This window comes from Taudactylus pleione, unplaced genomic scaffold, assembly GCF_031769625.1.
Source record: "Taudactylus pleione unplaced genomic scaffold, aTauple2 ptg000105l, whole genome shotgun sequence".
Classification (NCBI taxonomy): Eukaryota; Metazoa; Chordata; class Amphibia; order Anura; family Myobatrachidae; genus Taudactylus; species Taudactylus pleione.
The window spans coordinates 23,801-139,823 of NW_028284507.1; the positions used below are offsets into that span (position 1 = coordinate 23,801).

The following is a 116,023-nucleotide window of genomic DNA, read 5'->3' on the forward strand; positions in this document are numbered from 1 at the left end:
ATTTTGGCAGCTACAACTCAGTGTCCCAGTGCTCATTCAGACCATTTTGATATAGGATATTGTGTACTAGGCTAGACTTTTGCCAGTGACCCGACTATTAACATATACTTATGTAGTACCAGCATATTCAGTTGCATTTTACAATTGAGAACAAAACAGTAATAAGAAAAGACAGGGGAATAACAGTCAGAAAAAGAGGTACAGTAAGAGGGCCCTGCTCTATAGGGACATAGGAATTTAATAGGTGAGGATAAGTGCTACATATTGCAAGTTGATCCAGCCAGATTGCTATTCTGTTAGCTGCCTGAACTGACTTATACCTGTGACCCCTCCATCACTGCACTGCTGTTTGTTCTGTGTTCCTAATTCCAGTTTACAATTGTGCACCCTCACACATACTGCTGCTTACATATACCCATGCTTGCTATTTCTGTGACCTGTTATTGAATAGCTCACTCCTGTTTGCTGGACATATATGGTGGCACTGCTTTTCCAACTACTTCTGTTTCATTAACTTCTAGCTGTGGCTCAATCATCACTATTACATCTTTTCACTGCAACTGGCCAAACGCTAGAGCTGCAGCCTGCATGTAATTTACACGTTACACTGGTTTACCTTGCACTAAATACTCTATACTGCTAAGAGTGAAAGTGTTTGGACTGGTGTACTGCATTCAGCTTATTCAAGACTCTGGGCTCCATTTAACATTATATTTTAGTTAGTTTCACAGTGATACTAATGAATATGCCATCTGTATTTAGAAAGACTCACCTGTCCGGCAAGATCATCCTCCCTGGCGCTATGTTCTGCTGTGTTGCTGGCAGACTACTGCTGTCAGTGACCGGCTGCTGTGTAATGCGAATGCACAGCGGGCGTCTACGCTGCAGTGTAAATGAAGCTGGATGGATTCATGCAGGCTACTAGGCGTAGCAGAGGAATGATGCAGCAGAGTGATTAGCAGAACAGATATTGGGGGGGTCTATTCAGCAAGAGTGATGATGTTGCCGGAATATTATCGGGCAACATCATCACGAGTTTTTATCAACTATGATAATTTATTGCTGCTATTCAGCAATATTTTGTGCAGGGACAGTGGTTGCGGTAACACGCTGTCCCTGCGATGTCACAGAAGGCATTGGTTTCGGGATTCTGAAAACAATCCCTTCTGTTTGTTCCTCTGCGCATGCTCAGTCATGCGCTCGGGAACAGTCTCCGACCTTGCTTGCGGTGACCGCCGACGGGATAAGTACATCTCCAGCCTGTGCAAATTGATTGCCATGTGTATACAGGCTTTATACTAGCCTGTATACATTTATATGTATGTGCTTTTATATTAAACATTTATATATAAACGTTAAATATAATAGCACATAAATATACATGTATAAAGCCTGTATACACATGTCAAACAATTTCAGCAGGTTTAACGTGCTCTAATTGGAATTACCCGTCGGCGACCACTGGAAAGCAGACATGGAGACTTGGCGGTGTTAAACGATGCTGCAGGGACTTATGGGAAAATTTCCCTCTGTCCCTGCAGTTTTCGGGATATTTAAGTATTCTCTTCATATAACGCATTCTGAGATGGCGTTATATAAAGTATATATTTATCGAGTGATTTAACACTTTTGTTTTGTTGAAAGCAAAAAGCTTTAAAGAACTGTAGTGATCAATGTTTGATTCCTACAGTGCGATACTCTGCCAAATAGGAATTAGTGGAGAAGATAATTGCGTTATCTTCTCCATTATCTCATTGCTGAATAGGGGGTTTACATACAAAATACGGAAATCTTAGTTTCCGTATTTTTTAAGTAAAAAAATCAATCCTGAATAGACCGCTGGGGCAGATGTATGAAGCTCTGGAAAGTGATAAACCACCAGCCACTCAGCTCCCAACTGTCATGTTACAGGCTGTGTTTGAAAAATGACAGTTGGGAGCTGATTGGCTGGTGGTTTATCACTCCCTAGTTTATCACATTTCAGAGCTTAGGGCCTGCTTCAGCAAGGATTGCAATTGCAAAGCTGCACGCAGGCAGTGTTGCAATTGAAATCCTTGCAATTATGGTAATGCAGCAGGCAGGCCCGGTGACAGGGTGGGTCTAAGGGTACACCCGTACTGGGCCACGAGGTCCAGACGGGCACAAAGTGGGACCACGACCGCCGGTACCCGTATCCGCCGCCTTGTTCTTTTGCACTCTGGCCTGGGCAGCGCTGGGCTCAACTTGCCAGTGGCTCAGATGCGACCTGGGCCGGACATGACCTGTTCATTTTCTGCAGCAGCGTGACATGCTAGGTCACGCTGCTGCACGTAGTCTTCGGCGGTCTGAAGCGCCGCAGTGGACTGCGCTGCACCTGTGTGCAGAGGATTAGGCTGTTGTGTGAGGAAGGGGCTGTTGTGTGCGGAGGAAGGGGCTGAGTGTGCAGGAAGGGGCTGGGGAAGGTGAAGGGGGCTGGGGGCAGAGGAAAGGGCTGTGTGCTCTGGAAAGGGCTGAGTGCGCAGAGGAGGGGGCTGGGGGCTGAGGAAGGTGAAGGGGCTGAAGGCTGAGGAAGGTGAAGGGGGTTGTGGGCTAATGAAGATTATGAAGGTCTGAGGAAGGTGATGAGGGGCTGAGGACTAAGGATGGCTGGCTACAGACGCCATCCCTCTTACCCCGGAGGCATCCACAGCACTGTGATCAAGACAACCTGCCTGCATCATCAGTGACAGCGTGGTAAGCCAGTGTATTTTACTTTATTAAAAGGATTGCATATTTTTCAGTTAACATTATCAATCTTCACATATCACACATGCAGGGAAGTTATGTGTGGGTGTGAGGTCAGGGCTGGTGGTGAGAAGGTGGGGCCCCTGGAGACATCAGTGTACCGGGCCCCGAGATTTCTGTTGCCGGCTCTGTATCACGTCTCCTGTGCATTACTTATCCGAGCTGCGTTGTCCAACGCAACATAGGATACTCTGCGGACCATCGGACGGCTGCGGTGACCCATGCTGAGTTCACAAAGGCCGTCGCAACAACCCAGTGGCCGATCTGGTAAGGTATACACACTTACTAATCCGATATGTCTGTAGTTCACAGACGGGATGTAGTTATGAGACGTCTCAATACCGACACCCGAATCCCGACAAGGGACTTAAGGTGTTGAAATACCAACGCCTACCTTAATCCTGATGCCGGAACGCCAAACTGAACGAGGTAAGTCCGGGGCGCCCTTAGCATTACTAAGTTTTGGGGGGAGGTTAGGCAACCCTAGAAGGGGGAGTTAGGCACACCCAGGGGGGAGGTTAGGCCATCCTCCGGGAAGGTTAGGTTTAGGGTGTTGTAAGGGGGAGTTAGTGTTAGGCACCCCCGGGGGGAGGTTAGGCACTATGGGGGAGGTTAGGGTTAGGCGCCCCTAAGGAAGGGATAGGGGGGGGGGAGAGGGTACTTACCTGCCGTGTCGGGATCTCCTCTCTTCGGGCTGCCGACGTTGGGATATTCAGCCTCCGGGACTTCATACCTATTCCTTCACAGACATATCAATTGTACACACCTGCCGATGCACCAGTGATATAGTCTCCATCTGAACAAATAATATGTTGACAAGTGTGTGCCCAGCTTTAGTCAGAGACAAGAAGGGACTCTTTTCTATTGAAGCATAGGAGGACCCATTCAGGAAACGTACTGTGCAAACGTAGTAATAACAAACAGACAAGAGAGAACATTCTAACTTCTGGCAAGTTAATGACTAAACAAACAAGTTAATTTGTTTCAATTAAATTGTCTTAGATGCCTTGCATACAGATAGGATAGCTGAGAACCTGCCAGCAAACATTACTTGGTAGTTGACCACACAATGGATGCACAGATGATCAATATTGCTTATGGAATCAGATATGTGTGATTATAGACATGTAAAAGTGTTGTTACACATATACAGATGCACTGTGTCATGTTAGTTTTGCTATGTAAAGGATAACCACCCTTATATCTACCTTTTACATCAAGGGGAAAGTATTTAATGCACAAAGAAAGAAAATCCACTTACAAACATTACACCTGCTAGACACGTTACTTCTCCCCTGTGGTGGTTTTAATGCAGCTGTGTTCATCACTAATTGTGATGCGGTAGAAGGAGGAGGGGGTATATTTTGCTTCCTTCACCCACCACCCTGCTTCCTGCAAATCATGTCTCGATGAAACAAAGGAAGTGTACTTCTATCAGTCAGACCGCTCATCAGTGACAGTGCACCACTGATGAGCAGCCAGAATCTACCTGAGACACTGGGGTTCCGGACACTGGAATAGTTGGATTACAGAATAATCACCTATCCGCCTTCTCTCTCTCTATTTTATCCTATTTCTCTTTTCTCAATGCCTTGCTCAGTTGTACAGACACAGTTGTAGTCCCTTTTCTCCTCTTGCAAAGTTTTCTCAGCCTACTCAACTCTTTACCAGCCCACTAACCTATTGTCTTTCTGGCACTATAATTTATTTCACCTTGATCTGCTCATAATGTCAATTTGTTTATCCAGAGTGTGAGCAGTAAGGGGTTATAATTACTTTCCAAATGCTCCGTGCTTTCAATTATGGCCTTTTTCTTGAAGATCCTGGGTTATGGAAGGGAAAAGAAGCATTTGGTGGAAAGTCAGTGGCTCTCTCGTGACATTGATCCAGAAAAGAACTGGGAGATCCTCTCTGAGCTTGGGGATGGGGCATTCGGGAAAGTTTACAAGGTAAATTCTGATTAGCCTAAATGTAATACCATTGGTCTTTACGCTTCCAGGTAACGCTAAGTGTAAATGGGCATATTTAAGTATCTGGCTGGGCCAGGAGGGACCAATTTATAAAACTTGTTTATTGTGATTTAATCCGATACAAAATGACTTAGTACCACGATTAAATATCACTTCCATTGCATAAGCATGAGCTAGCAAGCCGCCTGACGTATAGGCACAAAGATGGACACAGGATCAGTGAGACAATAAATAACTTATAGTGCTATGGTCCAGTAATGCAAGGCCAAGGGGTTAACATTCAGCTGCTACTGTGACTTTTCCTTGATAAATATGATTGAAAATGTATTTAAAATGACCTTTTACAATTTTGGAGAAACAAACAATACTAAAAAGTCCCCTATGTCTCCAAAAATCCCTGATTATGTAATGACTCTCAATTGGACAGATTTATGACACCTGACTCACGGCAAATATAGTGGTGATGTCATAAAAAAAAAAGAAAGTTGAACTTGAAACTAAGTATAAAGCAGCATTTGTATACAGTAACTTGGAAAGCTACTTTTCTGCTCTTAATTCAATGTTGGTAGCATTTATTTTGATGGAGCCTAATTCAGAGATGGATGCTAATACCGTCACCGCTGCGATTTCGCGCAGAAGGCAGCGGCGAAAATATGCTAATGTTAGCAAAGATCACCTGAGCATAAAGACGCCCACTGCTGCCTTTTTACCTGTGTGCGATGACGCATACCTGCATAAATATCGGTAACATCAACGCACTTTGGCGGCCATCTTGCCCTTGCGGTATGTCTGACCTGCCGCAGCCTTGGGTGCCTTTGACATGCAGAGCTGCGTATGCAATAGCAGTGGCTAATTTATGCATGCCTACGTTGTTCTGACCACCCTCCCATCAACACCCCCAAATGCTCACTTCCTGTCAATCACTCTGCGATGGATCTCCATGGCCTGCATGATCGCAGTGCAATCACAGAGCTGCCTTCGCGCACTGCGATACATATGTATGCGCAATGGCAAACAATCGCTCGATCTGCGTGAAAATGACACTAGCATCCATCTCTGAATCAGGCCCCAAGAACAGATATTACAATTCAGTTCACCTGTTTTTGCACCTGTCATCTTACATGTGCAGCTAGTCTGATTTAACTTAAAGATTGGAATGTGATTTATTTCGAGATGCTGCACCACATGCTTATAAATGCTGTACAAAGAGAGGATCTCATATATGTAAATTACCCTTATACAGGGTCATTTACAATCATGCACTTCACAATGCAATGCAATTGTGAAGTCAGGCATATGAATTTGGTATTATGGGAAAATGCATAGATTTGCTGGCCAAGATGGAAGCGCTTCCAGGGTTATAAAAGTTTGCACCAGCCATAGGAAATAATAGGGCAGAGGTTTCCTTTCCGTGACATACAAATGAGTTTGACGCAGACTTGCCAACTAATATAACAAAGTCCCTCCATTAGATCCTGGAGGGAGACCTCAAGGTGGGAAGTGCGGGGTGCATGGCACTGCAAATTGCATAATTACAGTGCCACTAGCACTGTTCAGTACCATGAAGCTCCCGGACAGTACCATGAAGATCCTGGACAGCCCACTCCACTGGAGGGGTATATTTACTAAAGTGTGGGTTTTTAGAAGTGGAGATGTTGCCCATAGCAACCAATGAGATTCTAATTAACATTTATCTAGCACCTTCTAGAAGATAATAGCTAAAATCTGATTGGTTGCTATGGGCAACATCTCCACTTCTAAAATTCGCAGGAGAGCTCCACAAAACTTGTGAATCTCCAGGAAATTCCGTGAGTGTAGGAAAGAACTGTGCGGATACTATTGTACCAACGTGCAAAAACAAGATTTCACATTGTGGAGGCGCAGCTACACCTTTTTCTCCACTCAATAGCACTTCAGTTTTCCACCAAATTGGAAGTCCTGGGAATTGTGTACAAGCCAATACTTTTACATAGATGCCTTTTCTATGCGCAATTATGTCAATATGATAAAAACATTGAAAAAAAATATGTCAAACAGACATCAGTGACAGTTATGATAAAGATACTCCCAATGTCCCCTAACTTTCAATATTAGAGACAAATTGAGCTAAACCATGTGGCATTTTGGGAGAAATTTTAAATGAACAAATATAAATAGGCCACAATTTAAAGTGAATTTTTACCCTTTCCCCCCATTGCCCATTTTGAGGTATATGTGCCAGCCATCAAAGCCAGGTGCAAACTGATTGTCCAGCAGTTCCAAATAAAATAAATGGATTTAGCAGATAAGTAAAAACTTCCCAACATTTCCTTAGACAAAATTGGGTCAAAATAAGTCCCACCCCCATACTCCATCTCACTCCCCCCACACACACCCCTCCACATCTGCCTGACCACACCCACTCTCAACTGAAATCCCAGCCCCACTTTCCAGTAAACACTACCCCTTTTGTGTCAATGAATCGTGTCTGTCCGACTCCCACCTAAATTGGAACGGTTGGGTGGTTTACAAGTAGGTGCACTCACACACATAAAGAAGTGCAAATTCACTTTTTACAGTTCATAAATTGTTCTTTAATTAACCTTTAATGAGCCTGATGCGTACACTATCTCCTATGAGGCCATTGCAGTGTTTTTGTAGCTCTTGATTCCAGTTAGGATCAGAGGCAGAGAGTATTATGGGAAGCAGGACAAGAAAGGGGAGAAGGAAGCTGAGAGGAGAAACTCGTTTCTGTCTGTAGTGGCTGGATCAGAATTGGACGGGGTCGGTATGAATGACCGCCCCTTTACCTAGCCTAACCCTCCAGGGGGGATGCCTAACCCAGAGGCCCCCTCGGGAGCCCCTAACCTAACCCTCCCCCTGCGGCTGTCCACGCCCGCCTTACCTTCGTTCGGTATATTGGGCGTCGGGCTCCCGGCGTAGGGATAATGATAGGCGTCGGGATTTCGACGCCTATCATTAGACCCCTGCCGGGATTTGACAGTCGAGAGGCCGACGGTCGCCATTTCGACCATTGCCTTCTTGACTGCATACGGGATTGGACAACTGAGTATATACAATGCTCTTCTGCTGGCAGTCTATACATTGTTTATGTTAAATGTATTACTTATATAATATTTATTTTCCCAGTAAAAATAATGGAAGGAGTACTGGATAGAGGACCATTGGCTGCTAATAGATCTAAGCCTCCTTTTAATAATCATGTCAGGGCAGTTGGCACAAAGTCTGCCCACGTCTGGGCATCACTAGGGCCTGTAAATATGAAAAGGGGACTGTAGAACCTTAAACACATAAACTGTGTATAAAACAAAGAGATGAGATCATCAGTGATTTATAAGAAGACTGTATACTGTTGCATGCTTTGCACACAGTGCGATTAGCCTGCTAGACTATTTCCTTTCAGCACGCACCATCAGGTATTAGAGAAACCACACTGACTTCCTCCAGGAGATCTCTTCACTCACAGTTTCACCTCACTACGGGCTGCACAGTTTCTGCACAACGGGAACTGAAAACTCAGGCTTATATAACTTACAAAAGTAAGAAGACAGCAAAGCATGAGCTATAGATAGAAGTCACATTATTGTCTGGAAGGGGGCTACGTTATTTACACCATTTACCTCTGTTGACTCAACTGATTATTGGTTTGTTAAAATAAAAAATATCTAAGCAGAATAAGTATTAGAATACACCGCGGAGACAGTGGCACAAATCTAATGCTCCTGTCTGTGGCCAGTTTCCTCACGTTTTGGCACTGATACTATGGACAATTGACATAATTGTTGCGAACAGCTGGCTTGGAAACTTTCATATTCCATGCCGATTCCTGTATGATCGCATAGATTTGCATTATTAGCTATCCAGAATTTCATATAGTGTTCCTGGAGGGGAGGTCTTTAATGTTTATAAGTGAGTAAGATATGACAGCATAGGGATCAATGAGCCCAAAGTCTGGTGCATTTTCAGCACCTTGTGCATACGGTCAGGTTCATATTTTCAATATTTGGCATCCTAGTCCCTATATCTGTAAGGAGCTGTGGTGGCCAGCGCAGCTTTTCACTACCTCCTCAGGTCCCGCTGGTTGTTAGGAGATCTGAACGCCTGCGGCAGTAGCCTCTTTGCTAAGCACATACAGTGTCGTCCCTGTCATTGCTAGAAGCCTGGGACGCCAGTGTATGTGATTACAGGCTGCACAGGAATTCTGCAGCTGGCGTTTAATTGCTGGGATTCTCACTAGGTGCTCTCCTATGTGCAGCATGGTATTGATTGATGTTTTGTCATTGGTCTGTGTGTGTGTGTGTTAAACGGCAGCCAGGCCTACCCCTCTTTGTCAGTGATAGCTTCATGCCTTGGTGTAAGCATGCTGATCTGAGTGCCTGGTGAATACTCTGGATCTCTGTGTGCTTTCCAGTTTGATCCATGGTCTCCTGCTCCCTGCATCACCTGTTGTTAATTATCACCTTACTTAATATTGCAAAAGTTTGCAGTTACCATTATCAAGCTACCTGTTGTTACAGCTCCTGCTGTTATTGTCAAAAAACATGTTTTATAATAAAGCTTCATTGTACTCACATGTTATTCTACTAATCCAGCATTAGGTAAAAAAATATATATCTGCACCTGTGACCACTAAATAAATGTAACAAACATGGATATTCAGCTGTTAGCCTATTTTAATACTATTAACAACATCACATACAATACAAAGAACTGCAGTTCCTAAAAATGGATATTAAATATGTTACATAACATGAAAGATGGAAACATAGATTAAAAAATAAAATAACAATGTGAACCATATGTTAATCCCAACAGGGAAAGACTGATGTTACTAGGAGGTCAATAATAGCAAAAAAAGTCCCATAGGAATAATAAAGACTGTATAGAATCCAAGATTCAGTGATATTCCTTGTGCAATATTAGACACATAGAGGGGTATTCAATATGAAACGTTAACTTCACTGTCGAAGTTAACCTTTCATATCGGAGTTTTTTTCTGCGTTAAGTCTGGTGCGCGCTCCCGCTTATCCCCGTATTCAATATAAAATTAACGAAAACGGGAAACTCCGAAGTTGGATTTGCGTAAAGTTACGAATTTTTCCTTAAAATAATTGTAAGACCCCCTAAAGTTGTAAAAACATGGGGGAACACTATGGGTGCCCCCGTTTTAGCCTTTAATTGAAAGTCGGGGATTTAAATAGCCGCAGCAGGTGTTTTTTTCCGACATTGAAGAAGTGATGCAGAAGAGCACTTAGGTTATTTTTTTCATTTTTTTAAGTGGTCCCATCAAATTTGGGGTACATGAAAATAGGCACTAGCATATTTTGGTGTCCCTAAAGTAATTTTTTTTAAATTCTGCATTTGTGCACCTGCCGCTATAATTCTATTCTAGAAAACACCTGCCGCATACTTGCAGAATAGCCCTGAACCTATTTCCCTATTGTTTAACAATTTTTTCCCTTTTTTTTTTTTGCACCCCAATTTTTAAAATAATTTTTTGGGGTGTCCCTATTTTTTTTTTTTACTTTTTTGAGTTCTTTTTTAAATGTCATTCTCAGGGGTGCAGGCTATTTTTTTTAAGCCTGCACCCCTAAACTCCAATTCTGCACTTTTTTTCGACACCTATTCAATGGTGAAAACTTATCACCGTTTTTTATCAAAGACTTGTCAAAACTGCGATAAGTCTTTGAAATTGAATAGGGTGTAAAAGTAAAACCTGCGATAATTGTCATAATTGTGATATTAACGCAAAAACGATGTTATCGCACCCATATTGAATACCCCTGATAGTCTTTCTCTCAAATTAAGGAAAGTGTGGGCCCCTGATATTGGTAGGGTCACTCACCACTCGAATTTGGCCAGCCTTAAGGTATATAGCAATACCCCGGAATGTAAATGGAGCATAACCATTTGTCCTATACGAACTTATGTGAGGCTCAAGGATAGCTGACCGGGCACAATGAACGCCAGAATTGAATACCGCAACCACTTGTCCATGTATGTACAGCACAATCACTGGACGGCAGTTTGCAGAAGGCGTGTGGTCCGGCAACCGTCATCCTGCTTAGCGGTGATAGCAATGACCAGCCAGCAGAATATAGTGGTAATGAGCTCTGTATTCCGTACTCTGCACTTGAAACCCTAGATGATCACACCTGACAGAGGCAGCAGGAATTCCTAAGTATAGGCTGATCGTCCAGGAAACAATATGCAGTCCAATAGAGATACCTTGATGCGTTTCTCCACTTTAGCAGAGGTTTTTTCAAAAGGCAAGATCCAGCATTAACCCTGTGATCACATGATTATTGTATAACCTTTAACTATACTAAATTTAAGACCTGGAGGCATACGAGTACCGGGAAGAGCATCTTTCTGTGGCAAAAGGGTGGTTGTTATAGACAGAAGACCTCTGTTATGTGGCTCTAGATGGTTTATGCAAATAATTCAGGTGTATCATAACATTATTACTGACCACAAATTACTGGAGGTAGAACTCTTGTTTAAATGGATCCTGCTATGCAAAATCCTGCTCAAGTTTGGGCAAATCAAATTCAGACACTGTCACAGATAGTTCAAGAGTTATCTCTGCGGGTAAATACACAAAAGATTACTCTTATATCTGTTCCATATACCCAGCTAACTATAAATTAACTTAAACTGCATCTTCCGTACTGTTTCTCTGGAGACTAAGTTTTTCATTACTTTAGGGAGAGCTACTAATTGTATTTAGGTTGAGACTTCAATCATCTAGGTCAGAAGTTCAAAGAGTGGGAATCATAATCTCTTTGCAACACGGGGACCCGCAAAACTGGGCCTTTGGGTTGAGTCCAGATCATATAGCTCTGCAGTCTGTGGATTCCTTCTTTAAAGCAATGGGACTCCTTTATGAAGATTCAGACTGGAATGCTTATGCAGAATCTCACTTACATAACCTTAAGCAATGCTGCAGCTCTGCAGAAGAATACTGTACAGAATTTAGACATTGGTCTGTTGACAGTGGTTGTAATGACCCGGCTTTACGCAGTCAATTTCGGATGGGCCTGTCTGAACAAATTAAGGATTCTTTAGTTCAATACCCTGTGCCCGATGGTTTGGAAAAACTCATACATTTAGCTATTAGAATTAACATGTGTATTAAGGACAGGAAATTGGAGAAAGAATCACCCCTGAATACTCCTCGCATACCAATTGCATCTGTTAAGGAGGATTTTGGTGAACCTAGGAAACTGGGGGTATACAGATTGTCTGCAGATGAGGAATGCAGGAGATGGTCCTTGGGACTAAGTATTTATTGTTGAGGCAAGGGACATTTGGCTCAATTTGTCCTATTGTCAGAAAAGACAAAGGCCTAATGGATGAGGAAGGGGTACATTTAGGTGTACAATTAATCTCTTACAAAAATTTTATTTTCATTCCAGCACAGATCTTGTTTAAGCAAAAAGTTACCACTGTTTCTGCTTTTTTAGACAATGTAGCTGCTGGCAACGTTTTAGATATCGATTTGCTAAATCTCTTGGTAATCCTTGTGTCTATACTAATCAAGAGGTTATGGTTTACGGTCTGGTGGAAATCCCTTTATAGGTAGCATAATTAAGTATCAAACTCCTCCAGTCCATTTAAAAGTGGGTTGTTTGCATTCTGAAAACATGGTGTTCTTTGTGACCCATTGTCCTGTGGTTTCACTCATTTTGGGACATTCTTGGCCTAAACATCATAATCCCATGATTGATTGGGATAATAGAGAAATACTTAATTGGGGTTCTGTGTTAATAAAGGTCTGTCATTGCCAGTGCGAATAGTGCAACAATTTCCGGAAGAACTCCCTCTCCAATATCATGAGTTTTTGGATGTTTTTTTTCTAAAAGCAGATCTGATACATTATCTCCCACAGAGATTATGATTGTGCAATTGAATTAATTACTGGAGGTAAACTGCCGAAAGGAAGGCTCTATGGTCTATCTGTACCATAAACTAAAGTCATGGAGGAATATATTTCAAGAGAATATTGCGAAAGGTTTTATTAGACCTTCTAAATCTCCTGTAGGGGCAGGATGTTTCTTTGTTGCTAAGAAAGATGGAGGTCTTCGGCCTTGTGTTAATTTTAGAGGCTTGAATAAAATCACAGTCAAGAATACCTATCTGTTACCTCTCATATCTGTACTGTTTGATCACCTCAAGGAAGCCACTAACTTTTAAAAAATTGACTTGCAAAGTGCTTACAACTTGATTCGTATCAAGGAAGGGGATGAACAAAAAATAGCATTTATTACCCAGTTTGGGCACTACGAATCTCTGGAAATGTATTTTGGACTTTCCAAAGCACCTGCTGTTTTTCAAGATTTGATCAAAGATTTGTTACGGGAGTATCTTGGAAAACTTGTGGTCATCTATTTAGATGATATATTGATCTTTCTCAGTCTATTGAGATGCATCGTCTTCATGTAAAGCAAGTTTTACATAAACTTTGAAATAATCATTTATTTGTCAAACTTGAGAAGTGTGAGTTTGAGGTGGAAAAAGTGTATTTCTTGAGATATATTTCACCTCCAAAAGGTTTTTCCATGGATCCAAGCAAACTATAAGCCATACTCGATTGGGTCCAACTCATGAATTTGAAAGCAATACAGAGATTTCTTGGCTTTGCAAATAACTATAGGAGTTTTATTCACAATTTATCTGTCATGACAGCTCCTATTACTGCCTTAACCAAAAATGGAGCAGATACTGCTAACTGGTCACCACAAGCTGTACAAGCATTTTTATGCATTAAAACAAGTCTATCGCTGCTCCACTCCTTCATCCTAATTTGGAATCGCCCTTTGTTGTCGAAGTAGATGTTTTTGAGGTAGAGGATGGAGCCATTGGATATTGGATAACAAGCTACACCAATGTGCCTATTTGTCTCGGAAATTTTCTCCTGCAGAATCCAATTATGATGTCAGTCTATTGAGATGCATCGTCTTCATGTAAAGCAAGTTTTACATAAACTTTGAAATAATCATTTATTTGTCAAACTTGAGAAGTGTGAGTTTGAGGTGGAAAAAGTGTATTTCTTGAGATATATTTCACCTCCAAAAGGTTTTTCCATGGATCCAAGCAAACTATAAGCCATACTCGATTGGGTCCAACTCATGAATTTGAAAGCAATACAGAGATTTCTTGGCTTTGCAAATAACTATAGGAGTTTTATTCACAATTTATCTGTCATGACAGCTCCTATTACTGCCTTAACCAAAAATGGAGCAGATACTGCTAACTGGTCACCACAAGCTGTACAAGCATTTTTATGCATTAAAACAAGTCTATCGCTGCTCCACTCCTTCATCCTAATTTGGAATCGCCCTTTGTTGTCGAAGTAGATGTTTTTGAGGTAGAGGATGGAGCCATTGGATATTGGATAACAAGCTACACCAATGTGCCTATTTGTCTCGGAAATTTTCTCCTGCAGAATCCAATTATGATGTCAGAAATTGTGAATTACTTGCTATCAAATGGACCTTTGAAGATTGGAGACATTGGCTGGAGGGAGCTAAGCACACTATCACGGTGATTACAGACCATAAAAATTTACTTTACATTGACTCTGCTAAAAGACTCAATCCTAGACAGGCACGTTGGGCACTATTTTTCACTTGGTTCAGTTTCATCATTACATACAGACATGGTTCCAGAAATGTTAAGGCTGATGCTTTAACTCCTAGCTTTATTCAAAAACATTACTTAATAATTGCTACCAATTGCTCCAGCAACTTCCATTCTTGCTGGATTGGCACAGGATCTCTCTTCACGGCTTCAATCAACAAGCACTATCCTGAATTTAAGACCTGGCAGTTTCTCAGTACCGGTGAGAGCATCTCTCTCTATGGAAAAAGGGTGGTTGTTATAGGCAGAAGACCTCTGTAGTGTGGTTCTAGAGTAGGGGTGGGCAATAAGTGGCCCCCCCAGCTGTTGCAGAACTACATATTCTGACATGCCTTGCAACACTTTTGCTATTTGGCCACGTTGAAACTATTGCAAGGCATGCTGGGATGTGTAGTTCAACAACAGCTGGAGGGCCACTTATTGCCAACCTCTGTTCTAGAGAGTTTATGCAACTAATTCAGGTGTATCATAACAATACCTAGTACTCCTAGGTGACATTGGATAAATAGGGGTAGATTCTTATAAGGATTTAAATGTATTTGATAAACAAAAGGAGGTATACGTTGAATCTTACTGGCTACAGTGACTATATTTGCTAATCCCATTAAAGTAGCTCTCACTCTTCCAGTGTAAAGGGGAGTATTTGGAATAAGCGGTGACATTTTGGAGTGAATGATATGCATGAGTGGACAGCAACAGGTTCAGTCCAATTATCTGCTGCCTTTTCCAAATGCATTAAACCCCCATTTCCAAATCTGTAATGCTCTGATTGGGGTTTACATACCACGTAATAACAGATAATAATCTAATGTCCTTGCAAAGTGACGTAAGCATTCTTCAAAAGTTCCGTCCATCACCTTTGTTCCCGCAGCAATAAATCACGATTGCTTACTCTTACAGAATGTCAATGAGACTCCATGATTAGGGTGACATCTCCCAAACTCTTAGGGAAACAGAAAATTTTCCCAAAACTCAAAAGTCATCTGCTCTCAACTTCCTGGACCTCAGGTCAGGAGGGCTAAATAAATTATTCTATTCTAGATCTCAATTAACTACTAAGCTATCTTGTCATATGAGCTTTCTGGTATCTTGAATTCATCCACCCTACCCAGCTCCTTTCCATAAATCCAGCTATAGGAGTATATTTACTAAACTGTGAGTTTTTAGAAGTGGAGATGTTGCCCACAGCAACCAATCAGATTCTAGCTATTATTTTCTAGAAGGTGCTAGATAAATGTTAAGTAGAATCTGATTGGTTGATATGGGCAACATATCTACTTCTAAAAACTCACACTTTAGTAAGTAAACCTCATAGGGGTAAATTTACTAAGAATCGTGTTGGTCTGAGATTGCAATCACGGGGGTAAATTGCCAGTCTTTTCCAAACACGGGAATTTACTATGAAATAACGGGGGAATTTTCTGTTTCTTTAGAGGTGATCACGGACGATTTTTAAATTAAAATGCACCCGAAAATTCAACTAGAAATTAATACACCACCGTCTGAACATGGCAGTACTTTCACTAGACAGGAATACAAACATGGGAATTTACCAAGAATCCTGAATAGAATCATGGAATCACAGGTGTAATAGCACCAAACAGGGTGTAAAAATAGACCCCCTTCTGAGCAGCGTGTCTAGCAGAAACATACACAGATAAGTGTGATCCGTGTATGTTTCTGCCTTTTGGGTTTCAATACTGTAAATGGTTAATTTTAAAAAAGACATGGGGCCTTTCCCCCCAAGCATAACTAGCTCCTGAGCCAGCCCTGGTACTAAAAATACGGGGAAAAAAATGTGTAGCACTGGGCTACCATAGCCGGTCCTGGTTTTAAAAATAGGGGGAAAAAATGTGTGGGGGTTCCCCCTATTTTTAAACCAGCACCGGACTCAAATCTAGCTGGGGTGTAATTCCACAACCAGGGGACCCTTTCATTGGGTCCCCCCTCTGGGAGCCCAGTGCTGGTTCCTAAAATACAGGGGAACCCTACACATTTTTTCCCCCATATTTTTAGAACCAGGACTGGCTCAGGAGCCCGGGGCTGTTTATGCTTTGGGCGGGACACACACACATGATTTTAGCAACTTGCATGTATCTCACTGATATGTGCAGGCTGCTTATTTGGGAGGAAAACATGTGTAGGAATGATCAGATACATAGGGCCAAATGTAATAGGGTGAGAGTTCAGTAAATGTGAGAGTTTAGCAGTAAACTCTCACATTGGCTGAGTTTTAGCTTCAAAATGGGAAAACATCTGGATGAGATTTTAAATCGTGAGAGTTTTTTGTGTCTGAAAAACATGCAAGTTTGCTCTTTAGCTTTGTTCTCGGACTCTATTACATTGACTGAGTTTAAAAAGTGTGAGAAAACTCTCACATTTTCTAAACTCTCATCCTATTACATTTGGCCCACTATCGGGAAACACGATCCTGACAAACACGGGAGCTTAAAGTCCCAAATTTATTTTTCTTAAAAACTCCCGTTACTGACACACACAAGCATGTCAGGCAGAGTGGGACGCCGGAGAGTGCTTCCTGAGAGAGAGAGGGGAGGATAGACAGAGGGATAGGCTCTAACCGCTAAGTATGCATGCAAAAGACATCACACGAAACAGTCTAAATACTGGAGGATAACACAAAATATGAGAAGTGTATTCCATGATAGATAGAGTAAGACAATCTGGATAGAGACCGGGGTGGGCTGAACAGACTGGCCGCTTTTAACAGGGCTCCCTTTTTCTTACCACGAGTGCCGGCACTCAGGCCCCCTTCACCAACGGAGGTCCCAGGGATACTGCCAGACAAGGGTGGCTACAGCCCCGGGTCCCTGAGCACTCCCCCGCCAGAATCTAGCTGCGCACGAGTGCTGCACTGCCCGCTGCCGCCATCTTGGATTCGTGGCTGGGCATCCTGCTGTCCATCCTCCTTTGTCCCTGCTGCCTCAATCCCCCAGAGTTATAACTGGGCAGCCCCAGCCTCCAAGCTACTCCCTAGCCAGCTGGACAGCCTGTTTTGGAGCTGCTACAGGTCAGCATAAGATATCAGTGGAGCTACATTTCTTTACTGCTCTCCTTGCTCACTGCTGCTAACTATTGTCTCTGTATAGCTGGCAGCTCTGCAGTGTGTGCTTTTCAACTGCTCCCCCCCTCAGTTAATATACTGCTTATTAATTTCACCTCCATCTTAGTGTGCATAACTGTAGGTGCAGTTGGAAGACAGAGCTCCATATAGAGGTACTAACCTCTCAATTATTATGGAGAAGTTTGTAAAATCCCAGAGGGGTCCCAGAGGCTCTCAAGCAGCTAAAAACAAGGATAAACCAACAACCTCTGGAGTTTTCTCCTCCCCGTCTGCTGAGGATCCTTTTGATAACTTGTTTGATTCAAATAAATACAGCACAATATCTGTTCAAAAAGCTAAAGAAATCTCTGACATCATATCACTCTTACTCGACCAAAAGCTAGCACCCTTGACGGAATACGGTTCCCTTTCCTTCGAAAGCCACAAATTATTCCTATTTCAGGACTTCTTGTTCCGAGTTTCATCCCAACGTCGAGAATTCTCTCCTATCTGCAAGGAGCTCTTTTCTAAAGGAATACGCTTTGCATTGATGTATCATGCATGAGGGCAAGCCTGTCTACTTTGATTCACCCAAACTTGCTCAGAACTTTCTGAAATCACTGGACACTAGCTCTACCTCGCCTCGTTCTACCGAGAATGACAAGGATTGACTTCCATGTGATGCGTTACTGGATAAGTATTTCTGTTGTTGTCAATAGGTTGTGGATTGTATATTTCCCGATTCCTCATGGGGCACTACACTTACTGACTTAAGGGATATTGCTCCTTTATAGTTCTGAATTATTTTTTCAGTTTCGTCATTTGTATTTTACTCAACAACCTGTAGGGTTGTTTTACTGGAACCATTGTTTGTATTACTAGAAATTTGAGCAACCTTCTTGGTCGCTCTACTGGGTTCTTAAAATAAAAAATTGTTAGTTTTTTCTGGTTAACTGGTAATAGTTGTTATTTGAACGCAGTTTTTGTTTTTTACACACTAGAATATATATTGTGTTACATAATTTTCCTTCCTTGTCCTGCTCGCTGGGCCTGGACGAGGGGAACAGACAGGTATATACATATGCAATTTTTACCTAGGGTGGGTGTTGGTTAATGTCTACACTGGATCCACAAGGGCCATTAGCTAAGCAAACTTTAAGATTCCTTACGTGGAACGTTGAAGGGCTTAATACTCCTATTATGAGAGAGAAAATATTACGTCATATAAAACGTTTTTCACCAGATGTAGTATTTTTATAGGATTCCCACTGGAAGCAAGGGGATTCCAACACTCTCAGCGACATTTGGGTAAAGGAATTCAAAAGTGCATCTTTCACTACTAAAACTAGGAGTGGTTATTCGGTTTAGTAAATTTATATCATATGAGATATTGGATGAACAGGCCGATCCAAATGGCAGATTTATATTCTTAAAAATACATATAGAAGCTGACATATTTACTTTTGCATGTGTGTATGCACCCCCTTACCCCAATGCATTGTTTTTCCTCTGATATTTATTCTAAATTACAGGTCTGGACAGAAGGAATTTTAATATTAGGGGGAGACCTTAATGTAGTAATGTAGAACCCACTGTAGATGCTTCAGGTAGCCTGGTGAGGGATAGAACTCGGCATGGTGCACCATCCACTCTATCGCTACTTATAGATACATTCTACTTAGTAGATCCATGGCGTCATTTACACTCGGTGTCCAGAGAATATACTTTCTTTTCCCATCCACATAACTCATTCTCTTGGCTGGATTACTGGTTGGTTTTTGAGACCTTGCTCCATAGGGTTGTGGACTCTGAGATAGCTGAAATCCTAATCTCTGACCATGCCCCAGTGTGGTTTTCTCTTCGCTTGCAGTCCTCTAATCTCTTTTCTTATAATTGGCGTTTCCCAGATTATTTTTCCACTTCGGAGAACTTTAGACAACAGTTGGTAGATCACTTTCAGAATTGCATAGATGACAATTTAATACATAGCCAAGATATCAATCTTCTTTGGCAAGCCTCTATACCGGTCATGAGGGGTCATATGATAGCCTCCTCGCATAAGAAAAAATATCTCAAGAATAGGCTCCAGCAAGCTAGTGCTTCGGTGGCCACTGCTTATGCTAAACTGTTACAGGATCCTTCTGATTCTCACGCTGACATATCGTGATGCTAAAACTTTATATGACCTATTGTGTTCAGAACAGGCCCAAACAAACCTCAATTTTCAAAAGAACAAATACTTTCATTGGTGGAATCAACCTGGAAAACTCTTGGCAAGAATGGTAAAATCTTACACATCCCCGAAACCTATTTCTTTAATCAAATTAACCCCCACTACATCTACCATGATACCTAACAGAATCGCAGAAGCATTCTTACAGTACTATGAAACATTGTACCAGGTACCTGTAGATGACTCTGACAAAGGGATAGAATGTTTAAACTCACACCATCAGATAGTGAGAACCTTCTTCTACCAATAACGGAACAAGAGATTACCTGTTATAAAATCATTACCTACTGGTAAAACCCCGAGCCCTGCTGGGTTGTCAGTGGCATATTATAAAATACTCTCTCCACAGGTAACTCCCCACCTTTCAGTCTTATACCACTCAATACTTAATGGTAATCCAGCAACACCTGCATTTAATACTGCACGTATCATAGTTCTCCCGAAACCTAATAAGGACCATGCTTTGGTCTCCTCATATTGCCCAATTTCTTTGCTCAATCAGGATCCGATATTGTTTTCCAAGATTATGGCCCAGTGTCTGCAATTATTGCTCCCTAAATTAATACATCCAGCACAAATAGGCTTTATCAAAGGATGTCACTCTACCCACAATATCCGCACTGTCCTAGCAGCAATGTACCAGTCACATGCAGAGAAGGGGAAAAGACATTGTGGTGAGTTGTGATACCAACAAGGCATTCGACAGAGTGTCTTGGTCTCATTTAATGCATACTGTATAAGTAACCACCAACGATTTGGCCCTGATTTTATTCATATATTTAAAACATTGTACCAAGACCCAAAAGCCTTTTTGACAATAAACTAGGGGTGTGCACCGGCCACTTTTTGTGTTTTGGATTTGGATTGGTTTTGCCAAAACCACCATTCCGGGTTTTGTGTTTTGGATCTGTGGCTAACACGGCACGCACACAGAAAAAAAAAAATATATAGCTGGTTTGACAAAAGGAAATCGGCTACTTCTGACCAAACTGGCTGCGGCCAGAAAAATAACCATATTCTCACAATGTATTGACTCTAACCAGGGCCGGATTTACCATAGGGCAACTTAGGCATCCGCCTAGGGCTCATCGGGGGCACTGTGAGTTCAGCCATTCTCCTCTGCTCCATTCTCCTCTGCTGACCCCCCCTCCCCCCTCCATTGTATCCAGCGCTCCTCTTCGCAGCTTGCTTTAATGTCGGTCCAGTCAAACCTCCCTTCCCCCGCTGCTGTACTAGCCAGTCCCTGCTGTCACAGTACAAGTTGCCTGCCTCCTCCATTGTTGTCAGCCCAAGCACCCCCCCCACCCCCCGGGCCTCAGCATGTGCTGAACTAGTTAGCGGCAGCCTACTCAAACCCCCACCCCTGCAGCCTGCGCTGCTGTAGCCAACCCCCGTTCCGCAGTCAGTGTGAGTGCTGCCAGGCCCTCCTCCCTCAGTGTAGCCAGCCTCCCCTCCACCTCTGCAGTGTGGCAATGTGGCACCCGTAGGACAACTGTACCTCCCCTGTGCTGATGGAACCACAGGAAACTTCCACTAAGTCTAACTTAACTTAAAAATGTTTCTTATACTCTTAAATAACAATGCTTTCCTACGTGTGTGTGTGTATATATATATATATATATTAAGGAATCTATATTTGAACCTCTATATACGCCTGCCTATATCTTCTACTATCCTACCTATAAACCTCTAAGGATGACGCTATTTTGCGTACGCAGTCATACAGTAAATAAAGACTTCAGACCTAGAATCTGTGGTTCCAAAGCACAAAGTATTATTCAAGTAAAAGTACAGCAGTTACACGCTATGATCCTCATATAATCTAAGCGCAAAGAGATTATACAGACCCAAGTACAATTATACATACGCAGCTCAGGTCCAGATGTTAGGCATCAGCAAGAAACCCCTCCTCAGTCAGCATTCAGCAAGAAGACTAAGACCCAGTGTTGGAGCACACATATTTATACGCCCCAGAAATAGACAACACAATAGAGAAGTTTGTTGCTGATGCCATTGGTCCTCAAGGGGGATGCATCTGTTACAGAGCATTTAACATGCTGATTCAAATAGACACAACCCAGCCTCCAACAACTGAGGGTCTCTGGTTTCCCGCCCCATGCAACATCCTAACAGTTGTTCATATAATATACATTTTGTTGCTTGAAGTCTCTGCGGTCCATAAGTTGAGAATGCATGATGCGATCTCCACATCGATAATACCGGAATTCTGTTGAGAGAGTACGCATCAGTACAATACCAAACACGACTTATGTATAAAACCTTAATTACCAAATAATCTTTATTTCACAGCATTTATACTAACTGAACAAACTTAAATCTTATACCTTAAAGCTTATTAAACCTTTTATGTGAATATGTAATGTTTGAGTATGCGGGGTGTGATGTAAAGACGTTAGTTAACTTGGGGCAGATGCGTGCACATGAAGCTAACAAACAGCGTTTTCATACAGGATCTTATGCATTCACTAATATGCGATTAGTTACCAGCGCAATTGTGCGTATTAATGTGTGTATGAGAAATGGTGCACTTAAATCTCACTTAAATTAAGTGAACACCTAGCAGTGTGGAATGCTGAGCCTTATAGTTCCACACGCCCCCCTCTCTCAGCAGCCCCCACCCTTCAGAGGCTCAAAAGTAAAGTCCTTTGTTCTCCCAGGCTCTTGTGTAAATGCAAATTAGCACAGCTACAAGACCCAAACCTAAGATAACACTCTTGGCTTTGAAGGTATTTTATTGCAGGAAGCCTGCTAATGTAAGGTGTGTATTCGAGCAGGGCCACCTGGAGTGAGAGCAGACGTTATATCCAGGAAGCTTGTCTACACAGGTTAGTTGTCATGTGGCCATTTGCTCTGTTTAGCTAATGCAATATATCCTTTAGGGGGAATTATAATAATATACACTTTATCCAGAGCACCCAAACTACGTAAAGTCATGAAATAGACTTTTGGTGAATCGCCGTAACTTATGGTGATGGTCACAGATGCAATCGCATGATGCTAATAGTAATATCGCCACATGTACTAATGTGTGAGTTTATCTAAAATGGCGCTTAGGCTGCCATTCGCAAGATGGCGTCTTGTGGCCAGTCGCAAGATGGTGTCGCTGCAATTCAATTTTAAACTGATCTTGTCTCAGCCAATAATCCAGCTTCGACAGTCCACCCTTTGATAGCGAACAACATGCTATCACAATCTGCTATTAGAATTTAATTTAGGCTTACATTTACATATTATTTAGTGTTATTATGGGATGGCACAAGGTGGTTCTTAATCCATCAATAATGTGTCTCTGAGTGGGGACATAAAACTACTATTATATGCACACCGCGGATCTTGGAAGATCATGTGAAAGGTGGGGGGATGCACCAGTCTTATAAAGGCAGTCTTGAAGGGGAATTTAGACTTTACATTATCTGAGGTGTTTTAAAAATAAAATTTCAATAATACATTTTATGCATGTCTAAATATAATACATTAAATGATGGTATTTCCTAGTTCAGGGTTGTAATGCAGTTCTGTATTTACCTCGGTATTCATACTGGCCACCATCATAATTTCGTTCTTTCGTTTTACTCTATTTTAAAATTTTCCACACTTCAACACAATAGGAACACACCGGACACATATGCCAATTAGTATGATGACAATTAGTATAAGGATCAAGAATTTGCCTATGCTGTCGATCACTTCCTTTACCCATTGCCCTAGACCTGAGAACCATTTCACGGGGTTCAGCCATGAAACCCATCCTTCTATCTTCTCCCCTACTTCAGCCACTGAAGCATTATGGTTCTTAGGAAATTCCCATTTTAGCTGCAGAATTTCATCCATCTTCCGGTCTATCACCTCCTTGGGGTCGCTGGTATCATTGGTGACATAGGTGCAACATTTTACTCCAAATTGGGTGGCTAACGCTACGCAATACCCTCCAGTAACAGCAGTTAAATAATTTAACACTAGCCTGTGTTGCACCAGTTCTTTCTTGTACGCTTGCAATTCCCTCCCTGTATACCTGAATGTGTCATCGTACATCTCGGTGATATTATCTATCAATTTAGCAAGATCCTGAATATATCTAAAATTTAGTGTTCCCCGAGCGATCCTGGTGGGATCCAGTGCTACTAAAACTTGAAAGCCAGTTGTCTCACTAATTAACTGAGTGGATTTATGCACGTCACCAGGTATCATATTCCTTTTGCCTCTGTGTTCATATTGCGTGTGAAGATATGGTGATGGTATGTTTTTATGTATACCAAGCATTTCAACATGTGTGAGGGTCATAACTTCTGGGACTACTCTTCCCAGGTAACACAACAACAGTACTAAGATTGGTCAGACACTCCCCTGATTGGCATTGCACTCCTCCTGACTCCACTCCATCAGCACTGCCATCAGCTCCCATTTCCTCAATCGGTCCTCCATCACAGACACTGAGTATCCCCAAACAGATCATCACGACAAAAACTCTGGAAAAAAAAAAAGAACTAGGATGACCACAGCAGACCACTCCATTGCTGGAAGCACTGATCTACACATTTCTTTAGCTCAGATATCTCACCGTCACCTTTTTAATCCTTCTGGCACAAGCTCACAATCGACAGGTCCACGTTATCGGCCTTGTCTCCGCCTTGTATCTCCACCGGTTGGTTAACCTCCCTATAGTGAGTGGAATGGACCCACGTATCTTCCTCGGCCACCCTTTGAGGATGTTGTATCGTCAGATACGGACCTTTCCACCGATCAGTCAAACAACCTGAGCTAAAAAAAATTGGATCATAACAAATTCTCCAGGTTTGACATCATGACAGTTTGCATTAGACATGTTGGTTAATAACACTTTCAATTTCGGTTATTCTCATTCATCTTCGTGAGACCCTGCACAGTAACCTCATTATCATATTTTCACATGAGGCTGCCTGTTTGAACAGTATCTCAAAGGGGGGCAAATAAAGGAAAAGACAGTCTGGGATAATCTTAGTGTTGTTACCCATCACTTTACACATGTTCTTGGAAACATCACCTGTAAAATAAGTCCCCCTATCATTTTTAATAATTCTAGGGATATAGTATCTGCATACAGGTTCCTGCAATTAAATCTTGTTATTAATAGCTACTGCTCTAAATAATGCCTGGGCCACTGGGTTGGATAGTATTCCGAGTATTCGAGCTTAGCCTGGCATAGCTGCCGTTTATCCTTAGCAACCTTGTGTCCTGTGAGTGGGAGACAAACACAACAGTTTAATATAATTTAAACATGAACTAAAATACAACAATAAATCGTCCACATTTTACATTAGAACAGATCCATTGATAGGTTGAAAAGATAGTAAACAGTCATATAAGGCCTGGGAGAAGATACTGGGGTTGCCTATGAACCCATGGGAAACTCGTGTTCCTGTGTGGTGTTCTCCACTTTGCAGTTCTTACTTATGTGTCCCACTTGGTGACAGTTAAAACATAATTTTGAATGGGGTGGATGAAGGGATTGTTGTTGGAGTTGAGCAAGAGGGAAAGATGGTGGGTATGGGTAAGGATATGAAGGATAAGGGTATTGTGGGAGGTATGAAGTTTGTGGGTAGTATGAGGCCTGTGGTTGTGTATGATATGTGGGGTAAGGATGTGTTTGCAGTGGTGTGGGATTGGTGAAGACGTGTAACTGTTCAGGTGCAAGTGTGTGTATAGGCGCAGGTGTGTGTACACGCTGTGATGTTACCATCATTCCTTCCAGAGCTTGGATACTGACAGCCATTAGTTTTTCGCTCTGGGTCTCTCTCTTCTTTGAGATGTTTTTATCATGTTCTATGGCAAATTCTATGAGTGTATCTATCGTGACTCCCCTCCAGCCAGGTTGTGAGGTCTGAACCCGAGTCTTTAAGTCGTCTTTCAGACTGTCCATGAGTACCGTGACTATCATTCCCCTGTGGTGAGTGCTATCTTTAATATCTTCTATCCCAGTGTACTGAGCGATAGCTTGCAGAGCCCGGTCGCTCTTCTGCAGATTCACTCTCCTTTTGCTTAATGGTGAAAATTTTGTTCCAGTTAACTACTACTGGAAAATATATATACCCAATTGAGTTATGATGCGGGAAATATTATCTTGGTTTACTTGGTCTGTTAAGGGAACGTCACCATCCAATACACAATCCGTGATAAATTTTGTCACGTCGGTATTGCGTGGTAGACAGGCCCTTAACACCACACGCCAATCTTTATTAGTTGGCTTATGAGAACTACCCAAATTCCTCAAAAATCTTTGACATTTGGCTAGTTCCTTTTTGGGATCAGGGAAATCATTTATGATGGAATTTAGTTCTGCTCTTGTCCAAGGACAATGCATTACTACTTCCCTCGTGGGCATTACACCGTTTGCATCTGCGTTTCCATTCGGATCAGTTATCGTCTGAATGGGATGCAGACCGGTAGCGCTGCTACCTTTGACCTGGTTACCTGGCTGAGGGCTTAATCTACTGCTGCTACGTATGGTATTAACAACTTCCTCTACGGGTGCAGAGTGTGTTAGCACTCCCCTTGCTGTTACCGATGAAGATGGCGGCACCACTCGTGATTGTGGTGATGCAGCATCTATCATTTGCACAGCATGGGAAATGGCAGACATTACAATAGGCTCATCATCCACATCATAAACATTTTCCTTATGGTTGCTTAAGAGAGGGTACAAATTGCTTGTTACATTTTTATGGGTATTTTTGGTAACTGTACTTGCACCTCCATCCACATAAGGTGGGGGTGGTGAGCGTGAACTGCGGGCAATACTCTCCACAACACTACCTTGCTGCACATGCGCACCATTTTGCGGCTCGCCCGTATTGCAATTTAGCGTCATGGATGTATTCTCTGGCAATGCGATTGCGACGCTAGTTTGCGTCACTTGCACATTTTTAAGCCACGCATCCCCTTCATGCTGCCACAATTTTAAACATTCATAATATTTTCCCTTTTTCTCCCAGGAGTGCATCAAACTGATGTGATCCCGGACATTATCTAATACATCCTTATCAAAACTACCAATTCTGGGAAACGGTCTAACACTCTTCATCGTCATTTTAAACCATACATCACAATACCTTATTGCATAAGTACCGTACTTAGTATGCATAATACGACGAGCCGATCCGATCGGCGCCTCCATTAGCAGCACATCATTGTCTAACATCTCTATTGTTTGCGCGGCTCCCATTTTGAGACAAATCCTACGCTTTTCAATAAAGATTTAAACTGGTAAAAGACAATCAAGATACTTTCACTTACCTTGGACGATATTAACAGGATGCGCCCACACACCTGGATAATATTTGAAAAAGGCAACTTCCACACCCGGATAAGATTTAGAAAGGCAACTTCCACACCTGGATAAGATTTAAATAGGCAACTTCCACACCTGGATAAGATTTAAATAGGCAACTTCCACACCTTCTCTGCAAAAAAGACAACATGTACACCTGCTACTGTGTATAGAACGGTAAGCTGCTTACCGAGCGACTAGCACTTAGCCCTTAAAGGTCATACGGTACCTCTAACTGTAGGGAACAAGTTACCACTACCAACAAATACTCACTGTTACACACTTTTTCCTGCGCAGAAAAATACACGTTAACCCAATTATTGGCAACAATTGAAAAGAATGTAAACCTCAATGGCTTTGTTTAAACACTTGGCAGCACAACCGGAAGTACGTATACATTATTGTGCAACCAGTCGCATACACAATAATGCGACTACCACACAACCGTATGACAACTTTTTAGCTGCGTACGCAAAAGTGTGTCTTTACTGTGCGCAAAACTGCGACTCAGCCGCGTGCTCAATACTGCGGCACCCCCTTTATATGTTAGGTTCTATCAACAAAGGAAAACAAACTTTTTCCTCTCTTGTCCCTGGATTCTAGTCAGCGTCCTTGGCTCACACGAAAACGGGTAGCGATTTCTCAGCACCGAGCGGTTGCAGGTAAACCCTGCATGTGGCCACTCCACCCTTCGCTGGGATATCTATAACCGTATGTGCCGTGTGAGTAGGTAAGTGGCTTCACTATGAGCCCCCAACTAAGGAATCTATATTTGAACCTCTATATACCCCTGCCTATACCTTCTAATATCCTACCTATAAACCTCTAAGGATGATGCAATTTTGCTTACGCAGTCATACAGTAAATAAAGACTTCAGACCCAGAATCTGTGATTCCAAAGCACAAAGTATTATTCAAGTAAAAGTACAGCAGTTACACGCTATGATACTCGTATAATCTAAGTGCAAAGAGAATATACAGACCCAAGTACAATTATACATACGCAGCGCTCTCTGGTCCAGATGTTAGGCATCAGCAAGAAACCCCTCCTCAGTCAGCATTCAGCAAGAAGACTAAGTGTTGGAGCACACATATTTATACGCCCCAGAAATAGACAACACAATAGAGAAGTTTGTTGCTGATGCCATTGGTCCTCAAGGGGGATGCATCTGTTACAGAGCATTTAACAGGCTGATTCAAATAGACACAACCCAGCCTCCAACAACTGAGGGTCTCTGGTTTCCCGCTCCATGCAACATCCTAACAGTTATTCATATAATATACATTTTGTTGCTTGAAGTCTCTGCGGTCCATAAGTTGAGAATGCATGATGCGATCTCCACACCGATAATACCGGAATTCTGTTGAGAGAGTACGCATCAGTACAATACCAAACACGGCTTACTTATCATGTATAAAACCTTAATTGCCAAATAATCTTTATTTCACAGCATTTATACTAACTGAACAAACTTAAATATTATACCTTAAAGCTTATTAAACCTTTTATGTGAATATGTAATGTGTGAGTATGCAGGGTGTGATGTAAAGACGCTAGTTAACTTGGGGAAGATGCGTGCACATGAAGCTAACAAACAGCGTTTTCATACAGGATCTTATGCATTCGCTAATATGCGATTAGTTACCAGCACAATTGTGCGTATTAATGTGTGTATGAGAAATGGTGCACTTAAATCTCACTTAAATTAAGTGAACACCTAGCAGTGTGGAATGCTGAGCCTTATAGTTCCACACGCCCCCTCTCTCTGCAGCCCCCACCCTTCCCAGGCTCAAAAGTAAAGTCCTTTGTTCTCCCAGGCTCTTGTGTAAATGCAAATTAGCACAGCTACAAGACCCAAACCTAAGATAACACTCTTGGCTGAAGGTATTTTATTGCAGGAAGCCTGCTAATGTAAGGTGTGTATTCGAGCAGGACCACCTGGAGTGAGAGCAGACGTTATATCCAGGAAGCTTGTCTACACAGGTTAGTTGTCACATGGCCATTTGCTCTGTTTAGCTAATGCAATATATCCTTTAGGGGAATTATAATAATATACACTTTATCCAGAGCACCCCAACTACGTAAAGTCATGAAATGGGCTTTTGGTGAATCGCCGTAACTTATGGCGATGGTCACAGATGCAATCACATGATGCTAATAGTAATATCGCCACATGTACTAAAGTGTGAGTTTATCTAAAATGGCGCTTAGGCGGCCATTCGCAAAATGGTGTCTTGCGGCCAGTCGCAAGATGGTGTCGCTGCGATTCAATTTTAAACTGATCTTGTCTCAGCCAATAATCCAGCTTCGACAATATATATATAATTTCACATACACATGTATATAATTTCTAAGTCACTACCTATTGTGTGGGTGTTTTTTTATTTACTGTTCCACCTTCTTCCGTCTCCCTCTGTCCTTCCTCCTTTTCTTCTGTCTCACCATGTTCTTCCCCTTTTCCTCCCATCTCGCCTGTTTGTCCCCTTTACCTCCCGTATCGCCTATCAGTGTGTGTGTGTGTGTGTGTGTGTATATATACACATACACACAAATACACACTCCTTTCATACATTCATGTGTGTGTATACACAACACACACATTTTTTTTGTACAGAATGATTTACAAATACACACTAATATATATATATATATATATATATATATATATAAAATGTGATCTAGTAACTGCATATATTACAGTAGGTGTCAATAGAGCAAAATACAAACATTATATATATTTATATATATTGATGCGTGTATACAATATGGTGTGTGTATCTTGATCCACAGACACCTACTATAATACATGCACAGGATTGTTTGAGGGAAGAGGGCCCCGAACCAGTATCTTGCCTAGGGCCCCATAAGGTCTAAATCCGGCTCTGACTCTAACCCACCCACTCTTACATTATTATATCCTAGAAAAAGAAAATACTGCGCTCTAATACTTAAGTTGGGACATTAGTGAACACAAAATTAATTTATAATAATATTTAATAAACACAGATATAAATAGATCATTCATACTAAACTAACCAATTGTAGAATAAAAATACACAATCCCTTTAAATGAAAAAAGGATATTAATATCAACAGTAAAAAAAGAGAGTTGATCGGTCTCTCTCTCTCTATATATATATTATATATATATTTTGTAGATAGGAATATTGAATCCAGTATAAAATAGCTCAACCTTGGCTAAATGTAGCTGTTTAGCAGAAAATAATTCCGGATTGCAATTTAACTGTATCCATATAGCTGATGTAATGGCAATGTTCTCAGTAATATTTCCCTGGAGATTCTCTCTTTGAACGCATTTATACACATACCAGCTCTCCTTTAGATTGTTAATCCTGAGTAGCCCGTCACAGTGAAAAATCAGGTTTGACAGTAAAACAGGCTAAGTGGCCAACCACACAATTTGACGACCCCTCAGCCTATATGTTGTAAATGGTCCCATACATGTGCACCACTATGAGTCAATTAAAAACATATTAATTGAATTCATTTTAATTAATTTATTTGTAGCAAGTCCATTACTGATGATCTTATTAATAGTCTCAAAAATTACAGGAAGAACTCAGAGATACCATTTAAAAAACACATAATTATTTATTGTGTATCCTCACTACCAATATACCATTCTAATGACATGGATATGGAAGGAAGAGAGAGGAAACACAATTAAATATTATAATTAATCAGAAGCAAAGATCCAGCCTATAACATACATCATAATATTAACATACCAACAGCATTTTTAAAATTTTAATCATTTTAGTATTGTAAGTATTTTAGAGACGAGCGACGCTTATCCACCACGGCAGTTCACCACATCAGGCCGTCTCAGTGCCCAGGATGCTTTACAGGTACAGCATAACTTACAGGCTGCCAGTGACTGTGTACTGAATAACACCTCGTGCACTGCTATGCACATGTATGGGACCATTTACAACATATAGGCTGAGGGGTCGTCAAATTGTGTGGTTGGCCACTTAGCCTGTTTTACTGTCAAACCTGATTTTTTTCACTGTGACGGGCTACTCAGGATTAACAATCTAAAGGAGAGTTGTTGTGTTTATAAATGTGTTCAAAGAGAGAATCTCTAGGGAAATATTACTGAGAACATTGCAATTACATCAGCTATATGGATACAATTAAATTGCAACCCGGAATTATTTCTGCTAAACAGCTACATTTAGCCAAGGTTGAGCTGTTTTATACGGGACTCAATAGAGTCCCGTATAAAACAGAGAGACTGATCTACTCTTTTTTTTTACTGTCGATATTAATATCCTTGTTTAATTTAAAGGGATTATGTATTTTTATTCTACAAGTGGTTAGTTTTTTTATGTGTATTTATGATTTAATGTATGCATTCAATTATTTTTAATATTTAATGTATGTTTGATCTATTTATATCTGTGTTTATTAAATATTATTATAAATTCATTTTGTGTTCACTAATGTCCCAACTTAAGTATTAGAGCGCAGAATTTTCTTTTTCTGTTTTTTCAAGTGAGGTTTACAATCACCTCTTCTTTTTACTGCTACATTAATACTTTGATCCTCCTGCTTGTTTAGCGCTGGGTATATATTCCCATTATTACATCCTAGAATTACATTTTTGTTTACAATGGACTGGACAGAGACGTACACCAATAAGGAAGAACTTACTGAAAAGTTTTTTGGCACTGGGTTGCCTTATATTCATACTTTATCCCCGTCACTTAAAGATTCTGGGCCTGATTCAGAGCCGGACGCTCTGACCAGAGCACTCGCTCTGAATCAGGGCCCTCCTACCTAAAAATGGAGCGGCCTCCTGGCCGCTCGCATAGCTGTGGGTGACCACCCACAGCTTATGCGAGCAGCCAAAAAGATGGTCGCGATGGTCAAGACCATCGCGACCATCGGGCTTGCGACGAGACCCTGCAGTAGGGTCTCGCTGCCGCAAGCCCAGGAGTGCTCTTGGCTCTATCAGAATCACTCCCACTGACATCACTAGTGATGTCAGTGGGGCCGGCTCCAGACGGTAGGTGTTCCCACGGGAACGCCTCCGTCTGGGCAGCAACGCCCCCGCCACGCCCATCAAAGGGGGCGTGCTGTCAGTCACCATCGACAGCACGCCCCCTTTGGTGCGAGACCCATAGCGACAACTTGGCTGTCGCTATGCAGGTCTCGCGCATGCGCACGACGGAGCTCCCTTCGTCGTGCGCATGCGCATTAGGGCACCATCGATCCGCCTAATGAGCGGGTCTGAATTAGGCCCTCTGTTCGGAGATGCTTCCAACTCACTTCATGGTTTAATTTTTTGACAATGACCCTCTTTTTGACCCCTACTCTAACTTTAACCAGCCCACTAACTATATATGTGATTGAGTTTTGTGTGTACAATTGTTGTTTATATGTGGATTTATTTACTGCAAACATATATACAAATTTTGGCATATTGTTTCCTTGTTTGTTTTATTATGCTGATAACTTCATATTTATGTGTATTACAATATGATGTTTTCCTAACAATAAAATATAAAAAAAATAAAATAAAAAAAACTCCCGATACTGATCGTTTCTACCCGTGTTTAAAAACGGACAGACACGGGTCAAACACGATTCTTAGTAATTTACCCCATAGTCTAAATAAAAAAATAATATTACAAATATGGCCAGTAATGAATTATTCCTATGGGGCCAATAGGTATGTCACTTAATTATCCCCCTATAGAGAATTCTTTTAGATTTCATACAGGAAAAGCAGAATTAATGGATTGTAATTAAGATCAATTAATTCCCTTCAGTTTTAGTAAATCAAATTATCATCTCAGTGTCATGATCAACAAGACACCAAAACATATTGTACCTCTGTCCATAACTAGTAATTTCAAGGGAAAGCAGTGGTCAGGCAATTAGCTTAGCATACCTGTGTAAATTGGCCATACAGTCACAGGCCTGAGAATCCCAAGTCAATTACCCTCTAGTATGTACAGAATTACATATTTATTCTATTAGTTGTTTTAAACTGTTATCAGAGAAGATAATTCTTCATAGTTCAGGATTTGGGAAAATTTGTGGCCAATTCATGTTTAACTACGAGAAATGAATCAAGCATGTATCTTCTGGAGTGAAGTTTACCAATGCCACAGAATTGTTTTTATATGAAAATGTGCAGGCGGTTATGCCCGATGTAATGATGGCGGAGTTACGTCTCCATCAGGTGTCAGATGGGGTTGGGTACGGGATCCAGACGGTCAGAATACCAACACCAACATCCCGACAGTCCAAAATCCCCACAGATTTAGGTAAGTATTATAACTCTTTATTGTGTCGACCATTTGCATGTCAACGTTTTGACCATGTCGACCTAATGTACTGCTTACTATTTACCTAGTGAGCTATTCACTGTCTACCTTCTGGTGTCTATCTCTTGACTCAGGGGGCATTTCAAGAGAGGAGGGTACCGCCTGCAGTCTCTGTCCGGGGCCCCCTCTTCTACCTCCACCGGCCATCAGCGCAGTAGCGCACTGAGCGCAGCCGTAGTGCCGCACTGATAGACTGGGCACTAGAGTGTGCCCAGAGTCTATAGCGCATGCGCAGGTAACAGGGAAAATGATGCCGCCATTATAGAAATTACCCTGTATTGTCTATCTAGTTACTGTATATCTACCATCCGGATACCATGCAGGAAAAGTAAAGTGTGACATCAACCACTTGAACTGGTGTAGGTCCAGGCAATAAGCCTGAAGTATTCTCCCTTCTTATAGCCCTGCTACTTATACTACCAGCCACAGTACTGCTAGAGACATGACTGCAGGAGAAAGTGCAGCTGACTGGTGACCTTTGCTGAGCCACAAGTTTCTTACCTCTGAGGTAAAGGAATCCTAGGCTGTAAGCTAGAGGTACATAAGGGGAAGTAATTGATGTCTAAGAACATGACTTGTATAGAAATAGAGAAGCACAAAGGTCACTGCCCTCATTCAAGAAGTGCATTTAATAATGGATAATTGCAAGTATTTCTCCTCTTTCTTTCTATGCAATGACAATGAAGCAGAGAAGTTGTCCAGAGAAACCAATTAGCTTCTAACTCATTTCATAGACTGTGCTAGATAAATGACAGAAGCTAATTGGTGGTTATGGACAACTTCTCCACCTTATCTCTCCCTATAGGGTCTCTTACATTAAATTCAAGGGACAGTGGCTAACTAGCCTAATAGTAATGATGCACACAACCTGTATTCCTTATGCTGGGTATACATTTAGATGACGGATCGGTCAGCAGACTAGTAAACTATACACACTTACCAATCAGCTGCTCAATGGGGCTAATTCAGCACTGCACGTAAGTGCTGAATATAGATTTCTGATTATCGGGAATCTGCGCATGCACAGAACCCATTCTGCAAATGTGCCGAACTGGTCCTGCGTGATCGCACGCAGCCCCATTTTCTGGGAGTGGCAGGGCCAGGGACGCAGTTTCCTGGCCTCGCAAGCCGGGACAGCCTGCGTAAGATGAAAATTACTGAGCTGGCCGGCAGCCCAGCGCCTTCCACCATCATGACCTTGGTCGCAGTGCTGGGATCGAAAAGCAGCAGGGGGTGTCATCCACCTCCTGCTGCAATTGCATATTAGCAAGGACAGAATTGCAAAGCTGCCTACGTGCTTCTTTTCAATTCCATCCTAAGCTGAATCACGCCCAATATATCTGGGCTGACATCACAACTAGGCGGGCGTTTAAATTTGCCCACCCAGTTGTGATGTATCGGTGGTTCCTGCTTCTAGTGTACGGGCAGTCGGCGGTACACACAACCGATATATCTGCATGTTATAGCAGTATCAGCAGAGCCGACCTGATATGTCTGTGAACAAAGTTGTTCACAGACATATTGTGTGTACACACCCACCAATGCACTCGCAATATATTGTTTGTCGTTAGAATGAGCAATATATCACCAAGTGTGTACCCAGCATTATATGTCAGAGTAACTGGGGAAAAATAACATTAACCAGCCTAACAACACTAGTTTTTTGTTATACCCCTTTTCCACTGCTGCTAAAACCAGGGTTATTGCCAGGTCAACCCCAGTCGCAGCTCAGTGGAAATGGCTCTTAGAAAAAAATCCCATGTCAACTGACCAGCATTCCTTCCCGGGTCTCAAACAGGGTTTTACATGGAAAAGACCCGAATGAGGTTCAGTCGAAATGGGTATCCAGGGTCATCCGATCCAGGACCCATTCACAACATAGGGAGAGCCGCATTCCCGGCACTTGGAGATGATATAAACACCAAGCGCCAGCCGAGGTACGCTCCGGCAATAGCCCGGGTCTGCAGTGTAAATGAGGCTCAAGCCCTAGCTGGTCCCAGGATTTTGATGGAAAAGTGGTGTAAGTAGCTATGTGCCCTGTACATATTTGCATAAATTAATGGAGAAATTGGAATTATACACTAAAAGTACCATTCATAAAGTTTTCTGAAGTAGTGAAATGTTTTATATTCTGTTCCTTTATCTTATGATGTTTAAGATTTTTTTTATATTTTAGAATATGGTGAGGTCTGAGCTATGTTAAGAGTGACTAAGGATAGTGTTATACACTTATTGTGTAAGATGATATGACTGCCTCAAGGAGACTTTATTCATAACCAACTCTGTGGATGAAATACAACAGCTGACAAATGGCAACTCCTTCAGCACTTACTGAGTATGGGATTGTAAAACGGTTTCTCATTGTTATACTCTTCCAGGCATATGACAAGGAGAGACAGAAACTGGCTGCAGTTAAAGTTCTTGAAATTCCATCTGAAGATGCTTTGGAGGATCATGTGGCCGAAATTAATATTCTGGGGCAATGTCAGCACCCCAACATCCTCAAACTTCTTGAGTCAGCTTACTGGGGCCGACAACTCTGGGTAAGAGGGATGGACAATGCATTACTCATGTGCCAATATTGATATAATGCTTGCATAGAATGAGCAAGACTGAACACAGGGTGCAGAGGGAGCGTGTACAAACATATAGGACAGTAAACAGTGTTGATGATGGTCATTCAGGACTAGCATCACAGAGTACAGGAACATAGATGACTACCAGCAAATGGGAGTATGTACATAAAGGACTGGCAGCTGATGGTACAGTGGAGCAGGTGCATACAGGACTGGCAGCTGAGGGTAGAATGGGAGTAGGTACATACAGAACTGGCAGCAGCTGGTACAATGGGAGCAGATGCATATAGGGCTGGCAGCAGAGGATACAGTGTGGGTGCAAGTACATACAGGACTGGCAGCAGAAGGTACAGTGGGAGCAGGTGTATATCCAACTGGAAGCATAGGGTACAGTGGGAGCAGGTGCATACAATACTGGCAGCAGAGGGCACAAGTGCATACACTACTAGCAGCATAGAGTACAGTGGGAGCAGGTGCGTATAATACTGGCAGCAGAGGGCACAAGTGCATACAATACTGGCAGCAGAGGGCACAAGTGCATACACTACTAGCAGCATAGAGTACAGTGGGAGCAGGTGCATTCAAAACTGGCAGTAGTAAGGACAAGTACATACTGGACAGGCAGCAGAGGTTACAGGTATAACAAGTAGCTGGTTTTAAATTTTTATTATGTTGGTTAGCAGGGGCATAATTAGGTAATTGAAGGCCCTATAGCAAAAGTTTGTAAGGGCCCCTACAGTATGTAGCAACTAATGGTGAAAAAATTTATATAAACACATGTAACTTTGACAAGGAAGATGAGCCCCGCTCAGCTATGGGCCCCATAGCAGCTGCACACCTTGCACCTATGGTAGTTACACCCATGTTGGTTAGTAGTGGGTAGAGAGGGAGCTGAGAAATCCATGACTGGCAGAAGAGTATATGAGAGAGCTGGTAATTCTTGCCTGTAAGAAGTAGGTAGAGAGGGAGCTGGTACATATATAACTGGCAGCTGTTGTTTCTCTCTTTCTCAGATTGTGGTAGAGTTCTGTGCTGGAGGAGCACTTGATGGCGTTATGATGGGTCAGTACCAAACATGAGCAATATTTTGTGTGTGGGCTAAAAGTCTCAGACAATGTTTCTCTGCAATTACTTATATGTAATATCCTTACAAACATGCAGAACTGGGACATGGCCTTGCAGAATGCCAGATCCGTGTGGTCTGTTTGCAGACGCTCCTTGGTCTCCAGTATTTGCACGTGCACAAAATTATCCACAGGGACCTGAAGGCCGGGAACATCTTGCTCACACAACACGGAGACATCCGTCTGGGTCAGTGTAATTACGGTCTAGAATTTCTACTTGTCTCTCATGATCTTCAGCTCTGTATTGCATTTTGAATTAATATCTGTGGTACAGTCTTTCAAATGTCTCACATGCTGCTATGTTATAGCAAGATTCCTGCATGACAAATACTGTGGTAGGTCTGAACCAACAACTAACCAACCAAATAACTAATTCTGCAGCAGTTATGAAAACCTTGAAAACCCAATACCTAAGTCAATGGACTTTTGGCATTTCCACATATCTTGGCAGATTCAGTCAAATAATAAATGGATTACTCCCCTATCACCATTCCACCACTTCATGGGCTCTTTGCCTTGGGATCACCATTGCAATTTCACCATTGCCTGTGACTGCTATTTCACAGGCTGCAGGACCACAGACCATGCTGATTTTAGGTATACGGTGAATGTAGCTGCTGACTGGATGGCATAGGCCTGGTCTAATCTTGTACAACACACATCTATTTTCCATAGTAGCTCAATACTTGCATTCCTAAGGCCTTGGATCCAAAGCATTAACCAATTTTCCTAAGATAAGGAATTTGCTTGTCTGCCCACAGGATTCAGTCTATATGGGTGCTTATTGTAAGTACAGTGCAATAGGCAAAGCGGCTGGATCAAGAGCAGGGTAAGAGTTCCAAGTGTTTAAAGAGATACATTCTCTTTATTAAAGGTAGGAGTGGGGTATGTGTCACTGTCTGGGGCAGATAGTAACAGAAGACGGACAGGATATGCTATCAGATAGTAGAGATCCCCACTCCCTAATGTGTCATTTGACTGATAACAAAGTTGCTCTTCATTAAGTAACTCCATACAACCATATGGGTAGCACAAAATTAATATATTCCCAAAGTGAATTCTCTATTTCATCCAGACCACCCATAATATCTTATGAGAGGGATTTCATGAAAGGACAAGATGTGTTTCCAAATAGAGTAGCCTGGCACTTTGTGTGCTCATTCCATTATAACGGCTAAGGGTAATTTGCTGGTGTTCAATAACAAACTTTTCTGAGCTTTCACTGCTCCAAGTGCCCAAAGCATGGGCAGCAACTTGGAGGCTAGAGTGCTAAATTCCCAGTGGAATTAGTTGGTGAGTCACTACACCCCCGGGAGAATGGCTTGTAGCTCATCAAGGCTCAGGGCCTGATTCAGAGATGTACTCTACGTTAACCAGATGGTTACATCTCCCGATGTTTGAGTCTTGCGAATGCGCAAGACTCAATCTGCGCATGTACAGAACAGGTTCTGCGATCTCACTCACAGTTCCTCCAACCCTCTGCCTAATGGACAGGCAGAAGCATTTGGGGGGCAGCGCAGGGACAGCTTGTGTTCCCGGAAACGGCCAGGGTCTGCGTCCATGGATTCCTGCATGTGCTCTAATATATTTTGGATTTCAATGTTCATTTAATGCATATACGAGTGCTACTGTCATTTGTGTCTGTTTTTGCTAGCGGACTTTGGTGTCTCAGCGGTGAACAGCCAGACCCTGCAGCGGCGGAGCTCTTTCATCGGAACTCCTTATTGGTGAGTTCTAGTATAATTAGTCCACAGTGCTTGCAAGCAGCAAATGTGGCCAAAGTTTATTAGTATGTGCTAGGAAGTATCCTGGAAAACATACTTCTAAAGAATTCCAAAGAGTTTTAAATCTTTGAGGAAAAATTATGAAAAAATAACAAAATTAAAAGCAGGGGCATAATAAAATTATTTTTGCAATTCAGAAGAGCTGAATAAACACACTGAATCACTTAAATAGTGTAAACCACTTAATTATTATTAATGATTTGGGACTGAAAAGCCAGCCCACATTTGTACACATATCCAAAGTAAAAATGCACTTTTCCTAGCCACAAAGGGCTCCTTCATTCGATAATAGCTTGCAGTGGTGTCTATGTACTTACACGTATCAAATCCATTAGTAATGGAAGCCAGATGCATGAAGTGGAGCAGTCACAGTTCTAAAAGCAGGCCTGGTAGGTTGTTTAATGCTAGTAGTCTATTTCACAGTTTCTCAAACTCGGTCCTCAGGACCCCAAACAGTGCATGTTTTGCAGGTCTCCTCACATAATTACTAGTGAAATAGTTAGCGGCACCTGTGGATCTTTTAAAACGTCTCAGTGAGTAATGAGTAGATCCTGTGCACCTGCTGTGAGACCTGGAAAACATGAACTGTGTGGGGTCCTGAGGACAGAGTTTCTAGAACCACTGGTCTATTTTAACAAGTGATTGTGCATGATTATCAGTAAGCTGGGTTCCAATCAAAGCACCCACAGATATTGGTTTCAAATTAAAACTACAACATTGAAGAACCACATCTGTATGGTTCTTCATTTTGGTTGAATTAATTTTTAGACCCCACAGTTAGCCGCTTATTATGTATATTTTTGTTCTTTAATTGTTTTTATGCTTTATATTCCTTTATTTGGAGTATATACAGTACTGTATGGAATCGGTACACTCAGAGTTACAGAACTTCCTCATGCATGGTTGCAGGATGGCACCAGAAGTTGTGATGTGTGAGACGTGTAAAGACGCCCCATATGACTACAAGGCTGATATATGGTCTTTAGGCATCACTCTTATTGAGCTGGCTGAGACTCAACCACCAAACCATGAACTGATTCCCACCCGTGTCTTGCTGAAGATTCTCAAGGCTGAACCACCAAATCTGAAGTATCGTCATTTATGGTTAGTCTCCATCTCCCATTAAGGAAATTGCCACAATGGAGTGCTCAAGTGAGCTGTTACATGAATGACATTTAAGAGAGAAAATAGCATGTCATGTTTTCTTTAGTTTCCTTCCATTTGGGATATAGAGGGGATATATCAAGCAGTGCCTGCTCTTCATTTATACCCCTTTTACACCAACTGAATAACCCGGGTTATTGCCGGGTCGACCCGGGTCGATGCTCTGTGTGAACGGCTCCCAGAAAAAATTCCCGGGTTGATTTACCCGGGAATCTTACTCGGGTTGAGAGCAGGGTTGAACACGGGTTGTTCCCGGGTCATGAGGCAGTGTGAACGGGTGCTACCCTGCTTATTTGACCCGGCTAGCTCTGAAAGATGCTGATTGGAGCTTCTGGGGCACAGGCAGGTGATGTAATTTGTCAGTGCCCTGCAGAGAGAGACACACATGAAGCCATCGCTTGCCTGCCTATCCTTCTACACCACAGCAGCCTGACCAGCAGCCACAAAAGCAGGCAGGCACACAGCCTGCCACAGCCAGAACTGCAGGCTGCACCACAGCCTGACCAGCAGCCACAAACACAGGCTAATACACAGCCTGCCACAGCCAGAACAGCAACCTGTAGCAATGCTGTAAGCAGTCCCCACCCCTCTCTTTTGTTGCCTTTTGTGACCTCATCTTTGTCAGCCCTTAAAAAAGTAAATTTTTAATAACATCTATAGGGAAAAGCAGGGATTACCCGGGTTCAGTGTGAACGGGGCAAACCCGGGTCGAATTGCAGTGTGAACGGGGTCTGAAGCCGAGTTCGACCCGGGATTGACCAGTGTTCAAATTCCAGGGTCAGACCCTGGATTTTGGTGTAAAAGGGGTATTACTAAAACAGAGAGTTGTAGTAAATTGAGTGCAATCACAGGAGGGAAAGGTTACCAGTGGAGTACCCGAGGGAACTGTACTTGGACCAGTGCTTTTTAATATCTTTTTTGGTGACATTGCAAATGATATTGAAGAGAAAATATGCCTTTTTGTGGACAACACAAAAGCTAAGCAACAGGGTAGACACACCAGGAGGAGTAAAACAAATGATTGATGAGCAAGGTAGACTAGAGGAATGGTCAAGAACATGGCAACTTTAGTTTAAATGCCAAAAAATACAAAATCATGCACTTGGGTCTCAAAACTCCAAAGGTTAAATACTGACTAAAAAAATAAATATACTAACGGCACTATAATGGACACTACTGAGTAGGAAAAGCATCTAGGCAATGGCATATCTATAATGGGTGCAAGGGGGCCCTTACACGACACACCCTGCACCCACAAATATACTTGGCTCTCCGTTGGCCCGGCACTGGTTGCAAAAACCACAGGAAAATGGCCATGGTGGCCATTTTCCCGGTGATATGTGCGTGCGCAGTAGAGATGTCCTGGGATTGCAGTGCGGGCACCATGTTCCCAGAGACCTACGCAAGCACAAGTCGGGATCTACTGCACCGTTGGAGAGGAGCAGGCCCGATCGAGTCCCCCTTTCTCTTAAACCACCTCTGCATCTAGGAGTCACTATTTCAGGTAATTTAAAGATAGGTGAGCAGCGTAACAAAGCAATCAGAAATGCAAGTCATACGCTCAGTTGCATAGGGAGAGGAATCAGTAGCAATAAGAAAGAAGTAATAATGGCACTGTATAGGTCATTGGTACATCCTCAACAAGAATGCGGTGTTCAGTACATTAGAGACTGTACAAAGAAGGGCAGCCAAAATGGTGAATGGCTACATCACAAAACTTTCCCAGAAAGACTGCAAGACTTTAATATGTATAGTTTCAAGCCGAGATAGTGGAGGGTGGTAGGTTCAGTTGGAAATCTGAGGAAAAATTACTTCACAGAAAGGATAGTGGATAAGTGGAATAGCCTCCCATTAGAGGTGCTAGAGGTTAATACAGTATTGAAATTTAAACATGAGGATATCCTTACAAAGAACTAAGGATCAAATAGGGTTTGAGGTTACCATAAAGTTAAAAAAAGGGGCAGACAAGAAGGACCAAGTGGTTCTTATCTGCTGTCAATTTCTAGTGTAAAAAGTGGAGATGGGTTGGGTACGGGATGCCGGTGTTCGGGATCACAGCGGCCAAAATCCTGACAGGGTTAGGATACAGGCACCTCTCGGTAGGTATCCTAACCCTCCCTCCCTGGTGCCTAAACCTAACCCTCCTCCCGCTACTTACCTTCGGGATGCCAGCACTGGAATTCTGACAGGTGTCGGGATTCCAACATCAGTATTCTAAGCGCCAGCATCTTGACTGGATCCCGTGGAGATGTTTCCCATAGCAACCAATCAGCTTCACGTTAGCATTTCTCAAGTACATTTTATAAAATGTTAGTTAGAAGTTCACGGATTGGTTGCTATTCACACTTTTTTTTTTTATGGGGCGCTCTTATTGGTTTGTATGATTCAGCTAAAATATAACCTTTATTAGTATATTAGTCAATATAAATGAGTCACAATTTTTGGAAAACCTGTTGCTTGCATAACCTACCTATATACTTGATGACTAGTAGGAGTGGCATAATTAGGAAGCCACGTTGTTTATGAGAGAAACTAAACTCACGAAATGTAGTATTTACGGATCTTGCATTTTTGAAACTATATTTTGCTTTGTATACCCAGAGTATAATAATTAATATAGGTTTTCTGCTTCAGGGTCCATAGGGTAACCACAGGATACCTTGGGGTATAGGCGATGACGTCAGGCATCGGACACCACAGAGTTAATTTTCAGCCTCCCAGGATGCACCGGGGTCCCTCTCCTATACCCCGCCCCCGAGCCAAGGCAAATCAGTTTCATGGGTGTCCGGCCAGGAATTGGATCACTTTCACAGAGGAGGGCGAGAAGGCCCCTGAAGTTTCTTTAAATGCAGCTGTGGCTGCACAAGATGAGCTGTACATCATGGACAGTCAGTACTGACGTCCATGCTGTCGCTCCTCCAACCCGCCGGACCAGAACACAAGTACTGATCCGGGGAAGCTGCTAGGTGCCTGGGGTCACCGCTAGCGGTGACCCCGGATTACATGGACTGTGACCGGAATCAAGGGGGCAGTTAAGCGGCGGGGTAAGTCTTTTGGGTCCCCAGGTAGGGGGCTCCCTGGGGACCGGCTGCGCGTGGGGCAAGGTACTGATCCTGCGCCTTCCACTAGACCACCAGGGACAGCGGACCGCGATTGAGCGGTACAGTGCGGCGTCCCAGATATTAATAGCATGCCAGGGGAGAGCGCCTTCCCTGTCTAACAGCCAGCGCCTCCCCCCGCTGCACAGTGCCATTCCACAGCGGTCTGAGCGGGCTGTGTCACCGCTCCTCCTCAGCGGCCATTTTCTCACTGCATGTGCTGGGAATGACAAACGCTGCTGGAAGCTGATACAGGATTGCGATCCGGGTCCCCCTGCATACCTCTCCTCCAGAGTAAGGTCAGAGTATGCTGCACTGTTCCTACCAGGCTCTGTCTCAGCGCTGATAGTGCAGGGAGTCATTTCTGCATTGTATGTGACTTAATGCTAGCGCTGTTGTCTGTACTTTCATTCTGACTGTCAGACATTTTACTATCCCTGTCTTCTCTGCTAAAAAGCCCTTGCAGTGCGGTGCTGCAGGGTTCTCATTGCCTCACAGTAAGCTATATTGTCTGTGAGGGGAGTCACATACACCATGTCTGAGTCGGAGAGTGAACGTGATTTTCCTCTCCAGCTAAGGTGTACCAAATGTAATGTACCAATAGTGGAGAGTGAGGGACATACTGAAGGTGTATGTTGGGCATGTTATATAGTTTCACGCCCGATTAGTCACTGCACCTGTGCAAGAACCGCCCTGGGCCTGTTTTGCTAGGGCACTTACAACCCTGGTGGGTCAGCTGGCGACACCCCCTGCGCTTCCCCTAATGGGGTTATCGCAGCAGTGATTAGGGTCATCACCCATGCAGGGGTTCCCTAGACAGTTGATGGTACCCCAGTGTCTCCCACTGTCACCCCCACAGGTCTCCCAGGAACCTGCGTGGGTAAATTCATTGTCCAATATGGTAAAGCACCTGACAGACGTTTTACAGGGGGAGTCATCATTGCGGCCCGCAAAGCGGCCTTTAGTGTCTCAGATTGCTCATTATGAGGATGACATGACATCTGACGACGGAGAGATTTTTTGACCTCTCAGACCAAGAGCTCTCCCGTACTAGGGAGGTGGAGTCTAAGTCAAAAATGTATATACCTGGCCTTATACGGGCAGTCCGTGCGGCCTTGGTTATTACAGATGATGATCCCCGCGTGGCCAAATCTAAATATGCCTTCTTTAAGGATATTAAGGGTGAGGCCACTGTATTTCCTCTATCTGGCCAGTTAGTAATCATTTGGAGGAGGCGTGGAAAAATCCGGGTGAGCGGTACCAGCGTCAAAAACGTTTGGCTTTTGCATACCCCTTTGCGGATCATTATTTTTCCAAATGGGAAACCCCTCCACAGGTGGATTCTCATTTCACACACCTAGTGAGGAGTGCTACATTGCCCATGCCCTCCTCAAAGGATATCACGGATCGCAAGGTGATACTATGCCTGAAATCCATTTATTCCCTTGCGGTGGGGGGGGCGGACAGACCAGCAATGGCCGTGTGCTGGGTAGCCAGAGCCATGGAGTGTTGGGCTGATAGCTTGGAGATGTCTCTAGACCCTGACTCGTCACCTAAGCAGGTGGAGTTAGTGAGGCAGCCTTGGATATAGGGCTCATCACTTCCAGAATCTCCTCAGTTGCAGTGGCTGCATGCCACACCCTCTGGTTGCGTTCTTGGGAAGCAGATGCAGATTACAAAAAGGGATTGGAATGCTTGCCCTTTAATTGACAGGTCCTGTTTGGCCCTGATCTGGACAAAATTGTGGCCACGCTGGCAGCGGCTAAGTCTGCGTGTCTGCTATCGACGACAGTCCCATCAGGGTCTGGTACTTTGTCCTTTCGGCCCTATAAGGCCCAGGGTAAGTTCAAAGTGCAGTCCTTTCCGAGACAGGCAGGGGGCCAAGAAAACTGCCAAGCCAAAGAAGCAGGCTTGGGGTACAAGACGTCGGACAATAAGCCCTCTGCCTGACGGGACAGGCCTCCCCTTGGTGGACCCCAAAGTGGGAGGCAGACTTCTTCAGTTCGCCCAATGCTGGTGTCTCACAACCGCAGATACTTGGGTAAGAGAAGTGGTCTCTCAGGGGTGCGCCCTCTCCTTTCTGCAGAGGCCTCCCAGTCATTTTTTCACCACGGGCCTTCAGTCAGATCAAGACAAGGCCCAGGAATTCCGGAGGTGATCCACTCTATGCTCCAGGCTGGAGTAATAGTGCCGGTCCCGTTGTCCCAGAGAGGATTGGGTTATTATTCCAAACTCTTTCTGGTAGAGAAACCCAATGGGTCTTACAGGCCCATCCTCAACCTCAAATCACTAAAATTTTTGAGGGTTCCTCGGTTCAGGATGGAGACTCTGCGCGCCATCATTTTGGCGATGGAGCCTGGGGATTTTATGGTGTCGCTGGATATTCAGGATGCCTACCTGCATATTCCTATTGTCTCAGCACACCAGCATTTCCTCAGGTTTGCAGTAAAAGACCAACATTTCCAATTTCAGGCACTGCCCTTTGGTCTGGCCAAAGCACCCCGAGTGTTTACCAAAGTCATGGCAGATCACCTGCGGACACAGGGGGTCCACCTGTTGCCTTATCTGGACGACCTTCTGCTGTTGGCAAGGACTCCAGAGGTTCTTCAGCGCATTCTGCAACTGACAGTCTGTGTTGCAGGCTCACGGCTGGCTGATAAACTGGAAGAAATCATCCCTGGTACCATCTCAGAGATGTTCCATCTCGGAGCTCTGTTGGACTCTCAACGTCAGAGGATCTTTGTAACGGAGGAAAAGAACTCTACATTGCAGGCACGAGTACGCAGTTGCCTGCAGAGTCACCGGGTGTATTCACTCGGCGATGAGGTTACTGGGATCCATGGTGTCCATGTTTGACATGGTGGAGTTTGCCCAGTTTCACACCAGACCTCTGCAGAAGTTGATCCTCTCCAGATTGAATGGGTTGCCCCACTGGATGAAGAAACAGACAATGGTGTTGTCCCCGGAGGTATGTCTGTCGTTAGCCTGGTGGCTGCAGACTACTCACCTGAACAGGGGGCACCCCTTTTGGATTGTGGACTGGGTCCTTCTGATGATGGATGCCAGTCTCCGAGGTTGGGGAGCAGTCTCGGGTCCACTCTTCTTCCAGGAAAGGTGGACGTCAGCAGAATCTGCACTTCCAATAAATATCTTGGAACTAAGGGCAGTATTACGAGCTCTCCAACAAGCAAGACATGTCCTCCACGGAAAACCCGTGCAGGTGCAGTCGGACAATGCCGCTACGGTGGCTTACATAAACTGCCAAGGAGGAACCCGCAGTCAGGCAGCTCTGACAGAGTGTGTCCCGCATTCTAGTGTGGGCAGAAGGCAATCTCACAGCCATCTCGGCAGTGTTCATACCAGGAGTCCGCAACTGGGAAGCAGACTGTCTCAGCCGGCAAGACGTGCATCCAGGAGAATGGTCTCTTCACCAGGTGGTGTTTCAGCTACTGGTAAACAAGTGGGGCCTTCCAGAGATAGATCTCATGGCCTGCCGACACAACAACAATCTTCCTGTGTACGGGTCAGGAACAAGAGACGCAAAGGCACTTCTAGTAGATGCCCTGTCGGTCAGGTAGACCTTCCAGTTTGCGTATCTCTTCCCTCCGTTTTCCCTTCTTCCTCGAGTGATTCGCAAATTCAAGCAAGAAGGCGGCACGCTCCTGCTGATAGTTCCAGCGTGGCCCAGACGGCACTGGTACTCAGATCTCAGGAGCCTATCCATAGACGCTCCGATGCTGTTGCCTCTACGTCCGGACCTGTGAGCTCAAGGTCCTTGCCATCACCCAGACCTGGGCCGTCTGTCTTTGATGGCATGGCTGTTGAGACTGCCCTCTTGAGGTCCAGGGTTTTTTCCAGCTATGTTGTTAACACCATGCTCAGAGCTCGGAAGCCATCTTTTGCAAGAATTTACCACCGAGTGTGGCATACTTTCTTTGAATGGTGTCAACTTAGAGGATATGATCCTCAGGTTTTTGGGATATCCAGGATTTTGGCTTTCCTACAGGTGGGCTTAGATCACGGTCTTCGCCTTGCTTCACTGAAGGTGCAGGTTTCCACCCTCTCAGTGTGGTTTCAGCTTAGGATTGCTACACTTCCTGATGTCCACACCTTCATGCAAGGTGTACTTTGCTTACAGCCTCCCTTTGCTCCACCTGTGGCACCTTGGGACTTGGCTGTGGTCCTTAGTGCTCTCCAAGGACCGCCATTTGAACCACTGGGCTCGGTGGATCTAAAATGGCTCACAGCTAAAACTGTTCCTTCTGGCCATTGCTTCAGCCAGAAGAGTGTCAGATTTGGGGGCTTATGTTGCCCCCCCATTTCTAATTTTTTATAGGGACAGGGCAGTGCTATGCACTCGTCCTGGGTTCCTACCTAAGGTGGTATCTAGTGCCCACATCAATGAGGAAATTATAGAACCGGCCTTCAATGCCCCAGACCTATCTGCTGGTGAGGCCTCCTTGGATGTGGTATGGGCCTTAAGGATTTATGTTGACCATACCAGTTAATTTACGAAATCGGACTCTGTTTGTCCTCTATGGTTTCCATAAGAAGGGTTAGCCTGTCACTAAGCAAACTTTGGCAGGATGGATTCGCATGGTGATTTCTGAGGCTTACATTCATGAGGGCCTGTCTGTACCATCCTCTCTTAAAGCTCACTCTACTCGGTCTGTGGGTCCTTCAGGGGCAGCTCGCTGTGTTGCCTCTGCTGTTCAGCTGTGCAAGGCAGCCACGTGGTCTTCATACCTTTGTGAGGTATTATGCATTTGATACCTTCGCCTCTCAGGATGCTTCCTTCGGGCGGCGGATTCTCCTTACAGCACAGGAACATCCCCAAGGTATCCTGTGGATACCCTATGGACTCTGAAGTAGAAAATAAGAGATATGGTAAGAACTTACCCTTGTTATCTCTATTTCTATGAAGTCCATAGGGTTCCACAGGACTCCCGCCCTGTCGCACCTGTACTGCAGATGGGCTTTGATCTGGTCACCGGTTTTTCCGTCTCCTTCTGGTGAGAATGTGATTCTTGTGTGTTCCAGACTTTCTTCTCTCTCTTTGTTCTCCTCCTCCGGCCTATGGTTGTTACGAAACTGATTTGCCTTGGCTCGGGGGCTGGGTATAGGAGAGGGACCCCGATGCATCCTGGGAGGCTGAAAATTAACTCTGGTGTCCGATGCCTGACGTCATCACCTATACCCCAAGGTATCCCTGTGGAACCCTATGGACTTTGTAGAAATAGAGATAACAAGGGTAAGTTCCATATCTTATTTTTCCAAAAATTGTGACTCATTCATTTTAACGAATATAGGTTATATTTTAGCTTAATCATACAAACCAATAAGAGTGCCCCATATAAAAAAAAGTCTGCTTTCTCTCCTTTTTGTATGAATCTTGTGTATTCTGACTCCAGGGGAGCACCACTAACATTTGTGATTTAATACAGGTTTTCTGTATATTGAATACTTTTAGTTAGGGACGAGCGGGTTCTGATTTTTCCCGCCAAAAATCATGTCTCAGAAAAATGCAAAACGTCATCTTTCATGGACAGTCATTATTTTTCCTGGACTTTTGTCCAGGAATGATGATGTTTGTCCATGAAAGATGACGTTTTGTCTCTTTCCAAGACCCGATTTTTGGCGGGAAAATCCAAACTAATCTGAACCTGCTCATCTCTACTTTTAGTTGGTTTTCCTGTAACAAGTATTTTCGTGGCAATCATAGGCTTATCTATATAGCCCAAGGCTTTTTTTAAATAGCTCTTCTAATGCGGAATAAATTTCTTGTTGTGCGATTGGTTGCTATTGGCAACTTCTCCACTCTTTAAATTGCATCTCCCCCATATTTTCAACTGTTATCTCAAAAAAATGTCTATAGAATTACTTATTGACCTCTGACATTACGTTACGCTGCGGCACTGGCTCAGACGCTGCCCAGCTGAAAAATTACTAAACAACATCATTAGTCCCGAAATCCCGCCAATTTTAGGCCCAAATCTCAGGATCACAAGATTGGCCTCCCAAGTCAGCTCCATTACAGCCAATAACTTTTCTTGGTTGAAGATGTGTGGATCATATTGTGATTTCATTATTTATTTTTTTTTAAACAATTGTTGTTTTCATTCTTTAATCCAAATTAGGTCTCCAGACTTTAAGCATTTCCTAGACAAGTGTTTACACAGAAATCCACAGGAACGACAATCATCCACCGAGCTTCTTGAGGTTAGTTATAGTGGAGTCTCTGTTAGAGTTGGCAGGAATTACATGAAGTCTGATAATTTTTTTCCTCTTAGATGTGCAGATAAATTGCTAATTTCTTCACTTGTCTGTATCTGCCTTTTCTGTTTCTCTTAGCATCCATTTGTGTCCAAGGTTAGTGACAGCACCCCGTTGCGAGAACTGGTGGCTGAGGTTTTGGCAGAAATCACTGAGGAAGATGACAATGAGAGTCTGAGAGATTGTGACTCAGCGGTGAGGAATAGTAACTCTTCCTTTCCTTTATATATAGTATACAAGTACACACTGGTGTCCATCTCTCTTGTGACACCCGACGCGGGCATGTGCGAAGAACGTGCGCCGACAAAAAGGGGGCGTGGCCAGGCAGATGAACCCCCCCCCAGTTTTAGTCACTCAGGGGGTCCTGGAGATGCAGAGTGCCCCCGGAGACCAGTCTGTTTGCAGTGCCGGCTCCCTCACTGTGTCAGAAGAGGAGTACTGCACCTAATATTACAGTGCAGCACCCGGCTCCCGTCACTTAGGTGTCAGCACTTTAGTGTCACCCCTCGGCGGGTGACACCCGGGTGCGGCTCACACCCCCTTGTGACGCCACTGCAAGTACACCATTTATCTTGTGAGAGTTGCGGCTATATTTACTTAAGTGTGGCTTACAAACGTGGAGGTGTTGCCTATAGCAACCAATCAAATTATAGCTGTCATTTTCTAGAATGTACAAGATAAATGATAGCCACAATCTGATTAGTTGCTACAAGCAACACGTCCGCTTTTGTAAATTTACCCATTCGTCACTAACAGCCTTATACACTTGCACAGAATGGCTCTCTCATCCTGTTATTTGGCATCTCATATATATATTGCTTCAACTAGACTTTAAACCTTCTACCACTGACTATGTGGGGTCCTAGAGTACACCTTTAATTGCTTTGTCTTGTTTTTATTATGAAATAAATGTATACATTTTTGAACTACAGCTGAGTCTAATTGGGCAAACAAAACCAAAATCCGTCCCCTGGGTACAGATGATGGGGTGAGTAGTTACTTCCACCTTTTTTGTGGATCTCCTGCTCAGTGACTCTCTCTCTGTGAACTCGTTCCTTCATGGCTAGAACATTCTTTTAAATATTAAGCAATTAAGCTAATTTAAGTCCTTATTGTCTTAACTATTCTATAGTAAGTTAAAGCAAAGATCAAATTCTGTACTATTTTGTGTCACAGGGAGAACTAGACAAAGGATTCAGCTAATTTACTGTCTGTCATCTATAATTTACACATTTCCCAGCGCCGTACAGAGAATATTTAAATAATGCTACAGAATGTGTGGGAGCTATAAAAACAATAACAGTAATAGAGAAATCTTTACTATTGAGTCATTGAGAACTTTTAACCTTTATTTGCAGAATGATTTCCCATACAATGGCCACTGTCAGGAGGTTCATGTCCTAGAGGCCCAGTCTCCTGGAGACAAGTCCTCTAGAAGAACAGAGACCACATGTGCTGAAAGTTGTCTGCAAACACCCAGCCATGGAAGTCCTGCACAACACATACATCGGAAAACACCACTGAGAGTACAGAAAGGGGAAAGTTTCTTAAAACAGATGCGGAGACGCTCTGCTCCTTCATTTTCAGAGGAGGCCAGGGCTTCAGCAAAGTGGACGGTTGACAGTAAAAATCATAAAACCAAGGGAAGAGAATGGGCCAAAAAGCAGAATAAACCTCTGCAAGATGCTGCTGTTAGTCCTCCAAGCACTGAATTAATAGTAAATCTGCCCTATGAGCCAGAAGGCATAAAGGTAGACAATATTGAGGTCACTGAAGAATCCGACAGAAAAGATCTTGCCGGAACGAATACGTCCTGTGTTCCTTGTGAAGAATATAAAGAGGAAGCTGACAAATGTCTGCATCACACTCAGGTACCACCTAAGGAAAATGTATGTGACATTAGAAAATCTGTAAACCATTCCCCAGAATCCAATACTGCAAGCAAAGCCCTGGACTTGTTTAGCCCTCTCACACCTAATAGGCAGATGTCAAGGTGGAGAAGCAGTGAGAGCCTGACCATTACAACCAGATCATTAACTAGAAGCTGGACAATGCCCTGTGCTCGGAGGAACAGTTGCAACGATGCTTGGAGGAAGTTCAAAGCAGAATTATCAAATGGACGAGGTCAAACAGTGACGGAATCTGCTGAAACTGCATTTCTATCTAGCAAAGATGATAAACAGTCAGGCAGGTTAACTAATGTGGAAGCAGATTTTGCTGCTGATAAAGCAAATGGGGCTGGTGATGAGAGTATCCATCACATGGTACCAAAGGAGCATTACTCAGGTCTTAGGAATGATGGACCCCAGGCCATATCTCCTCTGTTTGCATTTCATAATGATCCAAATTCTGTTCTACAGGAACATGTACATTCATTTTCAAATGAAAAGAGAGCATCGGTTAAATGGGTAACACTAACAGAGCAAATTGGCTTGGAGAAAAACATGAAAACCAAGCAAGGGGAGCCAGCAATTCCGGAATTGCTTAAGTCCAGTGGCCCTCCCTCCGGAGAAACTGAAGAACTTGGCAGGCAGGGCGTTAATGGTTCAGAGAAGGAAAATATACAGAATAATGTGGTCAGACAGACCAGTAATGAAGGAAAAGATATTTGTGTACAAATACCTAAGGAGAATGTAATAAGTCAGGCTGGTATAACAGACAATTGGTCAACAGTAAGCTTTACAGGTGTATATACTTGTGGTCGAAGGGATCGAGAGGTCTTCAGATCTAGCCCACCAGTACATCAGAGCCTAACAAGAAGAGGAAGCGTAAGCCTAAGCCTGCCTTATAGCTCCAGGAGATTATTAAGAAGATGGACGGTACCATTTTCAGGCATTGAAAGAAACATGGCACCACGGTTCAATTCAACAGAAATTGAGACAAAGTACAGAGAGAGAGAGAATAATGGACTTGGTATTATTTCATCTTTAGTAACCAATGAGTATGGACAACCAATCAGATCTGATGAAAGTGTGGGGCGTGCAGGTGACAAAGGTGTGAGGACTGGTGAGAGCAATGGGGAAAAGGAGATCATCCAGGGTTGCAATGACATGACTGGAGCCAAAAAGAGGTTGAACTTTGCCCGATGTTCATGGACTGTACATCCTACTGAAAGCAACGGTAAGGCCTTTTTCCAGAAAAATGATGGTCAAGATGAGAGAAGTGAAATAGAGGACATGGACACAAATCCAGAACACTCTGAGGTATGAAGCATAATAACTAAAATAACATATATACACACACACTGTGTGTGTGTATATATATATGTTGCGTCTCCCATATCCAAAATGCTTGGGACCAAGGGAATTTTGGATAACTGAATATTCCGTATTTTGGAATAAATGCACACCATGATGAAATATCTTGGAAATGGGATCCAAATATACACACAGAATGCATTTATGTGTTATATACACCTTATACACACAACCTGCAGGTAATTTTATTATTATTAAATTCAGTTATGTTTCATATACATCCTATAATTGCGTATTTCGGAATATTTGGATATGGGAGACTCAACCTGTATATATGTATATATGTGTTCAGAAATAAAATATATACATACAGTACAACTGTACTTGAAAAATTGGTGACCGGTTTCTATAGAACAAAAAAAAAAACATAAAACATTCTGTGTAAAACATGACAATTACAATTTCCAAGCCAGCTTAGTACTTGCAATGCTACCTAGCAACAATGGGGGTCAGTTCTATTAGGTGCGAGTTTGGTCCTGCAAGCTGTTCTAACGGCGAACTCGAACTGCAAATCAAATTTGAAATTCAATTACAAATCCAAAGTGATTTTTCAGAGGAAATTCATGTTTTGTTGTGCACACCTTCCTGAGCAGGTGAAAAGTTTGTCCCAACATTACCTTAAAATAAAGATTTCCAAAGGGCAGAAAACCTCTGGTACAACCCTCCCAATTAATAATTAGTCCAGACCATAGAGAAGAGCAAAGAGGGGGAAAGCCAGTTCTTTGTCACTCATCTGGCTGCTGAGAAATCATGATCTATAAATCTATGATCTAGGGATTTCCTTGCTCCTGTAGCATGCAAGCACAGACATGCTAAGTTACAAGTCCATATAATATTTAAATAACTTTAACCAAAAATATTTAATTATGGGGCATAGCTACTCTATGGGCCATATTTCCTTAACGACTCAGCCGCTAAGGCAAAAATATGAGCCAGTCTGGAACAGGTGAGATATAAGATGGTCAAAGACATTTACTTTACCTGAACATTTATATATGTGTTTTTTGTTAACTACACGGGAGCTTGTATATAATAACGAAAAGGCATTTTCCAGCAATGGGAATCTGGCAGAGTGCATTAAAAACAATGTTTATGGCAAACAGTTTGTACACCTATCTATTCCTCTATTGGTGATGCAGTGGGAATATACCCATGGAGATCACAAGGACAGTGCAACTCAGGACAGCAGAAGGACCATTCGTATTACCCGGAGGTTTGTAGTGGATGGAAAGGAGGTGAAAGTATCTTCTAGCAAACGTAAAGCTGATCCGAGTATAACGGATATGAATGAACGTACTGTTAGGTAAGCACATCATTAGAAAGTTGCACCTTGCTGTGTATATGTCGTGCTCCCATTGTATAAGCACACTCAATCCATATCCTTCATACTGTTTTCCAGGTTAGGGGGCAGGAAATGCAGACTGGCCAAAAAAAACCCCAACAAAATATTTGTATAATCAAATCGTTTTCTCTGCTGTCACTTCAATATTGTTGCACTTGGCTTTTATAGCCTTATAAAGTAGTTATATGCAATATGTATGATTTAGATTAGCAAAGAAGTATAAGCGCCCTACACAGATAACTCTTGATCTGATCTGTGCAATCCACAGCGCATCTTTCTTTGTGCATTGTAAAAGCAGCTTTGGGTGCTCCATGTGCCTTCGTTTGCCACAAAGACGCATGGGGTTACACTACAGAGCAGGATAGAAGAACTGGAGTTTGCACAGCCAGAGAGGAGGACTGGTCAGAGTGACGGCACTTATAGTAGTGCAAACAATAGAACCTTTTATTACTGTAGTAATGCATTTTTATAGTATTTGTTTCCTGGTAGGTCACATGACCATTACCGCCCTGTAAAAGGACGTCAGTGTAATGGTGCATACACACGGACAGATTTGTCAGATGAACGATTTTACCAAAGATTTGAACGATTTTTGACTGCATTAAAATGAATGGAATCGTCCAAGTCTGACTGCAAACACATCAGATGTCAGATATCGTTATCTGACCATCGGGAACGCGCATCGTTCAGGAATGTCAGATTTTCCTTCAAATATGAACGATTTTTTAAATAGTTATCGTTCAGATCTGAAGAAAAATCTGACCGTATGTATGCACCATTATAACCTAGAGCTGGCGGTCTTCAGGTCTTGTCATTTACTTTTAATTTGACATGTTTTTTTTATGCAGTCCCATATTGCACTTAGCATGTAGTCCTAGGGGTAGTCCTAATCCTGAGTGCCATCTGAGCAGTGTTAATATAAAGTTCCATGCATATACAACTGCCATATGAAATAAAGGGCGTTCTAATGTCATTATTAATGTAAGCCATCAATGAGGCTAAACGGAGGAGGTATTTTAGGTAAAAAAAAAACAACACTTATTTTCTTACCACGGGTGTTAAGAAATCTGTAGGCGGTTGAGAGGTGATGTGCTGTTTACACGTGTGCACAGCACCCCTCTCTAGGTTGCAGAGCAGAAGGGAAATGTGCACTTGGCAGACCATCCAGGTGCACTGGGTAATGCCAAGGCAATTTGCGGTGCCCATCTGGGGCGCTTCGTAAAGGACTTCCAATGTTATACCTACAAAAAGTGAAGTCAGAGATGAAATCAATATTAATGAGGATGCAGTCTGTAAATGCTCTAGCAACAGTTGACATCACTAAGGCGTAAAGGCAACAAGTAATGTCACTGGTTCCTAGTGAATTGAGGCTGTAACCTCAGGAATATTGGGATCACTCCAGAAAATGGCTGCCTCCACAATGTGTAGGCAATGAATACACTTTAATTACGTATTGATCTAGCAACCTGTGGCTCCGCAGCTATTGTATAATAGCAACTCCCAGTATGCTTTGCCTGTCTGTGGCATCTATAGATTGCTTGGCAATAGAATATTAAGGCAGCACATGAAGTGCTCTGTTTAATGTATTCTGCAGGCGCCAGGAGCTACAGCAGCTGAGACTGTTGCAGAAGGAAGAGATGAAAGCACAGAGCCAGCTGGAGCAGAGAATGCAAAGAGAAAGGGAAATCATGTTCCGACACATTGAACAGGAGATCATAGTAAGAGGGGGTCACGAAACATAGCTGTACTGCAAGCTGTTGATGGTGATTATGCGTCCTCTTAGCAATTCCTCAATGGGGTGTTCTGGGGAACACTCAAGGGCAGACGGGCTATTGTCTCCTGGGATTAAATGCTTTATGTTTACTGAAGATCTAGAAGGATGAGGAAAATACAGGTTTGCGATCCGATAGGCGTTTGTATTGGCACAGTAAATGCCATCGGTGATTTGCTGGATCTATTGTAACGGTACATAGAGTTTTAATTGCTTGGCCTGCAAGCATTCAGAAACAGTGATGTTTTGTGTTCTCCCAGGGAAAGAAGCAGTATTATGAGCGTGAGATCGAGGCCCTGGAGAGACAGATGGAGCAGGCACGAGCACGGCGAGAACAGGAGCACACCAATCGCCTGCGGCAAGATGCACTACGGCTCAAGGCTCAGCATCAGAAGGAGAGGAGCAAGAAGAAAGCAGAGTTAAAGGACAAATGGCAGGAGGTGAGTTTATTGTGGAGGCATCATTATTCTTTGTGTTTGGTGCACCTGTCATGCACAGCTAAAAATAAACCCACTTGCTTATTGTACTGGCAAAAAATGTAAAAAAATATATATAGGCATATATGTAAAAAAAAATAATAATAAAATGTTGCAGATTATAATATATAAATAAAAAGTCAAGCATGCAATGTGCAGTTTAACACACAACTGTCTTTGTAAAAGAGAAATCAGAAGCACACCTGTGCTGCTCTCTCTGTCTGATGGCTAACGTGTAATACAATAATGTATGTATGTTGGTGGGGGCTGTTGTGTGGGCGTAGGAACTTCTACTGCTCGGAAATTTGCACATGGTGTAGTCAGGGGTAGTTCTGCGACAAGGCAGAATCTGGGGAGTCCCAAGGAGCGGGATGAATTTATTCAAATGTTTAAATGTGTTTATTTTTTCTGGCGAATGGAAAGACAGGGGGGAGATCAAAGCACCAATGCAGTATCTCAAGGCTTGTTTCACCATTACTAACAGGTGTTTCTCAAAGAGCCAGAAACGGACATGTGAGGACGATGATGGGCATAACACTGGCAAGGGAGAGGGTTTCATGCTTTGCTAGATACCATTTGATGAATATTTAGTACTCAGTATTTTAATAATGGAAAATGGCTGCTGTTAGTGCGAGCTCACATAGGTTCTGAAAGTTGCACAGTATTTGCAGACTATACCCCATGATAGATGCCAGGAGACAAATACAGGCAGCCGATGTGAGAAAATCTGTTGTCTTTCCAGGAGAGCTGTACTGTAAATATTAACAAGAGTTTCAGCCAGAATTGTCTTTTGTTAAAAAGTGGGATGTTTTAAAGCAGGGCTAGGCAATCTGTGGCACTCCAGCTGTTGTGGAACTACACATCTCAGCATGCCCTAACAGCAAAACTGTGGCAGAGCATTACGGGATATGTAGTTCCACAGCAACTGGAGTGCCACAGTTTGCCTAGCCCTGTTTTAAAGAAAACTGAAGATACTTGTTTTGTAATCATAGGAATAAAGCTATAATCCTGACTTTCCTTTTTGTGACTGCTAATTATTTGTTTTACCAGAGCAGGCAATTCTGCCTTCAGAACAAGCTTCTGTTCCAATATATGCATATAGGGGTCATCAGTGAATAGGCATTTCTTGCATAAGGGGTATATCTTACCTATGCAAAGATTAGACTTAGGGCATGATTCAGAGTTGGGAATAGAGAGAGAGAGATAGCACTTAACTGGGAACCTGAACAAACCATATTGCAATGCAAGGTGTGTAAATACATATATATATTTTTTGCATGTGGGGTAAATACTGGCTGCTTTTGCATGTAGCCCACAAATACTGCACAGTTTTATTATTACTCTACAATTTAGATGTCAGTTTGGACACACTCCCTCCCAAATCTAAATCTCTCTGCACATTTTAAATCTGCCCACCTGCAGTGCAGCATGGTTTCACCAAGATGATCTATTCCCAAGTCTGAATCGGGCCCTTAGTTTTCAGAGACAATAAATAAGAGATCGGATAGGGGTGGGGTTATATGAAGGTGTTCCAGACATTTTATCAGTAGAAAAAAAATTGAAATGTGCAACTCTTTAGATAGATAGTATTTAGTACTAATGTAAAAAAGTAACCAAGCCACTTGCACCAGGCAGCCACAAGTACATCGCCATGATGCCACAAATAAAGCAGTGTGTACATATATAGGTGCAAGGATACCAACAGATTAAAAAGGAGGAAAAATAAAGTGTTAGTGAGGGGACAACAATAACTATTTTTCAACTATTAGGAGTTAATTATATGAAGAAGAGAAATGAGCAGTGATCTAAGTGAACTATCAGTGTGATAGGCTGTGCATTGCAGTGATATAGTCTTCTAAAGCTGGGTACACACTGGCCGACCAATTGATTGGCCAATATATATCATGTGCCCGTTGGCCAGTGTGTACCAGTGATATGTCTGAGCGACGTTGTTCACAGACATATCGCATTGGCTGTGCTGTGCAACCTCTGGCCAGCGGGACTTGCAGCCACATGATTGTACAGTGTGTATGAACAACCATCATCTGCAGGGGGGTACCCAGCTTAAGACATATGGGGCGGAATTCAATTCTTTCTAGCCCCTATCGCGCCCGACGGAGCTATTCAATTCTTGCTCCTGTCGGGGCGCGATCAGCTGCCAGAGCTATATTTCAGCTCGCAGCCCCTGGGGGATGAGAGCTGAAATGTGCGAAAAGTGACGTTTGGGCGCCCAAACATCACTTTTCACGATCGCGCCCAGCACTTTGGTCGGGTTTAGCGTGAACATCTTGGACAATTGTATAGCGGCCCGCGATCTCCATGCGGGCCGCGAATACAATTGAATTCTGCCCGTGGAGTGCAATTACCAGTGTACAATGCTTGTGGCACTTGGAGGTAGAGATGATTGTGCATTATATGTGCTTGCAACAACCCATACAAATATGCTCAATTAAGTCAGGCACTTAGGGTGTGCCTTAAGTCAGTGCCAGTGACATGCAACATGTAACCAGGGCTTACACTGGAGTCCAGGCAAGTAATGGGGAACACACTCCATTGACCCTCTAACATTCATGTATTGTGAATGCAAGTGCATAGAACAGTGGCCCTGATTCAGAGCCGCTCGCTCTGAATCAGGGCCGGTCTTTTTATTTATTTATTTTTAGAACGGCCTCCTGGTCGCTCGCATAGCTATGGGTGACCACCCACAGCTATAGCGAGTGGCCAGGAAGATGGTCGCGATGGTCAAGACCATCGCGACCATTGGGCTTGCGTCGAGACCCTTGTGGTAGGGTCTCGTTGCCGCAAGCCCCAGAGAGATTTCGGCTCTAACACAAGTGATGTCAGTGGGGCCGGCCCCAAACGGTAGCCGTTCACATGGGAACGCCTCCGTTTAGGCAGCCACCCCCCCGGCCCGCCCACCAAAGGGGGCGTGCTGTCACTCAACATAGACAGCACGCCCCCTTTGGTGCGAGACCCGGAGCGACGCATTGCCTGTCACTATCTGGGTGTCGCGTATGCGCACGATGGAGCAGGCTCAGTCGTGCGCATGCGCTTTGGGCCACCATCGACCCGGTTGCGAGCGCTCAGCGCTTGCGACCGGGTCTGAATCAGGCCCAGTGTCCAAAAGACTGGAGATGTCAGAAGTTGGAATGGAGTCATTAATAACACCGTTGTCCCCATGCCTTTACCAATTTTTAGAAAAAACAAGTTTTTATAACTTGGTAGTTAGTACATTTCTAAGCAAAGGCTACAAAAACATAAAAGAACATTCCAATGTCATTAAAGCTGGGGTATATGGGAGGGTGGTAAGAAGAAAGCAGTTGTTGAAACAAATTCACATCATGGCCCGGCTAGTTTGCCCAACTGTTGGGCACTTACGGGAAGCAATCGGGAAGCCGACTGCCTAAATACCGGCAGCTGGCTTCCCGACTGTCTTATCCCGGCATGGGTGAAATGCCGGGCGTCTAGATGTAGATGCCCGCATTTCCCCGACGCCGGGAGACCGGCATCACGATCGTAGTGATGCCGGGCGCCGCGAGCGGACAGCCGCGCGGGGGGGGGTGTTAGGTTTAGGGCTCCCGGGGGGGACTTAGGGTTAGGCACCCCCCCGGGAGGGTTAGGGTTAGGCTCCCCCCCGGGGGACTTAGGTTTAGGCAGCGGGGAAGGGGGTGGTTAGGATTAAGCACTTGGGGGGGGAAGTTAGGGTTAGGCACCCCTAAGGAGGGTTAGGGTTAGGGGGGTTAGGTTAGTCTATACTTACCTATCCACGATCGGGATTTCCAGCGCTGTTGGGCTTTCGCTGCTTCGCACTCTGCTCCTGTCGGGCTGCCGCTGACGGGAATCGAACCGCCGGCTGCATATCATACCCATTCCGGCACTTACCTGGCCGATCTGTCAACCAGGTAGGCTAAATACACTTACCGATCAGCCGCTCGATGTGTCTGCACTGACATCACAACAGTAGGGATGTCAATCAGCGGTGATCCCTAAAGAAAGTGTACGGGCGGCTAAAGTATACTCTGATAAAACCAAAATGTAACTCTCGTCACAATGCTGAGCGCTATGTTTAGTGCTATCCTAACAATGCACAGAACAGTGAAAACACCATCCCCTCAGCAACGCTTGGTGGCATCATGTTATATGGATGCTTCTCTGCGGTGGGGACTGGAAAGCTCATAATAATAGATGGGAAAATGGACGGAGCAAAGTACAGAGAAACCCTAGAGGAAAACCTGCTGCAGTCTACAAGAACGCTTGGAATAGGAAAAAGATCCTCCAACATGACAATGACCCAAAACATACATCAAAAGCCACACTGGAGTAGCTTAATACTAAAAATATAAATGTACTGAAGCAACCTAGTCAAGACCTGGATCTCAATTGAGCATCTGTGGCAACATAAAAATTGCTGAAATACAACAGAAGGGAGCGCAATAAGATTCAAAAAGCTGTTTAATATATGTTATAAATTATTAATAGGTTCTAATTAGGATAAGAACATGTTCAAAATAAATCACATTTAAAACAAGTCAATACTTCAGAAGAATCACATCAATAGCATTGTACTGGATTGATATATTAAAACTAAACAGTAATTACAAGTATCAATATGTAACATTTTATTGTGCCTAGTAATCTCATATAATTCGGTAGAATTCTACAATTTCCTTCATAGATCAAGACAAGTGTCCTATTTCATGAAAAAGGAAAAAAATAAATAGAAATAAAATAAAAAATAAAAGGTCAAAATATTTGTGATGTTCTTAAATGTTCAATGATTAAATCCGTGCACCGATGTGCAAAAACTTGTATAAAGAGTGCAATCTAGGGTCATTGAAACCGGATCGATCTTACCCAAAATATGGAAAGTGACTGTCACTTGTAACAGAACTTTATGTTTGGCTGTTGCAGCGGTGATTGTGTACGCAGTGTAAGCTGACCTGCTTAATGTATCTCCCGGCTCACATCCAGCTGTATTGGAGGGCAGTGTCCAGAATGCCGCTCCAATGGTAAATGATAGCCATATGGAGGAAACCTTCACCTCCGGTTAAGTAGTGGGACCTCCTGTTTCCAGGTAGCAGGCAGATATCATAGAGATGGTTAAATTGAGACATTTTTAAGCTACCCACTTCATCTGGATAGCAGTAACACTTGATATCACCCCTAGTTCTTAGTGATGAATCTCCATAAGATGGTAAGAAATAAGGTCTCCTAACGTGTTTCTCGGCCTTAGGGCCTGATTCAGAGCCGCTCGTAAGTGGCCGCTCGTTCGTTCTGAGCGATGTTTGCACAACTGCGCATGCGTACGGATCGTAATACGCATGCGCGAACCAGTCAGTGCGGCTGAAAATCGTTTGTTCGCTAAATAGCGAATGCCTGCTATTTTGAGTGACAGGAGGAGGCGTATGTGGGTGGTAACAGGGGAAGGTGCTTGAAAACGGGGAGTGGAGATCCGAACGCAGGCGTGCTTAAAGGTCAAAACGGGCATTTTAAGGGTGTGCATAATTAATACAGTAGCGTCATTGATCACATCACTGGGTTATTTTATAGTCAGAACTGCACGCAAGATTGCGGTAGGAAAAACCAACCACAAGAATAGCGAGCAGTTCATAGGCTGGTCGATGTACTCGATTAATCTAATAAATAGCGGACATACGTAGGATGCAAGCGGCCAGGGGGCGTAGTTTTCTAAAAAAACGACCGCATGTTTTGTTCGCTCGTTCAGACCTAGAGGCGTGAACAGACCGCAAAGAGCGAACGGTTCATTTGAATAGCCACCCCTTTTTTCTGAACAAATAGCGTCCGGCTCTGAATCAGGCGCTTAGTCCGTCTGGTCGTTTCCTCAGAGGCAATGAAGCTTACTTCTCAGAGAGCCAAAATATACCTTCTATCATTAGTTTAAATGCGTGCAGATGAAATCTAAGCTGAGACCATTTAAACATGTAACGGAGCCAGGTCTCTGATTTAGTATTCTCTGGTCTTAGTCTATTCCATAAATACAAGTATATATGTGTGTGTGTGTGTGTGTGTATGTATATGCATATATATATAAAAATATTATTGAATGATATAACACCTAGGAGTTTATATATGAGACAACTCTGATGAATACATTAACAAAATAAAAATTGAAAAGAGAGGTTAAAAAAAGGTATTATTGTTATTTGATTTTGTATTCCAAAACTGAAAATTAAAATTCAATCAAAACATAGTACATAGACAAAGATTTTATTTTGGTGCTGATAACAAAATGTTGTTAATAGAAGATATGTATAAAACTGAGAATTAATATACTGAAAAGGAAAAAAAATTGATTATAAATATTCCCAGAATGTGATGAATACTAATGTACCATCAGCCAGTATTCTATATACTCTGTAAATAGGTACATTGTAGGCAATTAATATGCAGATATCTATCTCAATCTCATATCCAAAATGTACAGTAAAATATACAAATAAGTAAATATACAAATATATACAGCTAAATAATGGTGTGAAGTATAATAAACGCTGGGGTTAGACGTGGCACGAGAAGTGAGAAGTGCAGTGTGGGCATGCCCTCGTCCCTGAGATGTATTAAAACTCAGGGTATTGAGAGAATGCCGGCAGTGCACTCCGCACAAGTATGGATCATATACATGTCAAAATCTTCTCACAGACCGCCCCCCCTAATGGTGGACCTCATTTGATCTATAGAGACCTAAAGCGTCAAAGAGGAAAACACACAAAAAAGGGGATTGTTCAAATATTGTTTAATTCTACTGTGTCATTCAGGCCTTGTGGAGTCCGTGTGTTCAGCTTGAATATCCAATACGCTTCTCGCCTACATAAGGTTTTGTAATCTATCTCCACCCCTTTGTGTTAGATTCATACAAGTTTGGGAACCACTGGCCTAGGCAATTGAAAAAAATGAATCACGGCGCCCTTGAGTAGCAGTATTGTTTTCACGGCACCCCTAAGTTTAAGTTTGTTATCGAGAAATTCAGAAAACGTAGTAAAATGGTAAAGTGAAGTAAATTGTGCTTACCTGTCATCCTTAAGTTCAGTTATGTGGTGGTGGCTTGGTTTGCGCACTTCTGTTTGTTCACATATTTACATTACATTGACCATAATTAATTTGATTTGGTGATGGACCACCAACCTGAGGCACCCCAGGGTGCCACGGCGCACAGTTTGGGAACCACTGGCCTAGGCACTTACAATAAATTGTTACATATTGATACTTTTATTTACTGTTTAGTGTTAATATATCAATCCAGTACAATGCTATTGATGTGATTCTTTTGAAGTATTGTGACTTGTTTTAAATGTGGTTTATTTTGAACATGTTCTTATCCTAATTAGAACCTATCAATATTTATTTATTGAGCTCCCTTTTGTTGCATTTCTGTTTTTCCTGATTCAGGGGCTAGCCCCCCCTAATGGAGAGCTGCATGTGGATTCTATTTTGAAACCTACTCAAAACCAAAGCGCCCTATTTTTTTCTGTTTGTATCATATAAAAATTGCTGCCTACCAGCGATAGCCATCCATCCCGATGGAGCTTGAGCAATTTAGACCAAAATTCCAGTGTCTATACGTGCCAACCAACAGACACTTAGCCAAATAGACTCGGACCTATAAAAGCTGCCAAAGGTGGTTTTGCCAAGTATTACCTTTGGGGGTGTGAATACCAGTACACTCACATTTCAGTTTTGTGGTTGGATGTTATTTTGGGGGTAATTCAGAGGTGGACGCAGTTGCAGTAGAAGGCATTACAGCATCCTATTGAAAATCACACTAGCAGCGGTGCAAATCTGTTGATGTGCCTACAAAGTACGCACTAACCGGTGGGCCATCATCTGCACCATCAGATATTGCATCTGCCTATGGCAGGCGCAAAATATCAGAGGGACCATGGCCGCCGGTGTCAGTGGAACTGCGTCTTTAGCCACCACTCAAACGCCCATCGAAATTGCATGGTTCTCCATGCAATTACGATCTGCGTCAATAGGTGGTAACCATCGGGATGCATGCTCAGTGCATATTGGACGCATGCGTAGAGATAAAGGGCTCGTGTCCGATGCTTTGGGGCTCTTGGGTCCAATGCTTTCCCTGCGTCCGACTCAATCAACGCGTGTCGATTACTGGGAATAAATGTCAATTAAATACATACTGGTTCCATGTTGTAACATATGTGGTGTCTTTGTATAATTAGCTTGGTAGATGAGAGTCAGTGGTGCAGAATTAGAGTCCACACATGGCATTCCAGTAAAGAATAAATGAAAATGGTGCTTTACTTCCAGCATGGAAATCAGGAAACAAAAAATTAACAGAAAATAATAAACAAACCTAGCCCTCACTCAGGGCACTAGCTCACTTCTTGAGCGCTCTCTATAAAAGCAGCTAATCTGCATGAAAGTCTCTTAGAGATTGGTGGCCCTTCCTGCCACATGCAGGACTGGACACTGGCCTGGTATAGCTTTCTCAGCTGGTTGGCTGCTAGTTTCACAGGAATAGTGTCAGAGGTATAGGGATCTCCCTGCCACCTTGCAGGTATGAATCCTGACCACCTGGCCTGCTTCACTCTGACTCCAGCCCCACCTGGACTGTTTGACTGTGTCCACCAGCAGCCTCACCTGGGCTCTGGGCACATGGCAGCCATTAGTCTTGAACACACTGACTCAGCTGCTCACCAGCACCCTCTCTGGTGATACTGCCACACATCCCTCTCCCCAGCTCAAAACCCCTGGGTTGAGCAACATGGGACGAGGCATTCTTCACTCTTCTCATGAGGGCCATCTGCCGCTTTCAAATTCATCCAGACTCTTGTAATCTCTGGGGGTCTCATCCTCCAAATTCCAGAGTTTATTTTCCTCCTAACTTTTTTCTTCACTTTATGGTAGCAATGGTATTTTTTGAATTCTATATGAAGCACTTGAGATTCATTCTTGAATATGTCAGGCTTTAAAGGATTCAGGTACTTTTTCCCAAAGTGCCCTACTTCCTCAACTTCATCAAAATAAAGCAATTGATTTTCCTAATAATCTTCTGGTTCAGACAAAATGGCTTTTCCTTTTTAACCAAATAAAAGGTTTCTCTTGCTAATACTTCTTAAAAGGCCCACATTTTGGCAGACTTCTGCTGGTCACATCTTTTACTTTCAGCCTTGAGTGCCACCAGCATCATAATCTTCCAACCTTGGCTTTATGTCAGAAGATGTACTGTTACTACCACTCACAGATTCTGGATTATCTTGCCCACATAACATGCTTGAATGTTTATTCCACTGATCTTTAAACTTCACTTCAGGATATTGATGGCTATCAGCCATTTCCATTAAGCTCTCGGATCTTCTTGAGCATCTGCTTTTTGGGCCTTGAACATATTATGAACAATTTCAACATGTTCTACCAGCACAGGTGGAAGTTCACGCTCCACAGAGGTCTTTATTTTCCATTCAGTTTAGCTGGACTTTTTGCTTCAAGCTTTGTAATGTGAGACCACTTTACTTCCTCACAGATAGATTCCGCTGTATTGCAAGTTCCATCCTGGTTGCATGAAGGCATTGTTTCATTTACGTGAGAATTACTCTTCAAAAGACTGTCACCATTAACTGTCTGTAAGGTTCTGCTTTCCACTGCAAAAGTGCATGACTTGGGCATATTCACATCACTCTGATCATATAGCGACATCAGAGTCTCATCTTTGGAAGCCATCAACATCTCTGTAGACTTCTGTACATCCTATACCTTTGCCTCACAGGTTATGCAATCACCATCTGTATATATCAGTTCTTTATCATCAACTTCAGACAGTTTTGTAGCGTTCCCGCTAGGCTGTTTCAGCGGCCCCGCTGAAACTGCCTGCGGGTTCTGTCCTCCACACGCGGGCCATAGTGTCCCGCGGGAGGGGAACACGGCAGAGCAGCGGTCACCGCTGGTGAATGGATGCCGCATCCATTCACAGTGACCGCGGCGCTTGGGGGCTGCCGTGCATGTCTGTAAGTGCTGGGCACGCCCCCAAGAGTGACGAAAAGGGGACGAGTCATAAAGACACGTCCCCTTTTAATTGGCCACGCCCCCATTTCGGCGAGTGAAGTGCCCTTACTCTACGTCCAGGGCGCCCTGCCTGCCGCCGGACCTAGAATGAACACTAGTTTTGTAATGTGGACCTGTGCCCCTTTGGGAGGACGTCACACCCTCAGCTATCACTGTAAGATGAAATACGCTGCTCATCACACAAGACACTCTGCATGCCAGCCTTTTTAGGATCAAGCTGTAGCAATTGTCGCCTGTTATATACTTCTGTCACACTAGGCTCAGTGGAGACATCGGACGGCATTTTGGGTCCAGAATTCAATCTTCGAGTGCCTTTCAGCTTCCCCTTTTCTGCTTTTCCCACTACCATGTGGAACTTTTTCTGAGCCGCAGACAGCTGCTCTTTCAGCTGGGTAATTTTCCTCACGGCACTTGCCAATTTATCAGACTGTAAAAGTGTGCTCTTCATATCTTCAAATTCAGCAAGTCTCAACCTTTGTGCAGCTATTACATACCAAATTTTATTTTTATTGCAGCTCTAGTTCTTTGGCACTAATTTCTATTTGGAGATTTTGCAACTGGTGCTACACATTCAACAGACATCTCCAAGTTTTCATTGTTCTTGCAATTTCACAACCCTGCCATAGGCAAGGTAGGCTTGCTCTCCAAAGTTTCACTGTGCTCTACGGTGTCATGCCTTTCCTCCAGAAACTGCTCTAGCTGCAGCCAAATTGTATTGGAGAGTTTGTACTTGCTCCTTACAGCTTCAAGACTGACACTCTCTATGGCTTTTGCACCACACTCTTTCTGCACCATATGGAGACATTTCTCCCTTTCTTCTGGACAGTCACGGAGCTTCTCAGACAGAGAATTTCTTTCTAACTCACACTCTGCAAGTCTTGCTTTTGTGGAAGCCACTAGAAAGTCTTTTCCTTCTAACATCAAAGTTAGATCCGCCACTCTTCCTTGTGAGCGAGCTACTTCACTATGTTGTCCCTAGACACATTCTTTTAATTCTTCCACGTCTTGCTGAAGTACCACATACTTTTGATGCAATTCAACAATGTCTTGCTCTAATACTTCATTCTTTGCTAGCAGCACTTAATTCTCATACATTGTAATACATTTGAATGCTTCAGCCTCCTCAAGGCGTTCAGACTTGCTTTTGTTTTCACTATATCACACTTTGCCTTTAAAAGTATTTTCAATACAGCAAAACATTTTCCTTCATGTGGAACTACAATTACCAGCATATCAAGCACAGTCTCTAACCTTTCAAAAGGAATCTCTGCTCTCAGTACCACACCCTCACTTAATGAGTTTGCGCATTTCTGCCGAATAAACCACAAATTGTCCTTCAACTCTTCCAATGCTGCTGTAGAAATTTTCAACATTTGTGCACATTTCTCTTCGCAAACTATATATATATATATATAGCTGGCAATTCACATACATTTGCACGTCATCGTGGTTTTCCACACATATGCAGACAATACTTCAACAGGCTTTTTATTTTCTCCACTCACCAGCTCATTTGGCTTTCTAGGAGAGTACAGTGATGCAGTGCGCAGTAAGAATCCATATTTCCAGTTGCACTCCACATTTTCTACATAGATCTTTTTGCCTGGACCTGCCTGCTCGCATTCTACAGCATAGTGATGACTTGGGGTAATTAGCTTGGTAGACGGGTGTCAGTGATATAGGGATCTCCCTGCCAACTTGCAGGTATGAATCCTGACCACCTGGCCTGCTTCACTCTAACTACAGCCCCACCTGGACTTTCTAACTGTGTCCACCAGCAGCCTCACCTGGGCTCTGGACATATGGCAGCCATTAAGTCTTGAACACTCACCCTTTTAGTTCTGTGTGTGGGCAGACCCCTCCAGCCCCACACTGACTCAGCTGCTCACCAGCCCCCTCTCTGGTGATACTGCCACATATAGCAAAATGTGAAAAAGCCTAAACAAAGTGAAACTTTATAGCCACTGTAGATGGTCTGAGGCTCCATGTCTCGCTCTTTGCTAATTTATGAGATCACCATTACTGAGCGTTTCCTCTCTCCACAGGAGAAGTTTCTTGTAAAGCAACAGCAGGAGCTGAATGCGGCCTTGCAGAAATTAGTAAATGAACATAAGAAAAAGGTTATTAGTACCGAGAGGGAGAATCTCTGCAAAATGCACAACCTCAAGAGAGGTAAGCGGGAAACAGCTGTCAGAATCCTGTGATTTATTATGATTTTGTGCAGGCCATTAATCCTGGGTAGCCTTTTTTTTTTTTAACAATATTTAATGTAAATTACCGTCAACCTTTACAAACATGTGCAATGTTCATGTGCATTTTCTTAATTCAGTTAGTTAGAAATTAATATAATGGAATCCAGTTCAATGCGACCTGTCACTGGGCATTGCCACGATGCCCGGCTGCACACATATCGGTCATATACAGTAGGACCGACATCACAAGTTTTCCACCACACCTCTATGGGTTGCAAGAGAACACTAACGATGCAGGCAGGTGCAATGTACTGATCCATCGTGTTTAATTGACTTCCCACCTATGTGACTTCAAACTATTGCTATTCATAAGTCTTATATGAAATAGATATTTATAGGTTGATATAAAAGTATTAGTAGCAATAATTTCACGTGACTTTAGAGAGCAGTGTGATCATGGGAATTACAGATTTTCCCATGTGCTGCAGACTTCATGTATTGGGTACTATTGAAGAACACCAGAAACTGACTCTGAGTATCTTTAATAGAGGATATGGATCATATGGAGCTGCATGGCAAATATACATCTGCTGCCTACTTATATCAAATCGGACCCATTTATTAATGATCGCATGTGCAATGTGATCTGGGCGCGCTATTAGTGAACATGATCGCATTGCAGGATATGATCATATAGGTCGAAAGTAACAAAAAGCACCCGGAGGGACAGGGGATCCGAAAAGGAGACCGTCCCTGCAATGCACTAGGAGTGAAGTGATCGCATCCACGGTCTCTTCACTCCTGTGCTGGGACTCCAGCGCATGCACGGTCTACAGACCACGTATGCACCGTGGCCACTGCTGGGGGAGGGTTCCTATGGAACACTCTCCTGGCTAATTATGCAATGTGTAGCCCATAGGTTACAGTGGGCTTATGCCATCTTTAAGATGGTAGTAGCTGGGGGGGGGCAATCTCCGGGATGCATTGCATTTCAGAGGTTGGTAAATGTCGCAGCATCGCAACCCCCATAGAAACCTATGAGGGTTGCGGCTGCTGGTGGGAATATACCTGCTGCGGTCTCTGTCATACATTCGGGGGATTCTAAATATTTGTGATTACCCCCAAAAAATGGGTGTTTTTCTTAGAATAAGCTGTAAGTATATATTGATAAATGGGGCCCGTCATGTCCCTGGGTTACTAGCTAGCTGTTTCCCTGCTGTTCTCTTGCTCTCTACGTTCATTCTTTATAGATGCCCGATAGTTGCCGGATGTATGGGAACCAGTGATCAATCTGTACTCTCAAAACCTGGAAATACCTATAACAATTCAGTACACAAGTGTATATTTTTTTTATATGGGGCCTAACTTCATAGCTTCTATCATGTTTTACTATAATTGCATGTGCTCTACCACAATTATTTTGAGGCAAAAAATGGAACTTAATCCCCATGATCTTCTGGCAGCTCGTGAGTCTGTGATCCTAAGACTAGAAGAGCGCCATCTACAGGAGAAATATCAGCTTTTTCGACACCAGTTGGTTGAACAACACTCTCTGCAAAAGCACCAGCTGCGCAAGAGGCATGAGAAGGTGAGAACAAGATGAAGTTAGTCCTGGTCATGCCAGTGCTACAATTTGTCATCTGTACATTAGCACACACCGATCCCAGATTTCCACTTTTGTAAAAAAAAAATGGGAATATTTTTGGCTCCATTATAAAGTTTATCAAGTCAATGTTTAATAATGAATATTTATTCTGGCAATATACTGGGTGTCCCTTTATGGCGAGTGCAGTAGCATGTCTGACAACCTGACCCCACCACTAGGAGATGGAGCGACTCAAACATTATCAGGGAATCTTACTAGAAGAGCTGAAGAGTCAGCAGCTGCAAGAGAGAGTCCGGAGCCAGAAAGCCCAGCGTGGGGAGGCTAGGAAGCGCCAAGCCATGTTCAAAGAGAGGCTGAAGAGCCAAGGGCTGAGCACGTCAGAACAGAAGGAAAGGAGCAAGCAAGTAAGCAGTACACAATTCTCTTTACCCGATAGAGGGAAGGGTTTTCTCCAGGCAGTCCTGTAACAGTGTTCTTATGTAGTCCTTTGGGAGACAGAGGTCCATCGGCTAATAAGCATGCCGTAGGTTTATACTAAAAGTATGCAATTCCCTCATACATTAAAGACAAAAACAAACAACATAGGGAAAGAAAGGAACGATACCAACCCAACATGAAATCCTTATATAACTGCTGCCTGCAGCATCCGCACAATGCAGGCTTTATAGACATACTGACCAGAGGCCGCTTATTGGCATAACATAACTGCTTGGGTTGGGTATGAAATGCCGATGCCGGAAGCCCGACATACCAGAATCCACACGGGGCAGGTGAGTATGCTAACCCTACCCTTCTTCTCCCCTAACCTTCTCTTAGGGGTGCCTAACCCTAAGTCCCACGGGGGGTGCCTAAACCTAACCCCCCCCTTCCCGCACCCTAAGCTCCTCCCTGTGGTGCCTGACCCCGCCTTCTCCTAGCCTAACCCTTCCCGCAGGGGTGCCTAACCCGAAGTCCCCCCGGGGTTGACTAAACCAAATCCCCCCCGGCTAACGTTAACCCTGTCCCCGCTTGCCTTCATTTGGGAAGCCGTCAGTTGGGATTCTGTCGTGGGGCTAAAGATAGGTGTCGGTATTTAGACGCCTATCTTTAGTACTAAGTCAGGATTCCGACGCCTGGATTCCGTCAGACGGCTTCCTGTGAGTCGGTATTCTAACTACATCCCTAACTGCTCAATTGGCTTCTATATGCCTACAAAGTACTGACAGGGAAAACCGAAATCCGCAAGATGTCAAATAGCCTGGGCCAAGTTGCTTTCCTTCTCATATATTACAGATAGGGTATATAGTTTCTATGTTGACATTATGAATATGAGGGTTAGGCTGCAGTTAGGGTAAAATATCATTTTTGACATACATGGTGTGGGCATTATAAATGTCTATGTCCATTGTGACCATGCTGACATCCTGAACATCGACAATGATATACCAAACCCTACAGATAGATATGTAAGTGACAGAACCATGGGCTTCAGGGGAAGCTGGTACAGGTTAAATAGGGTTATAGCATGTAAGAAAGCCACAAACAAGCACTTTATTGAATTAAATCAGGAATTAAGGGTATGCTTTGATTTAAGATAATTTTTCCAGGGTAAATATATCGGTTATGACAACTAAGTAAGACAACGATTTTTAAAAAAGCTTCAGCCCTTCTAAATCTAATGGACTTCAGTCAGTTTATGAATAAAACATGCTGTGTTTTGGAACTATGAGGGTAAGTGATCTATTATGCATAAAGATAAAGCATAGACTTCTACACATGCCAAAATAATTTATTACCCAAAGGATCTTTCCTCCCCTCCAGTTCTTGCAGCAAGAAGGCATCAGTCAAAAGGAGCAGACTCAGAAGATGCAGCAAAAACAGGAGCAGGAGCTGCAGAAGTTCAAGGAGCATCTAGAAGAGACGTGCAGGGAGCTGGTGCAAATACAGGTGAGACATACCGGCCTGCCTCTCTCATACACCTAGTAGTGCTCCAAAGCTGTACTCTATAGCCATAAGCTTTCCGGAGAACTTCCATCCGCTGTAACCGCAGAGACAGGAGATGCTACAGCTAAGTGGTTTGAAATCATTGTACCTTAAATGATTAGAAAAGCTATTAAAATGGATGCAATAGAAAAAAAAAAAAAAAAAAGGATTGTGTATATAAACAGGCTGAGCTGATGAAGGCAGCCGTCCAGTGCGTCAGTTTATGACAATGGTTTTTAACCTTATAAGTGCCAATGAACAGGTTTGTATTCCGTCATGGTCCAATACCATCTTGCCAAAATCTGACTTGGGAAAGCTGCAATAGTCAATAAGTGTCAGCTGCTTTACAGTGTTTAGAATCATGAGGTCTTTATACTAAGCCTTGGAGAGAGATAAAGTGTATGGAGATAAAGTACTAAAAATCAGCTCCAGTTTTTCAAACAGTCTGTAAAATGACAGTGAGGAGCTGATTGGTTGGTACTTTAGGTCTCTCCACTTTTTCTCTCTGGAAGGCTTAGTATATATACCCCTAAATCAAATATTACATCTTATAGCAGTGGTTCCAAACTGGGTGCCACAGGCCACTTGCAACGGGTTGGTGGCCCAGTACCAAATAAAAGTGGAAATGTATCAAAACTTGGACAGAGATAAGTGAAGAGCGAAAAAGTACCAACCAATCAGCTCCTGTCATTTTTCAAGCACAGCCTGAACAATGACACAGTTAGAAGCTGATTGGTTGGTAGTTTATCTCTCTCCAAGCTTTGATAAACCTTTCCCCACAATTATTTATGGTCACTGTGATAGGCAAAACTAGTGCTGGTAACTGCTGGTCATAAAACATGAGAACAGACAGAGGAGCAACCATGTTCACCACCACATAAATGAACCTAAAGTGGACAGGTAAGCGCAATCTACTTACTTTAATATTTTTTGCTGCATTTCCCAATAAGAAGAATTTCGACCTAGGGGATGCCGTGAAAAACATGTTTATGCTCTAGGGCGCCATGATTCAAGAACGTTTTGGAAAGACTGTCCTACTGCCTACTAAGCTTCTGTAAAGGAGTACCTCCACTCGAACTAAATATCAAGCCAACTGCATAAAGCGCTGCTCCCAACTTTGCTCCTACAAATTAATGGATTGAGCATCAAATTCCTCGTTCTCCTCTGATGTTAAGGGGTCTATTTACTAAGCAGTGTTAGGAGACAGAGTGAAAAGTGATAAGGTGCCAGCCAATCAGCTCCCAACTGTCATTTTTCAAACACAGCCTGAGAGATGACAGTTGGGAGCTGATTGGCTGGCACCTTATCACTTTTCACTCTGTCTCCTAACACTGCTTAGTAAATAGACCCCTCAGTCTTTTACACACTGGCACAACATACCTCACTTCACCAGGTGTGACGTATGGATGTGGAAGGGTTAATAAAAAACAAAACCACCTGAACCAGGTTTCTAGGTCATTAGTATTTGGCTTGCATCATGTAATATGTTCTTCCTTCTTTTTCAAGAAAAACTTCCTAAATAAAAAGTAAAAAAAAAAAAAAACTGTTCAAAGACAACTAAAACCCCCAATAATAATCTCTCTCAGAACTATTCACTTGACAATTATGCCACATCTAAAATTTGGTTCCACCAAAGAGGAGACACTATACTCAACTTAAAAAAAATTATGGTAAATCTTCCAATTATCAGCCTGAAATACAAACCTGTTTGACACATGTATTATATCAGTTGACAAGGATTCATTATATAAAACAAATTGCAAGCAAAAAACTAATTCCAAACATTTCCTTTAAAATTAACAAAAATAAAAACACTCCCATTCATATACTTTTAGTGTAATGGCTGATCCAGGGAAGGCTAGAAAGCAGACACCACCTCTGTAGCAGATGGGGTCAGTATTGATGTTCAACAATAATTTCATAATTTAGACATTATCTTGACATCCCAGAACCAACCTACTTTGCGACGTAGCTGTAAGGTCGGAGTATAATAATCAGTTGTAGAGCAACTTTTATGGTTCCTTTGTTCCAAATCACTTCTAGTGATGAATTCTATAACTAGGATATTTCTCTCCTAAAACATAGTAGTGTATTAAATATTAAACTTATATAAATGTGAGCACATAGACATATGGATCATTATGAAATACGGATGGATACCTTAGGAAGATGTCAGTTCTGTTCCTGATCAGACTGGTATTTATGCTCGTTTATTCAATTACATATATCTCCCATAACATGGATTTTGAAAAAGTTGTTTTGATGTTAGTTTCTTATAGGAGATAAAGGCCTTAAAGGCAATAAATATTAGAGGGCATGCTACTGTTTACTTGTAGCTAGATCCCAGGTCAAGTTCAATTTCAGAAAAAAACAATCTTGCGTTTCTCCCAATGTATCCAGCAGTCGTGTGATCTGTCTTTTCTGCTACCAAAAGTGCATTCTTGATGGACAATTTGCAGTCTGTAAATTAGTCTGACTTAGTAGAAGGTACCCCTGAGTCTGCCTCAGCTTATCAAGCATCAACCTCCCCAAACTGCTGGTGACTTCTTAGAAGTAATGTTTTATGTAGAAATTCTATGAATTTGTCCCTTAATTTTCATTCATCAATTATTTTCTTTCAAAAATAGGAAGAAAAAATGCGGATTTTGCAAGAGCAAGAGACAAAAAAGTTACAAAGACTGGATGCAGAGCACAGCATGGAGTCAGAGCAGTGGCGGGAACGTCTACGACTTAGTAAAGAGGTACCTGGCCTGTGTACATCCCTTTCACATTTCCCAAACAATCAGTCCCTCTATTGATGCTACTTGCGTTCCTTTCAGAACCTGGACACAGAGTTTGCCTTCAGACAGCAGCAGATCTCAGAGCCTGGAAAGCAGCCATACAAGGATTCTGACAGGAGAACCTCCTGGTTTTTCCTTCCTGACAGCCAACGATGAAGCCAGAATATGGCAAACACACTCGTGCAATCCCCTCAATGCAAATGTATTTGTTGTAATCAAACATTAAACCCACACTTTGGATTTTGGCTGACATTTTATTTTCTTTATAATAGGTAGAGATATGCAATGATAAAAAAAAAAATAATGTAAAACTTCACATAAATACATTATTTACAAATTCATCTAGCTGCAAATGGGCAATACCAGATGCTGACAGGAGAAAGTTCTTAAGGTATTCAGATTTCCATATATTTATTCCCCCGGGGTGTCAGTCAGCACAGCTTCGCTCTGGTTATTAGGTCAGTCTCCTTGCATTATCAACACATCAGACAGATCTTCCACTTCTTGTAACTTTAAATTCTAGAGTAGAGGTGAGGGAAAAAAAAAGTAAAGCACCAATGCAGTAACCAATCAATGTGTTCATTGTCGCTAATGGTAACAGCGAAATATGGCATTTTTTGCATTACGTAAATAAAGAAGCCACAACATGAAATAAGATCTGTCGCTAATGTGTTCACTAACCTTTTCATTAGCCAGATGCAATAGACAAGCAAAGGCCAGTGGTACAGAAAGGTTCTGTGCCATGGTGGTAGGTAATCTGGTGATCAGAAGCAATAGGTCAAACACATGTATACTATAGAGCACCTAAAATCAGGTAACAAATAGCCGGTGTGTGTCACCTCGTACCTTTTCTGTAGCTCGCATGTGATACTGCTGAAAACCCTCTCATCCTTAACAACTGCAGTCTCCGTTTCATTTCTAGTAGTTTGCTTGTGATATAAACATAGTTATAGAGAATACATGAGCTTTTATCTTTTGAGAGAGTACAAACGGATTTGATGGAATAAGACTGACCAAACCTGGTTACCAAACAAAGCACATAAAACTCTACTTTCATTCGTTTTCAATGGGTTTCAAATGGTGCATCTAATAAAAGTGTAAGAATATCTCCATATAAGCTAACAAAGCTCCTCTGCTCTGATTTCTTATACAAGATGCCCCTCCTGGCATAGATGCCCCCTTGCATGCATAGCCACCATCTAAGCTTTGGACTGAACACCCCAAGCTCTTATACATACACTGATTTACACAGAGGCTTGGTGCTAGGGAGAAACACCGTAACTACATTTCTTTCTGGAAAAAAAGATTCCGGCACATGAGTTAGGGGAAAAAACAAATAAATGGAGAGTTTATTAATCACATTGCCATATAAGTCTATCTACAAACACCAATGATGCAGTACAAATATAAATGAATATATATCATTTATACTTGGTGCTTAATGATCTTTAAAAAGAATGTCCACTATTGCACCATATATATGTCCGATTCATCAAAATCTATGCATCAGCTCTACAGATGTATCGGGGGAAGGGACCCCATGGAGGGGCACCATAAAAGTGGAGGATGCCTGCTCCATACCATGTCCACTTACCTCTTCCACTTTGTCTGTGTGGTCAGTCAGCAGTCCCCACATGCTAGTCTTCAGGTGCTTCATATCCATCTTTTTGGCTATTCTAGCATAATTTATCTCTATCCTGTTCACCTGCAAGAATATATACAAATATGCCATTAGGTATCCTCCGATTTCTCCCATTTCTGCCATCTCTCCTGGTTTGCTCTCCTTACCTTTTGTGGTTCTGCTATCAGATTGTGTTCCCCATCAATGCTCAAGCTATGCTCAGGTAACCCATTGTGTATGGGAAACTGGGTATAGTCATCAGCAGCTCCCATGAATCCACCATCACCACCATCATCATCGTCACTGTCTGCGAGTTGAAGGGCTGGGCAGAAGTTTGAAGTATCATTAGGATTGTTGTAGTCATACTCTCCAATACCATCTTCAGATACAGGGTCCCTAGGAGCCATCTTCTTGATCTAGGAAAGAATACAAGAGTTAACGCATTTACAGTTATCATGCATAAGGGACAGGGCAAGTGGGAGAGTGCTTACCCTATCTGCTGGCCTTAAGCTCATCTTTACAATGTTGTCTGGGTCGTAGTGGAAGTCAGCTGGCAGCGTGGTAGATTTCTTATTCTGGTTCTCAAGGGTGGCTTTTGCAAGTGTTGTAGCTGCCTACACAGAGAAGAACAGTAAGGAGCTTCTTAATTCATATAGATTGACCATTACCTAGCCTAGTATATAAATGAAGAGGGTTGCATTTATTGCACTCAATTATATGCGTTCATGGGCCAAAAAGCATTAAAATAAGTTTTCAATACAGTGTCTATTGAGGTTGTCAAGATCAGGGCTACCAAAGTGTCTTTAAGAGTCGGATGAGACCTGTCGGGACACAGTTGGGTGGTCTATAAATGGTCTATACATAATAAACAATAGAAAAGATCTTGCCTGGAGTATACTGCACCTTGCAGCTGTCTATTAGGGTCCTACTTCCTAGTGTGGCGTAATCGGATAATTACATGATCTACAATTCTACAAACAATTATTAGTTACAGTCTTGCAAAACTGTTAACTTCAATGACTTCTATGTTGCATCCTCTGGGATAAGCCTTTATTAAGATATAGAAATGTGTACAATATAACACACATAACAAACCCTCACATTTATATAGGGAAGAAAGTTTAGTTGGGATCAACTTAAAAGAGGAATTTCATTGAAACTGTACTAATGATGGCACCTTGTACCTAAACGCTTGCATACCCTCTTCCCAAATGCCTCTTTTCTCTGGTGAGGGGCCTGTGGCTCTGAGGGCACTCTGTTCCATGTGTGGTATTCCGTCTCTAAAATCACTTCCCCCTGGACAACAGTAGACCCCGAAAAAAGTCTCTCCAACTCACTATAATGCTGGGTACACACTAGACGATGTGTGTACCCAGTGAAGGCAGATACGACGGCACGATATATAGTGGGGGTCGTACACACTGCACGATCTGGTGTATGACTGCCCGATATATATCGTTCTCCCGCAGCATCAATAAGCATGCTGTCGTCCGCTGGCAGATCTGAAGGTACGACAACCGAAGCATGGGAGCGCGCAATAGTGCGAACACACTGGACGATTTGTCGTTCTAATTTTCCCCAAAATGACAAATCGTCCAATATATTGTCTAGTGTGTACCCAGCTTTACTGCACAACATCCTTAATACAACCAAACATACCCAGAAATTCATCACACAAATTTTAAGTGCCACTATATGCCAAATTGCCTTGCACTGGAAAATCAGGAACCCCCACCATCCATACATTATGACCATTACCAATAGAGTCTGGTAAGCTTATCGTATGGAGAAAATGGGGGGCCCATGGACTGGTCATTATGGAGATCCACACCTACTCGAAGACTAAACTAGAAGACTCCCCTGGTACTTTTTACCGCTGGAGTGACCCCTCCCTTGCCTTTATCTGCTTCTTCTCTCCACTATATCAATTTCATTATCTTCAAAGAAACCGTTTATAATTTGTCTTCGTTCCATATTTACTTATGCTCTATGTACCAGCCATTCTTCCCTTCCAAGATATAAAACCCGCTCCTGTTATAAAATTGATAAAAGCCAAGATAAATATAATTAAAAGGGTAATTTCACTATATGAACAGCCAAGTGTGTAATTCCCTAGGTTGTAAGGTGGTAATGGTAGACAGATTGGATAACTAATTTGTAAGAGTTGCTATCTGTAGTTCTAACCGGAAACAATATAATTGCTGTGACTGATCTGATTTAATCTTAATTGCTGTTAATGGGTGAGGAAGATAATTTTCCCATGGGGTTCAGTTAGTAGCTGCCAACCTCAGCGTTCTTTGCTGTACTGATGGATAATTCAAAATTTAGCATAAGAAGAATCGGAAACACGTCTATTTCTACCACTGGGCATTGGCAGGAAGGGAGCAAATATTAAACAAAAACTAGAAAAAAATATATGCATACAGAATTGAATTTATTATCCATCTACTTGAGAGTTATTTTCATTAAGATTGGACTGGACAGACAGAGAAAACTACTGTTTATTAGCATTGTGACGCCGAGGTTGCAGCTTCCTCAGAAGCTGATATGTTTAAGGATTGTGCCACACAGGAGTGTTTCCAGCTACAAAAGCGCAAGCATTCATACAGTGCAATCACATCAGTGGTGCCAAGTTGAACTGAAGCAGCCCACTCCTGTCACATGGAAAGGATAGGCTCTGAAGACATGACATTCAATGTTTCTGAGGTTAAATGCTGCAAAGACATGCATATGTACCAGTGTCATCCTAAAGGCTGGTTTCACCCAAATGGCCAAAAAACAACAATGTTTACCAAAATTATGAATTGTAGATGAAGTTAGTAAAAAACCAAAAAAAAAAACGAGTAACTGCAGGACAAAGAAAGAACTATATACATTGTTAACTGTGACGCTAGGTGACAAGAGCAGGGAATTCGGGCATCTCGTGGTAACGTTTAATTACAATTCAGGACATTGCTTTTCAGTTAATAAGATCTACTATAGTCTCATCTGGAGAGAGGACAGTGCAGATGTTTTAGATCAATTCCACTGTAAATGACAAGCTTATAACCGACCGCAGGCTGTATCATTTGATTCAATGGGCTGCTACAGTATTGTGTGGTTAAGCAGACTATCATTTAATAATCAGTTGTATTCAAATAAACAGGCAGAACATTCAAGTGTGACAAATAAATAAAATGAACAGGCAGATGCTGCTACAATTCACTGCATTTCCAGGTAAAGCCAGATTACACTGTATATATATGGCACCCTTGCTGCCAACCTGGAATTACCCTGCAGGTAACTTACCCTTGTCTTACAAAAATGAGCCTCGAAATGGACATCCTCTTCAAAGTTCAGTTCAAAGACTTTTTTCACCTTCTTGGATTTCTGCTTGTCGCCAACAGACTCAACTGAAGGTTAAATGAGAGAAGGTAATTACTGACCCGGCGCTGGCTGCCCTGTGCATGGCCTGGGCCATAGGTCAGTACTTACCTTTCTGCCGAGGCCGGAAGCGCCAGTGTTCAGGCCCTGCCCACATGGACATGGTACGAGGGCTGAAGTAAGAATATTCTCCAGGACAAGAGGACAACTGGAGGCACATGGTACCTATGTCAGCCTCTGCAATCTGCGTAATCTGTGACCTAGAGATCAAATACCAACAGGTATCAATTAGAGGCAGTAGTTCTAGATAAATTCATGTGAACATAAGTTGATTACTGTTTTTTTTAAATTAAGTTTCAACAAATAGGTAACTACCCGCCAAGCTCCTGCACCAAGTAGTTCTAAAAGTCAAACTCCACTTGGACATGCAGTGAATGGCTGCATTTGCAACAAACAATTACTAAAAAGAGAGGAGATTCCGTGTGTTGAAATTCCATTACAGCTAATTCTCTGTCAATTGCCATTAGTGCTACTAGCCTAGAATATGTCCTAGCACCAGCTCCCTGCATTAACTTTAAAGAAAGAAACATTTCGGGTCTATAATACTAATTATCACTATAATGCCCTTTAATAATCTGCTGTCTGTATGAGGGTGGAATAATAATGGGCAAGAAACATACCCCTTTCTCTCTGCCCTGCAAGCTTCACGCTGTTCTGGAAATTCCCCCAGATCTTCATTCCCATCACATACGTCCGCATCAAAATCGTCCATCTCATGGACTGCGGGCTCTGGACCATCGTCTTCCACCTCTGCATTAATATCAAAGGCATGGTCGCTTTCCTTGTACTTTTCAGTTAGCGAGAAGACAGTCTGCAGAAAGGTTTGGGGACAAAGCGTTATGGCAGACCTAAAGAGACAAGTCTGTAAGTACATATGGAGGGTTATCATATGGGGGGTAGGGGGAGTTTTGTATCAAGCTCCCTAAAGAGTGTAGAAGTGGAAAAGTGCCCATGACAACCAATTTCTAGCTAACATTTATCAAGTACAAAAGGTAGAAGCTCATTGGTCGGTATGAGCAAGTTCTCTGCCGTTTAGATGGCTTAATACATCTTCCACATTTTCCGTACCCTAGTGGTAGCAGAGAAAATAAACCATTTGGTTACAGCTATTCTAGATAGGAATGGCTCACTGTGCTCTTCTGGTCAAGAACAAGTGTAGACTCGAGGTGGGCACTGTGTATATATACAGTAAACACGCTAAACACTGGTAGTCAGACAATGACACTGTGGAATGTCCGAAGGCAATAGAAGGGCAGAAGCTCAGTACTTACATCACTGGAACCTTGGGATTATGGCTTACTCCCACAGACAAACTGGTAGCATAACTGGTCTCTGAACTAAAATGGTTTGTGTGTCATTGTTTGTGGATGGACTGTGCCTCAGAGACTGAAGTGCCTCAGCAAGGCATTGTGTTGTGCTACATAAATAAAATAATCCAACAACAGACTGAGACAGGTTTATAGTTTTACTTAGCAACCAAGGACAACGGTTCAAAAGATAATACTGTGAAGGGGACATCAGCTTTATCCATCGAACAGTTACAGCCAAGCCAGTCATTCATAGATTAGAATTATTATTTAGAGCCCCTAACGCCCCACTGATGCAGAGAGGTCTGCATCGCTAGAGGGAGCAACACTTCTGTCCTATACACGGAGGAAAATAACACACTAACACAAATGATACTTTGTTTTCTCTTCCATAAATGCAAGCGGGATAAAGGAAGACAGAAGATGTGGACTATGGAAAGGTATGTGGGTGGTGTACCTCATCTCTGACATCGCCGCACAGCTGCATCAAGCGGAATTTAGCGAGGGACGGGCACAGCAGATGCTTCTCTACACAGGTCATCACAAGAGCTGCAAAAACAGAGGACATGTGGGGTATAATAATAAACACTAAACAAAAAACCAACATAAGTTTGCCATAGTTAGAAATGCTCCACTGTGCGTAGTTGATAGAGGTCTATTTTAATTCTCCCTTTTAATGTATTGTTTATATTACTATTAGGAAACTATATTCTTTGTAACACAAAATAGTCTGAACACGACTGTGCTTGAAACAATCTAAATAATGTGGTAATTATTGTATGACATACGTTTCAATTCAGTAATGTCCACAGATCCAGGAGCTGGGGGCTTTTCCTCTTCGATGGTGGATAATGGTATCACGTAATTGTCAAAGTGCAGCTCACTGTGATAATCTGAACAGCGGAGTGTGCTGAGGAACACGCCCACAGTACTGCATTCATCAAATGAGGCGGCCGCTTTCTGGAAGAGGGGGTCAACCTGCAATAATATTTCATCACAGACGTCAGTCAGCGTTTTTCACAAGACAGCTCAGCCTGAAGCGCTTTGTCTCACATGTAAAGTAGGTTTGTTATCACACATAATACACTGGTGCCATAAAGCATAAAATAGGAATTATACAGGTAACGGCATTACATTGTTAGTGTTTCAGGTTGTCAACAATCAGTCCCTTTCCCCTTTAGAAGAGTCTTCAAGTACCACCAACAAGTCATGTTTTGTGGATCTCTTTAATCATGCACAGGTGAGTTCATCTATGTTGCCAGGTCATTAATTATACCACCTGCTTCTACAGACAGATATCCGCAAAACATGACCTATTGGAAAAACTTGAGTCTTAAGGTTGAGAACCCCTGCTTTAGAATGTTTCCGCTATGTAATTTATGGGTTGTAATTATCTAATTACATATTTATGGTAACAATGTGTGTAAAAAAAAAAAAAAAAGGGTAGAGGTTGCTCTATATTGTCACCTTTCTCAGGAGAGAACATGTACCAGAATGTGCGCTGTGCTCTCCTCTGGATGTTGGGTAAGGAAGAACCCTGCCCTGGAGAATCACAGTGAAACCATGCTGGCCACAGAAGCCATCTGCACCGCGTATGGTCACAATGAGCAGGACATGGCAAAAGTGCAATCTATAACCTACCAACAGGTCATCTAACTGGAGACACTCACCTCAGCTTATAAACCCATAGGAACTAGCAAATTTGTACTTAGAATATACATTCACCATTTATGAAGGAGTCAGACAGTAGTAAAAATAGAGTCGTCGGAGTCGAATGCATGGTGGTGGTCATGTCAGAATGTTGGCAGTGCCTTATTGGTAATTAATCCTCCAAGGCAACACTGCACATCAACCTTTTAGGAGTAGGAAATGTGTATATGCCGCTCTGTCCCTTTTATGACAAAATGAAACACAAAGAATCACTCAGAAACCTACATGACTGGACATGAATGCACGGGGCCAGGCACTCGCTCATCCCAGGAAAAAATGCATACTACTGGAATAAAACCATAAATTGTGTTTGGAGTTTTATTGTTCATTGCTTTAAGACCAGGAATAGAGCCTGCCTGATCCTTCAAGCAACAGAGCCTTAGTTTGTCCAATGGCCCTTGAAATATATAGTGAAGAATAAATCTCCGGACAACTCAAATCCTTACACTTGACGGGATGTAGAGTTACCACAAAATTAGGGAATCCTAATCTTCAAAAACTTTATGGAGGAAGAATGGTTTACTGCGGGAGAACAAAATCAATCCACCAGAATACAACAGGGCTGTCAGAGCGGAGGATTCAGACCTGGTCTATGAGCAGATGTCACTGCCGATAGGAACTCTACCTTCATAGTGAAGAATTTTATTTTAAAAAAAGCATTTTTGCATTGACTCAAATCATGGCTACCAATATAAACTGGACAATACCCAGGTAAGATGTCATGGAGGATATAAACTGGGCAGAATGGGACCATTCTTGTAGTAACCTTGAAATCTCATCCAGTAATTTCAGAGATTGTGGACCTTGTGTAGCAGGTGCCCAGAGCAACTAACTAAACCTTCAGTGAACGGTGTTTCAGACAATTATAAGCCCTGACTACAGAGTGCAGAACCAAAGCCGTATTAGCACAACTCCAGATTTATATGCTCATTTCTGAGATGACTTGCTTCTAACTGGAGCCTCTATAAGTCATAGTCATTCAATATTTGGAGAAAAGGCAGAGATCTTAGGGACCCTGGTTATACTATACTCAGACCAGTGTAGTGGTAAAGGGATCCTGAATCATCAACATTACTTCAGCACAGGGGTGCCTGGAAGAGCACCAAATAATTTCAGCATAGTTGTTGAGAGTCTTCGGGGTTGGGTGAGGATGCATTTTTTGTTGTTTTTTCCCATGTGGTCCTCCCCAACATAGAGGCTTCAGCCCATTATGACAGGTGAACACTGCAGGCTGCTATGATGTATAAGGCTCAGCTTGTCTAGACTAATGATGGTATCCCCTCAAGCATGGGTACGCCACACGCATTGCCTCATCTTAGTGGGAAGCAGTGCAGGTAGTCTAGCGCTGACTAATTAAAAAATTTATTTAACAGAGGTTTCCCATTGGGGTTTCAACACATAATGCACACAATGAAAAGGAAGCATGTAGAGATTTCTAAAGCAAAACAAGGGAACTAAAATAAAATGACCTAATTCACTTGACTTCGTAATAAGATTACTAATTTACTTTATTAATGAATATGCCATTTCATTATGGCAGTTTTGATTGATTTGAACTTGAACAAAATTGTCCTTGACTAGATTCCCCAATGACAACTAGGGAATACTAATGGGGTTGGGAAGCACTTATCTTTAATGAAAATGTATAAAGCAATGAGAGTGATGGTTCCCAAGATGTGTTAAAGCTGCCAAGACACCAAAGCCATAGTGGCGTCTTGTTGCTATGTAGTTCTGGTACCACTGACTTATATAAAGGGTGCCTTGAACAGTTGTACAAATTGTTACATTCATATTTTTCTTTATGGGTTTTGGTCTCTATTTTGCATATATATCAGATTGGATCCTAGTGAGAGACAAAAGTATTTGGGGTGCAGACTCACACTCAGGAATACATTGCAACACCCAAAAATAAATAGAAAAAGATGATTTTTTTGATGGGTCACTGAGACACCAGAGATTTATATAGTCATATACAATACCTTAGATATTCACCACACAACAGATAATCTCTTATATTAATACCAAACTAGTTTTAATGTAAAAGGTGTGAAGAAAAACCTATTGTCTAGTCTTTAGCTAAATATTAAAGAGTGTGTATAGAGATAAATTATAAGTGTTGAAAAGATCATCATCGCTGGTACCTTATATGCTTTTCCTATATTGGAATTTGTGTAGCATCTATATTATACAGGGTCTCCTGACCTTTCGCGTGCACGAGGCCATGCCTCCTGGTATGTCCCATTTCAGGGGCGTGACACGTCCCGGTGTCGTCACAATGGGGCCTTGCCCATCTTTTCGGGAGCTGCTGGGAAATCCCCAGCCTCTTCAAACACAGGCGTGTGTGGAAGGGATGACACGCTCAAGTGGGCTTCATTCATTACTGCAGCTCTATTTTGGTGTAATCCCCTCAGTTGATGTCACCTAGTGCCCCCCGCACCCACTAGTGACGCCACTGTTCCCATGAAACATAATTGCTATTTTTACTACAGTTACATAGTTTCAACAAACCATCGTGTTCTGTTTATACACAGCATTCTAGACCTGTATATTTGTGCCAACTACCGGACCATACAGTCATTCATTTAGCCTATCGTTAATATCATGTGAACAGCAAGAATGCCTTTATATTAACCAAAGAATGAACGAACAACAACTGGGTCATTCAATGTAACCCAACCCAACAAGTTTTATTGAGTTTTTAGACACCATACTAGCTAGAGAGTCCTGCCACATCTCAGTTTCCTATAATTTATAGGATTTATTCATTCTAAGGGCTTAAAGTTAGACATAAAACAGCAATAATTGTTGCTTGGGTGCAGAAATTGGGTTAATCTTTTTAGCTGTAATTTTTTGTAACTTTGCTCTCAAGCAAAAAAACAAACAAAAAATACAATCCACTTTGTAGTTCATCCAACCCTACCTGACAACAATCAGTTGGGTGAAGGGACCACTCATTAGGTGGAGAACACAGCTGAGGTAATTGAACTCCCAATTGTCGACCCCAAAAATAAAGATGGTGTGACCAAATGGATCACATGTTCACCGATTAGGCTTGACCCCCACTGGATCTTGGGGTATCTGGGATTCCCACTTACAGTCAGTAACCACCTGTTACTGACCCCACCCACTGCACAGTGGGTGTGTAACGTTGCTGCTGCCACCACCAGGTCCTTCAACCGGTCCTGGAACCACTTACTGCTGTGTAAGTGTTGACGAGCTGCACCCACACCTCCCGATTTGTGTTGGCTGAATCTCCCTGATCACTCACAATGGACCAGGCTCTGCACGGTAGCTGGCAGAGGGCTTGAGCTTGGAGACACTGGGCTCAATCCAGAACAGCCGGAGAACAGAATAGCGTTTGGCGCAATTCTGTTGTCACAGGATTTAGATGCGGTCGTTGTAAAGATGTTTATTGCTCAATTAGTCTTAAAAAAAAAAAAAAAAAAAAAGACTCCTCCCCTTGGGTGTATCACAGCATACAAAGATGTTACAGCAGTTCTTGATATCAAAAAAGATATACACATAACCAGGCTCACAGGCCTTCTGTTATGTCACTCCACACATAACCACAGGGGGTAAGTCTGCCCTGTGGTTTTTAACCAATCAACTTGTGTGCATGTGCCTTGCATGCCCACCTTTAACATTGTCACCTATGGACAGTGGGGAGTGGTCACTCGCCTGTGCCTGAGCCCACCTGCAGAGCTCGGCGAAGCCCCTGGCTCCATCACGTCTGGAATCCAAAAATTCTTCCCTCCAAAAAAACCCCCCCAAAAAACGTACTTCCTGGAATCTGCTAAGGGACCAAGCCTGCTACCTCTGGCCTAAATCTGAGCTCCAGAGATGGGCAACCAAGGTCCCCAGGCAGGGTTTCCTGGCCATGGAGAGGAAGCTCTTCGGAGCTCCCTGAAAATATGAAGCTGGCTGCATTGGCCAGCTTCCAATGCATCTCCTCATACCACTTTCGGGCATGAGACTGCATAGGAGTGCAGTCTGTTTCCCTGGAAGAGACTGGGGGATCCAGCAGCCAACCCAGAGGCCTGGATCCCCTAAGACTTCCAAGGAAACAAAAGGTAAGTGCAATTTACTTTTAAAATACATACATTTTATATATACATTTAGGCACATCATGTTAAAATATACAAACTGAGCCTGTGCCCTGCAACGGAATTGGTATGTAATGCCGGCTGTCAGGATGCCTCTTGTCAAAATACCGACCGTGGCATCCAGACAGGGGTCAGGTAAGTATACATACTCTAGTAGTCGATACAGGAAGTGTGTCTCCGCACAGGCTTTTAAATTGACATATTTATAGTGAAATTCTCAGGTTGTATGGCAAAGAATCACAAGTATTACATCAAAAATGAGTAAATTAATTGAATATATGCCATCAACAAGTAAATTTGGCGGTGCTCCCCTAGAGTTCGATTACAGTATAGAAATAGGGGGAAGGGGCACAAACTTATTTAAATCTGTTAAAAATAATATTTAAATGTAATATTCAACCAATATAAAACACTTAGACAAAACACCATATATAGACAAACAAAACATACATTAAAAATATCACACTGGATAATGAAATATCTGGATAATCCTCACATATCCTGGTCATGAATAAATTCTTTCAGATAATCCAATAAAATCCAGAGAATGTCCACTCAGTGTGACTCACCGTAGTGTTCATTAAGGGCGAAAATATAAATAGATCGTGAGAAGTAAAGTATCTTTTGGGAAAATAAGCAGACCTATATCATATGGTGGTATATAGGTCAAGGAATTGACAAAAGAAAAAGTATGGTTTAAAAGAACTGCTCAATACGAGGAGTAAGATACTGCTGTTATTTCATCTGCTATAAAGCATCAAATGACTGACCACTTAACTGACAAATTGTTTTTCCAAAAATCGCTCCGAAATTGTCTTTTTTTTATGATTGCATTAGGTCAAGAACAACTTTTTAAAACTATTCCAATGCAATTGTTTTTATTTTAAACACCATATACCATAAAAATAGCAAATTTTATGGTATACTGTAATGATGGCCATTGACAGCTGTTGACGCCACTGGACCCTCCCACACCCCTGCCGAACCCCCTTGTACCCAGTCGCGAACACCGCTGGACCCCCGCACCCTTCCATGGATGCCGCTGAACCCCCACAACGCAAGCTGGACACCGGACACCCACCTACGCCGCCGTACTCCAAGGTATTCTAAATGCTGAAAACATTCCATATCCGACATGCACCTGGTTCCGAGCATTTAGGATATGGGAAATTCTCCACCTGTATGTGTAATAAATAAATATAAATAAATTATATATATATATATATATATATATATATATATATATATATAATATATATATACACACACACACATATTTACATACATACACACACATATACATACACACATATATATATATATATATATATATATATGCACACATATATACACATACAGTCAGGTCCATAAATATTGGGACATTGACAGAATTTTCATATTTTGGCCTCTATTCACGACCACAATGGCTTTGAAATGAAGCAAACAAGATGTGCTTTAACTGCAGACTTTCAGATTTAATTTGAGGGTAATTACATCCAAATCAGGTGAACGATGTAGGAATTACAACGGTTTCTATATGTGCCTTCCACTTTTTAAGGGGCCAAAAGTAATGGGACAAACTAAACAATCCTAAATCTAACTTTCACTTTATAATACTTTGTTGCAAATCCTTTGCAGGCAATTACAGCCTGAAGTCTGGAACGCATAGACATCACCAGACGCTGGGTTTCATCCCTGGTGATGCTCTGCCAGGCCTCTACTGCAAATGTCTTCAGTTCCTGCTTGTTCTTGGGGCATTTTCCCTTCAGTTTTGTCTTCATCAAGTGAAATGCATGCTCAATCGGATTCAGGTCAGGGGATTGACTTGGCCATTGCATAACATTCCACTTTTTAGCCTTAAAAAACTCTTTGGTTGCTTTTGCAGTATGCTTCGGGTCATTGTCCATCTGCACTGTGAAGCGCCGTCCAATGAGTTCTGAAGCATTTGACTGAATAGGAGTATATAATATTGCCCGAAACACTTCAGAAGTCATTCTGCTGCTTTTGTCAGCAGTCACATCATCAATAAATACAAGGGAACCAGTTCCATTGGCAGCCATACATGCCCGCGCCATGACACTACCACCACCATGCTTCAATGATGAGGTGGCATGTTTTGGATCATGAGCAGTTCCTTTCCTTCTCCATACTCTTCTCTTCCTATCACTCTGGTACAAGTTGATCTTTGTCTCATCTGTCCATAGGATGTTGTTCCAGAACTGTAATGGCTTTTTTAGATGTTGTTTGGCAAACTCTAATCTGGTCTTCCTGTTTTTGTGGCACACCAATGGTTTGCATCTTGTGGTGAACCCTCTATATTCACTCTTGTGAAGTGTTCTCTTGATTGTTGACTTTGACACATATACATCTACCTCCTGGAGAGTGTTCTTGATTTGGCCAACTGTTGTGAAGGGGTTTTTCTTCACCAGGGAAATAATTCTTTTGTCATCCACCACAGTTGTTTTCCGTGGTCTTCCGGGTCTTTTGGTGTTGCTGTTCTCTCCGGTGCGTTTTTTCTTTTAAGAATGTTCCAAACAGTTGATTTGGCCACACCTAATGTTTTTGCTATCTCTCTGATGGGTTTGTTTTGATTTTTCAGCCTAATGATGGCTTGCTTCACTGATAGTGACAGCTCTTTGGATCTCATATTGAGAGTCGACAGCAACTGATTCCAAATGCAAATCGCCCTGAGATCTGGGACGTTAATGGGGAGAGTCCTTTATTTACAAAGTCCTGGGATAAGGTATTGCTGAACAACCGTACCCCACCCTCTGAGAATTGCATCCATGGTCAGCAGACTCCAGTCCCAGATTGTGAAGGGTTGGCCCCTGTTGAGATGTCTCACATCCAGCCACCAGGGTAGGGAAAGTCAAGCCCGTTGGAAAAGATGCATTGCTTTGGGTCATGTGAAATGTGATCTGTTCCACTTGAAAACCAGATCCACCTGGAAGTCCAAACTGGACCGACTAGTTCTCCCAACATCCGCATGCACAGATGAACGAAAAAGTGTTCTCTCTCAAAACCAATCGAATCATGGATTGGATGGAAATAATTTTGTCCCGGGATATAAAAACCCTCCCAAAAGGCCAGAAAAAGCATCCCCTTGTATTCAACAAGGTTGGACTTTGCAAAACTGATGACCCAACCATGAGAAATCAGTACACAGATGTGTTAGCCTGACCTGAGATTGAAGGACTCTGAATGAGCTTTGAACAGGAGGTCATCTAAGTACGGGGACGGTGGTGACTCACATGGATCTCAGCCATAATCTTCAAAAGGACTCGCGGGCTTGTTGAAAAGACAAAGGGCAAGGCCCTGAAATGACAATGGTTGTGCCGAAGTGCGAACCAAAAGGGATTGATGGGGTTCCCAGATGGAAATGTAAAAATATGCATCCTTGATGTCAATGAACACCAGGAACTCCAGCTGCTCCATGCTTAATGTCACTAAATGCAGAGATTTCATCTTGAACTTGTATAGGTAGATGTTCAGAGATTTCAGATTGAGGATGGATTGCACTGATCAGTCAGGCTCCTTTTAAAATCTTTTCGTAGTTCCAAAACCGGTCATTTCTTGATGCACTGGGAAAGGGACTAAGACTACTGAAGTTAGAGTCTGAACAGCACTAGCTGCAATATGATGTTAAAAAAAAAAAAGAAACCAAAAACCTTTTTAAAAAAATTATTCCATTTAAATTTGTAGTCACGAACTGAAGTAAACACTAACTGTCAGTTATACCTATGCATAGAACAAGCAAACTCACTATAACAAAGCACTGTAATACTACAAAAAAAGTACATAATCTCTTACTACAGTACACTCACTGAGACTGAGGGGTATATTTACTAAAGTGTGGGTTTATAGAAGTGGAGATGTTGCCTATAGCAACCTATCAGCTCCTACTTAACATTTAACCAGCACCTTCTAAAAGATAATAGGTAGAATTTGATTGTTTGGTTGCGTGGCCTGAAGTAGCTAGGAGAAGGGGGGGTTCGGATGGCTCTCCTGCCTATATTCTGTTAAAAAATGAAAGATATGGTAAGAACTTACCTTTGTTATCTCTCTTTCTATGAAGTCCATAGGGTCCACAGGATGACCTTGGAGTATAGGTGATGTCGAGTCATCCGAGCACCTTACGCAGTAAATTTTTCTCCCAGGACGCACTCGGGTCTCCCTCTATACCCCGCCACCGGGCCAGAGGCACCTCAGTTTCGTAGCAAGCCAAAGGCCGGAGGAGGATAAAAGAGGGAGAAGAAAGTCTGGAACACTCAATCACACTCTCACACAGGAGGAGACGGAAATACGTTGACCAGAGCGAAGCCCAACTGAAGCACAGGTGCATCAGGGTCGGTGCCCTGTGGACCCTATGGACTTTGTTGAAAGAGATAATAAAGGTAAGTTCTTACCATCTCTCTCATTTTCTACTTCAGTGTCCATAGGGGTACACAGGGTAACCTTGGGGCTGTCCCAAAGCAGTACCATCAAGGGTGGGGACGCTAATGTGCAGAGAGGAGAATCCGCCGCCCAAAGGAAGCATCCTGAGAGGCAAAGGTATTGAATGCATAATACCTCAGAAAGGTCTGGACAGAAGACCACGTGGCCGCCTTACAAAGCTGAACAGCCAAGGCGCCACGGCGAGCTGCCCAACGAAGGACCCACAGACCGAGTAGAATGAGCAGTAACAGAGGGCGGCACTTGAAGGCCCTCATGAATGTAAGCCTCAGAGATAGTCATGAGAAGCCATCTAGCCAAAGTTTGTTTATTGGCTGGCCCTCCCTTCTTGTGAAAGCCGTAGAGGACAAATAAGGAGTCGGACTTCCGAAGGGAACTGGTAAGGTCCACATAAATCCTGAGGGCATGTACCACATCCAATGAGCCCTCACCCGCCGAGAGGCCCGGAGAATTAAAGGCTGTTACAATAATTTCCTAATTTATGTGGAAACTAGAAACCACCTTAGGAAGGAACCCAGGGTGAGTCCGAAGCACCGCCATGTCCTAGTGAAAGACAAGAAATGGGAAACGGCAAGAGAGAGCCCCTAAGTCTGACACTCTTCTGGCGGAAGCAATAGTCAAAAGAAAAAAAACAAAAAAAACAAAACACAGTCTTAGCTGTAAGCCATTTCAGATCCACTGAGTCCAGGTGTTCAAATGGAGGGCCCTAAGGACAACAGCCAAATCCCAAGGTACCACAGGAGGTATAAAGGTAGGCTGAATGCGAAGAACACCCTGTAGGAAAGTGAGGCTATCAGGAAAAGGAGCAATCCGTTGCTGGAACCAAACTGAAGAGTAGAGACATGCCCCTTCAGTGAGGCAAGGCAGAGACCAAGATCCAAACCCGCCTGCAGGAAAGCCAAAACTCTGGATATCCGAAATACCTTGGGGTCGTAACCTTTGGGATGGCACTATTGAAAGTAGGTGTGCGCGCTCTGAGCATGGTGTTAACCACAGAGCCACAAAAACCTTTGGACCTTAGGAGGGATGTCTCAAGAGCCACGCCGTCAAAGACAGACGACCCAGGTCTGGGTAAAGGCAAGGACCTTGAGACAACAGGTCCGGACGTTGAGGCAACAGCACTGAATTGTCTATGGAGAGACTCTGAAGATCTGAGTACTAGTGACATCTGGGCCACGCTGGAGCCACCAGCGGGACAGTGCCCCTTCTTGTTTAAACTTCCAAAGTACTCGAGGAAGAAGGGAGATCGGAGGAAACAGGTACACAAACTGGAAGATCCACTTGACTGACAGAGTGTCTACCAAGAGAGCCTCGGCGTCTCTTGTCCTGGACCCGTACACCGGCAGTTTGTGATTATGTCGGGAGGCCATGAGGTCTAAATCCGGAAGGCCCCACCTGTCCACTAGGAGCTGAAACACGTCTTGGTGAAGAGACCATTCCCCAAGATGCACGTCGAGGAAGTCCACTTCACAATTGAGAACTCCTGGAATGAACACTGCCGATGTGGCTGGAAGATGACCTTTAAGCCCATATCAGAATGAATTTGCACGGGCTTTCCGTGAAGTACGAGTCTGGCTTGTTGCAGGGCCCTGAACAATATGTTGATTGGCAGGGCAGACTTCTCTGCTGTCCACCATCCCTGAAAGGAGTGTGGACCTGTCACTGCTCCCCAACCCCGGAGACTGGCGTCCGTTGTCAGGAGGACCCAGTCCAGAATGCAAAAGGGGTGCCCCCTGGTGAGGTGGCCCGTCTGCAGCCACCAAGCAAGAGACAGACGCACCTCCGGAGAGAGAGTACCATCGTTTGTGCCTTCATTCTACGGGGTAATCCGTTCCGTCTGGAGAGGATTTGTTTCTGTAGAGGCCGGGAATGAAACTGGGCATATTCCACCATGTCGAAAGTCGACACCATGGAGCCCAGCAACTGCATTGCTGAGTGAACGGACACTCTGCGACTGTGGATGCATCTGCAAAGTGGAGATCTTTTCCGCAGTCAGAAAAATCCTCTGCTGTTGTGAATCCAACAGAGTCCCAGATGGAGCATCCTTTAAGAAGGGATCAGGGAGGACTTCTTCCAATTGATCAACCACCCATGCACCTATAACACAGATATTGTCAGATGCAGGTGGTGTTGAAGTACCTCTGGAAACTCTGCCGACAGTAAGAGGTCGTCCAGATATGGTAGCAGGCGAACCCCCTGCAGCTGCAGATGGGCTGCCATTACCGCCATAATCTTGGTAAACACCAGAGGTGCAGTAGAGCTGGTGAGCTGAAGCAATTGGAATATGCAGGTATGTAGTGTTCACTCTAGCTCTGGTGGCAGGCAGGGCGCCGGAGGTAGAGAGGGCAACCTTGTGCGCGCGCCTTTGGCGCACGCCTGAAAAGGGGGCGTGGTCATGAAAAGGGGGCGTGTCTACAAGATGCATCCCCTTTTCGTAATACTTGGGGGCGTGCCCGGCGCTTACGGACATGCCGGGCAGCCCCCAAGCGCTGCCGAAAGGGAGAATAGATGCCGGGCGCATGCGCCCGGCGTCTATACTCCGGCGGTGACCGGGTCACCGCATGTTTGGTTTGTCCACCCAAGGGACACTGCGTCCCGCGGGTGAGAACGGCACCCGCAGGCTGTGAGGGAAGGGCGCTTTTTGCCCTCCTCTTGGAGGGCAGGGTGCTTTTTGCCCTCCAGAAGGAGGGCAGGGCACCGCGCCCCGCTTAAACAGCCTAGCGGGAACGCTAGGTATGCATCCAGAACATCCTGCGACACCATAAAATCCCCAGGTTCCATAGCCAGTATAATTCAGGGTAGGGTTTCCATCCTGACTCGAGGTACCCTGAGTAATTTGTTCAGGGACTTGAGAGTGAGGATAGGCCGATGGGATCCGTAAGGCCTTGTCCTTGTTTGACAGAAGGCCTGTGCAGAAAAACTGATGGGGAGGTCTTCTGCGGAAGGAGAGGGTACATCCGTGAGAGACCACTTCTCTTACCCAGATGTCTGTGGTAGTCCGACACCAGTATTGGGTGAACTGAAAAAGTCGGCCTCCCACCCTGGGATCCCCCAAGGGGAGGCCTGTCCCGTCAGGCTGAGGGCTTGTCGTCAGGCTTGGCAGCTGGACGTCTCGCACTCCAAGCTTGCTTCTTGGGTTTGGCAGTCTTCTTGGGAACTGACTGCCTAGGGGAAGGACTGAGCTTTAACTATACTTGGGGCCAGATAGGTCTAAAAGAACGAGGTCCGAGACCCAGAGGGAGCAGGGGCAGAAGGCAGATAAGCCAACTTAGCCGCTGCCAACGTAGCCACAATTTTATCCAAATCAGGACCAAACAAAACTTTACCATTATAAGGTAAACACTCGAAGCCCTTCTTGGAGTCCGCATCAGCCCTCCAAGAGCGTAGTCACAGAGAGTGTTGAGCAGCAATAGCCGCAGTGGAAATCCTAGCATTCAATAGGCTGATATCCAAGGCAGCCTCGTTCATATAGGTAGCTGAATCTCGAAGGTTGCCCATTAGATTCAACTGCTGTCTGGTAGCATCCGAGGCCAAGGACCCTTCAAGGGTGTTCCCCCAACATTCTGTAGCTCTAGCTACCCAGCAGATAGCCATGGCTGGTCTGCACGCAGCACCTGGAAGGGAGTAAATGGATTTTAGGCAAACCTCCACCTTCCTATCCGTAGTATCCTTTAGGGACGACATGGAAGGCATAGGTAGGGTCGTGCTGTTAACCAAGCGTGTTACATGAGAATCCACCGCTGGTGAAGTTTCCCATTTTGTAAAATAGTCCTCAGCAAAAGGATAAGCATAAGCCAGGCGTCTTTGCGGCTGGTAACTCTTTCCAGGTGATTTCCATGCCACCTCCAGGTGGTCTACCAGCTGATCAGATAAAGGAAATATGGCAGCGGTCACCTTTACGTCCTTGAAATAGGCATGTTTGGACTTAGGTGCTGGAGGTTCGTCCTCCTCTATGACCAAGACCGCACGGACAGCCTGTATCAGACCTGGGATATAAATCTTAGATTTGGGCTCACCTCTCTTGCAGAGGGCTCGGAGTCAAGAGTCATACGGGAGCACCCCATCATCAAATTGAGTAGACAGATGACGGCAAAATTCTTTTAGCCTGTCTAATCTGGGGTGCTTCCCCCTGCCGCACATCTGTAAGATTCTGCACCGTAGTGGAAAGCGTATGAAACAGGCTCTGAGAGGGTATAACCTGCTGCTGTGGGAACCCCAGCAGGGAAAACACAGGAGGGGCTGCTAAGTGTCCCGCAATGGCAGTTAATGCCTGTACAAAGCACGCCCAAGGGGGCTCCTGCACGGTGGCTGAGACAGCAGAATGACCTGGATAGGCATAGCACTTCAGACATAACCCCTCCAGTACCATGCCTCCTACACCTAAAACTGCTGCACATTTTATGCATGACAGGAGCCAAACTGGGCATATCATCCTCACTCCCAGACATGGTTTAAAGGATATTAAGTACCCTATATGTGACCCACCACACAGCACGAATAAACTGTGAGGAGAAATCTGCACCCTGACACTAAGGGCTCAGTGAGAAAAAAGCACAGGGATAGTAAAATGGCTGACAGAGTGAAAAGAGAAACTCAGACAGACAGCGCTTGCATAAAGTCACATGCAGAGATAAATACACCTGCACAAATGGCACTACTATTCAACTACACAGACTCAGTGTCTGGTAGGCTATAGCGTTACATACACTGACCACGTTGGAGGAGAGGGACCCGGGCTCCGCACTGCCTGTGAGATCTGCGACTCAGCCAGGAAATGGCTGACAGAAACCTCTGAGGAGGTGGATCCGGAGGAGCTGCCCCAACACAGCCAGACCGCAGTGGCTACCTACTTTACATCTAAAATTTACTCCATACGTCATGACATCATATCCCACCAGTCCCCCAGCACTACACCTCCTCCTTTCCCGGATCATCCCTCCCCTTCCATTTTACCTACTCTGACATCTTTCTCCCCTGTATATGAAGAGGAAGTCTTGGCCCTCATCTTGACCTCCCCTTCCCCCCCTTCCACCTCCCCCCTTGACCCTATCCCTTCACGTCTCCTCCGCTACCTCTCTCCTTGTGCCTGTTCCATCTTGCCCACCTCCTCAATTTCTCCCTCTTAACTGGCACTGTCCCTTCTGCATTCAAACATGCCCTTGTCTCCTCCATTCTTAAAAAGCCTACCCTTGATCCTAACACTCTCGCCAACTACCGGCCAATCTCTCTCCTCCCTTTTGCCTCCAAACTCCTTGAGAGTACTGTTTACAACCGCCTTACCACTTTTCTTCCCCCCCATTCCCTCCTTGACCCTTTTCAGTCTGGCTTCCGTTCTCTCCACTCCACTGAAACTGCCCCCACAAAAGTCAGCAACGACCTCCTTGCTTCCAAAGGCCACTACTCTCCGCTCATTCTCCTTCACCTCTCTGCTGCTTGCAACTCTGCTGACCACCCTTCTCCTGCTGAAAATCCTTCACTGCCTTGGTTTACATGACACTGCCCTCTCCTGGCTGTCCTCCTACATCTCTGACCGCTCCTTCTGTCTCCTCTCATGACTCCTCTTCATCCTCTTACAGTAGATGTTCTCAAAGGTTCTGTTCTTGGTCCACTCTTATTCTCCCTCTATACATCCTCTATAGGTGAACTCATCAGCTCTTTTGACCTCCATTATCATCTCTATGCTGATGATACTCAGATCTCCCTTTCCTCCCCTGACCCCTCCCCCTCTCTCCTCACTAGTATCTCCAACTGTCTGTCTGCTATATCTTCCTGGATGTCCCAGCGATTTCTTAAACTTAATATGTCTAAGACTGAGATGATCATCTTCCCACAACCTCACTTCCCACTATTTCTCTATCAATTGATGGCACAACTATCTCCTCTAGCCCCAAAGTGCGCTGTCTTGGAGTTATCCTGGACTCCTCCCTCTCCTTCAAACCACATATCCAGAATCTCTCACAGTCCTGTCGTTTCCATCTCCAAAATATTCCAGGATCAGACCCACTCACCAAGAATGCTACTAAGATCCTAATACACTCACTGGTCATCTCCAGATTGGACTACTGTGAGGTCCTCCTTTCTGGCCTACCCAACTCTCATCTCTCTCCTCTCCAATCTGTCCTCAGTGCTGCCGCTTGACTCATCTTTTTCTCCAAATGCTCTACATCTGTCACCTCTCTCCTACAAGCCCTCCACTGGCTCCCCTTCCCCTTCAGAATCCAATTCAAAGTTCTCACAGTCACTTACAAAGCCCTTACACATTCCTCTCCCGCTTACATCTCCGACCTCATCTCGCTTCACTCTTCTGCCCGCCCTCTCCATTCAGCAAATGCACACCGCCTCTAATGTCAACTGATTACTTCCTTCTCCAAGATTTTGCCCGTGCTGCTCCCCACCTTTGGAACTCTCTCCCTCTTCCCAATCCTTCAAAACGGGCTCTCAAGACCCACTACTTCATCAAAGCCTTCCAGCTCTCATCCTAACCCGTTCTCCATGCTCCCTCTTCCCAGTCTACCCCATCTGTGTCACGCTTGTTTTTCTGCACCTCCCCTTTAGAACGTAAGCGCTTGCGAGCAGGGCCCTCTACCCTCTTGTGCTTCTCCTTACTTTATTTTCCTCTACTTCTTACTCCCCACTAGGGCACCTAACACTTGGTTGCTCTGTTGCTTATTTGGGTGTTATGGTCACCAATGCAGCAATGTACATTATACCTGTCCTTGTTCTCCATTGTATTTGTATTGTACTGTTAGTTATTTTTTTTGTTTATGTACTTTGTAAGGCGTAGACTTGTGGTGCCATATAAACGATAATATACTTATATGTACACTAATGTCTCTACTCAACGTGTGCTACATTTGTTTTCCATATCTGCCTCAAGTCAGTTCTATATCTGCAATTTTTCTTTGTCTTTTCTTGTATGTTTAAAAGCAATAATAAAAATTACTCAAATAAAAAAAATAAAAAAAAGAATCTTATTGGTTGCTTTGGGCAACATTTCCATTTCTAAAAACCCGCACTTTAGTAAATATACCACTAAGAGGCTAATGGAGTCATTGTACTTGATAAATGCTAGCGAGAAGTTCATTGGTTGTCATGGACTATTTCTTCATTGTTTAGAAGGTTTATTAAGTTTCCCCCACGCTATGATATTGGGGAGATGATTATTCCACTTACTAGTTAGCAGCCCATTAAAATGAAAAGACATTATCACGCCCGTGAAAAGTCCAGTGTGAGCGATGAAAGGGAGTAACTTTTTGGTCATTTCTGCTCGCCGGGCTGCAAGTACAAATGTCAGCACATGGGGTTGTGCGCATTTAAACGCAGCAACAATACAATTGAATTGCGCTGTCCCCTGTATGGTGATGTCCACCTAATAGCTGTCCTCTGTATAGTGCTGTCCCTTGTATAGTATAGCCTCCTTGTATGGTGCTGTCCACCTAATAGACTTGTCCTCTGTATAGTGTTGTCCCTTGTATAGTATTGCGTCTCTTGTATAGAGTTGCCTCCCTATATAGTGCTGTCCCCTGTATCGCGCTGTCCAGCTAATAGGCCTGTCAGTGCGCGTTGGAATAGAGCTACCGTCAGGCGCCATCTAGTGGCCGCTGGCGCACGACATACTTTGATTCCCCCCATAGAGGTGAGGAGCAGCATTAGCCTCAACATTGCGGCGGACAACAAAAGATTAGTTTGAGCGTTTAAACGGGTCATTTTTCGGTAATTTCTGCAAGTAGAAATGTCAGCGCCGATGGAAGTGGAATTGAATTGCTCCGTCAGACGCCATCTAGTGGCCGCCAGAGAGCAACACACTAGCCATATATATTATTTTACATCAAGTGCAACTACAACAGATAAAAAAATCCAGTCAATCGTGAATAGCAAAGGTTGTTATAAATGGTAATTGCCACACCAAAAACCAACATAAATCAAAACCCAAAAAGGACCAAGAAATAAGGAAACTGTAGTTAGTGGGAACAGTCAAGTTTGTTATAATGTGTTCTCAAAAAAAGAAACAAAATATAGAACAGCTAATAGCAAACTCCAAACGACTCATACTTTGTTTTTGAAAAAAACACTGCAGCACATAAAAGAATAATTTGTAAACATGTTGGTGCCATCTAGTGGCTGCCGGCGCACAAAACACTTGAATGCCCCTATAGAGAGAATAGATTAGAATTCAGGGGTGTAGTACCTTTTTTTTTTTTCTGTCGAGGGCCATTTTGATATATATAACAGTATTTGCGGGCCCGGTGGAGACCACGCACCCTCTGTGTGATGTCAGACGGGGACGTGGCCACAATCACAGGTGATTACAGCAATGCCTGGAGCAACCTGAGGATGCTCCAAGGAACTGTAAGGGCAGCGGTGTGACCATCTGAAGCATCCTAAGGACGCTTCAGGCGGCACTGCTGCATAGATTCTGACTGCAGGATGCCATTCTAGGCACCCTACTAGCAAGATGAGGCCTGCAGAAAAAAGCTCAGAGGGCCAGACCAAATGATTCCAGGGGCCTTATATGGCCCATGGGCCTGAGGGTTCCCCATCCCTGGATTAGACCGATAGATCTGTTCCTGCCAAGGAGCATTTCTCTCTGTATTGGAAACACTGTATAAACAGAACACAATGAGGTCTTCATTGAAACTATGTAACTTTTATAAACAGCAATTATGTTTCATGAACTACAACTGAATACACCTCTCAGGATCAGAAATGACAGGGAGAATTTAGGGGAGATAAGCAAAAGCAGACAACTATTTAGTAGCAAGCACTCTATATTTATCTATACTGTACCTGTACAATATCTGATTAAATGTGCATGGATTAATAGTAATACTTGTATCAAACACTAGATCATCCAGACATTTCTCAATTAAAAGTATTAACACGAGCAAGATTAGTACCCCAAGCATAAGCAGACTACAGATGTGCCCACATACATCTTACTTCTTTGCGTGTTAAACAGCGCTTATAGTCGCACCATGCCGTGGCGTGACTCTGTAGTGCCGAGCATCTTTTTGTGTGACTTATCAGGTGCATCTGCCTGCAAAATGCTATGTTACAGTGTCACAGCTGAATTTCATATGCAGATACACCCACAGTCACAGACAAAATACAGACATGCCGCATATCATTTTAATCAGCAGAAGCTGCTTGTGTGTCCCATTTGCATCACTTTGTGGATAAGACACATTTGAAGGTAAAAAGTCGCATGAAGACACTCAGCATTTGCACTTTGTTACACATGACTTGCAGCGCACGATAGTAAGTTGAATGTGGACACATCTGTATCTAGTGCTCACACAATCTCCGTATTAATCTATAGTGCACCTGTAAGGTATCCGCAGATGCAAGATCCAAAACTATGGAATTGTGCACGTAGATAGATTTATAGTAATACATGTATCAAACACCAGGTCATCCAGACATTTAATGAATAAAGCACAACAATGATAGTATCAACCAGGACAAGATTAAAACCCCAGCAACACTAAATATTCATAATATGGGATCATTAGCTTTACATTGACCAAACTAATGATACAGAGAATATTGAGATAATTACCTACACAGCATGACTCTCTGCATTATAAGCGCGGTGTATGAACACAGGACAGTGACACAGAAATACGCAGTGATTTAGTCTCATTGAGATATCAAAACAACTTAAATACAGTAATTCTTAATTCTCAGGGAGATGGTTATTTAAGTAAATAAACTATGACCACATATGTCTATCTGTATAAGCACCAAAATAACTGACCCAGGGCTGAAGCAGGTAATTACTCAATAGGAAGCACTCTTCCTACTATCCATACTGTGCGTAAATGATATTTGTACACACATCTCACCCAGAACGGACCTGCAAGCTTTAATAAATCTGTAATACTGGACATTCTAGAAATGCAAACCCAGTATCATCTAATATATATATATATATATATATACACACACACTGCAGAAATTCCAACATAGGAAACAAGTATAATGTGACAGCAATGATCATCTCTGGTATGGTGACAGTGAAAGGATGAATAAATCACCATATAAATCTCTGGTCTCCCAATGCATCATAAATAAGCTCACCCTCTTCTCTTTATTTGTGTGTATAACAAGTGCACCTTCCCGACAGTACGGGCTCACCTGATTGCTGCGGTCTGTCGCCGAGCAGGTGATGTTGTTAAGATTCTGTTCAATTGTCTCCACCGAATGCTGTCTTTTCCTCCTCCTATTGTCAGGGTCTTTGCCTCCATCTTCTGTGGAACGAGCATCAACAAAGACAAATATATGAAACACAAATGCATGAAGACAAAAACGTATTATACAATATTATCCAAAGTGATCACTATAGAAAAGCAACAGATGAAAATTCAAGTTGAATATACAATAAAACTCACATAACATTTTAAAAGTTATTTTGTTTCTATTTTTTTATTAAATTGATTTTCCACTGTACATAGTATCCCCCACCCCTTCCCAATAATAGGAATGTCGCTATTCCTTGTATTTATCAGAGACCTTAGCTGATCACCTTCAGCCACAGGGAATAACAATTATTCTATTTCAGTAATCATCTGTTGAGTTTTTCTCCATACATACAGTGTTAGTGAGGGCACCCTCCAGCCACCATTACATACCAACATCCTGGTTTTCTCCTCTCTCTGGTCCTTGTGACTCTTTGCCAAGCCCTCCCAATACTTTGTAAACATCAGCATGTACTGCATCCACCCGCACTGCATAAATCTTGGCACTTGCATCCAGTGTCCCAGCTGCAACCTGTACATAAGAGTGTGACATTGGTAAATCAAAGGTGAGGTTGGACTACGGGAGCAGAGAAACTGTTATTTACCTTGAAGTTAGTGAGTTCACTGTCTTTCTCCTTGAGAATGTCCCCCATGTAATCAATCAGGTGCAGCCCGAACGCATTCTTTGTGGTTATTCTCTGTAAGAGATATCGATCCTTTTATAATGGCATTATTTTCCAATGAAGATTTAAGCAATAGAAATGTGGTTACGCAGTTATTCCCCCAAACACAAAACCGATGACCGTTAACTCACTCTTGAGGAAAATGTAGGTGGTCATTTAAGATCTGTGCATTCCCATAAATGCATATTGCAGTCAGTAATGGCTGTGAGGGGCACAGTACTTACGTTCTCCTGGGACAACTTGATGCAGGTGGAGTAATGATCCGAGATCTGTGCATTACTAAGTTTGGGCAGCAGGAGCGATATTGCCTCAGACCTGTGAGAAAACAAGACTTTGCGATCACTTCATTATGATCATATAAAACACATACAACATGGATCGGTTTCTAAAATAAAATAAATTCCTTTAATTTGGACTTCCAATAATCCATGTTTCAGAAATTAAAATCTGTTGGCATGGAACTATTTTCAGTTAGTAGTACGCCTTCATTACAGTGGCCAAGCTGACAAAGCAACTTAAATGACTGGGAATTAGTAAAGGGTATATTCTACAAACAACATACAGAAAATCTGGCAGCCAAGAGAACTATAAACCACCCTGGCCTCCTGATGGGCGCACAGCAGTTGTTTAGGATGTACTCCAGGTAGAAGTGGTGGGGACATGTTCTGTATGTACCTACCTCTGAGAAGGGGAGATGGTGGATGCCGGGGAATCTGCATTACTGAGCTGCAAGTCAATCACCCTGGATCGTCGGCGCTGTTTCCTTTCCCACTCATCATCGTTACTGGTGAAGTTCTGCAGAGTGGGGGTACCTGCCGCGCTGATGGGCTGCGATCTAGTGGCTGGAGACAGATACGAACCAACTGGGGATAATGGCTTTTGGCGCCCCCCTGACTGAGGAGTAGAGGTCTGCATGCTGCCTGGTAAGAGAAACACATTGCATTTATTAAGCAAAGTAGATTCATAGATAGAACGGGGTTCTATGTGTACCATGTTGGTCAAAGCTTAGAGCGGGCGGTATACTAACCTAACATACGTAATAAAACCTAACACACATATAATTATATGTATCTATGATAAAAGATTAGTGTATCCCATGTTCTGAACTTTAGCCATCATGTCTAACAATTTGCAGTCTTTACTTTTTATATAAAGCTTTATCTGTGGAACTATATTACCAGTCTCCTCTATGTCCAATGTTTCAGAATAATTCGGTACTCAGCTACCCGACTGCCATAATGTCTAATCATCCCAGAGGACATACATCTATATTATATTTATTGCAGTGTGAATTACAGATTACTTGAAATACAGTTTCCAAACAAGTTTAGATTTTGTTGACATTTTGAGGCAGAGGTACCTTTATATTGCAGAATCTCACCTACACTGGGATAGAGGGCTGATAATATTCCTATCGCTACTCTCCAGCAGTGTTGATACATTGTATGTACAGTATGTCACTTAGTATGCATTTAAATTGTATTTAATTAGTATGTATGTAATTCACATGCTATAGCTAATTCTCACACCCTCCCCATGAGTAGCGCGAGTCATTGTGTCTAAGCATTTCTCTGGAGCGAATATTCGTGCAAAGTGTGTAAGTTCCATGGTACAAACACAAACCGACCTAACTGGATTTAGCCCATAGACTGTGACATTATTATTACCAGACTCCCTGGTAAGGAGTCGCTGAGACAGACAGATGGGGATATATCGGTTTTATCTAAGGTCTTCCATGCAAATAACTTAGTAGTAACGGTCATGAACATATGTGACTGCATTAAGATGTCAGCATTATTACTGCGTATTCGAGCTTATAGTATTTACAAGTAACAATGTCATCACTACATGGCTCTGCAGCTGCCCTAATAACATGGTTTAAAAGTATCAAGAAGTCACCATTGTTGCTCTGTAATACATAAGTGTTATTATATATATATATATATATGTAACGTGAATAGTGCATGGCCCGGCCCGCAGGCAGACACTGCTGGTGTTATAAGCTACACAGCAGCTACCTGCGGCCGGTCTATGCATCTATACAGCAGGAGGCTCGGGAGCACGCCTGGCCCTGTGCTGCCTCCTCCGTTCCCCGGCTACAGCCGCCGCCGCAGCACAGTACATACCTCTCCGCCGCTTTATTTCCGGCTACTGTGTTCAAAAATTCCGCGCTCACCTCCAAACGTGATGACGTCAGAGGGGTAACGGCCGCCTCTAGCTGCACCCCGCTGAGGCGACGCATTGTGGAAGCCGGTGGGCGCGGCACGTCAACAGAGTTCGAACGGATGGGAGGAGACGGCGAGGCCTGTGCCGCCATCTTTGTTGTGGCCAAGTGCCCACGTAGCTGTGATAATGATGATGATAATAATAATAATAATACTATAGCTACTGCCAGAATTTATATGTGTTAAAGCTCTAATGGACTGCGATTAACTATACAGCACACTTTAATATTAGGCGTTTTACAGTCAGTATAGTAGGCTAGTGGGGATTCCCCCCTCCCACCTTGGTTGATTGAAGTTTTAATGGAAAGTAATATCTTGCTACAGTCAAGGGAGTATTTTTCACTTTCACTCCTAGTCATAGGTTCTCTTGAACACTGTTTTGAAGACCTTTCACTTACATGTATTTGTATAATCAAAGAGAGAAGAAATAAAGTAAATTCTAATTGGCAGCGCACTGGGGATCTTAATTCATTTTAACGATAAAACTTAAATCACTTTTTATTTACCATTTTTTAAATATTAATTTCATAATAAATTAATCTCATTAATCCCATGATTTTATGCTAAAGAAACATATTTAAAATAAAGTAGTAAAATAGTGCAAGTAAAATAGAGTATTAAAAAACTCTTCACTATTCAAAATAACGCCCTCATTTACTGTTAGTCTCCCATCTATAATTAAATGTCCTTTTAGAATATAGCAATAAAATACTGCATTTAACTTTTCCTCATGGGGCATTTTTTCTTTTTTTGGGAAACACTCCCCCTTGTGGCCATCAATTAAAGTGCCATTACAGAACTGAAAAGTCAGATACAGATAATAGGCCCAATTCAGAGATGTACACTAACCCGATGGGAGACATACATCTCCGATGTTTAGGGGTCAGCGCAGGGCGGAGTGGGGGTATGGCTGGCCAACATTCCTGGAAACGGGGGTGTCGTCCCCATTTTCTGAGAGGGACAACGCCAGGGTCTGCATCGGTGGTCGCAGATTTCAAGGCCTCACAAGTGACAAGGACTGGCTAGGCTGAGGTAAGCTTCAGCCTGGCCAATGGAGCAGCCATCGCGACCATTGGTCATGATGGTTGCGATGGTTATCCGAGACAGTGTCTCCGGACGCTGCACTCGGATGGCAAATGCAACAAGGAGGTGTCTTATTTTTATACAGACAGCTCCTACTCCATTTACATTTTGTTGGACAGTGTTGCACAGCTGCTTCTGTATGGCTCTGAAATACGTCCGTCTCTGAATCAGGCCCAATGTCTTTGCAGAAATCCTTATTATGTGTATATTATCAGGATCATATTGTTTTATCAAATCCTTCTATGGTAATAATGTGGCATTCAAGCACTGACTGCACCTAACACTGTTATAATAAATGTACAGGATTATTCATGCTGAGGAACATGTTCAGAAGTTAGATATCGTCTGCTCCAAAGTTAGACATAAATTATTATCTATGAATTATAACAATGTGGGCTCGATTCAATTACCTGCGATGTAAATAGCGCCGGGAGATAGCTCCCAGAGCTATTCAATTCTGCGCGGTGTTATTGAATAGCTCCGGGAGCTGATTGCCAGGGCTATTCACTTTGCGCAGAATAGAATCAAGCCCTGTGTATGTGTTAAATCTGACCAAACGTAGTGACTTGATACCAACACATGTTCCTATTATTACTATTAAACTTCTCATTGATTGATAACCTTAGGCATGTTTACCTACATGCCCAAAACCTTTGGGAGACTCCATTTTTGGGTAGTCCCCTGGGGTCCAGGAAGAGTGGGTAGTCCTCTCGAGTCCCACCCACTTCCTAGTGGAGTGGGCAAGATGGGGAGAATAATGCTGGGAATTGCAGTGGGGGGGGGGAGCATACCGTGATTTTATGTTGCATGATTTTGGTGCCACTCCCTCTTCATAGATGCGGGATTCCCGGTATTATATCAGCAATCACAAAACAACAAAATCACAGATTCTGTGTTCTTTTCTTCAATTACCAATTCTCCAGTTCATCAATATTATTATTGTTATCCTTTATTTATATGGCGCCACAAGGGTTCCGCAGCGCCTTACATAGTACATAAATGAGCACACAAGAAAAACAGTTATTAACAGTACAAACAATGCAGGACAGATATATGATTAATACATTGCTGCATAACACTCAGGGCCGGATTAAGGCTTGTGGGGGCCCTGGGGCAACTAAGTTGTGGGGGCCCCCACCAGGGCCGCCATCAGGGGGGGACTGTCAGGACTACTGTCCTGGGCCCGGGCACTCCGCCAAAGAAGGGGGGCCCAGCCCGCTCCTACCACCCACCCTCCGCTATTGTTTGAGCAAGGCAAAGGGGCCTCCTTTCTGATGCCTGCCCGCCCGCCCACCCACCGCAAATGAATGGGGCCCACCCCGCCGCTACTGCCTCGCCCGGCATGTAAGAGGTGACTGCTCCCTGTTTGCATGAGCAATAAAGTTTATTATCCAGCGCGCGTGACGTCATGACGTCACCGCGCCTCTAATGGAGAGAGAGGAGCCGCAGCGCCCTTGACGACCATAGAGCAGAAGCCTGGCCCTAACCTGGAACAAAAGGTAAGATCATTCATATGCTGCTTGGCTGGGGAAGAAGGGGGCTGGCTGGACCAGTGTGCAGTGAGGCAGAAGGGGGCTGGAAACGGCAGAATGCAGGACTAGAGAGACAAACTGTACATAGTCACAAAGTGTGTGTGTGTGTATAATATATATATATATATATATATATACATATAGTGTCTGTATGTATGTATATACAGTATATATATATATATATAGTGTGTGTATATATCTATATATATATATATATAAATATATATATATATATAGTTTGTGTATACAGTATATATATATATATATATATGTATAGATATGTGCGTGAGCGCATATATATGTACATATATATGTGTGTGTGTGTGTATACTGTATATGTGTGTGTATATATTTATATATACAATAAAATGTGTTTTTATTTATGTTTGGAGACATAACATCGGCATCTAGCAGCAGCAAACCAGGAACATGCTGCATTTCTATATACAGGGTGTAAGGAGGGTGTACTACCCGTACATGCCATCGGCTGCAGAAGGGCTCCCCCTCATGTTTTTTGTAATGTATGGGAAGGGGGGTGGGCCCTGCCTATTTTGACAGTCCCGGGCCCCACAATTTCTGATGGCAGCCCTGGCCCCCAACAAGCCTACCACCCCTCCCCCTCCACACGAAGCCTACCCCTCCTGATTACTTACCTTCTGGCTCTGTGTTGTGAATACAGCAGTACAGTCAGCGCTGCTGCATAAAGCGCAGTGTGGCTCCTGAAGCCCGACATCAGTGATCTGCGTCATGGATAGGATGCGTCACGTGATACTGATGAGGGGACTCGGGAGTCGCTCTGCGCTCCATGCCGCAGCGCTGACAGTGCTGCTGCATTCAGAACACAGATCAGCGGCAGCTCAGCGCCATCCGAGAACAGGGTCCACATACACATACTGTATATACACACAACATACATACACATAAACATATATACACAAAAACACATACACAACATATATACACATAAATAAGCACATACATAACATATATACATAAAAACAAACACATAAACACATACATACACAAAAACCCATACACAACATATATACACACACCTACACATAAATACACATATATAAACAATAACAGTACATATACACTTACATTTTATGCAGCGGCTGTTTCCCTTCATTAGGCTCAGCCCCCTCGCGCCGTAATCCCACAATTCGCGGGTATTTGGGGGGTGGGGCTTACCTTATTGGCTCCACCCCCACTTCGGCCACGATAGCAGCCAGCAGGGGAAGTTTCTCCGTCAGTGTGAACTAGTGGTGGGGGCCCCGGGACGACTGCCCGTCGCCCCCTCCCCTTAAACCAGCCCTGATAACACTTGAATAAGCAGCATGGTATCAGCAACCAAGGGTTGAGTGCGGTTTTAAATTAAAGTATAGTTAAGTGAAGGAGAAGCACATGAGGGAAGAGGGCCCTGCTCGTGCGCCACACATTGCCGATATTTTCAGTGATTTGTAGATCTCTTTCATCCGTAGATCCTACAGTATCTGCGAACCCAATAGTGTGCATATGGCTGCTTGTTACCATACACTAGCAATCTACAGCTCCGATTGGTCGGTAAAATCCAACATGTTGGACAACCTGATTCACCAACGTTTGGTCGGAATCGTCATTCAGTGAACCCCAAACAATGCCGAAATTTGTACAGTCATTTGCAAACGCAGAATTGCCTCAATTGATTGCTGATGTATGGGTCCCCAAGATAGATACTTTATATTAATGGCTACATAGACGATAAAAGCATCGGGAGCCCAAGAGCTGACATTTGGATGTTTACCTGTAAAACCTGTATTATTTGTTCCAGATCTTCTAGTCCAGAGGTTCCCAAACTTTTTTGAATCACGGCGCCTTAGAATATCAACATTGTTTTCACGACACCCCTAAGCCAAACGTTTGTTATTGGGAATAACTGAGAAAAATGTAGTAAAGTGAAGTAAATTGTGCTTACCTGTCATCCTTAGGTTCAGTAATGTGGCGGTGGACAGGTTTGAGCTTCTGTTAGTCCATATATTTACATTACATTGACCATAAATAATTTTATTTGGTGCTGGACCACCAATCTGAGGCACCCCTGCAAGTGTCCCGAGTAGAGATGAGCGGGTACAGATTCCAGAGATCCGAACCCATCCGAACTCAGGGGATCCGAGTCAGATCCGAACCGGCTCGGATTTCCCGCCTAACGGATCTCAAAAAAAGGCAAAATGTCATCATCCCGCTGTCAGATTCTCGCGGATTTTGGATAATATAAAAGGTCCCGCGACCGCCGCCATTTTTCATTCCGGCTGTGGAGAGTGAAGAGGGGGTTGTGAATGTGCTGTTGTTGACGCTGTGCATAGGTGGCGGGGCTGGCTGTTGTCCTGTCCATAGGGACTGGCTGTTGTCCATATAGGGGCTGACTGGCTGTTGTCCTGTCCATAGGGGCTAGCTGTTGTTCATAGGGGCTGGCTGTGCTGCTGTATTGTCCAGGGGGTGCTCTGTCCATCAGGGGTGCTCTTCTCCCCCAGTGTGAAAAACATAAAGGATTATATTATATTATATGAAAAAAATAAAAATTATTTGTGTGTGTTAGCCACACTTATCAGCAACGTACAATAGGTGCGCAGGGGTGCTGTGCTGCCTGTCTCATTTATCAAGGGGCTGCTGCCTCATTCAGGGGTGCTTACACCCCAGTGTGAAAAATATAAAACAATTATTTGTGTGTGCATGTTAGCCACACTTATCAGCAACATAGGTGCTGTGCTGCCTGTATCATTTATCAAGGGGCTGCTGCCTCTTTCAGGGGTGCTCTTCACCGCGAGTGTGAAAAAAATAAAAACAATTTTTGTGTGTGCGTGTCAGCCACAATTATCAGTAACATAAGTGCGCAGGGGTGCTGTGCTGCTTGTGTCTCATTTATCAAGGGGCTGCTGCCTCTTTCAGGGGTGCTCTTCACCCCCAGTGTAAAAAAAAACATTTTTTTTGTGTGTGCGTGTTAGCCACACTTATCAGCAAAGTAGATGTGCAGGGGTGCTGTACTGCCCATGTCTCATTTATCAAGGGGCTGCTGCCTCATTCAGGGCTGCTTCCCCCCCCCCCCCCAGTGTGAAAAAAATAAAACCAATTTTTGTGTGCGTGTTAGCCACACTTATCAGCAACGTAGGTGCGCAGGGGTGCTGTGCTGTCTGTCTCATTTATCAAGGGGCTGCTGCCTCTATCAGGGGTGTCCCCCCCCCAGTGTGAAAAAAATAAAAACAATTTTTGTGTGTGCGTGTTAGCCACACTTATCAGCAATGCAGCTGCCTATGGCTGCACCAATTATCAACTATTCTTACTTCAGCCAGTGGCTGCGCCAACTATCAATTCTTCAATCCTCAAGGGGCACCCCAACCATCATCTTTGCACAGTCCTCAACTCTATTTATCACTCAGTTTTGAGCCAGCTAGCTGGATGCAACCTTTTGGCCCTTAACTAGATGAAAAAAATCAACATTGTGAGCTGTGAGGTGGTCAAAATTGACTGGAAACGAGTGGAAATAAATGTTATTGAGGTTAATAATACTGTAGGAACAAAAACAGGCCAATTTTATGTGATTTGAGCTGTTTTTATAATTTTTTAAGAAAAAATCCAGATCCAAAACCAAACTAAAATCAAAACACGGAGGTAAGGTTTTGCAAAACCAATCCAGATCCAAAACCAGGGGAGATCCAGATCCAAAACATCTCTAGTCCCGAGGCACCCCAGGGTGCCACGGCGCACAGTTTGGGAACCACTGTTCTTGTCTAGGGAAGGATATCTCCATGGACTTTATTATATACCACCAACCAAAGGATTTACCACTATTTTGGTTACTGTTGAATGCTTTTCCAGGATGGCACAATTTCCTCACCTTGTGAAGCTACCCATAGCTCCTCAGACAATCTTTCTGTTAATTTTACAAATTTATAGATTACATGAATGCCCTGAAATCATTGTTTCTGATAGTGGTATTTCATTTATTAGGAAACCTTACCTTTCTAAATAAAGATGTCCTTGGCCTATCATCTTCAAACAAATAGACAACCAGAAAGGATAAACCATGGTTTGGCACATTATCTTCATGTTTATAGTAACTGCCAGCAAGACAACTAATAGAGTATCTTGCTTTAGCAAGATTGGCTTATAATGACAGCCAGCACTCCTCAGCCTTGTACCGTTCATTCTAATGCTGGCCATACACGGGACGATTTTTAACATGATTTTAGCATTTTCTGCAGGTTGTACAGACCAATTGTTTGCAAATAGTTGTATTTTGAGTCTTCCGAGACCGATGCTCGTCCCAGCTGTCGTCTAGTTGGATCGCAGATCAGAAGGTTTTGCAGAGAGATCTCAACTGATCGTGCACGATGTGATACACTTCTATGCATCTTATCCTATGATCTTAATGATCAATCGTACACCATTTGACCACATCTTATTAAGAATTTCAAGGGAAATCGGACAACTGATCTTACCAACTTTGAATCTCACCGTGTATGGGGGCCTTTACTCTTGTAAAGTTCGTTCTTTACTAACTATGGATTCCAACTACAACACTTTCCCATTGATATCTTGGAAAGATATTTTGTGCCTGCTTGACAAGATATCCACAGGAACCTAAAATAAATATGGGGAAAATAATTTACAACTTATTCTGCTCAACAGAGATACTAGGAACAAGCAGATAAGAACGCCAGCTTGCACCTTTAATAATTGTGGGTGACAAAGCGCGGTCATAAAAATCTGAGCTTTTCACAGTCTTTACCTAAATGTGTGAACAAGTTTATTGGTCCTTTCATTGTTTTGTCTCTTTTAGCAGTCAAGGTCCAGTTACCACATGCCATGTAAGGTACACCTAGTATTTCATATATATCAAGTCAAGGTGGCCTGACATTCTTCACCCCAAATGGGTTTACCGCCCATTAAAATCCTAAATAAAGTAGATTTAGTAGATTAGAAGATTAGTGTAGACAATTCTGGACTCCCATGTCACTAGAGGACATTTGTATTTCCATGCCAATGGAAAGGCTGCAGGTTAGAGTAGATTTCCTGGTAAACAAAATAAAATGTACATATGGCCATATTGGTTCAAGCTTTCTTAAAAAAATACCCAGTGAAGCCTAAAAGTCACGTATTAAGTAGGAGAGTAGTATCAGAAAGTCCACATTGTTTAAATACAAAGTGCATAATATGGGATACAAGCTAAATAACCACTCCTGCACCTGCAGCAGTGGTGGCTGAATACACAGGTTTGGTGCTGCTGTTGGCAATGGGGAGCATAGAGTTTATGGGGTATATTTATTAAAGTGCAGGTATTTAGAAGTGGAAATGTTGCCCATAGCAACCAATCAGATTCTAGCTATTATCTTCTAGAAAGGGCTATATAAAAGTTAAGTAGAATCCGATTGGTTGCTATGGGCAACATCTCCACTTCTAAAACCTGCACTTTAGTAAATATACCCCTATGTGAGGGAAGGAAAAACACATGAGGGAAGAGGACCCTGCTCATGAGAGCTTACAATCTAAAAGGGAAGGTTAGAAATTCAGGGGTGACACAGAGGGAAGAAACACTGGGCCTGATTCAGAGCCGGACGCTCTGAAAGAGCGCTCGCTCTGAATCAGGGTGTTTTTTTATTTTTTTTTGTGCCGCCTCCTGGCCGCTCGCTTAGCTGAGGGTGACCACCCACAGCTATTGCAAGCGGCCAGGTGATGGTCGCGATGGTCTCGACCATCGCGGCTTGCGACAAGACAATTGTGGTAGGGTCTCATTCCCGCAAGCCCCAGTGAGCTTTCGGCTCTATTAGAGCCGGAAGCTCACCCACTGACATCACTGTGATGTCAGTGGGGCCGCCCAAAACGGCAGTTGTTCCTTCGGGAACGCCTCCGTTTGGCCAGCCACTCCCCCTGACCGCCTCCAAAACGGGGCAAACTGTCAATCAAAATCGACAGCTGCCCCACTTTGGTGCGAGACCCGTAGCGACGGAGTGGCCGTCGCTAGACGGGTCTCGCTCATGCGCATGTCGGAGCCGGCTCCGGCGTGCGCAGTGGCCAAACATCGACCCGCTCACGAGAGCATAGCGCTTGCGAGCATGTCTGAATCAGGCCCAGTGAGTGAAAAACATAGAGCCCTGGATTAGGGGGAGAGCTGGTAGGCTTAAAAAAGAGTGGGTTTTGAGAGCCCTATTGGAGCTTTGGAGAGAGGTGGAGAGTCTGATAGAGAAAGGGAGAGAGCACATACAAATCTTGTTGGCTGGAGTTGGAGGAGGTAATCAGTTGAAAGGAGAGGTTGCAATCACTTGGCGGAGCTAAATGGGTGGGCGGGAGTGTGTATGGAGACAAGGTCAGAGATGTAGGGGGGAGAGGATTGGGAGACAAGGTCAGAGATGTAGGGGGGAGAGGATTGGGAGAGGACTTTATATGTGAGGAGTTCGAATTGGGTTCTGAAGTGAAAGGGAAACCAGTATGGGCCTGTTGGAGACAAGAGGTAGAAGAAGTTAGTTTGGAGAGGAAGATTAGTCAAGCATTGAGGACAGATGGGAGTGGAGAGAGGGACTGAGGACCTCATTCAGAGTCGGTCTAAGCGGCCGCTAGGTCGTACCCAGCGATGTTCACAAAACAGCGCATGTGTAAGTTTCGCAATGCCCGTGCGCAAACTAGCTGTTGCGATCGGAAATTTCTCTCTCCTTCAACTTGGCCAGGTCGTTAGTTTGAGTGACAGGGGAAGGTGCTTGTGAACGGGGGAGTGGAGATCCGAACGCAGGCGTGCCTGACTATGCAAACGGCGTTATATGGGAGTGCATAATTAACTAAGTAGTGTCATGGCACATGTGACATGGGAGGTTTTTACACTAACTTGATCGTAGTGCTTAAGAGAGGGTATGGTCAACCTTAAGCTCTACGACCAGCTCCGATGGTTCCCGATGGTCTCGATTAATCCTTATATGACCAGAGATAACATGTATTGCGAACGAGAAGGGAGCGTGTTTTAGTCTTACGGCCGGATCCTCCCCTCGCTCGTCCAGCTAACGATCTCATCTTAACGACGCAACTTGCGAGCGCTTCATTTGCATATCCGGCCCCTTTTCCCTTACGACTGAGCGGCCGCAACGACCGACTCTGACTGAGGTCCTGAATATGGGGGTTTGAAGGAGAGGGTGTAGTCAAGGAAAACTCCAAAGACAGCAAACTTGTGAGATATAAGACATGGTGAAGTTGATGGATAGAGGATTCAAAGGGGTAGAATGGAGTCATGTGGGTGGGAAAATGACCAGCTCAGTCTTTGTCATGTTAAGTTTAAGATAGCATTGTGACATATAGGCGGAAATAGCAGAGAGACCACTAGGGACAAGCGTGAGGAGAGAGGGGGAGAGGTCAAGGAGGAGAGGTAGATCTCAGTGTCATAAATATAGAGATATTATAGGCCAAAAATGCTGATGAGCTCATCTAGAGTCTGATTCTGAGTTGGACACAATGCCGATATTCCCACAAAAAGTCAATGCTTTTCAACTGCTTCCAAGTAGCTAAAGAGTTGAATAGCAGATGTTGTGTGTGCGCACAGTCGCAATCTCAGAGCTGTATTGGAAATGTCATGGGCATTCCTGTACGGTGACTCGGAGGTGGCTATTTCGATGCATGGAGATGCATTTACTTATGGGTGTTATGGGAGTGTCATGGGCATGTCGCATAATTAGAAGCGGACTCAGACGCTTAATCACCTACATTGTAGGCCATATTCTGACAGAGAATTCGCATCCAGCATGGGACAGGTTCAAGTTTCGATGGTGCATCTGATGGTAGCGTCTAGAGATGCACCAAGCGTAATTGCTGCTTCTAAAATACACACAAAGTGGGCGTCTCAGTCCTTGCACATTCGGATGCACACTTATACACCAAGGGAAGGGCTGCTACCAGCATTAGCATACACGACTATGGCAAAAGACTCTAAAGCAGTCACAGCAACTAGCAACTCAGAATCAGCCGCCTAGGGAGGAAGTACAGAGGGAGAATTGAAGGGTAAAAGGAACAGAACCTTGGGGGACACCAACTAATAATGGGAGAGGGGGAGAAGGTGAGCCATAAGAAGAGACAGAGAAAGATTGTCAGAGAGGTTGGAGGACAGCCAAAAGAGGGCAAGGTCACAAAAAACAAGGAAGTGAAGATATGCAGAAGAGGGTGGTCCATGGTATCAAAAGTTATGGAGATTTAAAAGGAAAATATGCAGAGTGCATGAGTAAGGATAAAAGCCACAATGAAGTGGGTCCAGTAGGGAATGGGAGGAAAGAAAGGCGGCAAGGAGCTTGTCAGGGTCAAGGGTGTTTTTTTTTCAAAGTGTGGGAAAGACAAGGGCATGATTAAATGCAGAGGGGACAGTGTACCTGATTCAGACCCGTTCGCTAGATGCGGCCGCTCGCTCCCAGCGTATGCAAATTCAGCTAAGTGACGTCAAGGCAGGCAATCGCACGGCAAGGCATAAGCACGCCCACTATGTCTTGGTGAGCGATCACTTTGTTTTTATAGATGCCCACCAGCCTGTCTTTAGCCGCCCACTAGCGCACGTCATCTCCAGGAAGTATATACAACCATCGGTACATCGGGTTCCATCGGATCTGACCGCAGCGCTTGCCTTTTCCCTAAAGCAAGCACTGCGAGCATTTCAGTGTAAAAAACAGCCAGGTGACGTGTAGACGTGTACTCTGAAACGCCATTGAAACACTCAGGCACACCTGCGTTCACAACTCCACTCCCCCGTTACTACTGGCCTGCCCCGGTTACCACCCACAAACGCCCACTCCTGTCACTCATTGCACTGGGCTGTCTTTGCTGGGCGAGCGAGCGCTTCCCACT

At 43.3% G+C, this 116,023-nt stretch overlaps 2 protein-coding genes across 4 annotated transcripts; one reads left to right on the top strand and one right to left on the bottom strand.

Moving 5' to 3' along the window:
* Window positions 1-4,565: 4,565 nt before the first annotated feature.
* Window positions 4,566-75,041, top strand: LOC148525504 (STE20-like serine/threonine-protein kinase). Its single transcript, XM_088470788.1, has 18 exons — window positions 4,566-4,712; window positions 35,732-35,896; window positions 36,943-36,991; window positions 37,091-37,240; window positions 38,708-38,780; window positions 39,747-39,941; window positions 49,237-49,318; window positions 49,451-49,567; window positions 50,731-52,575; window positions 53,769-53,932; window positions 55,566-55,689; window positions 56,003-56,182; window positions 68,305-68,431; window positions 69,915-70,039; window positions 70,276-70,461; window positions 71,858-71,983; window positions 74,647-74,760; window positions 74,839-75,041. The coding sequence occupies exons 1-18, from the start codon at window positions 4,566-4,568 to the stop codon at window positions 74,953-74,955; spliced, it is 4,086 nt and encodes a 1,361-aa protein (XP_088326914.1). The 3' UTR covers window positions 74,956-75,041.
* Window position 75,042: 1 nt separating this feature from the next.
* Window positions 75,043-104,565, bottom strand: NCAPH (non-SMC condensin I complex subunit H). Of its 3 annotated transcripts, none has more exons than XM_088470790.1 (17): window positions 104,463-104,565; window positions 103,016-103,256; window positions 102,561-102,651; window positions 102,259-102,351; window positions 102,047-102,185; window positions 101,553-101,665; window positions 81,939-82,128; window positions 81,608-81,699; window positions 80,464-80,654; window positions 79,895-80,043; window positions 79,709-79,812; window positions 76,912-77,034; window positions 76,588-76,836; window positions 76,394-76,504; window positions 75,646-75,728; window positions 75,481-75,556; window positions 75,043-75,318 (listed from the first exon to the last, which is right to left on the bottom strand). In XM_088470790.1, the coding sequence occupies exons 2-17, from the start codon at window positions 103,249-103,251 to the stop codon at window positions 75,259-75,261; spliced, it is 2,100 nt and encodes a 699-aa protein (XP_088326916.1). In that variant the 5' UTR covers window positions 103,252-103,256; window positions 104,463-104,565; the 3' UTR covers window positions 75,043-75,258. The 3 variants fall into 3 exon arrangements, with proteins under 3 accessions (XP_088326916.1, XP_088326917.1, XP_088326915.1); XM_088470791.1 differs by having other exon boundaries at window positions 104,513-104,534; XM_088470789.1 differs by lacking the exon at window positions 104,463-104,565 and adding an exon at window positions 104,355-104,452.
* Window positions 104,566-116,023: the final 11,458 nt, after the last annotated feature.

What these genes read in the sequence shown, in the direction of transcription:
- LOC148525504 (XM_088470788.1), top strand. Translation starts at nt 4,566, where the DNA reads ATGGCCTTTTTCTTGAAGATCCTGGGTTATGGAAGGGAAAAGAAGCAT. An exon ending in TTCATCGGAACTCCTTATTG is followed by an intron (nt 38,781 to 39,746) that starts GTGAGTTCTAGT and finishes GCATGGTTGCAG; the next exon opens with GATGGCACCAGAAGTTGTGA. An exon ending in GGGAGCTGGTGCAAATACAG is followed by an intron (nt 71,984 to 74,646) that starts GTGAGACATACC and finishes TTTCAAAAATAG; the next exon opens with GAAGAAAAAATGCGGATTTT.
- NCAPH (XM_088470789.1), bottom strand. An exon ending in GCTTAAGGCCAGCAGATAGG is followed by an intron (nt 76,837 to 76,911) that starts GTAAGCACTCTC and finishes ATTCTTTCCTAG; the next exon opens with ATCAAGAAGATGGCTCCTAG. An exon ending in TGATAGCAGAACCACAAAAG is followed by an intron (nt 76,505 to 76,587) that starts GTAAGGAGAGCA and finishes ATATTCTTGCAG; the next exon opens with GTGAACAGGATAGAGATAAA.